Source organism: Brienomyrus brachyistius, chromosome 5 (assembly GCF_023856365.1).
Source record: "Brienomyrus brachyistius isolate T26 chromosome 5, BBRACH_0.4, whole genome shotgun sequence".
NCBI lineage: Eukaryota > Metazoa > Chordata > Actinopteri > Osteoglossiformes > Mormyridae > Brienomyrus > Brienomyrus brachyistius.
In genome coordinates this window covers 4,498,956-4,617,592 of record NC_064537.1, presented here as the reverse complement: position 1 = coordinate 4,617,592, position 118,637 = coordinate 4,498,956, and the positions used below count along the sequence as shown (strand labels likewise).

General features: G+C 49.4%; 2 protein-coding genes and 1 long non-coding RNA gene across 3 annotated transcripts; 1 reads left to right on the top strand and 2 right to left on the bottom strand.

Annotated features, from left to right (window-relative positions):
- Positions 1-6,083: 6,083 nt before the first annotated feature.
- On the bottom strand, positions 6,084-7,356 carry LOC125742319 (somatostatin receptor type 5). Its single transcript, XM_049014226.1, has one exon. The coding sequence runs from the start codon at positions 7,140-7,142 to the stop codon at positions 6,084-6,086; it is 1,059 nt and encodes a 352-aa protein (XP_048870183.1). The 5' UTR covers positions 7,143-7,356.
- A 5,034-nt stretch (positions 7,357-12,390) lies between these two features.
- On the top strand, positions 12,391-86,425 carry LOC125742177 (zinc transporter ZIP11). Its single transcript, XM_049013914.1, is given in 11 exon segments — positions 12,391-12,535; positions 13,039-13,217; positions 16,278-16,316; positions 19,890-20,048; positions 49,903-49,956; positions 49,959-50,040; positions 58,462-58,635; positions 66,510-66,579; positions 84,269-84,367; positions 84,758-84,916; positions 85,161-86,425. Coding segments are annotated over 10 exon segments (1,023 nt in total). The 5' UTR covers positions 12,391-12,535; positions 13,039-13,109; the 3' UTR covers positions 85,240-86,425.
- Positions 80,077-81,054, bottom strand: LOC125742178 (uncharacterized). The gene is made up of 3 exons (XR_007398031.1): positions 81,030-81,054; positions 80,214-80,315; positions 80,077-80,111 (listed from the first exon to the last, which is right to left on the bottom strand). It is a non-coding gene; the product is annotated as an uncharacterized LOC125742178 (long non-coding RNA).
- Positions 86,426-118,637: the final 32,212 nt, after the last annotated feature.

Here is a 118,637-nt window from a genome sequence, read left to right as displayed (position 1 = left end):
ACAGAATGTCTAGATGTTTACTTTATTCCACTTTGTGTCAGCTTGGATTAAAAACATTTCTCTTATAAATTACAATATGTGTTGTCTGACATACTGTTTTTTTTTTTTTGTTTGTTTGTTTTGAAGAGGAATGAAAGCTGAGAGTCATTAGAAACGTCAAGGCAAGGTCTGCTAAAGCGCATATAGGAGCGAATCCCCGCAGCAGCGACAAGGACGCAGCCTCGAGATGGAAGAGTGACTGATCCACGCGCTCTTGATCCGCGACACCGGATCTTCAGCCGTCCTGATCCTAGACTGAATGTGTAGTAATGTTTGAGCAACAGCTCCGTCTGCACGATACCCTTTTAATTACATTTTGTTTTCTTACAAATGACTGTCACAGAAAAGTTAATGTGATACACCAGATGTAGAAGGGGCGGATTTATAATTTTACCCAAACCGATCTACAAGTGAGGCACATCATCGCAAGCATACAGCTGTCGACCAGCCTTAGTGAGGCTATGCTGTACTTATAATGAATTTCCAGTAAATGATGCAATGGATGACGCTTGCAGAGCAGAGTTCAGCTGAAGTCCTCCAAAGAGTCATTTTAGAGTAAGATATAGAACTATTATATCCCGGGGCGGCAGAAGCATATTGAATGTGGGAGGGACACATTGGCTTAAAACTAATATTTTATGACAAATGTGGGGGGGTCCAAAGGAATAATCATGAAATGTGAGGACACACGTCCCCCTCAGATTTAATGGCTGCGATGCCCATGATTATGTCAAAGATTGACTGTTAACATTCTACGTTTCAATATTAATTTACAAAGAACTGCAACTGGTTTCAAAACAGGAGCGTCACTAAAAATGTATTGGGGGGGGGGGGGGGGGTTATTAGGAGTATGTGATTTTAATTAAATTGAATGAAAACACACAAATGCTGCATGCATGTTCTCCCCATATCACCAACTTTCCTCTCAGAGCTGAAGGACCGACAGGGAGGGTATAGCTCCATTCCTAAATTGTTTGAAGTGTGTGCATGACCCGGACTGAGTCCCCCATTACCCTGACCTGGGGGCGCTTCTCAAAAGCATTGTTACTAACTATGTTAGCAACTTACATTGGTGCATGGGACCATGTAACCAAAATGTAGGATAAGTAGTTAGATGTTGGATTTAGGTACAACACAATATGTTCTAAACCACTGAGTAGCACTAATAATTTAATGCAAATAAATGCCTGTTCTTCCTTAATGACAGGAATTCCTATACTGAGATGTAAATTAAAACAGCTGAACAATCGCACAAATCAGTGAAAAAGTATAACGCCAATCACCCTTGATTTGGAGGCCTCGCCAGCATGTGGCTGCAGATTATCATCAAGGTCGCATGCGATGCGACTCATTTGCAAGGCAGCGCATGCACTGCGCCGGTCTCTCACGGCTGTACCGCCGTGACGTGATTTTTCTGACAATCGCAGGCTTCTACATCCAGACCGAGGAGTGTTAAGTGCTAAGGCTAAGAGCTCAGATGTGAGCCCTCCTCCCGCTGGGTTTTGGGTTCGATTCCCGCTCTGGCTCTCTGATGGAAGGGGTTCCCATTTTCTCCCCGTGTCTGCATGGGCTTCCCCAAGGTTCTCTCAGGTACATGCACTAGGAGAATCGGTGTCTGTGAATTGCCTGTAGTGTGATTAAACGTGCCAGCATGGTGCCCTATCTATGGTGTCCCCTGTCTCGTGTGAGGATTAGAAAATCAGCATGAAGCCGATTTTTGATATTATCAGCCCGTGTTGGGCCATTTCCAAGGTTAGAAATGATTGACTGGCTTCGCATACTTGTGAACTTTTTGTACACCTGGGCTGAGAGTTCAGAAAATCACCTGTAAATAGTCCTCGGAGTGTAGAACCTGCGGAGCCGCTGAAGACCAGCAGGAGGCGCTATGAAGCCGCTCCTTCCTCTTTTATACTTTCCATGGGACAGTAATTTGCGTTTGTATATTCGCAGGTGTGCCGGCCCCATTGCACCCAGGTTAGCCTCGTGCCACTGATCTAGAGTTAATATCATGCCCTTTAAATAGGAACCATGAAGGTGCCAGAACTTACCTGACAACAGGTATCTCCAGCTCCGCTCCTGGAGAGCTACCGTCCAGTAGGTTTTCTATCCTACCTGGCTTCCGATGAACCGCACCTGTTCTCAGGTAAATACCAAGCCGCTGTGTCCTTGGACCCATGCATCAGTGTTCTGGTCACCTCTGAAGGGAGTAGGGTTGTACTTGAGCCATATATCAGACACCTCCCCTCTTCCCCCCACCCAGAACAGGCCCATTCAGTCACCCTCTCTCTCTTTCCACAGCAGCAAGAAAACATAGATACAGAAAGGCTAGAGCAAACAGCTTCCCATAAGATGTAGATATAGAAGTGCCCAGATTATAAATTGCCACAACAGAATAATGCTGAGATGGCTAGTATCATGGCCTTCTGTGGCAGCTGGCAGGTCGCGTGTCTGTAGCACTTTTCAGAAGCATTCTCAGCTTATTGTTAAAAACGTTTTGCTCCTCTAAGAGGCTTTTTCCAATGTGCCTGTTTAGACTTACCGTAGCTGGATGGCTGTGCCTCATTGTTTGCCTCTCACTGGAGGTCTGTGTGGCTTGTATGTGTTTTAAAAGGTTTTGAAAGGGATCGACTCCATTCCAAAGCGCACACTCTAAGGGACACGACCCATTGAACATCTGTACGCGTCTTGCAATGTGGGTTAAGCACAACTCAAATGGCGTCCCTTCTGCGGTGAACCTGCTGCCTGGTGTCTGCTGACTCTGTGGGCTCCCGGCAGTTCCCGGGGCAGAGTGGATGGAGCGTGGATGGAGCGAGGATGGAGCGTGGATGGAGCGTGGCTGGCTTCTGCACCGGGAGGGCGTAGCATACATCACCACATGCTGGCCGTAAGACCCTCGCTGTTGACATTATGCCTTAACACAGAGATGTGTGCCTATCCATTTTGCTTCTGGTAATCAAAAGGATGTTGGTTTGAATCCCTGTCCTGTAGAGTACCGCGCCTAAGCTCTGACCCCCCCCCTGCTATTTGACATATGGGCTAAATGCAGAGGACACATTTTGTTGTGGTGTGTCAGTGATGACAACTGATCACTTTCACTTTTTATCCCAAAGACATAATCGAGAATGTAGGGTAATCGTGGGAGCAGACAGGGGAGTAAGGGCCCTGATCAAGATTCGTGAAATCAAGACAGTGAAATCACTCGGATAACGATGGGATTCAAACCAGCAACCATCTGCTCACAGGCACAACATCCAAAAACACTAAACCGTACACACTCTCATGGGCGTGATGAGTGAGTGTAGTTTGATTCTCTTTTTCTTTTACTTTCCCATCATTTCAAAATGCTTCACTAAAACAAAAAAATCTGTGATTTAAATTGTCTAGACATTTCCGATACAATGGTTCACCATGATTCCCTCTACATTTACAGCTAAAATGCTCCTTTGGCTGCATAGGCGATTATCTCATTATTTTTCGAGCCAAAAACTTCTGCCATTATACAACATTTGTAGCTCATGACTGCACAAAGTCTTTCAGTATGGGGGCTGTTGGTAGGTGGGATGGGTCATATTACCTGAGTCTCGATGAGGTAATGGTTATCAGGATGAGGTAATGGTTATCACCTGATGGCTAAAGATTATTTAAACTAGACAGTGAAGGATAAACAAGAATCAGATTGGGAAATTACATGTTTGTTGGTGAATGCTCCATAACAATTGTTGATTTGTTGATTCACTAATTTAAAAGATATGCAGTATTGCCATTGGTGCATTGTTCAGCACTGTTGCCTCACACCTCTTGAACCAGGGTTTGAATTGCTGCCATGGCTGTGTGTGTGGAGTTTGCATGTTCTGCCTGCGTCATTGTGGGGTTTCCCCCAGGTCCGTCCCCTCTCCCCCAGTCCAAAAACATTCTGAGGTTAATTGGAGTTGCCCGATTGGCCAGAAGTATGAATGTACCTTGCAATGAGCTGGAGCCCCACCCTGGGTCGTTCCCTGTTTTGCACCAATAGGCTCTGGAACACCCCTCCCCCCCAACCCATGACCCTGAATAGGACAAACAGTTACAGGAAATAGATGGAAAATGTATATTGATTAAAGGTGAAAACTGCAAACCACACTAGTGTTTTCACCAGGAATAAAAGCTGCTGCGCTGCATGTCAACTGAGATAAGTGGAAAATAAAAGACCACAAGCTTCATAATCTGACACAGCGCCACTACCCCTGAACTACATCAGCTGCATAAAACGGAATAAAAACCTGAGGCGACGGGAGATGATCTGAATTAAAGATCATGCTTATCCTCTATGGCTGGTAAGATGGATACAATGGAGAGAGATGGCGCTCTTTTGATCGCACGGTTGCTTGGTTTCCATACTTCGTTAGAGACGTCGGGATCATTTTCTCACCTCCTCACGCGCACTTCCCTTTCATTTACTTGCGGTATTAAAAAAAGTCGCATTAGAAAGAAAGAAGATCTACAAGTAATGGCTGTCGACACGTCTTGCCTCTGTTCTATGTTGCATTAGTCTTTTGGTGCCTGTCGCTGGTTTTAAAAGCCGTTGATGTGGCGCTGTGATCGCCACGAGATTATTATCCGTACTCTCAGCTTTCATCTAAATGAGGAGGTTATGGACTGACACTCAGGGGAGTTCACTAGAAATAAGTGACACCAGAACCACGATTATTCACATGTAGCTCATCTGCTGCTGTCTTTTATTTTTATTTTACGGAAAAGCTAACCAGGTACCTCCAGATTATGTGTCCATGTCCTTGAGTCTTTAGCCGTGCACAATGCCCCCTGCCACCACGCAATAACCCCGAAAAGTACCATCGTGATCAAAAGAGCTTAACCCACATCAAAGGCCAGAGATGGCATCGCTATTGTGGCATACGGCAGAAAAAAGGGACAGACCCAGAAAAACCATTAAGCAATGTAAGTCGTTTGAGATTGAGCGTATACCTATTAAGCGAATATTAGGTTGAGAAACCTGAGGTGGTGGGAGATCAGATGTTTTTTCATTAAAAAAGGCCACCGACTCGCTAAATGACTCCTGCACATGCCTATTAAAGTGCCTGAGCTATGTAATCGGAAGAAAGAAATATATATCAGCCCACAGAGAAAGATTTACGTCTCCAGCTAGCCGTGCTAGCGAGTCCCAGCCAAAGTAAAGGAGGTTACAGAGCGGCGCGTCTCCGCCAGCCCGTGAAAATGCGACCCGCACAAACTCCCAGGTGCAGAGTGACCTTCGGCCGGTAAAAGTTAAAAGCACCTGGGATTTGACTGGAGGGAGTCAAACATTACGGAGACAAAAAGAGGTTGTTAATAGAAAAGTTAATTTCCTATTCAAAAGTTATGAACAGGAATAAACTTTTCCAGAGTAATAATTTGGGTAAATGCATTCACTGTGGTTTATGTTTATTAATACGTTATCGAATCACATCATCTACAATTCGACTGTATTAATCAGGACCCTCTAATACGATGCTGTGTGTAATATTTAATTTCATCACTATCCCATTTTAAAATCTCAGGTTCCAACTCGGTTACTTTAATTTCTCTGTGGTACTGCGGTTAAAGCCGCGTTAAGCACAGCCAGTTAAAACAGGGATCTCATCTGCATGTCCCCGCATTCCCTGAAAAAGCAACTCGCAGAAAAATACTCATTACGCGAGCATTTCCCAGTCAAACCGAAAGCATGTTGTTTGCCGCCGCCTAATAGGCATATCTAGGGGTCCGCATTACGTTCCTCGCATCCGATAATTGATCGCCGTTCTGCAAATTGAGATACGGCGGAGCGATTAATGAGGTGCGGCGCCCGTGTGCTGCAGCGTAAGTGAGAAGGAAAGACGAATTACAGGCGGCAAAACGAAATAGGGCTGCTTTATCTAGACAGCTCAAAAACTGATTTTTATGCCGGTCGCTGTAGCTGTTACGACTTTTATCTTACGTAGTTTTTCAAAGGCACATATTTAAAGTAAAACTATCTGAATTTTTAATCGCAGGTATTACAAACTGGAGATGCCTCCTCACACAGGGGCTGGCTACACGGGACTGAGCTGGGCCAGTCTGGCATCATCGCACAGGTCGAAGGCTTCAGTGTTGGCGTCACAAGTCGACGGTTCCCCGGTGCGGCATAGCAGGGTGCAGAAATGCCTCCTGAAGGTGTCGGAGAAGCAGGCGTACAGGACGGGGTTGGTGCAGCTCCACGCGTAGGACAGCAGCACGGCAGCGCGGAAGATGCCATCGAAGGCCAGTCCGGTGTCGCTGTGCTGCAGGGTGTAGAAGTTGACAGCGTAGAAGGGAAGCCAGCAGATGGCGAACACTACTGCCACCGACGCCACCATCCGGGTGGCCTGCCTCTCAGGAGGCCGCCCACCCGGGCCCGGGGCCCCATGGGCCTTCAGAGCGAGTGCCAACACCATGTACGACACCGCAATGATACTGAAGGGCAGCGCGAAGCCCAGGACGAAGGCGCAGGTGATGAAGACCAGCCACCAGGACCCGGGGGTCTCGTGGGGGTCCGGGCCACACTGTCCACCCTCGGCCGAGAAGCGGAGAGCCATGGGGAGTACCGGCAGCAGGGACAGGGGCCACAGTAGCAGGCTGATCACCTTGGCCCGCCTGGGATGGCGCCACGGGCCGAAGCGGACCGGGTCAGCGGCGGCCAGGCAGCGGTCGACGCTCATGACGGTCAGGCAGAAGACACTGGTGAACTGGTTGATGCCATCGAGGAGGACCAGCAGGCGGCACGCCAGGTCCCCAAAGGGCCAGCGGTCCTGGAGGTACTGGAAGGAGACGAAGGGCAGGCCCACCATGAAGAGCCCGTCGGCCAGAGCCAGGTTAAAGATGTAGACCGTAGTGGCCGTGCTCATGTGGTCCAGCTTCAGGATGGCCACCATCACCAGCCCGTTCCCCGCCAAGCCCAGTACGCACACCAGCAGGTAGAGGACAGCCATGAGCACGCCGAGTGGCCGTATCCTGAGGCCCTCCTCCGCCCAGGGGAACCAGCCGGTGCTCTCCAAGATCAGTGCCACGTTATAAGCCCCCCTGGGTGTCGGCTCCATCCCTGTGGTGATTCCAGAATTCTGAAAATTCTCCATGATGGAAGCTGCCTCTGTCCTCTTGCAGGGAACGTTGCACCGGATGGCCGAGGCACCTGGAATTAAAGTGTCCGCCTAATATGCCGAGGAGAATGTTAAACTACAGACCAAGGTGACAATCCTGTGTGTTCACACAGGAAAGCTCATAATTACTCTTTTTGCATTCATTTGAATTATTTACCCTACGGATCTGGAAAAATGTGATCTGCCTGAATCCTGGTGAATTGTGTAAGCGTGTGTGAACGACACAGTCCATCCCAGGAAAGTGAGGTGGGGCTCTCTCTCTTCCTGAGCACTTCTTGGGTGCCCAGCTCGGCCCGCCTTTCCCCCTCGACCCCCCCATGGCCCCCACCGTCGCCGTGATAACCCACACCGACTCCTGAGGTCCAACCTCACTGTGGTTTCCAAGGTGCAGTTGGCCACATCTGTTACAATACTTTTGTCTTCATAACTAAACATTCCCCCCCAGGCTGGCTATCCCGCCTCCTCGCCGCCCAGTTCAGCGGGGGGTCGTTCTCAGTGACCACCCACAGCCCAGGCTGAAATATCAAAGGACAGCCAAACAGCCTCGATTTGCCCAGGGGGAGGGGAGGTTCTCAGTTTTCCTCACCACCTTGGGTCTCCTTGGGCCCCCGTTTCTCAGGCCTCTCCTAGGAGCGTCAGGCCTGGTGTGGGGGGAGTTATGGCCAGTTCCTGGGCTTCCTACCTCCCCAACACGGGCTTATGAGCTCCCTGGGAAGAGCTGGTCCGGCCCAGAATGATGTCAAGGGTGGATGAGAGCAGGACTGCAGCTTTAATGGCTAAAGGACTAACCTGTCAGCTCCGTTATGTCTGTAGGTGGCGCACGACCGAACCTCAGCTCCAGTCCACGTGTTCCTTCTTCCCTGTGCATGCTGGGAGTTTTCACAGGCCCCGGGGAGCTGGAAATGCCTCTGTCAGCCGAATGCGTGATTGGGTTACCGTTTTAGAGTTCCCTGAGGGCTGGAAGTGGCCAGCGAATCAGGTATCAATAGGCCACCAATAAAAGAATGGCAGCCAAAACAGGGCTGTTTTGCCAGATGAAGTTCCTCATGAGCCCTGACTCGGGGGGGGGGAGGTGTGGGGGGGGGGGGTCTCCTGAGCAGCCTCATCTGAGAGCGTCGGGAGAGACGGCTACTTCAAAAGAGAGATGTTTTATGTGAAAAGGCAGCCGGCGCATGTCACTAAGTAGCCTCTTTTGTCGGGGGAGGGTGGGCAGTGACTCCTTGGTTGTTACTGATGTATGAGGGCTGTTGACAGTTAGTCCGGGTAATTATGACAGTAACCAAACTGACAGTATCAGTCTCACTTTCTTTTTAGCTGCTATATAATCGCTGATGTCTTGTTTCTCCTTAATAAAAAAACGATGGCAAGCCTAATTAAACTTGTTGTTTCCAGAGTTGTCAGTGTTTTATTTTTACCTCTCAATCACCAGCTGGAAAAAAAAAAGTTCTGTCCACTGGCAAGTCTTTTGTTAAACTAACATTCAAGATTAAAATCATTTGAATAATTGTCTATTCCTGGGTCTCGGTTGGCTTAAGTGAGTCACCTATGGAAGAACATGCAGACAAAGGCACAAAAAGTCATTCCTTTGCTTTGTTCAGAATTTTTTTATTATATATATATATATATATATTTTTTATGATTAAAGGCAATTTGTTTCGTATTAAACGCCTACAAAATGATCCGCTGCAGACTCCATGTCCTGTCTCGAGTGTAAGCAAAGCTAAAAATTCGCTCCCGTAATTAAAATACCTGTCAGTTGGCATGTCTTGGTGACCTTCAGGCTGGGGCAGCCATAATGAAATAATGAAATATTATGTTTGTTTCTCGGTATGGAAAAGGAAGAAGAAAATGCATGTTGGGCTCTTTAAATCAGGCGCATGGGAGACACACGAGGCGATGAAAAGGAGGGTCGTGACTCAACCTTCTGGATTTTATTCCTGCTAATGTTGCATTAAGACGGCCAAATAAGCAAGAAACCGAACAAGTCTGCCGTCAAAATATCTAGCGGAGTGCAACTCGCAGCTAAGTAAAGCAAAAAACACCTTCTCCTCATGCATAAACTAGCATCGAAAATACAGCTGTACTGGTGACATAAAATATTCATTAAACTACATGAAAATCTCATTGCAACGGTGGACTTTCCTGTTTTGCTGCGCGGTCATGGAAGCATGACCAGTAGGTGTCATCGTTCTTAAAGAACATGCTACTTTGTCATATCTGTTAAAATGACCAGGCTACAGGCTACAGGCTACATCGTGTATGTAAACAGTCCTGCTAAGATCTTATACAAGATTTTCTTTATAAACACGCAGCAGCAGAACTTGGGAAGTTTAGCCAACCTGGCGAGTTCAGTAATAAATTCCACGCCTCAGGCGAGTGGGAGAAGCTTAACGTCCAGCCCTGCGAACACAGGAAGAGAGATTCCTCAGGATTAGCAGGAGCACCTTTGACAAGACCAGCTGTAGATCAACATCCACGGGTTCTCTGGCGGTTCTGGGTGAGATCAGTGCTCATCTTCATCGCTAGAATAACACTGTGGAAAAATGGATTACATGACAGACAGGCAAAGTCACTGAAGAACGTGAAGGCTGGTCTCAAGTCTGCCAGAAACCAAAAGGAATCCTCAAGAGTCTTGGAATATGGACACGTTCTAAAGTAGAACTTTTTGGACAAAACTGCCTTTGCGACAATCGGTGAAAGGTCCAACAGCGCAATCCAGAGGATCTCATACCAACAGTCAAGCATGGTGCCAGAGGGATTGTACTATAGGAATTTGTTTCTCATCGAAAGAACAACAAATCCTGCTCTACAAAAGAAAGTTCTAGAGGACCCTTAATCCGAAACTGATGTGGGGGCCATGCAGTAATGACCCCAACCCAGGCATGGCATCTAGGGGGGGGGCATGGATGGACTTAGCCTGCCCCGAGATGACCTCGACCCCCCCGCTGCACCTGGTCTGTCAGATAGGAAAATAAATAAATATTTTGTAAAATAAATAAAAAGCTGAACTGAGATTAATTCCTTCTATGCTAATATTAAAAGTAGTTTAATATTGTATAGTAAATGAAACAGGCATACCTGACTGTTAACATGGAGGTGGGCAGAGACTCAGTTTTCTGAATAAATGTGGCAAAATGGACCTTAGAAAATTTTTACACAACGGAGATTCCACAGCTGAGCCATTCGCATAACCAGTTAAAACAACAACAACAAATTTATTTTTGTATAGCGCATTATCACAACATTACATCGTCTCAAAGCGCTTTACAGCATCCGCACCCAACGCCCCCAGTCAGTAAGCCATAGGCGACAGTGGCAAGGAAAAACTCCCAAGTCTACCAGACTTCAACTCTTTGGACAGAGTTTGGTTTCTCAGCTTGCTTAAGATTAAAACTTTTGCCTTAAACTTAAAATTATTTTCTGTTTAGCAGCTGCTGAGTTGTATTATATGCGCGTGGTCTTCTTACTTGTGCAAAGTAAGGTTACGATGTTCATGGTTCATGTTGCTTCTGAGGTGTCAGTTTGTCATTTGCTTCACCAATGAGTTTCTGTCAGTTGTGGTTTTCACATTGTTATAGCAGTATTACTCGCATTACTCTTGTTACCCCCCCAATATATGATGCATAGCCCACCTGGCAAAATGGTTCTGGGACCTGGGCTGGATCAAACACACCAAAAAGTCATAATTTGATTAGTTGAAGTACTTTCAGACCGACCCGGTGAACGTCTAACCCTCCAACCTACTCAAATGTTGTGGTAAGACCTGAAATGAGCAGCTCAAATTCACTCATCCACAAACGGCCCAGAGTTAAGACAATTCTGTGTGACGGCTCAAAGTTTAATCATCCACAGTTAGACGCAGAAGAAAATGGCAAGAATGTGAAACCCCGGAGAAAGTCAGACCAAATACTTTTCACAGTACCGTACTTGTATCTATAATTTAAATTACAGATTTATAAATAATGTATCATCATCTTGCCTTCAAGTGAAAATTGAAAGATTGATACGCTGGACCCTCGTACTGTTTCAAAGACATGTGTGTAGGCCATTCTTAGCCTCCGGTGAAACAGCACACTCACCTGCTCACGTCTGTCCTGCTAAATCAAGCTGGAATTCTCATTTTTCAATAAAAGCGTGATTATTAACGTTGATCCTAGTCGGCTTTAAAGACCCAATACAAAGCGAGGTCCCAAAGTACTGATGCTGTTTGAGAAGACGACCCAACAGTGTCTGATTCATAGTGTTCATCCGGACAATGCAATCGTTATAAACACTCTTCTTTTTTATCTCATGGTTACAAAGTCATTTCTCAATACTCCTCTGGTCCTATGGAGCATGCTGCAAGCTGTCACACATATCATAATGGCTCTCTTCACCAGAGATATCTCCTGCACCACACTGAACTTTAAGCATCCTTCCAGGATGGGAAGAGTTTTGTTTTAGTTATTTTAAAAGGAACTGGAAACTTGAGATGGAAAGAGGTGAACTGTAGTGGACACAAAGATAGATACTTAGATAGATGGATAGAGATAGATAGATAGATAGAGAGAGAGAGAGAGAGAGAGAGAGAGAGAGAGAGAGAGAGAGAGAGAGAGCAGAGGGTTAGGGGTGAGTTGTAACAGATGTTTTGAAAAGACAGCACGCATAGTGCACATTTTCATCGGGAGTTTTAATAAGTAAGAACAAATTATAGGCCTATATGAGATTCCTGAAACAAGGAGTTCAACAGAAATGACCCTCGCAGAAAGAGCACGTTAAACAAGCCAGTCAGCCACGCACGGACATCTGGCTCTATAAAGGTAAAGTTCATTTTCTAATTAAAGGCTAGCCCAATGGGGTTTAATAACTGTTGTTAATTTCACATTCAATGGCGAATACGTGAGGAAAGAGTGAGAACCAGATCCTCATTATCCTCATACTAGCAGGGCACTTCAATATAATACACTTAAGGAAATGCCCGAAGGGTGTGATATTAGAAGAAAGGTTAGATACCATTATGTTGCGTTTTTTTACAATGCACACAATTTATCTGCAAGCAAATTAACTATATTCACGAAAGTTTGCATCTTATTTGACCACAGACCCTAAGACAACAACCACCGGCGCCTTGACTTTCACAGAAGCGTCAGGACAAGCGGCAGATTAATGGGCTTCAATACTCTTGCTGCATGACGTGATCATGGGACGGCCAGAATTGATAGATCTTTCCACCTATGGGATTTCAGAAAATACACGCGAGCTCCGCGCCGAAGGTTGAACTGACCAATGGACGCCATGGATAGGCGGGACATCGGGAGACTCAGAGACACGTGTACAGAAAAGCAGGAAGTAAATAAAGTGCAATTTCATTTGCTCCCAGAACGGACACGGTAGGTGAATTTCTTGGGTGAAATGAATTAAGTTTTGAGAAGTTAACTTGTTATCTACTTTGCAATATTAATTGCGATTTAGTTCGATGGTAATCATGTTAAAATGGCACATTTTTATTTTCTAAAACGGATCAAAAGTAACCATAAATCCTAGCTAAATTATTATTAGTCTTTACCTGTGTAGGTTTCAGTTAATATATTTGAACATTTTGGCAAGAATGACAGTATTAATATGTACATATGTGTGTCATTTTTGTGGAAACGTTTTTAAAATGAATTTTAAAAATGATCAGTAAATTAAACATGCTTTCCGTAGAAAAGAGGTGCCTCTAGGAATAAAGACGAGGTACTTTATTTTTATTACTCTTGATCGGATGTTTTCCAGGCTTTCATTACACAGCCAGACATATCCGTTATGCACGTCAGCTGCTTTTCCTAAAAGTTTCAGTCCCGATAGAGCGCCATGGTGTGCCAACCTGTTGCTTCTGTCATTTGTTTTTAAGAGATCACTCCCGTACTGAGGCAGGGTAGGACCTCGGGCAAACCTTTAGCACACCCTGCCCAAGCCGGTCCCATGATACCAGGCTACAGCCCGGTGACGCAGGCCCTGCTGGGCACCTTCTTCACCTGGGGGGTGACGGCCGCCGGCGCAGCCCTTGTGTTCGTTTTTTCCACGGGACAAGTACGTACGTCTGTGATCGCAAGTCCATCGGTCCTGTCTGTTTCTGTGTACTGTACCTGAGGTTGCCTGTCTGTGTTTTGTGTCTGAGGGTGCCGGTCTGGGGCTGTGTACTGTGTCTGAGGTTGCCGGTCTGGGTCTGTGTGCTGTGTCTGGGGTTGCCGGTCTGGGTCTGTGTGCTGTGTCTGGGGTTGCCGGTCTGGGTCTGTGTACTGTGTCTGGGGTTGCCGGTCTGGGTCTGTGTACTGTGTCTGGGGTTGCCGGTCTGGGTGTGTACTGTGTTTTTGTGCCTCAGCAATAAATAAACAAAAATCCGATTCAGTCACGGAGGTGGTGTGTATAGTCATTAAATAAATGCTCCCTAATTGTAAATTCAGGCTAGTCTAGTTGCTCCTGTATTCTATATTCTGTTACTTCCTGCAGATTTGCCTAAGGCAGCTTGTGGATGGTACCAGAGGAAAAATAAATGAGTGGTGGCTTAGAAGCAAAGAACCAAAACGTTAGGATCTGAGTTGCTCTGGACCAAAGGTGCTTACAGGCCTCACCTGGTTTGCAGCCAGTCGTCAGAGACCAAATCACACCCTCACTGAATACTTGTATGATTGCCTGTAGAACAGCAAACTGTCTTTTCAAGCTGACCTATCCGGGTGGCCTCTGGTGTTTCTGAACACCTTAAACAGTCTCTTCCAAATGGTACCAATCTGTAAATAGGCAGGATTAGAGTATTTGCTTGCTTGGCAGGCAGAATTTGACCTTATTTAACCATGTATTTACTCAGGTTGGGAAGGATTACCGGGTGTCCTTATGATCACAAGTTCAGATGCTCAGTTGCCATGTGACATGGAGTTTGGTGACACAGACATTATGGCTGAAATGGGCAACCAGATATGGGTGAGGATACTGCTGAAATCCACAGTGGGCGGGACTATCGCATGCTTCCTGATTGGCTTACCCCTCTTCCTGTTGTTGACTGCTGTTTCCCTTTAGCTGAAGCCAAACCGCTATTGGCAGTGCCGTGTGGCTGTTGGGGCTCGCTGTTGAATCGATGCGCGTGTGCTGGTCTTTTAGCGTAGTGCTTCATTTGCATTCCTGAGTGCTTACAGGTGCGCCTGGAGGGCTGCTAATCAGCTAAACGTCGCTTCTTGAAATAAACGCCTGCATTTAATCAGCGGCACAAGGCCGCCTGGGCCGGCTAACTTTAGCTTTAATCTGATTGTCCCACTGGGTCGCCGGACTAAACCACCTGCCGTAGGGGTGGGGGGACAACGACTTTATGCGGATACAGGAGGGGAGGTGTGCTTAATGCACATGGGTTGAAAGAGAACAACAGAGAACCTTTTAGGTTCCAGCTGACGGAACAGTAGGCTACCCCTTAAGCTTCGTACACGTTCTGTAGCAGCCAGAAAGTGCTCTGCAGGCCTTTCTGCCCTGAGCTTTGCCTTCCATGTGGTTCCAGGCCACGTCCATCTTTTTAATGTCCACCCTCATCCCTCATAGCCAGGGGCTTCCTCCTCCAGGCCTCGGGGACACACCCCTGCTTGGCCTCCTTTCCAGGCTCATGGGGAGTATGTCCCCTGCATTCCTGGCATCTCTACACCCAAGAGAATAAACTGGATTTTGGGCTGTACGAGGTTCTGGAAACAGAGCAGCTTTGTGGTCTGGTGATGTGTGCTGGGGCTCGGAGGGGCAAGTGGATCCAGCGTATGGGATTTCAGCAGTAAGGGCACTTTTCCATTGTAGGTATCGTTTTGGTGCTTCAGAAAAGTACTAACATTATGGTACTATTTTTGTGTTGGTTTTCCACTGGAATAAAAACTGGTTCTGGTGCCGAATGTCATTACAACGGCGAGGTGGGGTATTGTGTACTGAATGTGAAAAATGGCTGATATTAAATATTGGCAGGCTGGGTGGCGTAATACCAACACTGCATGTGCAGGTCTTGCATCACAAGAACCGCAGCAGTTATCTAGGTCGAGATCAGACATTTTCGTACCTTCATACTGTACAGACATTGTAGCGTGGGGGTTTATTTGACTGAAACATTTTTAGTCTGTCATAGGAAAACGAAATTTAGCAGGCTTTGCAATTTTAACGATTGTTCCTTTTGAAGATTATCTAGTATAATGTTAAAAAAAATCAATTTAAGGTCTGCTGTTCTTGCGTGAGCTCTGCATGCCTTCTCCGAGACAATCACAATCATTCTCATCCTTGCTGTTTATATCACTGCTAGACCGGTTTGTGAGAAATTAACTTATTTTGAACTTTTTGTTATATAAATATCCCAATATTTATTACATGATATATTTATCATGATATTTGGATTTTTCCAATACTGCACAGCCCTGGTATATTATACAAAATACCTTTCATTGCCTGGTATGGCATCATGTTTTCTTCCAACCAGCTCACAATTTAACCTTTGATCTCTTCCTCTGTCCATACATCCATTATTATTATTATTATTTATTTGCTTTGTTTATCATTGTTTTCTGAGTTTGTATGGCAGTTATAGTGTGTTTAGAGGCAGGCTGTTTGCATAAGCAATTGACAAAGACAACATTTGCAAGTGTTACCCAAAGTACCAAAGAAGTACCCCAGCCAGTTTGGTACTTCAGGTACTGGAAGTTTTAGTACTGGTACTTGAAGTCAGAGGAAAAGAGAAAGTATCGAAAGAGTACCTGGCGCAGTGGAAAAACAGCCTAAGACTCGGGTGAAGTGGCTGTGCTCATTACCGTCACCTTCTGCTGCGGTTATTCCAGTATCCTTCCTAAAATGAAATCCTCGGAGCGGTCGATCCCCCCCCCTCTGCTCTGTTGGCGTTGGCATGATGCCCTTTACCATGAGTCCACTCAGCTGGGCTGTCTGTCCCTTGGCTCGACGTCTTCACCAAAAAGTTTACCTGTTGTTGCTGTGGTACCAGCTGAGCGAATAAAGCCTGATCTCCGCCCAGCAAACAGAACCACCTTGTCTATACAGGGTGTGGGATCGCTTGGTTGCTTGGCGTTTTTGCTTTTTCATCATCTCTCTCCCTGTCTCCACCCTCCTCCTTCCTTCTGCTTTCAGAGACGCATCCTGGATGGGAGCCTGGGATTCGCTGCAGGGGTAAGACACCATGTGCCGCTTGCATCCGCACCTCACCTTAAAGTATTCCTGGGTGTCTAGCGTCAGATTTGTGAACCATTTCTCGCTTGTACAAGAACAGGACTCGTATTTGAAACAGTTTCACAAGATTCATGATCTCTATTGGCAATGTGCAACAGGTGCATTGGCACATGTATTCCAGGGGTGGTCAGTCTTACCCAGAAAGGGCACAAAGTTGACACAAGAACAATGCTGTTAGATATTGTTAGAGGGGTATTGAGAACTCCTAGTGTTGGGTTATTGGTGCCTTGGTGCCTTGTGTTTTCCTTCTACACACAAGCACCTGTGCCATAATCTAAGGCTAGCAACAGATTAGCGAATGCCTGTTTGTTTCGTTTGTTTCGTTTGTTGGTTATGATTGTCTGAAACATTGTCGCATCTCTGAGCAGCCTCATGCCTTTTCGTCTTTGATTCAGCTCTCCTCGTTTGATTGGCGAAACGGCCGCCATCGTGATTGGGAACAGGCGAAGGTGATGGCACGCGTAGACGTGTAGCGCTTCTTACTCCCGCTGGAAGTCCAGTTGGGCAAATCCCAGCATGCCTTGCTGGTGCTGAGCTGATAAGGGTGTCTGGTCTGTCCTTTACATCACATGTTTGTAAAGGGTGGCAGTTGGGTTAAGGTTGGGAAATCATGACTGGTCAGTTTGCGCAACACGTCAAACCTGTTATTCGAGGCACCCCCCCCCCCCCCCCCCCCCATAAAACTGCCGCATGATCCTCAGGGGGACGGCAGTGTGTTTTTATTTCTGCAGCAGTTAATTTTTGCTGAGCCTGGTGTCGCCTTGGTGACGTTAAAATGTTTATTTTATCGGTTTTACTGGGAGAAAGGCTTACAAAAGCCAGTTTGTTTTTCATCATCTGTTTTATAAATACACACTCGTACTGCTCGACGGTCTTTGAAACGGTGAAAAAATTTGAGTTTTTTTTTTTCTTTTTTAATTTTTCCACAGCTCACTATGAAAAAAGAATTTAAAATGACCTTACTTTGCCCGATACCGAATGAGACTTGGTTGATGATAGCTGATACTGGAGCAGCCCCCTGTAGATCTGTGGACGGGTGACCCAGCTTGGCTCTCGCACGATTCGCCTTGGAAACCAGGCTATGGGGTTAAAGGTTCCCAACCACCTGATTCCCTCTGGCTGTGCACCAGGCCACGTATCTAAGGCAGAATAGGTCTTATATCCGGCTCTACTGCTTCTTCAGTGTATTTGTAAGTCATGTTTCTCATTAAATTTGAACACTTCAGGGATGGAAACCAAGAGAATCCCACTGAGCTCTTAATTCTGTCGGGCGCGCTGTAGACACGCACTTCCAATTAATATCTTTGATAGATGATAATTAGCCAGTTTGGCTTTCAGAAAGTCTGTTCCAGTACTTCGGTAAATAAGTAGAAAGCTTTTTGGTCTTGATTTGAAGCAGGATGCCTTATTAACGGTCGTGGTCAGCATGTCCCCTTTAGACGCTCACCTGTGTCTGCTTCCTTGCCGTGTGCCGCTCTGCACATTATTGTTCTTGTCATGGTCGTTATTGAGTTGCTTTGATTCATTATTCGGTGGACAAGGTGATTAGTATGGAAATTGCACCGTTTAAATATGCATTCACGCTTTATTATAATCTAATTTGTGTGTGCATTTGCAGTTAGCTCGGGACTCCATGGCACTCGGATGCTTGGAGGGACTACGAAGCCCAGAGGCCTCTTTTTAGGCTCCCAAAAACAAGAGAGCAGGCAGAGAGAGGAGAACCCAGCCCCCCCCCCCCCCCACCTCTGCTCCTTTTATATTTGGTTAAGCCCACCTAACATGAATCGGCCAATGGAATTGAGTACCCAGAGTTCCTTAGCCATAAAGAAGCTAATGGTATTGAGCACCAAAGTTAATTAAGCCAATGAAAGCATAATTAAGCCAATGAAAGTTATTGTGATGATTTTTCATTAGAATACCCAGCTTACCCTGTGGTAGAAAAATTATAAAGCAACACAACACAGAGAGTCACTTAGAATAAAAGTCTGGACCTCTCAGTTTGGGGAGTAACCATAACCCCCAGTTCCCTATAAGGACGTCTAAATCCTGATTGGTCACCAAACACCAACAAACCGAGCTCAAACGTATAACAAACACAATTCTCCTGCTTTATTGGTTCACCTCGGCAACAAGGTAAAATCCACCCATCTAGCTCAGTTTACCGGAATCTGTCTCGGCTTCTAGACTCTATTTGAGATATGTATATAGATATTGATTATATGACATTGAATCACAGTGTTTGGGAGTTCCACTGATTGATGATTAACACATTGACGTATTGGCATTGAATCACTGCGAATACATGGTTAACATTTGATTAGTATAATTAACATGATTTCTGATACATTTGCACTACCGCGTAACATGCTATATATTGTCTGATGCAACTCTTTTATAAAGCTATAACTCGTGCACCAGTTGCAGGTGGTTTCTCCACCCTTTGCTCCGCTGTCCGCCTCTCCAAGGTCCGATCTTTCTTCAGGTTCTGCGGGACTATCACGAAGCGAGGTCAAACATGATTCAAAACAATCTCTTCTTGCCTAAGGCCTAAGACATAACAGGCGCAATATGCCCCCCCTCCCAGGCTACCAATGTCCAATTTTGCTTCCACAACCCAGTGGCTGGAACCTGTGAAATATATTTGTAAAATATATCTGTAAGGTGTGCCGCTCACTCTAGGTAACTGCTTAATCGACAAGACTCAGTGATGTTTGTTTCCCGGTGAATTACAACCGATCCATCTTTCTCCCATGTGAGTCTGTGTCCCTCAATAGTACGCCAACACAGATACTTTATTAATTATTGATCTTATTCCAGCCCCCTTGTTAAACTTGTCTTAACTGTAACTTACATTATTGCAGTCCATGCTGTTAGTATTGCAACTCGTAATGGCAATGGAGATTTGAATTTTCACTTGATACACATGCGTTTATGTCTTCCTGTACCTGGGAAGTCATCTTCAGGAAGTAAGTGAAGTAAGTAAAACTTTATTTATAAATCACTTTTGACTGACAAAAGTCTCAAAGCTCTATATAAGTCTGAAACAGTCAAAACTTACAGTACATGTACAATAAAATATATCCCTGGAGTAAGAATGCCGGGGCTCAGTGAATGTTTGTGAATGATGCATCACGGATGGCAATAACCTCAGAAGATGGTGAGGGTTCTTGTGTGTGGCTCAGCAAGTTTGGATGCTGTGTCTGTGGTCAGAAGGTTATGAGTTCAAAACCCACATTCGCCAGAGTGATTTTTCCGTTGGCTTCCTAAGCAAGGTCCTTAATCCTCAAATGCTCCAGTATTTCTGCTTTCTCTGCTTTCTCTTAAAAGAAGTATGTTATTTTGGATAAAAGCATCAACTGAGTAAAAATAAAGAGCCTGTTTGTGGGGGGGTTTAGTCTCGTTTTTCCGCCACTGAGGGATACTCATTCCACTGCTCTTCCTGCCACGTGAGACTGTGGTGCATAGCGGTGTCATCGCATCCATGCTGACTCCGCTTGCCTCTGTGCTCCACAGGTGATGTTGGCCGCCTCCTACTGGTCACTGCTGGCCCCCGCCATCGACATGGCCGAGGACTCGGGGAAATACGGCGCCTTCGCCTTCGTCCCCGTCGCTGTGGGATTCACCCTCGGTGCCGCCTTCGTCTACCTGGCTGACCTCCTCATGCCGGCACTGGTCAGTTCTTCGGCTACTCTCTTTGGTCAGCTGGTAGTCATGGTAACATGGAACGACCTATCGGGAGAGTCTGTGACTTTATGGTTCCCCTTCTCTTTAGAGGAGCTCGGCCTTGGGGGAGCCTGGGGGGGTTAGAAACGTGTAGTTGTACATGCCCCTGACCTGTCTGTGTGTGTTTGTGTTTCCATGACACTGGCTTGTTGTTGACCACATCTATGGTAGCTTTATGTTAATGATTGGGGCAGGTTAGATGCCGTTAGCTAATCAGTTTAGGGTGAATAGGGACACCTACAGGAGAGCATGAATGGCCTGCCTTCTGCTGTTCTCCCATTGGAGAGTCAGGTGGAGGGCAGAGCCAGTGTGGATCTGTTATTATGAGCTCATATCGCACTGGAGCCAGTAAAGGGCTCCCACTGGGAAATGGGTCACAGACGTACTGCCCATGGATTTGGTTCTGTGCCTGGTTCCTGACCCGATTTTACATGCGTGTTCTTCATCTCGTCTCTCTGGAAGCAGCCTCCCAGCTCATTACTCACCTGTTAGAGGTGGTATAAAGATTACTGGAGCCTGCAATTCGCTCTTGAGTCTGCGGTTGGGGGGGCTAATTGCTAATAGAATTGTATAAGTGACTGGAAACCCGAGCACCCTGACGGAACATTCCGGAGAAACGTCATCTGCGTGGTTGCCTGGAGTCAGCTTGATGCTGAAAGTCATCGCGTTTGCATCTGTGCGCCTTTCGACAGGCGTGTGTTGACCCCCCCTCCTTGATACCTGTAGAACTTGATATCATGGGGTCAACTCCCATCCACCCGGTTGCCTTTGACCCTGATAGTCTGTAAGGCACCAGGGAATCTGAGGATTGACTGCTGCCCGTCTCCCGTTTACCATCTGTGTGTTTGTGTTTTTGGGAGGGGTGGGTCCTCCTCTAGGGTGTGTGTGTGTGTGTGTGTGTGGGTGTGTGTGTGTGTGGGTGTGTGTGTGTGGGTGTCTGGGCTTTGCGGACTGTTTGCACAGCTGCTGGTTTAACATTTAGCACTTAAGTCTGAATAATCGGACCCAAACTGCCAGCGTTTCTTGGCTTAAATTCTTGGCTCCCCCCCCCCCCCCCCCCCAAGTTCACGAGGATACAGCAACTAGTCTATTCTTCAGGTCTAAACTTTTAACCATCCCACTGGATGAGAAAAATGATTTAGGGTAGCACCCTAACCCGTCAGACATCTGCTCCGTTTCCCTGTTCACATTCCCGTGGGGGGGGGTTCATGCTGGGTTAGGGTGGGGGGAAAGTCCAGTCGACTTCACCTGTTCCCAGCACACTGCTCTCTGTCCACCCCAGCTCTGTGGCAACGGCATGCATGGGCCCCCCAGTCTGTGTAAACTGCCAGCCCCCCCTGTAGGTCTCCTGTCCGTTGCTGGGGGCCGTGTTTGTGGACGCAGAAACCAGTGCCAGGGCTGGGTGAACGGGTGGGAATTTCATTACAGCACTTCATGGGAGGCAGCTTCCCAGCATGCCCCCCCCCCAGCATGCCCCCCCCCCCCCAGCATGCCCCCCCAGCCCTCACTGCGTGGACAAGAGATGTCCTTAAACAAATGACGACGCTGGTTTTATGATGGTTTACCAACTGTCTCTGTCGCAAGCTTGCCAAAACTTCCCTCATCCACCTCGGATTAATTGACCCTCTCCGGCTCTCGAGCTGATACCAGCACGTCGGTTTGTGGATGGTGGCTTTTCCCAGAGTTTCAGGGTTTTAGCAGATCTGCTGGTCTGTTTATCCTGTACTGGCACTTGAGTGACAGACCTGTAGACTTCTGGATGCCTGCCGTTGACCCCCCAGTCATCACCAGACACAAGTTTTACACCTAACAATAATAATGATAAGTTTTATTTATATGGTGCTTTTCATACAGTGATGTGAGCAGATTCTTTAGTGTGTGTACGCAAGCGAGCAGCAGAATTCTGAAAGTACCCTAATCCATTGATATATTTAATGGGGAGGCCGTGATGGAAGCATGAATTAGTGTTTGTTTCAGTATCTTTCACATTGTGTAAAGAGTGCAGACAAGCAACGTTATGGAGATGGAAAAGTGCTGTGTGTACTATTGAGCTGATGTGTGGTTGGAAGGTAAGAAGCTGATTGAAGATGACACCCAAATTACGGACCGATGCTGTGGATTCCACCAGGATCCCGTCGGCATAATTTTTTAGCCCACAAAAGGTAGAGAGGAAAGATTTAGTACCAACCAGTAGGATTTATGTTTTATCAGGGTTCGGTCGTAAAAAGTTCGCTGTCATCTAGTGTTTGATTTCATTAAATCAATCAGTCAGTGAAGCTGGTGATGATGATGCAGTTTGACCAACACTTACATACAGTTCTGTGTCATTGGAATAGCAGTGGGAGCTGAGACCATATCGATGGATAATTTCACCTAATGGGAGCATGTAGATAGTAAAGAGAATTGGACCTAGAACAGACCCTTGAGGGACGCCTTCTATGACTGAAGCAGTGGCAGATTTATATTCCCTAATGTATACATAATACTGATGATCACTCGGGTATGATGTGAACCAAGCAAGAGCAGCACCAGAGATACCAGTAGCTGAAAGTTGGGACAGTGAGATATTATGGTTCACTGTAGCAAATGTTGCACTTAAGTCAAGGAGAGAGAGAATTGCGGCCATCCCTGAGTCTACAGTCATAAGTCTTTGGGTACCTCTAATAAAGCAGTTTCAATGCTGTGTAGGGTTCTGAATCCAGATTGAAAAGGTTCAAGCTGGTTATGCAAGTTTTAAATAATCATTGAGTTGAGCAGCAACAACTTTTTCTAAGGTCTTAGCCATAAATGGAAGATTCAAGACTGGGTGATAGAACTTTAGCCGCAACGGGTCTAAACCAGGTTTTTAAATAACAGCAGTTTTTAATTCATTTGGAACAACACAGGTGTGGAAACTACAGTTTATAAAGTGAGAAATTAGAGCAGATAAGGCGTGCAGACAAACTGATTAGCAGAGTAGGGGCAGAATCTAGGTGGCAAGTAGAGTGATTTGATTTAAACTTTACCTCAGCAATGAAAGTTGGCGTAGTGGGGTTAAATTTAGATAAACTGGAGATTTAGGAGTAGTCAGTCATTGGAGGTGAGGAATGGTTAGTAGGGAACTTTGATATATGGTCATAATTTTTGACTGAGAATTGTCCAGAGATGAATTATAGCACTCAGAGGGATTGTGAGTTTTAACAGGGGGTTGACAAAGTCTGTTGACTGTAGTAAAATGAGATCTAGAGTGACAAGTACCAGAGTTGATAAGGGTGGGATAGCACTTTGAACCCGTAGCTGATAAGGCGCATCTGTATTCCTTCAGGTGTTCAGTGTAAGCCAAGGCATGAACAGCGAGACCGGTCTCCTTCCAGAATCTCTCCACGCGGAGACAAGCTGTGAACCATGGGGAGGTCCGGGTAATAGGAACAAGCAAAGATTTAATAGGTGCATGATGGTCCAAAACTTGTGACACAGAGGAATTGTTTGCTTTGTTATAGTACAATGGGGACGTTTCACATCATTGACTGTGTGTTTATAGTACAATGGGGACACTTCACATTATTGACTGTGTTTATTGTGCAACGGGCAGGTTTCACATCATTGACTGTGTGTTTATAGTACAATGGGCAGGTTTCACATCATTGACTGTGTGTTTATAGTACAATGGGCAGGTTTCACATCATTGACTGTGTGTTTATAGTACAATGGGCAGGTTTCACATCATTGACTGTGTATTTATAGTACAATGGGCAGGTTTCACATCATTGACTGTGTGTTTATAGTACAATGGGCAGGTTTCACATCATTGACTGTGTGTTTATAGTACAACGGGCAGGTTTCACATCATTGACTGTGTATTTATAGTACAATGGGCAGGTTTCACATCATTGACTGTGTATTTATAGTACAATGGGCAGGTTTCACATCATTGACTGTGTATTTATAGTACAATGGGCAGGTTTCACATCATTGACTGTGTGTTTATAGTACAATGGGCAGGTTTCACATCATTGACTGTGTATTTATAGTACAATGGGCAGGTTTCACATCATTGACTGTGTATTTATAGTACAATGGGCAGGTTTCACATCATTGACTGTGTATTTATAGTACAATGGGCAGGTTTCACATCATTGACTATGTGTTTATAGTGCAACGGGCAGGTTTCACATAATTTTCTCTTTATGGTTTACATTTTTTTGTGTGATTTTTGTTTTTTGAGAGGAAAAGGTGTTTTTTAAACAAATATTTTTGCAAGCCACTTGTGCTGCAGGTTCAGTTTTGGGTGGTTGACCGGCTATGTCTCTCACCATGGGATTAGACCCAATCAGGTGTGTGCACCAAGCAGGGGAGTCAGGCAGGAAGCATCTGAGAGGTGGCATGCTGATAGAAGGAAGCGGTCGCCATAGCAATCAGTCATTCGCGGTCACATGTGGAAGCCATGGAGCAGGCTGACTGTTTGTTCGGAAGGGGTTTCTTCATGTCTGCGAACCAGTGAACATGTGTGGATATAATCTGCAGTGGGGATTTTTCTGATGCTGCTTAGTCGGTGATGCCTGTGTTCGACCCTAAATGCACAGATGCTTTGTGCTCGGCAGATGCTGCATTATTTGATACAACAGATTACTTGATCTCTCCTTGCCTCCACCTTCCTGGGAGGATAATTGACCCAAATGAGCAAAGCTTCCTTTCAAAATGAGTAATTTGATTTCCTGAATTATGGGCAAACAGAAAGCGCCTCCTTAAAATGGTAACAGGTGACGGCTCCCTTCTCTCTCATGGATGCGTCGATGTCGAGATCCTGCTGATACATTTACGAAAAATGCATGTACTTGGAATCTGCCTCACTGATGCTCTGTTAGCATATGGATGGTGTTACTCTGTAGACTGTAGTCAGGAGTCACTCAGTCAATAGATATCTGGTCCAGCTGGACACTGTAGAGAGAGCAAGTGGGTGTAGAATGGGTAATGTTTATGGAATTCTGACTTATAGGTATTGGTTACATTTAGCTTATTTATCTTCTTTTGGAGAAAGCAGTCAGAGCAGTTGGGGTTGATCAGTGTAATCAATGGAATTTAAGCCAGCGACCTTCCAATCACAGATGCTGCATCCTAACTCGCTGAGCCGCACACCAACCCCAGACAGCTGTTCCCATAAAACACGCGCCGTAATCGGGCGAGACCATGCCGCAGTTTCCCGCCCTCTGCTGTGAAGCTGCCGCCTGTCCTCTGCGCTCTCCGGACTTCGTCACGGCTCAGCGGCGGCTCCTTGCTCCCGCTTCCCGTCAGACTACACCCCGCCATTCCCGTTATTATCGTTACAGCTGAATTACACTCGCGCTCCGCCTCCTAAAACATTTCACACTGCTCAGTGAATGTAATTGAATCCAGTGACTTATCTTCAGGGGGAGCATCAATAAATGCCCCCCATTCCCCTGGCTTGCACAGAAATTACTTGACCGCAATTACTGTCTCTGAGAATCGGATTGGTCGGAAGCGGATGTAAGGAAAATAAGTATTTATAGATGACGAATGACCTTACTGGCTGATGTCAGCTCTCTGTGAGTGAGGCCACTTGTTACTCTTTCACAGGACAGTTGCCTTTTCAGAACCTATAAAGGGCGACGGTGATTTGGCAGAGACGTCCCTGCTTTGTGGTCTCATTAAAGATCAGTTATTTGTAATGTTATTAGGCAGGTGCTTAATCCGTTAGCTGCTGCCAAAGCCCGATATGTCTCCCTCTGCTGGAGGGAAGAGGCATCTTCATTATCATCACTGTAATGGATCAAAGTCAACGTGACTGGGGTTAGGAGAAGGCAGGAAACGAGGGGAAATAAATTAATCAGTGATGGGACTGCAGCCCCCTCCAGCCCCCCGCTCCCACCCACAAATTCAGTCTTCATTTTGTGAGATGGGCGAAAACATTTCTCTAGTTTCTAGCCTAATAAGCTACGGCAGTACAGCCCTGTGTATCTTGTGCTTCCTGAATAATGTATGACTCGCTTTTCTTTCTGAAGCTTTATCACTGTATGTGCTTAATGAACCCTCCCCCCAGTACTTATCGGTGGGACGTGCCGGCTCTCCCGCTGATGGTGGAGCAGCCGTCGTCCGTGCGTAATCAGCCGGCCTGATGCTCGGACACGCGTGAGACCTCTCTGACTCCGCCGGGACCTCCTTGGTGGTCAGCTTGGGCCAGGACCAGCGTCGTTGCCGCAGGCTCGTGTAGCACCTTAGCATTAGCGCAGTGCTAACAGGTGCAGGAAGCGTTAGTCAGTGCAGCCTAGTTACCACAACTGGCTAACTGTCCCGTATCCACCCAATGCGTTTCCTCATCTCCGTAACACGTTATCATAAGAGTGTGATGCTCCACGTTCCAGAGGTTGTGGATACTCTCCTGGCTGGCTGTCATGCGTCTTCGTTTTACTTGGAGTAATAGTGAATAGTTGCTCTGGGCGACCATGTTGCAGACACTAGCCTAGCCTCGGCGAGTCCGCTAACTATCAGCACTTCACATCTCATTAGTGCCGTTTTTCCTGCCATTGGCCTCCACGAGTGTCACTCAGTAGGGTGTCTCGCCAAATTTAAACACCGCCCTTCGTTCGTAGCATGTGTGGTGGCGAGATCCAGGACGGAAGGTCACGCCACACCTTTCAATCCGCGCTGACCAGCGTCATCAGGGGTGGTTTTTCGAGAAGCTGTTCGCCACCACACTCCTCACCCACCCGACCCATCTGACAGGCCCGGTGATTGGCAGCCCCCATTTCCCAGAATGCACTGCTGCTGAAGTGGCCGCAAATTAAATTGCCAGTTGCAATTAATCATTTGTGAAGGTGTAAGGTTATTAGATGCCGGCCTGGACGACTGGCTGTGTGTGTTTACTGCTCCGTGTTTCCCAGGACTCCTAAACTCCCTAGATGTTCTTTGTAATTTTAAAAACGCCAAACAGTGAGAGAGTGATGAGCCTTGAAGGTTGTATATAAATTTACAGATTGAAATATTTCAGTGTTTCAGGGTATATACTCTGCACTGCACATAGACTAATATATAATTTATATTATATTATATTTATAATATATAATATAATTTTTGTTTTAAAAATACAAATCAATGAGCTTACTTTGTCAAGGCCTTTTGGTTATATATATATTGGAGGTTTTTCATTTCCCAGGAGACTGTGCTGTCCAGGTATTTGGTTATTTCTGCCTGAGACTGAGTGGTTTGAGTCTGTAAGGCGCTTATCCATATGCAATAGAACAGTGATACTTCATTCATCGCAGTAGGGAAATTCTCTGTTTGCCTGGCCCGTCTTGCTCTCCATGAGACACACATACGGGTCGGAACAAGCTTGGGGGTCACAGCGCAGGGTCCGCAGGCATGCAGCAGCCCTGGAGCTGGGGGTTAAGGGCCTTGCTCAGGGGCCCAATGGTGGCATTAGTCTGCGGGCCCCAGGATTTGAAGCTTCCAGTCACAGGTGCAGATTTCTAACCCGCTGAGCTGCAATGCTTTCTGTTTGGCGTCTCCCAGAATGCACTGCTGTCGCAGGTTAAGTGCAGCTCCTTAACGAAAAGGACCCTTTCCACAACTGCGAGACGCCAGTGCGTGGAGGTTACACAAGGCTGGCGTTCGGGTGGGGTGCGTGAGGTAGGAGTTGCTGGTAACTGGGCTGTTTGGGAATTATTCAGATGGGGACTGAGCTCTGTTTTGGGGGGGGGGGGGGGGGCTACAGAGATGGGACCTCAAGCATGATTCATGAAGCTTCGCCCGTGGGTGAGTGGTCATGAATGGTCATCGGCCGTAAATGTCAGAGATCCGTGTGACACACCTCGGTGTGTTAATAGCGTGTCGGGGGTGGGGGGGGTGGACAAGGGCTCAAAAACAGGAAGCCCTGTTGCTACAGCCAAGCGTCCCCCTCCCATACCATTGTCTTTGTGCCGTTATCAGGCCCTTCCAGGTACGGGGTGGGCAGAGAACACGTCAGGACGCGTCCATTGCTGGTTGCCATGGATACCGCAGACATGCGTTGCCATGGAAACGGGGCCTGCCACCCAGGTTCTGCTCAGCTGGCAGGTTGGTCCCCAGTTTTACCGGCTGCGTCTGAAGTGATCCTGTATCTGCGTTTTCAGGGCCCTACGTAACCCGATTTTACATGTGTGTCAGTTGTGGAGAGACTCTCCCGGTCCTTTCGTAGTGGGGGGGGTGTACGCCAAGACGAGTGCGATCAACGGGGTCTGAAAGCTAGTTATAGTATTTATTGCGCAGGTTAGCCTCTGATGAGGACAAACCCTGGAACGTTCCGCCATGTTTAATGCATACGCAGCCCCTGGGACTAGTGAATATTTCCTCAGTGTCGCTAACGCTAACTGGTATTTTCCAGGTTTCCTTACGGACTCATGTTTCGCTGATGAAGAGCCGTCCATGTGTCCGCCGTGTGATCACCTGACCGCCCCAGCTGCTCTCATTCGGGGTCTTTCCTGTTCCTCTTTGGGTGCACGGTAGCTGGCGTTTCTGTTGCCGTGGCACCCAAACGTACGACACACATTTGGGGGACAGGCAGCAGCTTTCGATCAGGGTATCCTAGGCAACGTGTCGGGTTCATCTCTTGCATCCAGTGGTGTCCTGAAGATGCCCTTATAGTATTATAGTGTTTAATAGCTGATTTTCCATTAACTCAATAGATGCTTTTAGTTGTGACCTTTCCGGTCCATGTGTCGGGAGAAATTTTTACCCACACTTTCCTTGGGGAGGTTCCAGCTGTGGTATTTGACCCCACAAATGGATTTCCCTGGCATGGTGCTGGTTAATAGCCTCTCTCTGAAAATCTTCTTTTTCTACCATTTAACAGGAAGTTCTGACCATGTTTGCTGAGGGCTGTGACCTTTAAGGACAGAGCTTTTCAATTCCCTGGGGTCTACTTAACCCCAATTAGAGGTTACTCAGATATGCTTTTTTTAACCAAAATGCTTATTTAATTTTATTTTTTTTAACATTTACCGGAGTAATGGGCTCAGAGTCTGTTTTGACCTCCTCTGACAAACTCTCTCTCTGAAACACATGGCGCACACAACAGCAGGGACACGGTTGTACACAAATCATGGCGTCTACCGGCTCTGCCTCGTGGGATTGTGGGTAAGCAGGAAGATCATTCTGTTGGAGTGTACTATTAACACCCCCCATTCCTAGTCTATCTGCTGATTCTGAGCACTACTGTGCGAAGGGGTTAGGGATCATGGACCATTCTAGCAAAAAGAACTCCTCAGCTGACTCTTGGGGAGAAGTTTCTGCCGATCATTAAAGTTATCTTATTGGTTATTTTTTGCTGGTTATATAGCTCGTATACAGGTTATTTACTGGAAATTCGATAAACTGGTGTAAGAGAGAACAGTCCTTAATTTGGCTGTCCAGCTGAAATCCCGCCAGCTTTGCTGATCCAGGTCGGAACAAGCTTGGAGGGTCACAGCGCTTGTTTCAGGCAGCTAATGACTTACCTGTGGTGGTGTTTTGGGAAGGTGAGCTGGGCACCGAGGCCTGCTTTCTTTGAGCTTGTGTGTCTGTGCCTTGCCTTTGGCTTTAGAGCAGGCCTGCTGTTACTGACACCTCTTAAACCTGCTGGGCTGCTTTGATAGCAGATGACTTGAGCTTGTGGATCAGTTTAGGCCTAAAGTGAGCGTATTGGAATCGGGGAGGGGGGGGGGAGCCCTGACAGGTACAGAGCAGGGTGGTGGGGGGGGTCCTCAATTAGGCGCTCTGTTCTTTAGTTTATTAGTTGTATGTATTTATGATCACAATCTTAAAGATGCAGTATATTTGTTATGTTTTCTTACCACTTTAAAGCGATATGAAATAAACTAAAAACTGTGATCAAAAAGTTTCTATTTGATATGGATGTCAAGTGGTTAAATGGTAGTTTTTTGAAGAATGTAGCCTATCCCGGAAGGAACGGGCACGAGGCAGGGAACAACCCAGGATGGGGGGCCAGCCCATCGCAGGGCACACTCACACACCATTCACTCGCACATGCATACCTACGGGCAATTTAGCAACTCCAATTAGCCTCAGCATGTTTTTGGACTGTGGGGGGAAACCGGAGTACCCGGAGGAAACCCCACGACGACACGGTGAGAACATGCAAACTCCACACACATGTGACCCAGGCGGAGACTCGAACCCGGGTCCCAGAGGTGTGAGGCAACAGGGCTAACCACTGCGCCCCCCCCACTATTATTCCTGTTTATTCATTTTAAAGTCCCAATGAAAATGCATTGAAATGTCAAGTAATCACAGTTTGCTTCTTACACTACTTACCTCCAGCAGAGTGTAGCTACTGAGAGAAGTTTTGGCAGCAGTACGGTAAGTGAAATAAGTCAAAATACGAAAACACAGCACAGCAATCAGGGCAGCATGTAGGAAAAAAATCATCCACTCAAGAAATCAATGTCCGAACAGAGCTGCTAATAAAAATTAACGCTAAAGCTGATGATTAAACATTTTTAGCTCAAAACTGACCTTTTTTTTATACTATTCACTTTGAATATTTTAGTAAATTTTGGGTCATTAAGAAAAAAGGTTAATATTGAAGGAAGCAGGTGGGGTGCGATTAGGCTGTGTACAATGGGCAGTGACGGTGTTTAATACCATTCAAACAGTGTGGGGCCTTCAGTTTGGGGCCCCCTGATGGCCACAAACAGTCACTGCACTAGGGGGAGCACGGAGCCCCGAGATGGGCCCCGGGAACAACAAGCCCGCCCTTGACTGGAGGTGGGGGGTCAGGAAAAGTCAAAGGTTGAGGTGGCTTGGGGGATTTTAGGGCAGTGCCAAAAGAGGGGCCCCAAGGGACCGTAAGTCCAAGAGAGCGTGACGAAAAGTGGTTTTAGAAAAATAAGAACAGCAAGTCGCACTGTGGTCATGGGCCGCATTTCAGTTTCGTTTCTCAGGTCTGTTGCAGGAAGTTTCCAGAAACCGTCGGGCTGCAGATTAATAGCCTTAGTGATAAGATAGTAGCTCTGGTTTAGATAGACTTCCCAGTCCTTGGGTTCCCGAAACATCATTTATACCACTGTGTGCGTAACTCGGCATTCAGATAAACATTCTAATGGCTCCCAGTCCAAACAGAAAGTCGGTGAAATGCTTTGGTACCTTAACAGCAAAATGCTGTAAGGGTGTAAACAGGTGGAGGGCGAGATGCCGGCGGCAGTGTTCCTGTCCTGTAAAGCAGTGTGCCGCAAGCGCAGTGCATGTTTTCGCTCCCTCCCAGCACACCTGCAGCAGGGATTTGCCATTCTCTGTTGCTTGTTTGGTTCAGGTGCTTTGGAAAAGTAGGAGGGAGCAGAAATGTGGACCGTCTGGGGGTCCCCGAGGCCTGGTTTGAGAAACACTTCAAATACTGTGTGTTTCTTATTTTTTCCGTAAGCGTCGCTGTGAGTACGCGGGTCTTGTCAAACTGAGATTTCTTTGTCCTTTCAGCTTCTGGCAAGAATCTCTGTGTAATCAGAACGATACCCCCCTGCGCACTGCCGTGAGAACGGGCCCCGTCGCATTTCTCACCACCCCTGCCTTCAAGTGGCATGTGCGCGGTGGAGCAGTTTACAGAACGCAGTTGATCTCATTCGGGACAAGCTTGCAGGACGTTCCCATGTTAGTCTGGCACCGGCTGGTCCAGCCACAGCCTGGGAGACCGCTACGGGCCTCGGTCCCACGGTAAACTGGGATGACACTCATCGTGGATATGGTTCGGCCACTGATCATCCTTTGCATATAGTGCCCACTGCTAAGTGGGGTAAAGAGCCACGACTGGGTCAAGCTGAATATAGGATGATATGTGACTGAGGCTTGGGTTGAGAGCTCCCTCTAGAGGCAGAACAGGGAAGTGCAGCCTGATCAGATGGTAAATAACTAACCAGCTAAACCGGATTAAGCCGGCCACAGAAATGCAGAAGGTGCTGCAGACGCACAGAATGCCTTTCCCGTCGCCATAACAATGAAGAAACCAGGTTCATGGTAACTGGAAAAACCCCAGTTTATTTTTCAAAGGATCAAGAGTCATGTTTCCAAGGAACTTTGTCTTGGAAGTCCTGGCTGTTGCTATTGGGGATCCTGATCGATGCCTCAGCCTCTCCCAGGATGGCCCAGACTTTGCCTGCCCACTCTGATTGGCCGCTGGTCGGGCTGAATCGTGACTGAATCGCGGCTGATTGGCCTCATTAAGCTGATCGAAGCCGCAGCCTCTCCGAGGATGGCCCAGCCTTTGCCCGCCCACTCTGATTGGCCGGCGGCCGGGCTGAATTCCGACTGATTGGCTTGATTAAGCTGATCGAGATTCCTGTGAGCAATCACATGCCTTTTCTGTGTTTTTAGTTTGTTTGGGTTTGGGGAAAACTAGCAGCTGTTGGGTTGAACTCCCGCCCGCGTGTCTCACCAGGCATGTTCTGGAATGGGCAACGAGCAATTAGGAAGCTCCTTTAACTAGAATATTTACCATGTACAGTTCTGATTGACACATGGGGACACGGTGGTTTAGTACTTCCAGGGTTGCGGGTTCGAATCTGTTGTAATTGGTGCGTCTAATCTGCCTGTACGGCTTTCCCTGTCGTGGACTGGTGTCCTGTGTGGGGACTTACCCTCCGAATGTGGCCTGCAGTGGCTTAGCTAGCGAGACGGTCTCGTACCCCAGGGTCGCAGGTCCGAGCCTGGTCTGGCTTTGCAAACATGTCTGGGGAGATTGTGTAGAACAGCGCGTGACTGTTTGTATAATCTGCTGTTTAATCCCACCCCCACGAGACACTAAACTCCTCTTTATCCCTTTTGTTGGAAAGGTCTGAAATGTATGTGTGTGGGTGTGTTTGTCTCACTGCATAGGCGTGTTCACCCTTGTCCGTGTTCCAGTCACTGTGGTCCCTGCCTCCTAACCCTAGCAAAAGATATCTACAGAGAGTAAGTGGTCACTTCTGTGGTGAGGGATGAATGGATGGGTGGGTGGGTGTGTAATGTGGATGCAGGGGCAGATTATCCTTTGTGTATTTAGTGAGGACTGCCCCTTTCCTTGTTATGTTTGTAATAATTACCCAGGCAGCTGTACGCCATGCGCTCCAGAACACAGCAGTGCTGCAAACAGTGAGTGCTGGGGTCAGCGCCCTCGCCGGGAGGGGCGTCTCCACGCCTGCTTGACAGTCGCTGCGTTTGTGGCGGCTCTTGAGTTGCGTCATCGCACGTGCCGACGCAGTTTCTAGAAAGTGCATCTGGGCGAATGTTCGGGAGGGAATGCGAGACACAGAGGGCTTCTGATAGGCTGACATGCCCTTGTTGCTATGGCGCAGTATGATGTCACCGCACTAAGTTCCCATAGCGTGGCTGAAAGGGGCAGGTACCTGTTACAGTGGGAGTCGTCTCGGTCCAGCTTCAGTCCCAGAGTGAGAACTGGAATCTCGGATCAGAAAGATCGTTTGCCCCGATCCAGACGTGGGCTGCGTGTCCGTGTCTCTCCCTGCCAAGATGCTTGGATCCTTTCAGAGTCAGGCTGGCCCAGCGGAACCAGACAAAACAGAACCGGAGATTTGCGATTCTGTGTTTTGGGCTTATTGCCCTGGCATCGCACTGCGTCTCCTCGTGTAAATTCTGTGCACACCTCCCAGCCTAGTTACTGCCGCTGATTTACCCGGGATGCAGCCGGGTGGCATGGTTTCTGGTTACTGGTTTAGCTGGTTAGTAAGCTGGTTTGCAATCTTTGATGGGTTGCATATTGTTTTTATTACTGTAACATATGGAATAAAGTTCGTGTGTCTTTGTCCCCACCTGATGCTCTGGAACAGACAAAGCAGGATCAGGGAGTGGTGAGCTTTGCAGCGTACGCCTATGCAGAATGAGCAGCTACACTTACCTCCCCGCCCTGCTGCCGTGGGCCTGTCTGGTGAACGGGGGCAATCGCGACCCCGGTCTCCATCCGCCTTCGGTCCTGTCAGGGTCTGTAGCTCTGCATGACCCACTTTTCCAGCCTTTGGGTTACGTAAGACACTAGGAGATGTGTAGGAGTGATCATTAGGATCTGTGATTAGTTCTGGGCCAGCCCCTGACTGAGCTTTCCCTCTGCTGCTTCAGCTTAACCCACCAGAAACCGCGTTAAACTGGTAACAGCCCTCATTTAGGCGCATGGATGCATGGACCGGATGATGCACGCTGGTCCACCTCTGTGTGTCCATGTGTTTCATTAATTCCTTCATTTATTTAGTTGTCACTCTTTCATCCGGAGTGACATACAAGGGAGGATCAGAGAGCAGGATCAGGCAGTGTCCCTGCAGCAGATTGGGTGAGATTAGGCCTCACCGAGGGGTCACATGATTACTCTGCATCCGCATACCCGCTGCCCCCCCCCCCCCCCCCCCTGCATTGAGTATGTCATGAATGTTTAATGGAGATGGTTACTTTCTGTGCTCATTAATTAAGAGCAACTCAGCAAAGGCCATTTTCATTGATTTCTGAAGGTAGATGGCCAACCCGCAGTTTGAAGCCGTGATTAATCCGCCGCTCAGGAAGGCCATGCGGGGGGGGGGGGGTGTGGGATGACTCCTCGATCCATTGGTGTCATTCTCGACACCCCACGGGCCAGTCTGCAATTACACGCCCCGACACCGGCGCGTGCCTGTTGGCAGGAGATGTTCCAGCTTCCCTCCCCAGGCTGCGTTCCCAGCATGCTCTCTGCTCAGGGTGGTATATGCTCTCCTCGCTCTGGGGCCGGGGATCAGCCTGTTGGGATGTTTCCTTTTATAATGCCAGAGAAATTGACCAGGAAACGCTTTCGGAATGAGAAAGTAGCTATTTTAATCTGACGAAACAGCGTGAAAGTCTGGGGGTGTTTGTTTTTGTTTGCTCTCCTTTCCCTCGTCTGCCCACATCTCCTGCTTGCTGGTCATTCATTCTCCAGTAGGGGGATCCGTCACTCTGCTCGGAGACACTGGCTGGGTTTTAAGTGCATCTCGGATGATGAGTTACACTTTCGTTTGCCCATTTAAGACGGATGCAGAGCAGTTATAGGGATGGTCTTCATCCGGTGGGGTCACCAGGCTGTCAGCTTGTCAGACTCTGTGCCACTTAACGAGGCCGTCTGCGTGCACCTAATGGGAGTCACCTGTGGGGGGCGCCACCACTCCTCCCACCCACTCCCACAACGACTCGTACCTGCACTTCATACTGCAGGAGGGAGAACAGGAAGATTGGGACCTGAGCAGTTGCCACAGCAACAGCGCCTCTCCATTTACGAAAGGTTACATTTCCAGCATGGCGTCTCCTCCATAATCTGAATTCTGTCTGCGTGCCTTTTGCTGCCTTATTCACTGTCTAGGGTTTTTTTTACCCTGTTCACCCTGTTTTTATATATATATTTAAGTTAAATGAAAGTACAGTCAGTCCTTCTACGATGTGACTAATGCGCTCCTGAATAACCTCCCGTTCACTATAATATGGTTAGGAGAATGCAACTCCGGAACTCCAGCAATATATGCCAAACGGAATTAATTAAATGGGAAAACGGCTTTTGAAGCATCGTTTTGTTCATCTATATGAATCTGAGAGTACAACAGCCAGCATGCGGCCGGAAATGCAGAGGGGTGCTGAGGCGACAGGGCCGAGGAGAGTCTATGAAGAACAAAGGTGAGTGAATTAAAGAAGGATGCTGTGTGCTTATGTGCTAATCTGTTAAATATTTTTTGATTTTTAGAATCTCAGACTTTGATCTTTGCAATATGTGGTTGTCCAAAAAATGAGGAAACCAGTTTGACCGATTCACTGAAAAGAACTGGTTAAAATTAACTATTTGTTCATGAATCGGACATCACTATCGTTCACTTGGATAACTGGGTTTCCATGCAAGCGGTATTTCTGGCGAAGGGCTTACAGTGCTGTAGTTTGAGTAGTTTTCTGTCCAACTGAAAATATGTGAGATACAAATACGCTTCCGCGTCATCTTGGACTTGAGTATTAATATATCAGTTAAGTTCGAACAGATTTCTGCAGTTTGTGTGTGGATGGACATTGATTGGTTGGTTGTTTGATTGATTGATCAACCAATCAGTAACAACACAGTTAGTCTAGGGGGTCATGGGTAGCAGTTCAAATCGTAAACTTTGCCACAATAGAATTTGATTAGTGTACTAAACTAGATAAAATGTACTGTAATGTATAGCACATGAGTCTCCAGTAAGGTGAGTCGCTAGATTGCAGCGGCTTTCAGTGTATCTTCATTTAATGTGTCACGTTTAAGGGTGTACATCAATATTTGTTAATTGAATAAATTAAATCACATCATGGGCTTAAAGGGGCAGTTCACCCCAAAACTGAAAAGAAGGGCTTTAGTGCCTTCTGTCCGCCTGTCACCCAACACTTATGCGTGGTGATAAAATTGGTGTGTGTTCAGTAGAGTTCAGTATAACAAAATGGTTCCTACATTAAACCACAATATACAAAGTCTGAAGATTGTCTTCAGTGTCCGGGTCATGATTTCCAGTAACGAGGCTGTCTGTGTGAACCTAATGGGAGTCACCTGTGGGGTGTTGCTGGTGAATTCCAGTGTATTTTAATCACCACCGTAAGAATGCCATTCACTCCCATTATATTCGAGAGAAGCCTGACATTTCTACGACTGATATCTCCAAAACTAGGCAACTCCCAGCAGAACGACCTAGATGTACAGAAAGCACCATTAAAATGCATCTTTCTCAGTCTTGGGGTGAACTGCCCCTTTAGCAATCGATCTATCTATTAGATCTCGATTTTTATAGCCCCAATCACAGCAGGGTGGCTGCCTAGGTTTGCGTCGCTGTGTGCTGTTGACGTCTTTGCCAGGCCTGTAGCACAGCTGTCTGAACGCCAGCGGAAATGGGTCATAATTTATTAACGAGCTGCTTTTAGGCTCCCATTTGCATGAGAAGTGACGACGCAGGCGGGAGCCGCCGCTGGCTCGAGAGCGCAGAAGATTTCCGTAATCATCGCCCCGGGGAGTGAGTCAGCGGATCGCGCCGCCCGGCTCGTACCCCGGCTGAGCCCCACCATCAAATTTTTCATTTTATGTCTCAGCTGTTGTTCGTGCAGAAGAATAAAAGGCTTCACCGACGGTCCCCAAGTTTACATTCCCAGAAAGGGCACAGAGTTTCGGCCCGAAGAAGTCGGCCATCTGTGCCGCTGCTGGATGCTCCGCCCGTCCCTGTGGTGGTACCGCTAGGATGCTTGTGGGCTGTTGTCCCGGCGACTGGAGGGGCCTGCCTCTGCTGTGTAGATTAGCATTACCTGCTTGCAGTGGCAGTGGGGGTGGGGTCCATCGTAGTCAAGGCTCTGTTAAAGAGTAAACTTCAAAAGTAGAACTTTAACTTTAAACTTCTATCCCAGAAGCTATGGGCACGAGGCAGGGAACAACCCAGGATGGGGGGCCAGCCCATCGCAGGGCACACTCACACACCTTTCAGTCACACTTGCACACCAACGGGCAATTTAGCAACTCCAATTAGCCTCAGCATGTTTTTGGACTGTGGGGGGGGAAACCGGAGTACCCGGAGGAAACCCCACGACGACATGGGGAGAACATGCAAACTCCACACACATGTGACCCAGGCGGAGACTCGAACCCGGGTCCCAGAGGTGAGAGGCAACAGTGCTAACCACTGCACCACCATGCCGCCCCTATACATCAATATGTGTATGTTAAATTAGTGATATAGAATATATATTATACGTTAGAATTAAATGATTTATGTGCTCCTCCTCACGTCAAATGTGTGTTAATTAACGAAGTGTCACTGATGAAGCACCACAGTGGGAGGTATAATTTGTGGAATCTGTCAGTAAGACCCCCCCCCCAAGTCACATGCTCTAATATTAAAAATAATGTTCATTATTATTTAACTCGGATGTTTATTCAGACATAGCACACTGCTGAATGTGGTTCTCCACCTTTTAACTTTAATTAGCCTTTGGCCAATATAAGTGAGGAAAATGACATGTGACCAGGATACGGCTGTCAGGGCAGAAGTGCGGCTCGTTCCTAAGGATCGCCCAGGTGCAGGTGTAAGTAGTGTTGGAGCAGGAGTTAGGCGGCATCTTCCAAACAAAGCAAGAAGCTAATGAGACGACGTGGAGTCCTCAGCTTGGCGAGGTCTGTGGAGGATTTGCAGATGCCCCATTGAATTGACCGGATGAATGAGTCTGTGTCTCCGTTTGCTTACCGATGACGCGTGAGGAAACAAACCTTGCTGCAGACGCTTTACACCCAGTGGATTAACCTCTTAACCTCGATCGATATCCCTGGGCCCCCTGCTGAATTGTAAGCTTTGCATTGTGGGATACGAGGTGTGCATGATGACAAATGCTATCGACCGAATCGGTCAAGGAGCAGGAAAGTCAGTTCTTGTCGGATCTTGGTGCGTCTCAGTTTGAGTCCTTTGTCGCCCTAAAAAATAGCACCGCTAATGGACATTCTTGCTCGATTTCCTAGCTTGAACCAATTTATTATAAGGCTATTTTTGAAGTGGGCTATTGGTTATAGGGAACCAGTCTTTGAGCTTAAAAGCCTATAGAGTCCAAACAGCCCTACCAAGCCAGGCATGTACTGGTGACTGGAGGCGATACCTGACTTCCCGTTCCGAGTCCAACCAGGTGGACGGACCTGGAACCGGCTCCATCTAGCTCTGCAGCTGCCCCTTGGGACTCTTGTCAGCAGGTCACTAAGTCCAGTCAGAAGATATTTGTCAAGTAGATACTTTATGAGTAGATGGAGAGGGTGAGGGACATGGTGGGGCTGCCTGGATCGGGTCTCCCGCCTGATACCAAGCGGCTTGGCAGTAGGGTTACCAGTGAGAGTAAAGGTAGCATTTTCAGCAGCTTGCTGTTTCTGGGTTTAGCTTCTGAATAACAGATTGTCTAGAGACCGGTTGACTCTCAGCCTGGGAACATAACTGCAATACCGTTGGAGCCCTGCAGGTGGCGTGAGGAGCTGTAGCGGTTTTATGACATCACCTGCGTACAGCTGTGACATCCTCTAGGCTTGAATCATCTTCTCATTTTAATCTCCCAGTTATTTGTGAGTAGTTCATGTGGCTTGGGGCCCCCACAAAAACCGGGTTTTAGCAACCAGCAGGAAGAGTAAGAAAGACTTCTGACTTCCTCCAAATGGATTTTTATCCTTTCCGGAAGCACAGGTGACCCCCCCCCCCCAGCCCGTGCTGAGAGGGCATGGAATGCCGTGTACTTGCCCAGCTTTCCCTGCCATTCAACATCTCCTGGTATCTCTGACGGCTCCTGATGCTCTCAAGATGAGGCACATCAGATAAGGGCATTCCACCTTCCAGAATGTTCTTTGCTTCTGCGACTGATCAGAAATGGCACCTCAGTATTTTGAAATTGCCCGGCTCCCCCTCCCTCCCTGCCGGTGAAAGAAATCAAAGATTTGAGTCGTGAAACGAAGGAGATGAGCGAGGGCAAAGATGGACATGCCACTGGTGCACAAGCAACGCGTTTTTCTCCCGCCAAACTTCTGGGCTGATAGCTGCAGCCATACGTGTTGACAGTGAGCATGAACCGTCTCCGGACTGTAATTCTGTATGCGACCGGAGTGCATTCAGTAATTGGACCCGGCCTCCATGCTCATACATTTCTTGTTTCATTTCTTCACTGCCGTCATCTGAATCGATGCACTTCTTTTCCCAGTAGTTCCACCCTTATTCCTTATTCTATAACCCAGCTGTTCGGTTGCAGTCCCTGTAAGTCACACACATGGAGTCTGTTCTTTAGTAATGAGGATCCATCCTTCACTAACTCTGCCCATCACTAGGGGACTCTGGTGGCTCTTTGCAATTTTTTATTTATACTGGAACATTCTGATGTTCCTAAACCCGGCGTATCCCATTGGCACTAGGGAAGTGCTACCCTGTTTTGTCACACGCTTGTATTAATTCGAGGAGGCAGGTCCTGCGTCTGTAATCTAAATCTAAAAACACAAAACACCGAAAATAATATTTAAGAAAAATCAGAAGTTTAATAAGCCCAGTAGAGTAAGCTTTCGGTTGTTGTTCTGTATCAGATGCTCGGTAACGTTGGGGAGGTCGGTGGACGTTGAAATGAAAACAATGTGATGCTGATACAACAGGCCAGATTTGGGGGGGCTGTTGAACAGATAACCAATGACTCCTCTGTCTGGTGTTTGTGGTGTTGCTGTGCTTGATGTGTTTCTGCTGGTGCTGAGGGTTCAGGTTAGGGCATGAAATAAAGGTAGCTGATCATGAGAAAGACCTTGGTGTGTATGTTGATGCTTCCATGTCCCATTCTCGCCAGTGTGGGGAAGCAATAAAAAAGGCCAATAGGATGTTGGGGTATATCTCCAGGTGTGTGGAGTTTAAGTCAAGGGAGGTAATGCTAAGATTATACAATTCCTTGGTGAGACCTCACCTAGAATATTGTGTGCAGGTTTGGTCACCATATCTTAAAAAGGACATTGTGGCCTTAGAAAAGGTGCAGCGTAGGGCCACAAAAATGATTCCTGGTCTTAGAGGAATGTCATACGAGGAACGGTTACTTGAGCTAAATCTGTTCAGTCTCAAGCAAAGGAGATTGAGGGGGGACATGATCCAGGTATATAAGATTCTAACAGGTTTGGATGCTGTTCAACCAAATAGTTACTTCAGCATTAGTTTAAATACACGAACTCGTGGCCATAGGTGGAAATTAGCGGGAGAACATTTCAAGCTGGACTTAAGGAAGCACTTCTTTACGCAGCGTGTAGTCAGAGTATGGAATAGCCTTCCTGATAATGTAGTGCAAGCTGAATCCTTGGGTTCCTTTAAATCAGAGCTAGATAAGATTTTAACGACTCTGAGCTATTAGTTTAGTTCTCCCCAAGCGAGCTTGATGGGCCGAATGGCCTCCTCTCGTTTGTATAGTTCTTATGTTCTTATGTTCTTATGAGTCACAGAAAAAGGAGTCCGTCTTTCTCACCGTAAGTGGCGTAGTGATACTTCACAGTTCTGGAGTTAACAGCCACCGTAATCCATGGGAAATGGTCTGAAACGGACTTCTTCTGACCTCTTGGCCTTACTGTTTTCCTTTAAAATGAAGTGCAATACTTGCAATACTGACAATACTGGGACGTAACATAGTGTAGAGACTGAAGGACAGGAAAAAGGTTGGAGGACTGGGCGAGGAGGCAAGAGAAGCTTTCGAAGTGAAGGATGAAAGATGGGGTGTTTTTAAATCTTGTCAAACAACCCTTTGTCTACTTTCAGTCCTTCAGGTTTAAGGACGTGCACACTGGCGCTGACAGCTGGGTGTTATCTGAGGAGGAGTAGGCCTGTGGTTTATTGATGTTTAGGGGGGCTGGTTCTTGTCCATGTTGAGGTCTTTGACGTCCCGTTGATGTTCCTTGTTTAGTTTAGAGATGCTAAATAACTAAACACAAATGGCCCTGGTGCTTTGCAATGGAGGCACCGTGTACTGCATCGCTGAGTGAGCCCTGGAGGCCACCTCAGGACAGCGCGGTCACTGTCCACAGCCAGGGGGTGCTGCTTGGGCTGTGGGTGACGGAGACAGCCTGCGCCGATAGCACGGGAAAGTCACGGAGTGAAAAACCCAACACTGTGGCCAGATCTGTCCTTACAGTGTTGTTGTTAGCATAACAGACTATAGTGTTCGATAATGACATTCTGCTTGGAAGGTCAAATATTTTTTTTTAGTGACTCAGCAGCTTGGTAGCTTGATCTCTTCTGCGGAGATGCAATCTAAACTAGAAGACAGAATAAATGGGCCAGATTAACTATACAAGGAGCACTGCGTTTTACATTGGTTATATTATACGATAAACGATTTGATCCATGTCGTGGTTTCTGGTTTCGTTTCAACTTTCATTGCTTTTACTTTTTTCCGACCGAAATTTTAAGTGCCCATGTGAGACACGGAATGGCGAACTGAAACGTCTCAGACTTCCTGTCAGGCCCTGGTCACGCAACGCGGACTCAGTCAGTGGGTCATCCGAGCTACAGTCATTGCCGCCTGACAATACGCTGTTATTAACAAGGGATGGTAGAGTCCTCTGCACCCTCGGCTCTGACGCTTGGAAGACGGATCAAATTATCTCGGTGAGGATATGACAGGGGGGGGAAAATGTACTACTACAGCTTTTGTGCGGAAGCAGGACAAGAAGTTGCTGGTAAAACGAAATGCAGGTGCGAGCCGTTTTAAAAAGGAACATGTGTGAAGTAGCATGGTGAAGGCAAAGAGCGTATGACTGCCAGAGACTGCGTGATCGCTAGGTCTGCTCCCAGTGGGTTCTGCTCCCAGTGGGTTCTGCTCCCAGTGGGTTCTGCTCCCAGTGGGTTCTGCTCCCAGTGGGGTCTGCTCCCAGTGGGGTCTGCTCCCAGTGGGGTCTGCTCCCAGTGGCAGGCCAATAGCAAAGGCAGAGCCATACGCCAGGGAGAAAGTGGCAGAAAACGAGGTGAAAGAATTAAAGATTAAATTTAACGCAGCATATACACTGAACAAAAATATAAACGCAACACTCTTGTTTCTGCTCCCATTTTTCATGAGATGGACTTAAAGATCTACAATTCATTCCAGATACACAATATTACCATTTCTCTCAAACATTTCTCACAAATCAGTCTAAATGTGTGATAGTGAGCACTTCTGCTTTGCTGAGATAATCCATCCCACCTCACAGGTGTGCCACATCAAGATGCTGATCTGACATCATGGGTAGTGCACAGGTGTACCTTATACTGCCCACAATAAAAGGCCACCCTGGAATGTGCAGTTTTGTCTCACAGCAAAATGCCACAGATGCCACAAGCATTGAGGGAGCGTGCAATTGGCATGCGGACAGCAGGAATGTCAACCAGATCTGTTGCTCGTGCATTGAATGTTCATTTCTCAACCATAAGCCGTCTCCAAAGGCGTTTCAGAGAATATGGCAGTACATCCAACCGGCCTCACAACCGCAGACCACGTGTAACCACACCAGCCCAGGACCTCCACATCCAGCAGGTTCACCTCCAAGATCGTCTGAGACCAGCCACTCAGACAGATAATGCACGGCCCCATGTTGCAAGGATCTGTACACAGTTCTTGGAAGCTGAAAATGTCCCAGTTCTTGCATGGCCAGCATACTCACCGGACATGTCACCCGTTGAGCATGTTTGGGATATGCTTGACCGGCGTATACGACAGCGTGTACCAGTTCCCACTAATATCCAACAACTTCGCACAGCCATTGAAGAGGAGTGGACCAACATTCCACAGGCCACAATTGACAATCTGATAAACTCTATGCGAAGAAGATGTGTTGCATTGCATGAGGCAAATGGTGGTCACACCAGATACTGACCGGTTCTGAGTCCCCAGACCCCCAATAAAGCAAAAAACTGCACATTCCAGGGTGGCCTTTTATTGTGGGCAGTATAAGGTACACCTGTGCACTACCCATGATGTCAGATCAGCATCTTGATGTGGCACACCTGTGAGGTGGGATGGATTATCTCAGCAAAGCAGAAGTGCTCACTATCACACATTTAGACTGATTTGTGAGAAATGTTTGAGAGAAATGGTAATATTGTGTATCTGGAATGAATTGTAGATCTTTAAGTCCATCTCATGAAAAATGGGAGCAGAAACAAGAGTGTTGCGTTTATATTTTTCTTCAGTATATGATTGCATTGGCTGAAGTACCATTCGCAAAGTTTAAATCACAAATTCCACTGATGAAGATGAATGGCATGGATGCGTCAAGGACAGATGATAATGATATAGCATGTGCATCGCAGACGAATTGTAATGTATGGCGAGAAGCTTAAAGGCACTTAAAGGCAATTACATCTCTATCATAACTAACTGTGGAACAGACGTCTAAGGGAAAGACGACGTCATTACATACTGTAGGTATGTATCTGATGGATCAGCTGTGACTCATCTAATGGGGTTGGCTGAGGTCGATTATGGTCATGCAGAAGGGATTCTGAACACTACTAAATCACTGCTTCAGAATGCTGATGCAGCCAACCAAGTCGGTGGGCACACAAAATGAGTGCTTTTGGAGGGAATAGTGCAAGAGTGAGCATGAAGGTGAGAGGAGGAATAGGGGCACCTTTCAAAAGTGAGATTGGTGAACATGCCGTCTTTCCTCTGTCTACCACATCGGCTACAACTGGCGATGCTAATCACCCGAAGGTCAGTGCCAGTGATTGAGAAAGTTCATGACCTCAGTCTCAAAGGCAAACGGAAGCTGAAGGCTATAGGGACAGAGTTAGGTTGCACGGTATGAAACCTGTCAGCAGTAAAAACACAGTGGTTTTTCTCCATGCCAGCGATGCGGCAGGTCAGAGTCGGTGCACTGCTGTGCATCATTGCATGCAGCACTTTACAGCCGCATCCAAAATACCGACGTAAAGGGAGGTGTCAAGCACATCGTTCAGCAAATGGAAGGTCTGTCTTTTGTTGCCTTCTGTCACTTTTTACCTGACCGTTTTCCCCGCGGTCTGAAAGCTGAGCCGTACGCTTCAAAAAAAATTCTCTGCTACTTCCACAGGCAGTCGCTGTTATTGAGAGCCGCGTGGCAGCAGTTAAAAGGTTGAAGGGAAACGCTGTGAAAGAAGGGAGGCTGCAGGAATTCTTACAGCGTATAGATTGTCAGGCGGAAAGTTCAGTGCAACACTGAGGGCCGTCGGAAAGCTGGAGAGGGAGGGCTGCAAGCGGGCAGACGGTCATAACCTTCCACGGTGTAACACAGAAAGGCTGACAACATTCAGAAGTGATCTGAAGACTGTAGTGGAGAAAATGGCTGACATTACTGTTAAAGAACTGGAGAACAGGTTTGGGAACATGATGTCAAATGTTACACAGCCGGGACATTCAAAGGGATCAGACGTCACCGAGTCATTTTCGGCGTTTTGTCGTGATGCATGACCAGAGGACATCGCTAACTGTGGCGAGCATGAGATAGACAGAGACAGGGAGCCCTTATCAAACAGTGGCTGTGATTTCACAGCTGTGTAGGGGGAATGGCGAATGTTGAAAACATTAGTGAAGAGTCAGTTTATAGATAAAACTTACAGTGATTTATGCAAAGTGGTGCTGAGGAGCGCGCCGTTCTGTTCAGATTTTAAAAACTTGCTAATACTGGGTCTTCCAGTGCCAGTGCGAATTGTTAGCACAAAACAGAATAAAATAGAAACACTGGAGGACTTGCTAAGGATGGGTACCGTCCCCGTGAATGTTTATGGCCCAGAGTCCAGTGTGACTCTCTGCTTGTCTGCCAGCAAAGAAACAAAAAGCACAGGATCCTGGCTGGCATGGTGACCCTGACATTGTAATGCTTGGTGACAGTGACTGTGGACTTGAAGATGTATTAAGTTTTATATTATTATGGGCCTATTCATTTTAATGGAAAGGCCCTTTTTACTCTTCACCTAGTAAACGATACTTACCGAATTTGTGCTTATGAACGGAAATGAACGGAGCTGATTTCGCGGCCGAGTCGTAGGGCTTGCCTAGGAAATCTGTATATCAAAAGTTAGTCCTTTATAGTGTGCTATTACTTTTGTTGGCATTTCACATTACCATGGCGATGCTATTCACGAAGAAACACACAAAAAATCCCATATGAATGCATTGAATGCTAACTTTTGCTATTTTGCTATTGTTAGCCAATACCGAACCACTCGAATTACTATGGTCAACCATGTGAAGAGTAATATGGATCTTTTCATTGCAATGAGTGGCCCAATAAGTAGAAGCAAAGCTCCTGTCCAATCCACAAACACAATGACCCACACACTCCTGAAACTACCTAGCGCACCCTAGCAACTACCTAGCCACACCCTAGCAACCATGTAATGATGCCTAGCAACACCTTAGCAACCACCTAGCAACGCCTTGCAACCACCTAGAAACCAGCTATTACCACCCTAACAATGCCAACCAACACCCTAACAGCCACATAGGAACACCCTAGCAACCATCTTGTAATGCCTAGCAACACCCTAGCAACCACCTGGCAATGCCTAGCAACCATATAGAAACCAGCTAGCAAAATCCTAGCAACACCTACCAACACCCTAGCAATCACTTAGCAACATCCTCACAACCACCTAGTTATGCCTAGTAACCTTAGTAACCACCTAACAACCAGATACCAACACCTAGCAACCACCTAGTAATGCCTAGCAACACCCTAGAAACCAGCTCCCGATGCCCTAGCAACACCTTAGCAACCACTTAGCAACACCTACCAACAACCCAGCCACCAGCTACTGACACCCTAGCAATGCTTTCCAACACCCTAGCAACCATCTAGAAACACCCTAGCAACAACCTAGTAATGCCTAGCAACACCCTAACAACCACCTAGTGATGCCTAACAACACCCTCGCAACCACCTAGCAACACCCTAGCAATGCCTAGCATCACCCTAACAACCACCTAGCAACATCATAGCAACTACCTAGCAATGCCTAGCAACACCATAGCAACTACATAGCACCACCATAGCAACCACCTTGGAATACCATAGCAACACCTAGCAACGCACAGACCATTCACTTAATTAAGAGCACCAGCTCTTCCACAGTCAGCAGATAGGCCCATATCAAAATGGTTAGGGCCACTGCCATGTCACACATGGGTTAAATGCGGAGGACACATTTCATTGTTGGGCACTGCTGTGGTGTGTCACCAATGGCAACTAATCACTTCATGTTGTTATGTGTAAGACAATGCAAAAGGCAAGAGCAGGCAGCTCAGATAGGGGGAATAAATGGCAGTGTGAGGTAGACTGGAGGCAAAATGTACCGTGTAAATATTTCTTATTTATTTCACATTTGGCATGTAATGGAGATTATGGCTCCTAGAAAGCATTTGGCTCCAAATTATTCTGTGTTTAGGAGCTGATGGCTCCTAATGTTGTTGTTGTTGCTGCTGCTGTCTGGAGCCCTGAGCGTCTTTTTACTATCAAAATTTGTATGTTGTGCTGCAGTAAACCTGCAGTTTCCTTCAGCATTAATAAAAGCATCCATCCATCCATCCAAAGCAGATACAGGTACCCAGGCATCCCTCAGCCCTTATACCTCTTATACGTTTATCATACTGTTGGGTGGCTGCGGCTGCTGTCCCCTGGTACGTGGGACAGGTGGGCGGGGGGGGGGGGGGTTCCAGCTGAGCTGAGGACTTTGGTGACATAGCCAACTGACATGAGGCGAAAGGCAGGTGACCTTTGGAAGATGGCATCCCTCACGGCCTGGCGAGGGGCTGTCCGGATGAGGCCCGGAATCCCTCATTGGGTTTGATTATGGTGCTCAGTCACTGAGTTCGAGGGAACTAGAGAGCATCAATACGCCCAACTCAATGCAAAGTGTGCTGGCTTTATAGCAGGTAAGGTGTTCAGTAACATTGAGAACTTTCATGGAGTCTCATCATCTCTTAATGAGTTTATCGTAACAAGGTGGACCTCAGAGCCGGCCGCTGGTCCATGTGAATTGCTCTATCTCATTATCTACCTCCGGCAGTGGATGCGTGGGGGGTGCTTAGGACAGGATAGGGAGGAGGTCAGCTCCTCAGATGCCAATTATATGACAGTGTGTGTGTGTCTAATCATGGCCTAGGAGGACAGCGGAGAATGTCACCTCTCATTACGCCCCAGGGATCAAATGGTTCATTAGCATCAGTGTGTAGCTACTAAACAGGCATTAGCTGTTTGCCAGGCGCTGGTGATTGTGCTGGGTGGCAGTCAAGTTTGCAGGCCTATTAAAGAATCCAGGCACTGGGAAAAGGGGAGGTGCCGACTGGCCCTGCAAACTGCTGTGTTACGGCAAAAGGGAAGTGCGGCCTGGGTGCAGGAAGGCCTGGATTCCTGCGGCGATCGGGCCTCTGTTGTGTACTATGTGTATCACCGGGGGATCGAACTTCATCAGGCCCCTAAATCAAGCCTTTAATGATTTCTCATGAGCCTCTCTTGCATTCCATCTGCTGGGATAATTACTTAACTACAAAAATTGTCAGCTTGTTCTGCTAATCAGCTTGCTGGCTATGCACTCGCTAGCTAACGTTAACGATGGGATATTCAGCTAACACATTACAGTGTTAACGTTATATGCAACCAGGCCAGCAGCACCGCGAACAGAATGGGAATCAAAGGCAGGAAATCACGAAGAGATTTGCCTACGCTGACCGGCTTCTTCAGCACAGCGGAGGTGATGGGAGAGGGCTAGAAGCATACGCACCCCTGCCAATAATTACTTAATAACAATAATTTTTCACCAGTGGCATTTTTGCACAGGTGTTCAGCCCGGTTGCTTTATTTTTATGGTTTTGCCATCATCACTCAGCCACAATTTCTAGTCCGCTGGAAGTAAGAGGGAATGAAAAGGTCAAACGTGAGGGAAGGGGAGAGATCGGACCATCTCGCAAAAGTGGATTGGTGTGAGATAGCGGGGAGGGGGAGATTGCAGGCGGGTTGGGGGGGGGGGGGGGGGGGGGGGCTGATCCTCCGTACCTGTCATGGGAAAGTCGCCACCTTCGATCCCATGTTCGGCAGAGTAGCCACATTTACGGCGGGTCCTTCAGTGCAGCCTTTAGCTCTTTGGAGAGCTTCTCTCTACCCTCTGTATGTGTGTCTTAGAAAGGATGCATGATGGGATATTCAGCTAACACATTACAGTGTACCCGTTCTCATACTTATACAAATGGCAAATGATGTAATGAAAGCTGAGCAGGCAGAGAGGGTAAATGTATTTTCTGAAATCAGCCGGGATTTACCTCTGTCGAGATCAACCGCATTTCGCCCAGCCCGCATCTGAGGGATCCGGCGACGGATCAGCTGTCCTGCAAGACGCGACGTCATGTTATTCACGTCCACCAGCAAGGGAGATATTATTAGGGTTAGGGCTTGGAATTGCAATGTGACCGTCATGAAAATAAAATCATTTGTCAGGGAGGTTAAGAAAAGTGCGTAACCATGGTAATTTGTACAGCTGAATTAGCGATGCAATGATAACATTCAAATTAAATCTGTAAATTAAAAAAATACACTAAATGTGGTGAGAGATGAATTAAAAGCAGATTAGAGTAAAATGACCCTGAGAAGCTCTCAGTCTGAAAATGATTATTTAAATATGAGAAGTGGAAATAGAAGCATGTCAAATCAAATTATGTGGGGGATGGCATCGCTAAACCAGAGTTAGCATCAATAGCGGTTTGCTCGTCCCTGCTGATTTTACTGTGTATTTTAATCACTTGTCACGGATTACACATTAGATTGTTCGTGCGTAGCTGAGAACGAGCTTCGTATTACATAGACGTGGTGGGCGTGCTCAAGCACATCGATTAACGCTGCAGTCAGCTGTCCTTTCTACACCAGGCTTATTTGCGCTTGATATTTAACAATTAAAGGTCATTTCATTTTTTAGAATATCGACCTGTTTACTGCAAATCCTGCCAAATTAAAAGCACTTGAAAAGATCGTTTATCGGACAGTGGATTGAAAAGCCTTACTTAGAGACTTTTAGGGACTGTGTGTGTGTGTGGTTTGCGACGGCCTGGTGTTCCTTGTGGGATGTTCCCTGTCCTCTTCTGTCTGGGACAGCTCAGGGTTCACTGCAGTCCACACCTGGATAAGCGGCTTTGAAGCGGATGCCGTATTCCGGGATTTCCCATTGATCCTGATGGATATTTTATGGAAATAAAATAGTTTTTGCAGAAGGGTATTAAAACCCACTTCTGCTTTTGGTTACCAGTCTGGTTCCTGTTGCTGCCTACAACCAGACCTCTGTGCTGATCTTTTTTTTTTTTTGCTTGTTTGTTTTTCTTCCCATAGGGATTTGCAGAAGACCCCCACCTGGCCCTGGCCCTCCCCCTGGAATCTAAACCCCGAAGGAGAAGCAGGAAGACCCTTTAGGGCCGGCAGACGCCACGGAGCTCTCCATTAGGATAGGTAGAGCAGGACTGCGCTCAGGCAAGCCTCTGTCATATACCCACAAGCCCCGCCCCTTTCCATTGGCCACGCCTTCCTCAGACTGTCTGAGACGGTGTTAAAAAAAGCATGCTGGCATTCTTCACCATTGATGCATCCACTAACCCCCCACCAGCTCTTCCTGTACATTGATGGCTCTCTACCTGTCTGGTTTTCCTACTGTCCCGGCATGCTGCTCAGTCACACTGATTTCTCGCTTCATCACCCCCCCCCTCCTCCCCCCCTTGGGCTGTGAGTGTCCCCCATTTTGGTGCTAATGCCCCTAAAATTCCTCTAGAGGAGTGTGTGTCTGATTCTGTGTATCCTGAGTGTGTGTGCGTGCGTGACTTTCATCGTACGTTTTTTTCCCTGCTTTCTGAAGATCTTTAAAGCTGCCTTCTTTAGTGTCGAGGGGCTGATCTTTGCTTAGATGTCGTCTGACTAAGCTCTTCACATCCTCCACCTCCGGCAGTAATTAGCATTTGCCCCGCCCACTAATCTGCCGCATTGACACATGCCGTTAACTCGGTCAAGTGGGAAAATGCTCCCATCTGATTAATACGGGCCGGCTTTCCTTCATCCTGCTCTGCAGGCACCGCATTTAATTCTGCCTGAGCTCTTAATTAGCTAATGAGGCCTGACAGGGATGCTGATTGAATTCTGACTGCTCTGAAAAATCCCCACCTTTCCCTTGGAGACTCTTATTTTGTCGTGTAAATACGCTTTCATAAACATTTATAATTAAAATATGAATCTGGTTATTACTTCATTAGGTAATGAATACAGATGCCAGTTTTAATTATTCCAAGCCCCTGGAAAATTAAATCACTGATACATTTGTTCACATCTTGTACTTTTTTGCCCAGGGTGCACAGTGAGTGCACGAATGTTAGGAGATATTTCTGTTTCTCCTTTTATCATATTCAAAGCACATTTGTCTCGCTTGTCCATCTTATACAGGTTTCACACAAATAAGTATGTGTGACACTCAGAGCCTGGTAAATTGGAAAGTAAAGCAGAAGGTCATTGGTTCAAATCCCACAGTGGGTGGAGTGGCTTATCCAAAGTTGGCCTTCATCTCCTGCTGCCCCCCCTGAGAGCCGGTGTGGGGCGTGAGGCCGGCTCTCCAGGTCAGGTGCTAGCCCCCGGCAGCTGCCCCCGTAATCCAGGCCGCAATTGGAAGGCCGTCTCGTAGCTCATTTTCTGGGGGTTATCCTGGGTGACTTTGGAATTTTCGGCTCAGTTTGCCAGATTTTTTTACCCAAGATACACTTGCACACTTCTGGTAGACACGTGCGCCTCCCAGCACTGCTGATTTCCTTGTCCCCTTTCCAGTTCTTGCTGCCCCCCCTCCCCCTCCACCGTTCTTTCCCGTTTCCCACCTCGGGGTGTGGATCTCACGATTCGCCTTCCTAAGCCATCACTGGAACTGCTGACCCCATATGCCTTTTGCTCAGCTGATGTGTGGTATATGATTGGATGGCTCGGCCTCCTCTGTCCAATCGCTCGTCCCTTTTGCTGATCCGGTTTATTTGGTGCGTGTGAAATTTGGATACGTTCAGACAGCAGCATGGGTGACTGGAGCTCTGATGAGTGTTGGTAGGACAGCCTGATGCGGGGTTGGGGGTTCGAATCGAATCTCTCTTCTGAGTGTGGAATCCGCATGATCTCCTTGTGTTGTCTGGGCGACCTCCCACATAAGAAGACATGCAGCCAAGGTAGGTGGATGCCAATCCAGTCTATAGCGTTGTGTTTGTGCCCTGTACCGGACTGGCATCCCTTCCAGGGTGTTCCCCGCGCAGCCCTGAGATGGGTCCAGATTTCCCTGCAGCCCTGACCAGGATAAACAGCGTGAAGACAGATGGATATGTTAAGATAACCCTTACAGCTAGGCTGTAACTTATAATAGAGTTATATGCGGCGTAGCGGGGATGAATGTGTGTAGCGTGATTCAGAGCACGGTTTAGGGAATTCACTGACTGGTGAGGACGGCAGGCGTATTGTCAGGGACTCTGCGAAACCAGTGACAAAGTGTGGGGTCTTCGCCTTGGAAACTCCTGGCACCGTCTTCCAGATGGGGGTGCATAAGCACAGACCAAATTGAGCACCCATCCATCCATGTGCCGTCTTGTAGAAATAACTGGAATTATTTATGGTGAGTTAGTGAATATAGGAGTCTGCGATGTAGTGTGAGGCGAGGGAGTTTGCTGGGGACGGAATGACGACATAACCTCCCCTGTTTGTCACCCCCCCCCCCCCCCCCGTCCGTTTTCATGCACTGCACATCGAGCTCACCAGACATGCACTGGGGAGGCCCATCTGAGGCACATGGATGATGGATTCAGCCGCTCCAGTGGTGATCTGTGGAGCACAGCTACACAGAGGACGTCCTCCCCTAGTGGCGGGGAACATGTCCATTTTTAAAACCCATCAGTGCCCTGCTTATAGGCCGACTTCCCAGTGCACCCCCTCCATTTGCTGTGACCACTGTCAGAAGCCCAGGTTTTGACCCAGTGAATTTTAAGGTTCCTGCTGTTACGGATCTTTACCTCTAACCAATAAAAAACGGCAGGGCGAACCACTCAATGGTAGCGCTGTAGCTGCTAGAAAGGCATCGTCTCTGTATTTAAAAGACGTATCGAAGCTAACGGTTTAGCTAGCCGAGCTGTCGTGTGCTTGGTGGCGTTGGCCTGTAGAGTGATGAGCGCTGGGGGGGGGGTGATGGGCCTCATTAGACCTCCTCCTGGGCGGCAGCACCTAAATAATTCAGCCGTAAATCCCGTCTGGCCTGACTTTGTGACCTTCTTAAGTGAACAGCTTAATTAACAGAGGTAATTAGCCGCCGGTGGCCTTGCTCAGCCGATCTTCGTTTTTCAGGATGGTATTTAAGCCCAGCTGGGCGGAGCCTTTCATGGGCGCCCCGGGCGGAGTCCTCTGCACGGGCACCGGCACCTAGACAAGCCCCTGTCTCTGCCGTGCTGAATCAGTGTTAGTCATACCTCACCCCGGGGGGGTTCATTTTCACACACAGTATCACCAAATATTTAACAGGAGAATGTCCTTGGGTACAGAGGTGGCATTAACATCAGGTGATGGGGAGGGGGGGGTTGCAGTGGGGCTCTGCAGGTTAGGACTCGGGTTAGGAAGTTCACTGGTTCAAATCCCATGATTGGCTGAGAGGTTTCTCCACTGGACCACATGACCCCAGTTGTCTTAAAAGATAGATCAAAATCTTAAGATGGGGCAAGTTAAAATAGTTAAGCGATTAATAGTCACCACACTTTGTGGAACGGCCTCTTGCGGTTTGTCCTAAAAACACTGATTCCATGCGTACATCAGTACACGTTCTACAGACTCTCCTGTCCTATGGGGTCGGGGCCTTACCTGTTTCCAGAGAGATTTCCTGTTTCCTGAGCTTCTCCCAGCAGGGCTGCTCACGTCCTCCTGGATCTGGCACAGCTGGCCCTGTACGTCCCCAGTTTGCCCAGTGATGTCTATTCGGGCCGCTGGCTGCTGTTAATTAAGGCACACGAGGGCCTAGAGCTGGTGATCAGTCGCCATGGTGACGGAAGCCCCCGCGCCACGAAGTTACTGTATGTCTCACTGCGAGAAATTTAAGGAAACTTCGGCGGCGCCGTTGGCAACATGCAGCGGTTAAGAGCGTAGAGATGGGCAGGTGTGAAGCGTAATGATGGGATGTGGGGAGGAGAGGGAAGCTGGGTGGGGGTGGGAGCGTGCGGGGCCGCAGCCCAGAGTTTGGTGCTCCACACCAGCTGAGATGTGCTCCATCCCCGTATACCTGGATCCTGACCCTCTCTTCATCTCTGCTGGTGTTCCTCCCATCAGCTGAAATTTGCATCCAGACATTTATCTAAAGTGACTTAGGATACAGGTGAAGGTTATGACATACATATGCTCTTTGGGATTTGAACCCATGACCTTTGTGGTGTTAGCACAGTGTTCTATTTGCTGAGCTGCAGGAGCATAAACAGGGGGTGTAAATATTCTCTGATCTGCGTGTGGGCCGCCTCTCTCGGGGATGGGGTTGTACTGACCTCAGCCGATGTGACGCACTGGTGTTTGGACGTTGGAGACCAAACTCTGAAACTCTGAGCAGGCAGTGGTGGGATTTCTGCTTGGCGTGTCTCTCGTTGTCGCCAGACTCCTAATGGTGGATCTTTGGGGGGGGGGGCACGGAGTGACAGCACGGAGTGACAGATGAACAGACTGGAGGCTCAAGTGTCTCGCGGTGGGTGATTAATGATAATCGGGCTGCATAAAGATTCCGGGAAGTGAAGTCCAGCTCCCGGCTGAGGGGACATCTAGCTAATCAGTATTCCAGTGCGTGCCGTGCTAAATTCCCGCCGCTAACGGAGCGTCGGGCCGCTCCTGGACATGTGGTTACTGGAAGAAGGCTACACGCTAGAAGAAAATGGAAATGCCAACCTCGGGGAAGTCCCGCCCCCTCAGGGTCACATGGGATTGGAAGATCGCAGAAGATCAGGCAATAAATCCTGGAAGGAATTCCGGCTTATGGAATCCCAGTGGGTGACTAGTGTGAGCTCAGGAATGTGGCTATTGGGATTCAGTGGGTGCAGGTGTGAGAGCTCCGGAATGTGGCAGTTGGGATTCCAGTGGGGGACTGGTGTGAGAGCTTAGGAATGTTGCTATTGGGATTCCAGTGGGTGGCTGGTGTGAGAGCTCAGGAATATGGCAGTTGGGAATCCAGTGGGGGACTGGTGTGAGAGTTTAGGAATGTTGCTATTGGGATTCCAGTGGATGACTGGTGTGTGAGCTCAGGAATGTGGCGGTTGGGATTCCAGTGGATGACTGGTGTGAGAGCTCAGGAGCTAATGGAATCCCAGTTAGATAAATTGATTCTTAATGCAGGTGCTTATAAAGTATGGGATGTCAAAACGTGACAAATCTTGTATCGTAGCTTATCATCAAGAAATGGCCTCCATTCCCCCCCCCCCCCCCCCACAGTTTTTTTACAGGACTAAAATGTAAATGTCTCACATGACGTAATAATATACACCTGTCCCCATGTCCCCGCATCTGGCAGCATTGCTGGGGGGGGGTGGGTCGTACATTGGGTCCGCAATGGCCCTCTTTCTGGAAGGTTCTTTGATGTTCTTGCCCGCAGTTCCTTTCTTCCAGACGTAGATGTACCACAATGATCCCATTCTCGCCTTCCGACTTTCCACTCTGCGCTTATTAATCAGCGTTTATGCCCACACCTCCTCCCCCCCCCCCCACAGAGTGAAATCCTCACTAAAAGGATCAAAGGACTTTACTTTCCTTCCCATCTTCCCCCTCCCTGTTTTCTTTTGAAACGTTCCATTTTGCACACCTGCCCCCCGCCCTCGTCTGCCAGGCACCTGTGGTGCTTTTCGAGGCTTTGGCCCCCCGCTGCAGCTCAGGTCATTCTGAGGTCACTTCACAGTGTCCTGTTCCGTCCAATTATGGATGGTGATTAGGGCAATTAATCATCATTAATAATAGTTAATATTATTACCCCTCCATCATCTGTGATTATCCTGGTGTGGGGGTGTCACAAGCCATCTATCAGGGACACCATAGTCAGGGTGCTGGTCCAGTACTGGGGAAATACGCTCACAACACGTGATTTTTAGACAAGGTAAAGTAGGGCAAGAAGAACATCAAAGAACCTTCCAGAAAGAGGGGCCATTGCGGACACAAATACATGTACCATTGCACTCCGGATGGATGGATGGATGGATGGATGTTGGTTTCCGAATAAGTATGGGTCACTTGGGACTTCGCTCCTACTTAGTATGTCTGTATGTTGTGCAGCTCATGTGAAAGTTACATGGTAGTAACTGTCGATCTGCCCCCACCAGTCGGTCACATTAATGAGGACCTTCAGTGGCCAGTACACTGCCCAGTCTGAAACCAGACTTTGCTTTCCTACCAGACTGACCTGATGGGGGATTTGCATTTAAGAGGACAGAAATGTACCATGATTGATTTAAAAAACAGAATTCGATGTGCTCCGTGTTCTATCATACTCTCTTGCAATTATATACTGCTGAATTCAGCTTAAGAAACGTTCCAATTTTAATTTGAACATTACTATAACAAAAAAACAGATGCAGTATGCAGAGTTTTTAAAAGTTATTTATTAAATAAACCTCCCCCCCATGATGGTTTAACCTGCTATGTACTTCTGCATTGAAATGAGGTTTCAGATCTGATCATGTGTACGATTGAGACCATGGAAGGGTGGGCGGTTTGGAGCTGGGGGGTGAGATCTCTCGTTGCCTGTCAGCCGATTTTGGCAGGTGGAGATAGGTGAAAATGGTGAAGGTGGGCTGTATGGGGGAGATTCAGCTGGAAGCGTGATGACCCCCCCCCAGCTGAATGAGAGGAACAGGAGTTGCCCTGGCCAGTGATCAGCATCACGCCCCAGTCACTGCCGCTGTCTTCAGAGCCCCTCAGATGCGACTTGACGGCCACAGTGTGTGACTGGGGCTCTAGTGCCTGTGAAAGGTGGCGGGGGGGGGCGTGACAAACGGCGCTCTGACGCGTTTTCTTGCGTGTGTCGCCATGTCTTTGTGGATGTTCCGTGTGTCCACTTCCTGTCTCCTGTTTCCTGTCAGTCTCATGCTACAGGGTCCTGCCAGCTCTGTAACCTTCAGGCGACTTTCAGACCTCCAGTGTCTGGGATCTTAAGCCCCCCCCCCCTTAGAAATGGTTGCTGTACTCTGGGCCCTACAGAGGATTATTAGATCGATAATCCCACCCCCCTCCCAACCCCAGGTCAACAGCTTTACCTTCGTCTGTCAAACACATAGTCCTTCCAGCCTGTTTTGCTTATAGAACTTATAGAACTAGGTCTCACTGTAAATAAGGCAAGATCTTGTTAGACACTAAAATTATGACATTTCTGAATAAACTGCCTCAGCCTGTCAGACACGGACACGCGGTTACTTGTCTGTTGTTGTCGCTTACTGATAATATCATTAAATCGCACAGGCTGAGCAAGAGGAGGTCAGTCTGGCCTAGGAAGCTGAGTGGTGGCTTTGGGAGGGGTGCAGTATCATTTTAACTGGCCTCCCCTGTGCGGGTGAAGTTAGCTATGTTTTTATATGCGTATATGTGAATTCAGGGATCTGATGGCAGATTCAAGGGGGTGCTGTGCAGATCCAACCACGGGTAGCTGCCTGAGGACCTGCTTGGCAGATCGCTGTCATGGTAATGGATATATCTTGCAGATGCTCCCAACCTCCAGGGCCATAGTGCGTAGATACGTCTTAATGGGGAGTAGGCTGGCCTGGTCCTGTGGGCGGCAGACTGTCCTGGTGGGCGGCAGACTGTCCTGGGCTGGCCCGGTCCTGGTGGGCGGCAGACTGTCCTGGGTTGGCCCGGTCCTGGTGGGCGGCAGACTGTCCTGGGCTGGCCCGGTCCTGGTGGGCGGCAGACTGTCCTGGGCTGGCCTTGGTACCACTGAGACTTCTTGATGGAGGTGGGAAGGTTCTGTCTGTGAGGAGCAATGGTGAGGAAACTGAGAATGAGGATGGGCTGGGTGGTTTGGCAGAGGCTTTTAAACCAGTTTGAACCTGTAGGACGTGTCAGTTTAGAGCAACAGACAGATTATGAGTGTTTGGGAAGCCACTTCCCTCCCACACTGTCATGGACCAGATGCAGTTAGACATGGGCAATCAGAGAAGAGGCCACTTGTTGGTCGCTCCCTGTGAGAGTGGTTCGTTCCATTCTTGATCTGATGGACGAATGTATCGAAGGCAAGATTGATGTGGGTAAATTACATTAGTGGTGTTGCTTGCTTTGACCTGGATTTGAAGGTGAGGAGGTGGAGGAGGAGGTGATGGAGGCACAGCTACAATTCAACCCCCCCTGTTCCTCTGTGGTGGCTTGGGATTTATGAGGTCCTACCTCCAGTCTCCATCCAGTCCACTCCCAGTTACCCTCTGCCCCTCCCCATTTCCCAGGACATGCCAATCGTCACCCTCTGCATAATGGGCCCTTTATGTGATGATCTGTGGGGCGTCTGTACATCTTTCCTCATTAGCGCCCCCCTCCCCCAGTGGCAGTACTAAAAGTCATTCTCTGCAACATCTTCATTCGGCTCAATGGTTGTTCGTTTTCAGTTGCTAACACCGAGGTCATTAGGGAATGCATTCGCATCACCCGTCACACAGAAGCTGGCTGGGATCCTGGTTTTAGGCGTCGTTCCCGTCACGGATCGCCGGGGTGGAGTTTATCCAGTAGGAAATGGAGGGGTATGAATATGAGGATCGTTTCGATCGTGAGATATGCAGGTCCCTTCAGACGGGAGGGGCTGCCCAGCCTAGGGATTATGTGAGAATCATGGGATGGCAGGTGTTAGCTGTAAGATCCCATGACACCTGTCTGAGTGCTGCCTGGGACCCTTCCCCACAGATAAGCTGGAGAATGGTGATGTGTATCAGCGGCGCAGAGGCCCCCAGGTCAACGTGCCGGGGGACCCGGATATGGCCTCCAGCCCCCTGGAGCGTGAGCGGCCGGGCAGAGCAGCCAGCAGCTGGCGGCGAGTCCTGCTGCTCATTATGGCCATCACCATCCACAACATACCCGGTGAGCAGCAGTGCCGCTTCTCCGTACTCTTCCCTCTCTTTCCTCTCTCTCCTTCTTTCTCCTCCCCTTCTCCATACTCTTCCCTCTCCTTCTTCTCTCTCCTTCTCTTCCTCCTCTCCTTCTCCGTACTCTTCCCTCTCCTTCCTCATCCTCTGTCTCCTTCTCTTCCTCCATTCCCTTCTCCACAATATTCCCTCTTCTTGCTCCTCCTCTGACTCCTCCTCTGACTTCTCCCCTTCTCCGTACTCTTCCCTCTCCTTCCTCTCCCCTCTACTCCCTCTCCCTCTGTTCCCTTCTTTTCCTCCTCCTCCCCTTCTTGTTACTCTCCTTAAGAACACCTCTCTTTGCTGGTCCGTTTATTTCATTCACTTCTGTGTGGTTCAGCACTAATTGATTTTTCCCTCCATTCGTGAGGCCTTTCTCCTTGTAGCTTAATGACCCGATGCTAAACTCCCCTTGGTGAGGTACGGTGTCTCTCTGACGTTCCTGCTCAGTCTGTCGTGGGAATGAGACGCAACGGACGAGTCGTAAACGTTCTTAACAAAATGGCCGCCCATTTGGGCTGAGGATTAAATTATGAGTCAGACATGAGACAGTTGAGTTATATACCCCAGCAGTCACGCTACGCCTCAGTCCCATGCACTGTCTCGCATTTCCGTATCACCAGAATGAGATGCGTCACACCCCCGCTGCCAGCCAGAATATTTAAAGCCTAAATTCTACATTGGCCTGGTTCTGAGGGGTTGCTGCCCCCGTCTTTCGTTGTTCTGTCTCTGCTTGGGACAGTGGCTCCTGCCAGCCCCCCCCCCCCCCCCCCCCCCCCCCAGCCCTAACCTTAACCATAAGTAACCAAACAAAATACCAGACTTTTCGGCGTTTTTACCAAATTGTATTATATTGTATTAGATTTGGTCCTCACAATGTAATACAAACATAATCCACACACACACACACACACAGATTGGTCTATCCTCTGTATGGCCTTTAAGGACACAGATTTAAGGGCTGTAAAGTTTGTAACATTAAACATTGGACCAGTTCTAAAATGGGTTTATATGAACTTTATAAAATGTACATAAAGCAACATTTTATCTCAAATAGGGCTGTCACTCTTGATTAAGATAAGATGAATCCCACAAAGGGAAGTTTTGGAATTATAGCTGCAGGTCTGAGCCTGGAATGGAGGGACATAAATATCTAAATGTAACCAATAACCAGCCATCTGGCAGCCAGTCAGTCTCAGACTTCTGATGGTACTGTATGGTTGTCAATCGGTATTCCATTAATCTACTGATTTACTCTAAGATTCAGATTGCAGTTGGTGTGAGGCAGGAGCCAATATACCTTTGCAGGCTGTACAATGAGTCGCACAGACCGTGAGCTTAGGCTGCCTGATTCACAGACAAGGAAACCAGAGGATCCGCTGAAAAGCCGCGCACACGCAGGATGAAAGTGCAGACTCTGCACTCACAATGCGACAGTGCAAAACGATAATCATCACAAATGGGCGAAGAGGAGAGACGCAAACGAGGCCTGGTCACGAAAAACATCCGTCTTCCACTGTGTGGAAATACTTCGTCTTCCATAAAGACGATTGTGAGCAAAAGCAAGTGATTTGTTGCCACTGCTTTGTGTCTGTTTACACAACTCACAGCAACACCAAGTTATTTGACAGACTGTTGGGAGATGATAAGTTCTATTTGGTTAGGTAGTTAATTTTAAACTCTTAAATATCGCAAAAACTTTAAATATCGCAATGTGAGCATTTTCTAGCGTCGCTCAGCCCCTACTGAAAAACACACAATACAACCACAAAAAAATACTATATGGTTTATGTACTGTATTATGTAAGATGATGTGGCTAAACGACAGAGCAAACCTTCATTTTAGCAGCGATTCATTTGACATGCAGGAATTGTAGGAAGTAAAATGTGTAAAATAATTCAAAGTGATGACAGAGACAGGCTCCGCTACTCCGAGAGACCAACCTCGCATTACTGGGAAAGTCTTTAAGGACGTTTTGTCATTGCAGTTGTGCTGTGGTGATATTTAAGTTCTGCTTCGCAATACTGACAGACGACTGCATTTCCATTTACTTTTAATGCGATGTGCTTCCACACAACTGATGCCTTCTCTCTTTTTTCAGGCCCTCATACCTTCCGCCATATTGCAGAGTAATCGAGAAGGAAAATATTTAGCCATGGGTTTTTAATAATTGAGTGACTGAGTTTAGTCAAGTAATCGTGGCAACTCCAGTCTCAAACGAAAGACGAGCATGTGACGCAGTATTCAAATTAAAAGGAAAATACACAGAACTGAAGTGTCTCTTCTGCTAAAAAACGCAAACAAGCACCTGACTAGAGAGAACCAGCTTGGTTATTTCTACACCTAGTTAAGCACATGGCGGCGAACATTTCTGATACATTAAAAGTAAAAGTACTGTTTGTTTCTGTTCGTTTCAGAAACGCACTTTTGTCTGGTGTGTCTGCTGTCTGCTGTCTGCTGTCATGGTTTGTTTCACCTCATTTTGTCGTACCGAAAGCTAACTGCTTACAGACAGACGTCCAGGCTAAACCTGGTTTCTGCCAGTTAGATCGACATCATCCAGTCATGCACAAGTACAGTCAGCACCAGCGAAAGATTCTGCATCTGATTGGATGCATTTCAGATTCGTAGCTTCCTGATATTTCTGTCTATTCTCGTCAGTCCACCACCTTATAGTTAATTTGTATTCATTTGTAATTTTTGTAATTTGAATTTTATTATGTTCTTGTTTCCTTAATGAAAATTCTTCATTGACACATATTTTGGTTATAGTTTTGGTCCAGCCGTAGTACCACCATCCCACCCCCCTCCCCCCAGTTTGGCACCCTCCGGTTTATATGTTTACCTGTCAGTGGAGGGGCTTGGTGATTTTTCCGGGCAGGCAGCTCCCTGGACAGCTTTCCTGCCAGATAAAACTCTGCTGCCTTGATAACCCTCAGGTGTGGGGTGGGGGGTAGATCCCACAGAGGATGCAGCTTAAAGTGGAGAGAGAACCAAGTCTCCCCCAAATGGCCTCTTGGATTTATGGGGAGAAAGACATTTGCAGTAATGCAGCAGGTGGCGTAATGGTTAAAGAACTTGCCTTGTTTTTAGTATTCACTTTCTGTGCGGGATCTTGGTGCATGACTTGCTTTCAGCCTCAGCATGTGTGTGGCCCTTAACCCCCAGCTCCCTGGGCGCCGCTACGGGTGGCAGCCCCTCACGGACAACTTACTCTACGCAGAGCAAGTTGAGGGAGGCGTAAAGACAATTTCCCACGGGGATCAATAAAGTATCGAATATTATTATTATATTCCCAGAAGAACCTGACACACTTTAAGGGTTCGGAGAAACACCAGTCTGCTTCCAGTCCGTCGGCAGGTACAACAACGAGAGACAGACAGATGGCCGAACCTCTCGGGCCAGGGGCTGAATAGACTGCAGTGTATAAAATGCCCCCTACCACCACCCCTGAATGGTGAGAAGTCTCAGCCCAGCGTGGCTCTGTGGCCCCCGTGAGCACGCACATGTACCAGGCTAGAGCCCATTAAGGTGGAATAAAATGTCGGAGGGCAGCAGTTCCGCCCACCCGCGATCGGCACTCCATCAGCAGGCCGCCGACTGCCACTGATCATAGTCGCTCCTTCAGATGGGCTTAATAATGGCCATCTGTCACATGGCCGCTCCCCCCTGCAGTTCTCCTGTGGGGGTGTCTTAGGCTAGGGTGAAGTGGACACACACACACACACACACACAGACACACACACAGACAAACAGTCACGCAGACACACGCAGACACGAAAACACACACACACAGACACACAGACACACACACACAGACAGACAGAGGCACGCAGAGTCACGCAGACGCACACACAGACACGCAAACACACACAGACACACACACACAGACAGACAGAGGCACGCAGAGTCACGCAGACGCACACACAGACACGCAAACACACGCAGACACGCAAACACACACAGACAGGCAAACACAGACAGACAAACAACACGTCGCTCTGTTAAAAAGCTCAGTGTCTCGCTTCCTTTTACACTCCTCAGCGTCGATGGTGGCTTCATGCTCCTTATCTGTCCTCTTTAGTTCGGTCCATAAACCTGGGTCGGGGTTCTCTGGGTCCTGTGGCTCATTCTGTAAGAGCTGGGAGTTGTGGAATGGGAGCGATCATGAGACTAGAGGATGGGGCGTGTTGCCCCCAACGACCCCTCTCCATCTGCCTTGATTTTGGTGGGGGCAACCGTTTTAGGCTGCCCCACCCTCCCAGGTGGCCATTTCAGGAAAGCTGAAAGCCAACATCCCTCCACCAGCTTCTGCTCTTTGTTTATTATTGTTAATAAAATCACTTTGATGCAACTTTAAACAGGCTTTTCGGTTTGAGGCTCCAGCACATCCTGGCTGCAGTCACCCTCTCTTCCTTCATTCATCCTTCTCTCCCTCCCTCATCCCTGCCTTGAAGAGGCTGATATCACCATGAGAAGCCAACTGAAAAGGACCGTTTTTGGCCTGAAGTGAATTTATTGTGCTCACCGTCTGCAAGGGGCAGAGTCTGACTGCTCACCGTCTGTGAGGGGAATGGTCTGACTGCTCACCATCTGTGAGAGGCGGGATCTGACTGTTCACCGTCTGTGAGGGGTGGGGTCTGACTGCTAACCATCTGCAAGGGGCGGGGTCTGACTGCTCACCATCTGAGAAGGGCGGGGTCTGACTGCTAACCATCTGCGAGTGGTGGAGTCTGACTTCTCACCATCTGCGAGGGGCGGGGTCTGACTGCTCACCGTCTGCGAGGGGCAGGGTCTGACTGCTCACCGTTTGAGAAGGGCGGGGTCTGACTGCTAACCATCTGCGAGGGGCGGAGTCTGACTGCTCACCATCTGAGAAGGGCGGGGTCTGACTGCTCACTGTCTGTGAGGGGCGGTGTCCTGACTGCTCACCATCTGCGAGGGGCAGGGTCTGACTGCTCACCATCTGCGAGGGGAGGGGTCTTGCTGGAGTAGCCCATCTTAGGGAGAGGCAGGATAACTGAAATAGGTTAAAAGTCTTAGATACATTTTTTCTTCCACACTCCATCCATCCTTCCCCCTATTCCCTCTCCCTGCAATCACCCAAAGACCTGGCTTTTCGCTCTATTCCTCCATCATCCCTCCCTCTCTCCTTCCCTCTTTGAGCCAGCACCGGAATTCCCCGTGACCTCGGAAGCTGACCTCTTTTATCATCCCGGTTTCCCTCTTAACCTCTAGGTGCTCATACTCACTCGCCGTAAATGCACACAAGACGTAACGAACTTAAACTGACTAGTATCACATTTATTAACCCAATGTAACATAAAAATTTAATTGTGCTCCACTCTCTCCCATTGTCCGTCCGTCCGTCCGTCCATCCATCCATTCATCCCTCTATCTCTCCTCTCAACTTTGGCCATAATGGAGTCCCCTCCTGGCCTCTGTCTTTCTGTCCTTGGTTTTAAATCTACCTGTGGGGAGCCCAGGCAAGTAAATGATCCCTGCTGTTTTTTCAGCTGTCAAAAACCGCGTCGTGTCGCCCCCCCCCGTGACCTTAGGGACTTTCAATCAGGTTGGGTAAGATCAACCCCCCTTTAAGTGACACCATTCGTTAACTTAGCACTAACTCAGATTAGCCACCCGGTGTTTGCATGGCTGTGAGGACACGACCGTCCTGCTTTTATCCTCTTCTGATGGTTTTATTTATGTGTGGTTCACACTGTGGTCCTCCGGGACTCAGACAGTCCATGTTTTTACTTCATTCCTCCACAATAATGTGGATATCTGGCAGGGAGCTGAGGGAGGGAGAAAAAACAAGAACCAGCTGTGGGTCCCTGAGGACCGGACTGGGATGCTCCCGGCTTAGGGAATCGCTTGTATTTTGCTGTTTAAATGTTACACCAAGATGGAACAATGGTGTTTGAGCTGCCCCCCCCCACCGCTAACACCTTCTGCTGCCGATTCTCACCCTCTCACTGCTCAGCTCAAGGGTACGGCGGCCTCTGCAGAGTGTCTCTCATCCCCACTTGGCTGCCCCCCCCCCCCCCCCCCCCCCATCCCCGCCAGTTTCACGGTGGTCAGTCCCCCCTGCTACAGTACAGGGGAGTCACAAACATGACTGCCCAAAGCATTCAACACTTGCACGGAGATGAGGATCCAATTACAGAGAGCGGCTGACTGCATGTTGGGGAGGGGGGGGGTGTTAATTAGTGGAGTGGTGTAAACCATGTCGCCTGTCAGCCAGCAGGGGGGGGGGCATGGCAGACCAGGGGGTCTCAGCTTGAGTCAGGGGCATGACTCACAAATTGTCTGTCTGTTCTCCTTGGGAGGGGGGTTCATGTATTTCTCCGGGTGTTGTAGCCTGAATGTTCCTGTTATTATGGTTAGGAATCATATTACCCTGATATTATCCTCAGCCCTTCCCTGTATCTTGCAGGGACCGGGGGTGTTGACTGTGAAAAATCTTTCGGAAATGGGGAAGGAGATTCCGTCAGTGTCTCTGAAAGATCGCAGCAAAACAGTCTGGTTAAATCGGCCAGCCCGCTTCTGAGAGACAAGGCTGGTAATTACCCAGAAGCATCAGTGCCCAGGTTAATGTGCTTTTTTTGGGGGAGGCTGAGTTGCTTTATATATATATATTTTTTTTTTTTTTGCCTTCCTGTGAGGTGGTTTGCTGGTACGACGGATGTGATTGACTACTGTTCCTGGGATGTGGCTGGTATTTTAGTTACAGGCAAAGAAAAAAAAAGTTTAAATTACCAGAAAAACACTTTGTGGGTAATTTTTCATCTGCCGAATTCTCGCGGAGGGGGGGCTGAGCCCTTGCGCCTCAAGATAAGATGTGGCTTAATAGAATATCCGCAAAATTCTGGAAGTTGTATTGCGAAGCATCGGGGTAGCACAAGGGAGCCGTGGATCAGCGACAGACGCGTCGACATCCTGTCCGGGCGGCCGGGCCGTGGCTACATCATCCCACCTGACTACTGGGGGGGCAAAAATTGAGAAAACATTTCGAAACAACCTGTGACTGGGAGTTTTGTTCTGTCAATCATCGAAAGCTCTAGTCCTATTGGTTACTCAGTGGGAGACGGGAGGTTATGACCTCATTTCCATTCTCGCTTCAAACACAACAGAAGGGTTTAATGTATTAGTTTGGGAGGGTTTAGTGCAGATGTTTGATGTAATCCTACATCCTACAGACAGGAGCTCAGGACCCAGTGTTCCAGGGAAAATGTTTTCTTGTTTTTATCGGGTTATCTTATCTGGGGCCATTAAGGCTCTGTGTTTGGCTCTCGCCTCCCAGACGTGTTTGTCTTGCCTGGTTTCAATACCCTGCACAGGTGAATCTGAGCCTTGAATTGGGAGGGGGGGGGGGGGTGGCAGGGATGAGCCGTGCTGCAGAGAGGGAGAGAAACTGAGAGTCCCTCTGGGGCCTGTAAGTCGGTATGTCTCAGACTGTTTAGGCTCATTTTAGAGTTTGACAGAACTGAACCGGATTGGTGAAAAGGTTCGTCTGGCTTGGCAGTGGTTGGGGGAGGGGTGTAATAGGCTTGTGTTCTATATTTGTTTAATCAAATGCCAATCCAGGTCAGGTGAGGACTAACTGTTTTTTTTGGGGGGAGGGGATGGGTGAGGATCTGACCCCACACCCTTCTGGTGCAAAGTTCAGCATTTGACCTCCACTGCAGATTTTTTTAATTGCCAATGCAAATTTTGTATCATCCTTCCAGCTTCTGGTCCTGGAGGCCCCTGGTCACCATGCCCCCATCCCCTCCCCAGGTGTACACTTCACTTCACTAACCACTCCTGTGCGCTTGTCCTTGTTACAGAGGGTCTAGCGGTTGGGGTTGGATTCGCCGCGGCAGGAAAGACTCCATCTGCGACCTTTGAGAGTGCCAGGTAGGACCCTGTACGAGATGGACCCACGTCCTGCCAGCAGGGGGCGTACGGGTTGAAGAAGTATAGTTACGCTCCTCAGTATGGAACCAATATCCTTACACCTTACTGAACTGTGAATCCTCTCCAGCCAGCTGGGAAACCCTATACGTTACTAGGATGTAATCAGGCATCATTAGATAATTCTGGATAACACTTTCTTTTGTCTGCGTGCCTCTGCAGTGTAGCAATGCCTGTTTATTCCTAATACAGGGCTGGTCTGTACTAGGATCTGCTCTGTGGTTTAAAGGGGAGATTTTTCTGTATCCTGCTGCCCCCCTGTGGCCATGTTGAGGGCGCTGCATCCCTCCTCGCTCGGCCAGCGTTTGCCTTTAAAGTATTGCCAAATGCACTAAGCCGTCTGTCACTTTCTCTCTCGGCTTTTCTGTCTCTCGGTCTCTCTGCCCGGTTCCTCGCACAGCTGCATATGACGTACTGTACGATCGTTCAGAATACTACGATATGAAGGGGAACGATGAGGAGGAATGCAGGGACAGGTTTTGGACCAGACCCTCTGCACCACAGACACATATAGGGATGGTGCGGAGCTGGGCAGGTCCTCCTAGATACAGACCCACTGCTCTTTTGGTGGAAAGTCCTTTTCCCTGAACAGAAAAGCCGCTAAGTCAGGATATTGTGGGCTTTATTTATGCTGACTGACTGCTGGGGTGTTGAGGGGCACTCGGTCTTTCTGGTGATGCCTCCCCCCTTCAGCTGTGAAAGGTGGGAAAAATTTGAGGAATACTCCTGGGGGGGTTGGGGGGGGGGGTGGTTTTTAACATGACCTTTCCTGAATGTGGTCTCGGTACTCAGATGGGGAAGCTGTTATTGCGGTGAGGTGAGCTACTGTACGTATATCCTCCCGGCCAGGTGGGGGCGCCAGTACAGGCGAATGGGGCTGAGGAACGTGGTGAGTGTGAAGGGGGACATTTCTCACGTGCCTGTAGTGCACTTGTCTTGGGTCGACAGGGTGCTCAAGAACTTGCTGGAGCGCCAGCTCACAGATGTGGGGCCGGTGTTGGCAAGCTGCCATGGCGAGGGTGGGGGGGGTGCTGGGTTGAGGTGGAGGGCATTTGGGTGTGTGGAGAAGCCCTTGATGCCCCCCTCCCTCTCTCCCTCCCTCTGACTGGTCACGTTAAGGGGAAACAGATGAGCGCCTTTCATGGACCGTGTCGCCCGATGAGGTCGTCAGGAAAGAGAACAAATGCTCCATTCTCCACCCCCGTTCCCAAACGGACCAGCCTGGAGACACTTCCAGAGCCTCTGGGCAGCCCCCCCTCCCCCCCCCTCCCCCCCCCCAGCCGAGGCTCGTAAGAAGCACAGGTGCAGGCCCCCTCGCTGCGGTTTTGCTCCGCATCGCCTGATGTGGTCGGCCTGTTGGAAGCGTACCCGGCCCAAGGGACGGCCCCATGAAATCGCCCGGGCGGCCCCTCTGCTCTCCCCTCCAGGCTGTTCCGAACACGCGTCGGCAGGTGGGAATCCTCCGGAAGCCCCCATCCTCCCAGCGGTGACCTTAGTCCCGCACCCAGGCCTCTGCATTTCTCCACACTTGAGATGTGGCCTCAGAGAAGCAGTAGATGTTCCGCAGGGCCCGTCCCGGGGCCCGTACCCTCAGCACACCCGCATGTTCAGACATACTGAAACGGTGCTGGGCTTGTTGAAGCATGGTGCCACGGCACTGTCCTGGGGGAGGAGGCAGTTTTGGGAAGCCGTTACCCTCTGCGCAGACTCTCCTCCTCTTCCATTTCACCCTCCTGCAGTCTCTCCTTGCCTCACTCTTGTGATTTGTTATCAGAGCTTACTGACCCACCATACACACACACACACACACACACATTCCCATGAATGGAGCGGCAGGTGCCAGGGCCGCTTCTGCAGAAACTCTCCTAAACACCCCCCACCAGCAAAAACATTTTGCAAGCTGGGCAGGGAGTCGGAAGGGGTGGGTGAGGGGATCTTGAGAAATAACTTCTTGGGAAACATTTTTCTGCCCTGTGTGTGTGTGTGTGTGTGTGTGTGTGTGTGTGTGTGTGTGTGTGTGTGTGTGTGTGTGTGTGTGTGTGTGTGTGTGTGTGTGTGTATGCCAGCCCCGCATGGCATTGTAGCTATTAGACTGCGTAAGAAAGGGCCCTTTGTCGTCGCCCCATAAACCCGGTCATGAGGGCCGTCTTGTGGCTGAGCACAGGGGCAGCCCTGACCGCAGCATTCCTCGGCCTTGGCTCCGGCCCCCCCCAGCGCATGCCCCCCCACCTTCTTACTCCCACACTCCGTGGACTGAAGGCTCCTTTGGGGGTGGGAGGGACCGCTGGGCCTGGACCGCTTCGTATGGTTCTGCAGTGGCTCGACAGGCCTTCCCGGCAGTCCGGGTTTAGCCTGCCCTCCCACCGGCGTGTCCTTTGGCTGCCCCCACCTTCCCTGTATTACAGGTGAAGCCCCTTATTAGCGAGTGACCCCCCCGCATAGAAGCTGGTGAGACATCCTCCTGGTAGGTGGGGCAGCAGCCAGTTAGAGTAAGAGGCCCCACCCCCACCCACCACATTTGCAGTGGTCAGCCCCATGAACAACAGCTTGCCTGTTTTCCTGAACCCCCCTCCCCCCCAGCTCTGCATATGCAAAGACAGCTCACTGAACCCCACTTCTGTCTCCTCCTTTTCTTCTGGCTGGGTGGGTTGGGGCGGCGCTGTACCACACAGCAGCTTTCACTGTTCAGTTGTCGCCCCTCTCTACCCTAACCCTACCCTGACCCTAAGCCTAACCCTAACCCCCTCTAATTCCCCTTTTTATTATGGAAGCCTGGTGTGTGGTATGTGTCTGACAGGGGGTGTGGGTGCCTTTCTGGGGAGGTCCACTGTGTGTGTGTGTGTGTGTGTGTGTGTGTGTGTGTGTGTGTGTGTGTGTGTGTGTGTGTGTGTGTGTGTGGGCCATGTACGTATTACATTATGGGGACCAAAAGTCCTTATAATGTGAGAAAAACCTGTTGCCACCTTCTCAGTCCCCACAAGGGGAATTTTAAGGTTAAGGCTGGGTGGGGTTACGGTCGTCATTGTTGGGAAATCGGGTTTTGCCCATAGAAATGAATGGATGGTTCCCACGAAATGAATGGATGGTTCCCACAAAGATGTGAGTACAGGTCTGTGTGAGTGTGTGTGTATGTTTGTGTGTGTGTGTGTGTGTGTGTGTGTGTGTGTGTGTGTGTGTGTGTGTGTGTGTGTGTGTGTGTGTGTGTGTGTGTATGTTTCACTGTTTTCAGTAACTGCTCTTCTCAGACCTTATATGGGATCATTATCTTATAGGGGGTTCCCTGAATGCAGGGGAAGGGGCTGCATTGGATGGGATATGGGCCCTTCCCAGGACAGACAGACACACACACACACACACACACACACACACACACAAACATACACAAACATACACACACACACAAACATACACACATGCACACACACAAACATACACACACACACACACACACACACACACACACACACACACAAACATATACACACACCTGGTTATTCCTTCGAACCTGCAGCCCTGAAGGTGTGGGGGAAGCATCACTATACCCGGTATTGATGTACATACACCTTCAAAATGATGAATTTCTGCCTAAGCCGTCGTATGGTATGACCACAGTGCCCAGCCAAGAGCTCAGACTGCACAGTCTGGCAGTGCATCTATAGACCATGACACAGGCAACTACACTCATGTTTAGCCTCCCAGAGAGGTGGATCCCTCTATGAAGCAGTCCACCTTAAAAATGCATTCCACCTTAAACAAGCAGTCCACCTTAAAATGCATTCCACCTTAAACAAGGTTTGCTCATTATCGTATGCCAGGGTTTTGGTTTGTTCAGCTACTCCATCAGGAAGCTGCAACCCGGGGTACAGGGAGTAAAGTGGAGTATGTCCAGGATGTCGTCCTCTGCCATGCAGGCATGAAGTCGCAACCGGTTTGGGCCATTGGAGGAATCCAACACATTGTGGGGAAAACCAGGCCCGTCTCCAGGCCTCAGACCCGCAAGTTTGAGATGTCAATGTTCTCCACTGAGCAGCCCCACCGAACCCTCTCTAGAACCTGTACCCCTATACAGCATAGTGACTGTTCCGGAAACTACCGGAAAGCAGGCTTGTGTGCCGAGAGCACCTGCTGTTCAGTCCCCACCAGCCATACCAGTGTCGCCTAACGTGTGGACGCCATACTGGGAAGGGGCTGCACTTACAGAAAACCCAGTTTCCTCAGCGCTGGGGCTGAGTATCCACCGTCTCCAGTGGGATCAGTGGTGCTTGTTTTACAGGCATTATTCGGCACAGTAACAGCCCTCCCAGTGGTATCATGACAGAAAACAGAGCTATACGCAGTGTTTATGTTTTTACAACAACAAATTTATTTTTGTATAGGGCATTATCACAACATTACATTGTCTCAAAGCGCTTTACAGCATCCCCACCCAAAGCCCCCAGTGAGTAAGCCATAGGCGACAGTGGCAAGGAAAAACTCCCTAGAAGGAAGAAATCTTGGGAGGGACCAGACTCAAAGGGGGAGCCCATCCTCCAGGGGCCGACAGGGAGAGTCAAATAGGAGAGCTGGTTAAGTGCCAAGTCACACTGTCCAAATCATAAGATTTGAGACACAACTGGGGAGCAGGGAGGTGATGACAAGCCGGTGCCAATGCTCCTTCCAATCGCCAGGCAACCAGAGGTAAGGCAGCAGGTCATACATGGAAGATCAGAACGGCGAGCTGGATGCAGGGACGTCACTGGTGGTGGCGACGTCACATGTGGCCGGGTGTGCTGGATATCTTGATAGATTGAGGTCTCCAGGCATCACCCCCCAGGAGGAGTATGGCAAATAAAATGTACAATTAGGCAAAGTAGAGGAGGCTATAGGCAGCTAGGTGAGTGCAGTATGTAAGCTCCGGCAGATATGGCTATGGCAGCATAAGTAGGAGGGAGAGTTTACGTCCAATTTATATTAGAACTCCACAGCTCCCAGTGAAACATCAGTTTGTTTTCCCAGTCATCCCCCTTTCCTGCCCCCCCCCCTTCCTGAAACCACGAGCACCGAGGTGTCTGTGCTCTGCACCCAGACGGCTGAACTTCTCCCTTCATCACAGTGTGGCAAGAATATACACATTTGTGTGATTGGCTGCTGAGGACTGTGCTCGCTGAGTCGTTACAGGCGGCTGCGGCCCAGTTTCAGACGCTCCCCGGCAGTTTCAGACGCTCCCCGCCAGTTTCAGACGCTCCCCGCCAGTTTCAGACGCTCCCCGGCAGTTTCAGACGCTCCCCGGCAGTTTCAGACGCTCCCCGGCAGTTTCAGACGCTCCCCGCCAGTTTCAGACGCTCCCCGCCAGTTTCAGACGCTCCCCGCCAGTTTCAGACGCTCCCCGCCAGTTTCAGACGCTCCCCGCCAGTCTGAGATGAATTCGGCAGCTGTCACTGGACGAGGAAACGCTTTGGCACAGATGGAAGGTACTTCTGTCCGATACGGGGAACCAGATACCGCCAAGGGCTTGTGTTCCCAGCCTCTCGCATGAGTACAGAACTGGAACCGTTTTTGAGCGCTTTTACTCAGCTGGTGTTGGCTGTGTTCAAACTGCGAGGAACCGGTTACACACATGAGGAACACGTCAGCGAGAAAGATCGGCCAGTGAGGAACAAAGGCCGATCGGAGATCGAATGGATCTAGGAGAAGATGACCCTTAGATATGGTGGAACATGAAATTCCTAGGTGACAGTAGCCGTGGGTACAGGGCAGCCCTGGGTAAGCCTGCGACGGTGAGGGTGCTCGTCCCACTGATGATGTAGAGACGGCCTGATTTTTCCTCCATCCAGTGTGCAGAAGTTTGGCATGTCTCTGCCTCCTGGCCCTTCCCAGATGCCCCAGCGCATTGTTTCTCAGCCACGTCCCTCGGGGTCCCTCAGACGGCCCACATGTTTTGCTGCACAGTGAGAAACACCACCCCAGTGAATGTTCGTTCTGTCCTTTTTCCTTCCCTTAGTTGCCAGCCATTCACCAGTAGGACATTTGCTGTCAGCCCTGTGATCCTGGATATACGCAGAAGAGCAAAACCAAACTTGGGGGAAGACACCCAACATAGCGCCCCCTAGAGAGATGAGCCGAGCATTGCACAAAGCTTTGGTCAGTGTCAGGTTGAGCCGTTGACTGCAGTGTCACAGTCACCGCATGCCAGTCGCCCTCATTTTGGTCCTGATCTCGAGCACCAGGAGTTAGTAGCTTTCGTTCACCCCGCGGTGCCCGGCCGCCGCGTCGACCTCGTGTTCTGCGTCATTGCTGTTACTCTGCAGATGGCCCATGGCACGCTAGGTTAAGTCACTCTCTGACTCTCACACACAGGGCCTCTTTCGGGGGGGAGGGCGGGTCTGCAGGAGCAGCTGTGCCCACATCATTGGGATTCGGGTCTCTTCTGCTGGTTATTACATTGGTGGGGTGTCTCCTCTGCGGTGCGGAATGTGGGGGGGTGGGGGTGGTGATGTCACCGATTGCCTCCAGTGTTGTCCTCCCGAGCCACTTCTTCGTCCTGGATTGGTGGTCTACCTCAAGCATTTTTGGGATGCCAAACTTTTGGGGGGGGGTGGGAAGCAGCAGTATGCTGTAGCCTGTGCCCTTCCCACAAAAAATGTTGCCCTGTCTGTGCCCGTCTGTAGCTGTGCGTGTTGCCCTGTCTGTGCCCGTCTGTAGCTGTGCGTGTTGCCCTGTCTGTGCCCGTCTGTAGCTATGCGTGTTGCCCTGTCTGTGCCCGTCTGTAGCTATGCGTGTTGCCCTGTCTGTGCCCTTTTGTAGCTGTGTGTGTTGCCCTGTCTGTGCCCGTCTGAAGCTATGCGTGTTGCCCTGTCTGTGCCCGTCTGAAGCTATGCGTGTTGCCCTGTCTGTGCCCGTCTGAATCTGTACATGTTGTCTTGTCTGTGCCCGTCTGTAGCTTTGCGTCTTGACCTGTTTGTGCTCGTCTGTAGGTGAGTGTGTTGACCTGTCTATGCTGAGGTCTTTCTGCATTTTCCTGGCCTGTAAGCCTTGTTGGACAAAACCACAAGCCGTGTGAATAAATAAGCAGTATGTGGGTCTCGCCTGCAGAACAGAACTTCCCGTGCTCATAAAACGCCACCAGACGTTGTAACTTTAATCATCTATTGTTGTTTAGCTGTTTTTCTGTTGGACTGTGATGAGGAATTTGATGCAGTAAAATGTGTCAGTGGGAAGTTGATCCCCCGCAAAGACTGATGCAAATGTAGGCAGAGGGACAGGAAGTGGGCCCCCGCTAGCGAATGAGTCCATCTCAGAAGGGTAATAAAGATACGGGGGCGTAAGGACGTGACCGTGACTAAAGACCGGTGAGCAGCAGTGTCGCTAGAAGTTTGCCATTGTGGGGTGGAGGGAGAGGGTTGCCAAGTCTGTAAATCTCAATATCACAATAGGCACGCATGCAAAAGTAATGTTGCAAAAGAATGCGATGTAAATGACACGATAAGGGACAAACTAGTATTTATTTATTTTTGGGGAAGGAAGGGGGATGTCTGTCGATATTGCAGGGGACGCATCCCCCCTAATTTCCGACAGCCATGCCGGTGAGGAATGAGCATGGCAGGGTCATTGCTATGTGAACCTGTTATCACTTCCTCGTGGTGGCCTGGTGTGTGGCTCATTGGATTAGGCCACTGTGCCTGGGATCAGAAGGTTGTTGGTTCAAATCCCACAGTCAGCAGAGTGATGTCACTGTTTAGCCCCTGAGCAAAGCCCTTGACCCAATTTCCTCCAGGGACTGACTGGGCCTGCTTTCTCAAAAATATGTGTTCCTTTGGATAAAAGGAAATAATCTCCCTGATAAATGTGAAGATGTATATTTTTAATGGATGCCCATTATAGCCTAGCACATTCTAGCCCAATGATGAGAGGGTAGGACTTGTGACAGGTCAGGTGACCAAACAATCAGCCATTTAGACATGCAAATGCTTCAGTAAGTCATGGTGATAAGACTTCCACTAAGCAGCTCCATGAGGTTATATGATCTCTGCCTAAGGAAAAACCCCCTTTTTGCCTTTTTTTTTGTCCCTCCAGGAACCGGCTGCGATTCTGATCGGGGGGGGGGGTTGCACGAGAACGACACAAAAGCTTTCTCAGTCGACCCTCCGGCAGATGTGCGCAGACCCCTCCCGCTGCGCGTACAGTAGATTTACGGCGAATCAGAAAGCGAAAACCCAGCCGCGGTATTTTCTCAGCTTGGAAAAACACCCCCACCCCACCCCACCCCCAGCATTTTCAGGGCTACAGACTTGCGTTTCAAAGACGGTCGCTGGCAGCGGTGGCAGCGTTCTTGGCGAGAGGGGTGGCTGTGCACACCCCGTGCTGAATGGGGCCTTTCATGCCAGCCTGGGGAAAAATGTCCATGTAGCGTCACCCGCTGTCCACATTAAGGGGGGGGGGCGGTGGTGTGGATGGCGAGGAAGGGGGGGGGGGTGCTGTGGGAACCTTATAAATAAACGTGAATATAAATGGTAAAGGTGTCATTCACTGAACACGCAGCATCATGGGTCAAAGGTCAAGTGCTTCTTTGTGATCTGCAGGTGTTTTCCCCAGAACAGGTAAAGCATTATGGGTAAAAAAAAAAAAAAAACATCCAAACTGACAGTGAGGATGATTCTCAGGGAAGGAGATGTATCGCTGCTTCCTAATGCAATGGTAATAATAAATAATAATGATAATACATTTTATTTATAATGCCCTTTACATCACAATATCTCAAAGGGCTAAATAAATTTAATTTAATTAAGTTTAAATAAAAGAGACAAAATAAACAGTTTAAAAGTAAACACTTTTAAAACCTCTTAGTGGAGGAACCATAGGTTTTGTTAAAAAGAAATGTCTTTAGATGCTTTTTAAAGCAGTCAGTGGGTTGTGGTGCCCTCAGGAAGCCAGGGAGGACGTTCCATAGGCGTGGAGCAGCAGCACAGAAAGCCCTCCCATCTATCTCCCATAGTCTTCAGATTGGTTCTTGGTTTGTGGAGGAGGTCTGCATGCATAGAACGGAGGGAACGTGTTGCGGGTTGATAAGTTCTTTGAGGTAGGGGGGGGAGGCATGTCCATGGACGCATTGGTGTGTAAGAAGCAAAACCTTATACTCAATCCTGGCGGAGACGGGAAGCCAGTGAAGTGAGTGGAGAATGGGAGTGATGTGCTCATGTTCTCGCACTCATCAGGATCCTCGCTGCAGAGTTTTGAATGTATTGGAGCCTCTGCAGGCTCTTGCTAGGTGTCCCAAAGAGAAGTGCGTTACAGTAGTCCAGTCTAGTGTCTTAGGGACACAAATATCTGTTGAGTAGTTTGCTTAAAGAATGCTAATCCATAATCCATCCATGTCCCACCTGTGTGTTCAGTACTCGATTGCCCCAGTCAGAGTAGAGCAGGGGCCAGATGCCAGTCTGCAGTCTCCACACACCCAGAGCAAAGCCGGGATCTGAACCCACAGACCAGGTGTGTGCCCCCCCCACTGTCGGTAAGCGGGCGCAGCTGGGGGGGTGGGGTGATGCTGATCAGTCTGGTGGACAGGTGGGGTCAAACTTGGGACGGTTAAGGGGCAGGGCTGAAGCTGAGCGGTTAGGGTCAGCTTTGGGGGGGTAGAGGGGGTCAGGAAGGGCCACATGACTGGGCCACATGACTGGGCCATGTGGCGGGCTATGCTCTCATCAAGCAGCTTTGGCGGGAAACCGTGATGTAATCATGGCACGACTAACAATCACCCCTTTCATAGCATGATAAAAAGGAGAGCAGTGTGGACAGATGGTCTGCACTGTGCAGGTCACTCAAAAGGTGACTTTCAGGCCCCCCCTTCGTGTAGTGACTGTCTGTGGCCAGCAGGGGGCTGTGTACAAATGTGTGGTTGGAGTGGTAGCAAACATAACTGCTGCACACGTGAACTTTCACCCCTACATGTGATTGCTTGTATGTGTGTGTGTGCGGGGGGGGGGGGTGTAATAAAATATTGGCAGGTGTTTAGGTCGCAAACTAGCTGTAGGAGTTTTTCTCGAACACCAAGGCCTGCAGGGATCCTGCCTTCCGTATATAAGTATATAGTATATAAGTTTTATTTACTGACCGGCTCTTAATCCAGCGGGGGGGCGCTCTTGGTCCTGCTGGATGTCTTTTCCTGGAGCCCCGGGTAAGAAGGGGACGTCACGGACGGGGGGGCTTGCTCCCATGGCCTAGGGCCATCACAAACCTCTGGTGACCTTTGGCCTGTGAAACCCCCTGGTGTCAGACTAATGGAAAGTTCTGGAACATGGCCAGCGGGACCTGCTGCTGCTATCAGGGCATGAATTCAACTGTAAACTATCCCTAGAGTATTCAGTGGTGGGGGGGTGGGCATGCCACCATCCTGCACCCAGACCAGCGACCCCCCCCCCCAGTTACCTGGCTGGGTTCTTCTCCTACAGCAAACCCTGTGTTGCTCAGCATTCTCCTTTTGAATTTTGTCCTGCATGGGAGAGAGTGTAACAGTTCACTGATTCTTACCAGAAACCTGCAAGTCAAACAGCTGCCTGAAACCCCCTGCCCCCCCCCCCCCCCACATTGCCGAAATCAGCTCGTCTGAATAAGCTATTGTATCACTTTATTATTATTATCTGGGAGGTCTATAGCTTGCATTTTTGTGAGGAGACCTCATGGAAAACACTGCCTTTTATCACATGCTCCTGGTCGAGCCCCCCCCCCCCCCCCCCCCCCCCCCCGGAGTAGGGTAGCACTCACTCTACCACCGACCACACGCAGATGATGTAGGAATGGGAAGTGAGTGGCGAACTACACTGGCACATGTCTGCCCCCCTGCAAAGAGGACGCTCCTCACGCTTGCTTTCTGGAGGTCATAGGATGTCGGGGGAAGGGGGCAGACACAGTTTTCCTTCTGAGTCGTCCCAGTCCGTCACACTGAGGCAGCAGGGAGAGTCCTGGGACTCGCAGAAGAGGCACAACACCCCCCTCCACAAGACATGGGGTCCAGTGTGATGAACTGGGATAGCTCTTATCCTGCTCTTGGGTGTGGGGTTTTAAAGGCTTCCATTCTGCCCCCACCCCACTTTGGAACGTGCCGAAGCTGCCCTTTATTCCCACTCGCTGTGGTTTTCCAGGCGGGGGTGTGACCTCATGTCCCCAAAACTTAGTTTGTCATTCCATGGATGTGTGTCCTTCCACATTCCCAAACTCTCTCATTATTCCTGATGGCCGTAGTCCATCTATCTCTCGCAGCCGTTACCTGTGTTGGTCCGTGAGATGCATGTGCTGAATGCAGCGGGGGGGGCGGGGGGGGGGGGGTCTTGGGACAGGCCTCTCCATGCACCTTTAATTGTCCGGGGTGATCAGCATTGTCCGCATCGCTAAGCGATCAGCCTGGGCATCACAGACGGTCACCGTGTCAAGTGGCCTGTCAGACCTGCTGCTTGTCTGAGAGTTTCTTACTCCCAAGTGAGCAGCTTCAGTTACTCCTCCAATCAGTGATGAGCTGAGTATGGAGTGTGAATCTGAGGGGCGTGGCTCATTTGAAATCGTCTCAAGTCACTGCAGTAGTCCGTCAGAGTCCTCAAGACTGTGGCAGAGGCAAGATAACGAAGACTGTCTGCTTTATCCTCCGAACTGAAGAGCCAAAGCACATGACATGCACACACTTGAGTCCTAAGTGTGTATCGGGGAGAACAGACCCAACATAAAGAGCCTATTCAATGCACTCCCTCATCGCTGTATCGCTTAGTAATGTTTGTCTGCATCCGTTACCCCGTCCTGTATCTGCTAACTGTGAGTAATTAGAGATTCTCTGAGCAGAGAATGTTACATAAAGCAGCTTTTAAATGCTCCTACTTAGCCTGTTTATGTAGATTCTGAGAATCACCACCCCACCCACACCCCCCATCCCCCCAACCCCCCTCAGGCCTCCTCAGCCTTAATGAAAGTAGACACTCATAAAAGCCTCATGATCTCAACATTGCAGCTTGGCTTTGTGGGCTGAGTTAAACCGTCTCTGCTGGAAAACCTGATCTGTCATGGTGTACGTTCCCCCAGAGTGTTGGGAAAGCCTCAGTTATGGGGTCTGAAGTACTCGCCATGAAAGATGTCTGAACTTTTCATGGTTATACTTTACTGCTTCATCTTTTTAGGCTTGGTGTAGTTGTAACACTTTCTGTTGTTGTCAGTAGTCATCCCAGGTGAATATGAGCGGATAAGTCGCCATGGCAACCAGGGAAGTTCTGTCAACTCTGACTTAATCATCTGGAGGTCTTCGGAGGATATCTCCCATTTTATCCCAAGCAGGGGAAGCCCTGCGGCTTTCAGAAACGTATGCAAGAATTTGTAGGAGTGACCTTTTGTGGTTTTGTGGTCAACATGATACCAAGGTAAAAAGCCCAAGGTCAGGGTACGGTCAGGATGCGTGTTGGGAGAAGGGTCCTTAACCACCACCGCGGGGAACCGCGGGCTCTCTTCACAATCAGTGTAGAAGATTTATGTAGAATAAAGCATTAATTTTGTTGCTTTGCATCTTTCTGCCGTGCAGAAATGCCTTCTTTTGGAATATTTCCAGACAGCGCAGGTCAGCACAGCCGTTGGGACTTTCAGCTTTGTTGTCAAGTTTATAATATTTGTTGAAAAAGTAATCAGAAAGTAATGAGATACATTACTATGATGAAGCAATCAGAGTAGTAACATTACTAACTGTTAATAACATTACTATTACTAATAGTAACATTTTTTTTAACTTGGTAACAAGGAATCTGTAACCTATTACGTTTCAAAAGTAACTTTCCTAACACTGGGGGCGTGTCCTCAGATGCAGCCGCTGACCTCAGAGGTTTGTGTGGAAGCTCTGAGTCGCAGACATCTTGGTCATTCTCTGCTCAGACATCCAGCCTTCCTGCTCTCCTCCGCTCCAGTCTGCCTGCTGCCCCAGCAGTAAATCCAGATCTCCGCCTAACACCGGCCTCTCTAGGACGGCATCGTCATGGGCTGCACCATATCCTGCCTCGTCTTCTCTTCTCCCTTTGGGTCCTGAGGGTGGGGTCAGGTCTGAAAGCCTTGTGGAGGAAGGTCTTCGATTACACGCGCCCTACCTGGCGTGCACCCAGAGCCGTCCCGGAACAGACGCCCGCCGCAGACCAGCAGATGCTCACTCTTAAGTGTCGGTACGGTTTCCCTTGCGGGTTCAGCCCAGAAGATCGTCTAGACTTAAGCCAAACAAGCCTTGTGCCGCCTCCCTTGTCTTTACTGGAGCCCCACTGAGGCAGTTGGCATGATTACAGGTCCTCATGGGCAGCAGTCAGCCCTGTGCTCCCAACAGGCACTTCAGGGACCTCCTCATGGGCAGCGGTCAGCCCTGTGCTCCCAACAGGCACTTCAGGGACCTCCTCATGGGCAGCGGTCAGCCCTGTGCTCCCAACAGGCACTTCAGGGACCTCCTCATGGGCAGCGGTCAGCCCTGTGCTCCCAACAAGCGCTTCGGGGACCTCCTCGTGGGCAGCGGTCAGCCCTGTGCTCCCAACAAGCGCTTCGGGGACCTCCTCATGGGCAGCGGTCAGCCCTGTGCTCCCAACAGGCACTTCAGGGACCTCCTCATGGGCAGCGGTCAGCCCTGTGCTCCCAACAAGCACTTCGGGGACCTCCTCGTGGGCAGCGGTCAGCCCTGTGCTCCCAACAAGCGCTTCGGGGACCTCCTCATGGGCAGCGGTCAGCCCTGTGCTCCCAACAGGCACTTCAGGGACCTCCTCATGGGCAGCGGTCAGCCCTGTGCTCCCAACAAGCACTTCGGGGACCTCCTCGTGGGCAGCGGTCAGCCCTGTGCTCCCAACAAGCGCTTCGGGGACCTCCTCGTGGGCAGCGGTCAGCCTTGTGCTCCCAACAGGCGCTTCAGGGACCTCCTCATGGGCAGCGGTCAGCCCTGTGCTCCCAACAAGCGCTTCGGGGACCTCCTCGTGGGCAGCAGTCAGCCCTGTGCTCTCAACAAGCGCTTTGGGGACCTCCTCGTGAGCAGCGGTCAGCCCTGTGCTCCCAACAGGCACTTCAGGGACCTCCTCATGGGCAGCGGTCAGCCCTGTGCTCCCAACAAGCGCTTCGGGGACCTCCTCGTGGGCAGCGGTCAGCCCTGTGCTCCCAACAAGCGCTTCGGGGACCTCCTCATGGGCAGCGGTCAGCCCTGTGCTCCCAACAGGCACTTCAGGGACCTCCTCATGGGCAGCGGTCAGCCCTGTGCTCCCAACAAGCGCTTCGGGGACCTCCTCGTGGGCAGCGGTCAGCCCTGTGCTCCCAACAAGCGCTTCGGGGACCTCCTCGTGGGCAGCGGTCAGCCTTGTGCTCCCAACAGGCGCTTCAGGGACCTCCTCATGGGCAGCGGTCAGCCCTGTGCTCCCAACAAGCGCTTCGGGGACCTCCTCGTGGGCAGCGGTCAGCCTTGTGCTCCCAACAGGCGCTTCAGGGACCTCCTCATGGGCAGCAGTCAGCCCTGTGCTCTCAACAAGCGCTTTGGGGACCTCCTCGTGAGCAGCGGTCAGCCCTGTGCTCCCAACAGGCACTTCGGGGACCTCCTCGTGAGCAGCGGTCAGCCCTGTGCTCCCAACAGGCACTTCGGGGACCTCCTCATGGGCAGCGGTCAGCCCAGTGCTCCCAACAGGCACTTCGGGGACCTCCCTGTGGGCAGCAGTCAGCCCTGTGCTCCCAACAAGCGCTTTGGGGACCTCCTCGTGAGCAGCGGTCAGCCCTGTGCTCCCAACAAGCGCTTCGGGGACCTCCTCGTGAGCAGCGGTCAGCCCTGTGCTCTCAACAAGCGCTTCGGGGACCTCCTCATGGGTAGCGGTCAGCCCTGTGCTCCCAACAGGCACTTCGGGGACCTCCCTGTGGGCAGCGGTCAGCCCTGTGCTCCCAACAAGCACTTCGGGGACCTCCTCGTGAGCAGCGGTCAGCCCTGTGCTCTCAACAAGCACTTCGGGGACCTCCTCGTGGGCAGCGGTCAGCCCTGTGCTCCCAACAAACACTTCGGGGACCTCCCTGTGGGCAGCGGTCAGCCCTGTGCTCCCTACAGGCGCTTCGGGGACCTCCTCGTGGGCAGCAGTCAGCCCTGTGCTCCCAGCAGGTGCTTCGGGGACCTCCTCATGGGCAGCGGTCAGCCTTGTGCTCCCAACAGGTGTTTCGGGGACCTCCATGTGGGCAGCGATCAGCCTTGTGCTCCCAACAGGTGTTTCGGGGACCTCCTCGTGAGCAGCGGTCAGCCCTGTGCTCCCAACAAGCACTTTGGGGACCTCCTCGTGGGCAGCGGTCAGCCCTGTGCTCCCAACAAGCACTTTGGGGACCTCCCCGTAGGCAGCGGTCAGCCCTGTGCTCCCAACAAGCACTTTGGGGACCTCCCCGTAGGCAGCAGTCAGCCCTGTGCTCCCAACAAGCACTTTAGGGACCTCCTCATGGGCAGCGATCAGCCTTGTGCTCCCAACAGGTGTTTCGGGGACCTCCCCGTGAGCAGCGGTCAGCCCTGTGCTCCCAACAAGCACTTTGGGGACCTCCTCATGGGCAGCAGTTAGAGCTGGATCCATGAGGCACGCAGGTGGCCCACAATGCCCCCCCAGCCGGCAGGCTTTATAGTGTAACTTCTGCCGTGTGATGGGTGTGTTACAGAAGTGTCCGTGAGCACTTACATTTCTGCACACACACACACGCACACACACACACACACTCATGCCCTTGCTCCCCTTCTAGCTGATCTCTGCTGTTCTGGCCGTGACTGGTCATCATTAATCTACCTTCTCCTGGGGCAGGATATGAACTGCATGCCAGACAGTGGTGTGTGTCTATATATATATATGTGTGTGTGTATTGGGGGGGGGGGCTCCTTTTGTGAAAACATTCACTTTTCTCATTTTAAATTCCGTCTGCAGCTGATACCAGCCAGCTGCCCTGTGTGGTGGGGGGGGGGCAGGCAGACACACCCAGTCGCAGTTCAGTTGCTCGGGGTCCCACAGGCTGGCGTTTGATCTGTGGGGGTCTGTGTGATCCAGGGGTCTGCGTTGGCTGGCGGGGCTCAGGGTGCGAGCCGTCGCGTTTCAGGGGTTATTTACGCCTGTTTATCCCGCTCTTCAGGCTTGGTCGTGGTTCTCGTATGAGGTTCAGCGGAGACTGCAGTGGGGCTGTGTGCGTTTGTACTGTAACACCGTCCCAAGCTGCGAACCGTTCTGGATTCCTTCAAATTAATCAGCAAATTAAAAGCTACAAGCCAGCTGCTAATATTAGCAAGGAATGCGCTCTTTTCCTGGGGGAGACCCGGGGAGGGAACACACTCCCAGCACAGAACGGCATTAACCCTCATTTGTGGTTATGCTTTTGTTTATAATAATTAATGTCTGACATTTCCGTTTCTTAATATGTGCAGCCACCCTGCATGAGCTTTCTTGGCTCTCTGGGCCCCCGGAACATGAATATTATGTGCGGGGGGGGGGGCTGTCTGCTGTGTATAAGCCTGTCTGTGTCGGGCAATGCAGTGTTTCAGGGATGTCAGGATACCTGCTGCCAACGTGTTGCTGTGTGAAGGTGCCACTTCCTTGTCAGATGCTTGGTACTTTTCCACTGGTAGGCAGGAACCGGCCCGTAGCTGAGCCGTACCGTGGAGAGGGACTAGTTCCAGTCCACTGCGGAAGGGTCGGCTCGGTGAAGACGACGTTGGGTTTGGAGAGTGACAATGACGTAAATCCACAGAGACACTCGTTTAGTGTTCACACAATGTGCATCATGATTTACTGTCTGCTAATTTCCGCTAGCATGTCTGTGAGAAACGCCATCTTATGTTAGCAACAAACGCTAGCAAAATTAGCATTAGCCTCTGTGAATGCTTGAATAATTTAGTTTTCAGTGCAGCTCAGTTACAGAAATGCTCCTGATCGTTGGCTGGGCTGGTGGCCTTGGGTGGGGCTGCTGCTGGAAATGTGAGGTTCAGGGATGAGTGTGGTGGATTTGTAGTCTCTCTGAAGGCTAGAAGGCTTTAAAGGCTCGCTGTAATCAGTAAGGGAATTCGCCCCATGGGGGGCAGATCATCTTATGGGTGAGGGGTCATTAAGGGAGGACACAGTGAGCTGATTGCCCCCCCCCCTCACCCCCGCCCCCAAGCAGAATCTACTCTGAAGGGAGTCCTTTGGAAGTGACCGGTAATTGAGTGGGTACACTTGTGGTTTAGCACTTTGCCAGGGTGTAAAAGTACGAGGGTGGGGGGTAGCCACTGTCACAGTCTCTCCCTCCTACTGTATACAGGTGGTTGAGAGTCATGTGCGTAAACAGTAGCAGCGAAACACACAATCATAGCCGACCTTCCCCTTTCACCAGTGTTGGCGTCTCCCTGCTCCTACTCCAGTCCTGTGTGGGAGCAGTCGGTCTCCCTGTGAAATGAAGGTCTGAGAATCTGTACCAAATACTGCCAGTCTTTGCACCTTTACCCTCACACAGCCAGGGTGATGTGTGTCACTCGGGTGGCCCTGTCTGGTTCCTCCCTTGTGATCTCGTCTCTCCACGTGAGAAGCACGCTGCCATGCTGGTTGGGGCTCCCTCCGGATCTCCCAGCATGCCTTGCTACAGGAACCTTCACCCTCACAGAGGTCTAACCTCTCAGTAACTCCCTCACTCCCATTTCTAGGAATCTGGCCATCGGCATCGGGATCCAGAATTTCCCAGAAGGCCTTGCGGTGAGCCTGCCTCTCCGGGGCACGGGTGTGTCGCCGTGGCGTGCGTTCTGGTGAGTAACCGGTGCTTTTAGTTCGAGATGCTGTGGAGCGAAACGCGCTCATTTCATCGGTCGGACACACGCCCATCATTGTGTTTCCCACCAGAGATTTGTTTTCTTTTAAGAAAATCCCCCAAAGTTCCCGTAAGAACAGAAACTTGAATCCCGAAGCCGAAACTCCTCTCACAGGCTGGGCTGGTCGTCGTCCGACCTTTTGACCTATTTCTGTGGGCCAATCAATTTCTGTGCTCACCAAGCGTCCCAGATGCCTCTCCTGTCTCCCTAATCTTGTCATTCCCCAGCTGAGGGTCATGTGCAGTGGCTGCCCCACTCCCCTGTCTAACCCACGGCTCCTGCGTCCCTGTGACTTGCCACGTTTTACGGGCATCTCTGCCCCCCCAGGTACGGCCAGCTCAGCGGCATGGTGGAGCCCGCGGCCGGGCTGCTGGGCGCTGTCGCCGTGGTGATGGCCGAGCCGCTGCTCCCCTACGCCCTGGCCTTTGCGGCGGGTGCCATGGTGTACGTCGTCATGGACGACATCATCCCCGAGGCACAAGTCAGGTGAGAGGATGGCGCAGTTCAGCATGTGGGGGAGGGGGAGCTATGCAGTGACGCTTACTCTGTACAGTGCCAGTGAGGCTTACGCGCATCTCCTTCCTCCTTACTCCCGGTTGGTGTAGTAATACTGCTTCTCAAGTGACTGATCGTTTTCAGAGAAGGGACCTCCCCCCACCCATCCTCACTTCACCCCTCTGTGCCCCCTATCTGTCCCCAGAGTGACACCCCCATGCTTCTATGTCCACAGCGGCAACGGGAAGCTGGCTTCATGCACCTCCATCTTGGGATTCGTGGTGATGATGTCACTGGACGTGGGCCTGGGCTGACGCCCTGTTTCCATGGGTACTGTCACTGGAGCTCTGAAAGTCATGGAGCAAAGGGACCTGATTGTCCTCCTTGAGATGTATCTCAAGTTCTGTGTAAAATTGTGAATTGAATTTTCTATGCATTTTTTTTGTTACTTTGATTTCATTCCAGGATTTTTTCTTTGCTTACTTTTCTTAGATATTGAACCTGTTTGCATAATGACTGAATACTGTGCCAGTACTGTGACATTATACATGTGGTAATGATTTACCAGAATGTTCTTTAAATGAAATAAGCGACCTGGCTGATCAATCTCTAACCCACATTTCCCCAGCTTCTCCGTCGGACTTGTGTTGTGTGGAAGTTTACTTTCAGATGTTTGGTGCTGCCCTAGGCCGTGCCTTCCCAGAATTCCATGCCACATTCCCGACTGTATACTTGACATTAACCAAGGGGTCCACAGTGTGTTGGCTGTCATGAATGAGGAATGAGGTATTGTAATTTACAAAATACAAGGGCATCTTATAGAAGTCGTCGAAAGAATATAGCTTCTTATGTATGTCTGACTGCTGTTCGTTCAGAATTATTGAGCTGGAATTTGGTTTGGTTGGCCGTGCCGAGTCGGCCTCATCTCAGCCTCGCCAGACTGCCCGACGGCATTTCGACAGCTTGCGTTCCCAGAGGTTCGTTTTAAAACAAATTAGAATTAATTGGCATAATGAAGGAGAGGGAGATGGGAATGCTCATTCTGAGAGGCGAGGATGTCACATGGCAGGAAGGAGACGGCGGACGCTGAAGGCTCGACGCGGCATCAAAGACACCTGCCGTGTCCGACGTGTGTGAAAGCTGAGGACGCTTTGGTCGTAGTTTACAAAATGTCAGGATTATATACAGTTTACATCCATCATCACTCACTCTGAGGGGGTCTCTGCTTCCCTTTCTCAGTCTCTCTTTCCCTCTGCCTGTCTTCCTGCCTTTCCGTCTAGGTTTGTGTTCTGATCAGATCTTTGGGGTTTTGTAAGATGGAATGGTATGATTTTCGGAATTGCTACGTGTGCTGATTAATCATCTTTTTCCCGTTACTGTTTTCATTTCTAATTAATCTGTTGTTTCAGATTAATGCTTTTAAGGGAACAAATAAGTGACTCCATTTTTTTTAAATAACCTTTTTATTAAATAAGGAAGTCTGTATATATTGTGATCAAACTGTTTCCAGTTGATTCGAAGGGGTCTGGGATAATCCATCCACTCTATGAGTCGCACAGGGGATCGAACTGCGAAACAAACTCTACCAATCAGAACTCCCTTACTGCCGCCTCCCGTTCGGCACCCTCACTGCTCCTTCAGCCGTCAAGCTGAAGGGATTCCTCATTCAAATGCGACATAATGACCTTCTGTTGCATGCACTTGGGGTCTACATTCAGAGTCCAGCTCTTGAATCTGTGGTTCAGGAAAGAATAAAGTGACCCTTCAGTCAGTCCTAAGGGGGGGGGGGGGGGGGGGGGAGTGTGTGGCTTAGTGGGTTTGGACCCTGCGCCTGTCATAGGAAAGTCACAGGTTTAAATCCCTGGGTCAACAGAGTGAGGTCACTGTTGTGCCCCTGAGCAAGGTACTTAACCCCCAATCACTGCAGGGACTGTCCAGTCCTGCTCTTTCAAAAATATGCATTGCTTTGGGTAGAAGTGTCTGCTTTCTCACACGTGTGCAGTGAGGGCAGGCCGAGGTGTGGCAGTGGTGAACATGCGACAGCAATCACTGCTGCCCCAGATACAGGGATACGGCACTGCACTGAAAAGGCACTGCATGCAGATGTGTAGCTGTGCCCGAGCAGCAAGGGACCTACACGTTACGGAGGAGACACAGGACAATGGGTCCATTCAAAGCCCTCGGAACCTTGGCCATTAACTGCCATACCTCTGTGAGGGCAGGTATTGGCTGACAGGACAATGGCTATTGTCCCTGGGATTCCCTGGGGCTTTGGGAGCTGCATGAGCTGAGAGAGGGGGAGGCAGCCTGGCCCCCCTCGGAGGAGGACTGCGTGTCCCCCCATAGTGGTGGCAGCCGCAAGAGCAGAGAACGAACCCGTTTTCAAATAAGGGAGCCTTCCTTCCGTCACGCAGGTCACTCCATGTTTCAAATAAGGGAGCCTTCCTTCCGTCACGCAGATCACTCCATGTTTCCAATCAAACGGGCCCCTTTGTGCCTTCGCTTCACCCCCCTGGCTGCAGTCAGTGCCTCTGGCCAGATGCAAGCAGCCAATCAGAAGGAAACACCATTACGAGGGCGACTTCGAAGCCATCGCTCTCTGGAATAGCCTGAATGCTGCATCGGTGCTTTTCTCAGCCCTGTTGTATGTCGCACTTAGGAACCAATAGGAATTACTGCTTGGTGTTATTTTTTCTTTAGCTCTTCTGCTGTTAGCCTTTAAACGGTGCTTTATGCAGCCCTTGGTCCATAACTGTCTTGCACAGGTCACTGGTCGCTCACTGGAAGCTCAGCCTGGCGGCTCTCATAGCAAAGCCGGTTCTGTGACAGCGTGGTGCTTGGGGTGCAGGTGCAGGCTGACTAACAGTAAATTTGGGGATTTTCCCGGTAGGCCGATCTCGTGAGGGCCGACCCGCGTCTGATCTCGGCAGGTTCCCAGGTTGATCGCAGGAGATGATTAAGGGACGGTGCTTTATTTCGCAGGTGGGTTCGCAGGGGCTGTTTGCTGCCACCCTTTGTTCTCCTGCTGGCAGTAGACTGGGTCATGAAGACGTCCCCAGTGCAGAAGCAAAATACAACCCAATGGGCATCTTGGTCACACCTGGATGACCTCGACTTTGCAGATGATCTGGCTCTTCTCTCCCACGCCAAAAACAGATCAAAAAGAGCAGCATCCTTGCTAAAATTCTGCCTGGGACTTAACATTCACAGAGGAAAACATAAACGCTGCCCCATCACACTGGATGGTGGAGTGCTTCACCTACCTGGCCAGCATTGTTAACCTGGAAGGCAGGACGGACACTGATATTAGGGTTAGGGTCAGCAAGGCAATGGCAGCGTTCCTCAAAATAAAGTACATGTGGGTATCCAGGGACCTGTCCTCCCACCATCAAGAGTAGGTTTCAGTCCTACTTTACAGAGCAGAAAGTATTGGAGCGTCGTCACCACCACCAAGAAGATACAGATTTTTATCAACACATCTGAGAAAGATCTTCTAAGATCTTCCAAATGAGGGAATGAGGGAAACTGGTGAGGCTCACCCAGAACCAAGGGTTCCTGAAGAGTTCTTGCCAGAAGAACCTAAACCCCAGGAGGGGTGTTAGATGTGGGGGGGGGGGGGGCATAGAGACCAGGAGACACAGGGCACCCGGGAAGAGATGCTTATCCAACATACCTCTGAACTGAACATCTGAAACTGGTTGTCTGAGTGCTGCCGTTCTTACACTGGATGCTTCAGAGTCAACTGGGAATCAACCCAGATGCTTGTCTGACAAAGCTAACACTTGTCATTCTGTAATTTCATCATAGCTGGGGGTGGGCTAGGGTGGGGGGGGGGGGATTCTATTTCAGAGACTGTTTAGAAGGCAAATATGAACTTTAACCAAACCAGGCTCAGTGAGCGATTTCCTAACCACGGAAAACTAGAGGAGATGGGTACATCCTGGACCCCAAACAAAGACTATAATGATTGTGATCCTGGTGGATTTGTGTCCCAGCCCACGTCCCCCCCTTTATGTACTGAGGTAAGGATAGGCATTAGCTGTGGTTACTGCTAATCATCCCCAGCTATGATGAGAATTGGGGAATTAGGGCTCTGATGGAATGGTGGGGGCCTGCAGCTGTACGCACTCTGCGTGCCCTTGGCATTCAGACTTGTTATTACTTGGCTAACTTTGCACATTTCTTTGCCTCATTATGTCTGCAACAGACATGCAAAAACAGGAGCACAGCTGTACGATTCTGGGAAAATATGAATCGCCCCCCCCCACCCACTCACACTATCATTGTTACAGCCTCTATTCCCTATAATTGCATCCCAAATAAACTCTCCAGAGGGGGCTTTAACGTAGCATCCTCAAGACACCACTAAAAATCGCCTCTTCTGACCAGCAAAACCTCATAACCAGCCCCCACTCCGCCGCGCTGCGTCCTGCACTTAACGCTAAAAGTAAAAGCACTGATGAGCTTCACACCCAGAGGCTTTGAAAACCAATAAGCGCTTGAAGGTGGGAGAGCAGAAGAAGCGTATCAGAAACAGAGGGTGAATCAGATGTGGTGATGCTGGTCTGAGGGCAGAAGAAGCGCGTCAGTGCTGGGGGAGAGAGTGGAGAGGTGCATCATTACTTGAAGCTGTGAGACGTCCTTCGACAGCTTGCTTCCTGCTGGAGGAGTCAGTAGCTGGATGGTAGCAGTCGGCTTCGGTGCAGGTGCTGAGTCAGACTGGAGGAATGTCAATACACGTGTGTGTGTGTGTGTGAGAGAGAGTAACGGGGCGGAGTATTTCCAGGGATTGCGTGCGGACATCAAATACTTACCTGTAACACAGAGAGGGTAAGGTGTAGAAGGAAGAAAAAAAATTTGTCTGGAGTTACTAGGAGTGGGCGGGGCCCAGGGCCAGAGCTGCGGCTTCGCACGCAACTTAACAATGGCGTCTTTATGCTGCCACGCGGTGGTAGCCGGCAAGTGCGCGGATGCGTGCCTGCAGGAACGTGGCAGAGGTGCAGCGTCCCGCAGCCTCCGCGCATGCTGACGTCTTGCCATAAGCCCACCCCCCCCACCGGGAGTCCCCGACGAGCCCCAGCTGGACCTGCCTCCGCTATGATTCGTTTTTTCTTTTTTAAAAAAGGCTGATAATCCAGAAGAGCGCAGTGCTCCGAGCTCATGCTCACGAACAGATGTGTCAGAACATTCCTGACCCCCTTCCCCTCCGGCGCTGTGCCGTCTGCATAGCAGCAAGAGCTGGGGCTGCCGTCCGTCCGCCCGCCCGCACGCGAGCGGCTGAGGAGCAAATGGACATTCCTGCGTGCATTAAAATAAAAAAAGCTCCCCCTGCATCTGTTTCTCATCTCAGTCGTCCAGGAACTACATCCAAGCCCCCACTCTGCTGAGGACATGCAGCAATGAGGCTCCAGGACTCGACTGATGTTAGTGCTCCAGGTTTCCATGGCACTCCCAGAATTCTTAGCGCCATTCCACCCCAGATGGCTACCTTTCATCGTCCAATCTTTTAATATAGTCTCTTAACCGCAAGACGACCTCCAAACACCCCCCAGCCAGGTTTCAGTTCTGATACAGATTTGAGGTCCCCCCCCCCCCCCCCCCACACCTAATTTATGATCATAGTGAAAATCCATCCATTTTCCAGAACTGATTATGCAGCGAGCATGACAGTGGTTTAATGAAGCCTATCTAATGACGCATAAGTTATGTGGAAGTACAGTCCCCAAGGAAGACGTTACCCCTTATTAGTCCTTAAGCCACTTAAGGGCAGTTTGGTGTCACTAGTTCACCTGGGCCACCTGTCTGTGGAGGACAGCCAAGCAGCCACAGGAAACTCACATGGGCATGGGGGAGAATATGCAAGCTATACACACATGGCTGGGATCAAGCCTGGAAGCACAACGCAGCCATTGTGCCCAGAGCCTGACTGCCGCTGCAAAAAAAATGATGTTTCAGCCTGATACATTCTATACGCCTCTATTCTTCAGGTCATAAAGGGCTTAATTGTTCAGTCAACAGAAAGAGACATTGGGTATTTTAACTATGGCATGGAAATCTTTAAATCATACAATTTATGACAATTTATGAAAGGGTCACGAGGCAGAGCTGGAATGTAAGCATTTTAAAAACCAGCAAGCTCCTGTGCTGATCTACGATCAGATTTCCCAGCACCAAACCTAGAATTAACCTGAATAAATGGGTCTGTGGTCTGCAACTGATTAGCTTAAAATTAATGAACACTCAACCAATCCAAGAAGTCAAACCACAGATGCTTAATTAAAATTCACCGGCACATCCAATCAGATTTCTGTGAAAGGCCTTGATTGGCACTAATTTAGACCAATACTTGATATAGGGTCGCCACAGAGCTGGCTTGGTAAAGACTGTATCGCGGTTATGAACCACTGATCTGTAGCACCGTGATGCTGCCCACCCTCTTTTGTGATTGGCCGGTGGAGCTGTCAGTCAGCCGGCTTGTTGGCAGATTGCATGTTAAGGAAGGCAGATGGAAAAGTACTGTTGTGGTGAAGTTCTGTTTGTGTGTTAGTGCTGGGTGGGGGGGGGGGGGGTACACGTTAGCAAGGCAGAGAAATTACTTCCCTAAGACCTTATTTGAATATGATTTATAACTCTGAAAAACAAGACTTAATGTATATGAAACGAAAACAATTTTATACATAAATATAAACTCTCAAGGTTTTGCACTTTTTTGAATGTCATGCTGGCAGTTTTTTTGAAGATCCACGATTTAAAAGGCTTTGATCCATTTATAAAACGTCAGAGTTTCTGAAATGAAAGAGAACTGCAAGAATGCAAAGACCTGCACCTGACCCGCAGAAGACCTGCAGTACCAACACCCGCATGATGAATAACACAAGTTCACACATTGGCGGGCAGAGTGCTACAGGAGGGCTAATGCCCAGTGCTGAGTGATCACAGATTTCATGTTTATTTTACAGTCCACCCCCCTCCCCCCCCACCAAAAAAAATAAAATAATCCCAATTGGACTGATCAGTTCAAACTTTTCATCAGCACTAAAGCTTGCACGTGTATCTTGTGCATGTGATGGGGGGGGGTCGTCTACTGAACACTGAGGAAGTAATTTAGTCTAAATAAAGTTACGAATAACAAGGTTATTGTACTTTGGCAAACTCATCGATTATGCGGTTTCTTCACTAAGTGGCTCTTCTCATGGGATCTGCAAAGACTCGGAATACACACACGCAGTGTTCATATTTAATTTGCCCCCATATATGGGCCAGGCCACCCGCCTCAGACGGGCCTGGGGTCCAGCTGCCGCCTGACCTGCTACCAAACGCCCACCATCTTTTTCAGAGGAAATTGTGGATTTTATAGCAGCATGCACTGATTTTCTTTCCGGATGTCGGGGCTGGACCCCAAAACCCTTTTCTCTCTGAAGTTACCTCAGGCAATATCTGTTTCAAAGACACAGAATAACTGCAATTGGTTTTTTTTTTTTTTCAATCTTCCCACCGTCAAGTAGAGCTTACCTTAAAGTTATCCTTGTATTGATTAAAGTCAATTAAATAAAAAATGTACTTGTTAAAATTGTAATGAAAACAGACATAATGCCGACATAGTGCAAAAAGGAGAACTTAATGCATGATATAATATATAGCTGTGATCTGCGGCCCTGGTACAGAACCCCCTCCCCCTCCCCATCCCAGCGCAGCCCGGCTCTCAGCGCTGGCCTGAACCGCTAAGAGACACATAAGGAAACGTTTGTTCCCGTCGCCTTTGAATGGGGCCTTGTACCCGGGGAGTCCGGGGGAAGACAGCGCAGGACGACGCATAAGCGAGCGCTTTGTCGGGGTACTGTAACAAGCATCATCGTCCCGCGGGTACTGTTTCCTTTTCGGTGAATGGAGTCGGCCTTGCGCAAAAAAGGAAAAAAGAAAACGCTTCTCTTCTCTGTAGGCCGATTTATAATCTAGTACATAATGGGCCAATTGTAAATTATCTGGGGGTGTTTGCATTATCCGTAATGTTTTACATAAATATTATTTTTCGGGAGGGTTTTTATTTGATTGCAAACCAACAAAACAAATGTTCCCCACAAACGTAAAATAATGACCATGGACCAGAGCGAAGAAGGAACGGGGGTGAATATTTACCCAGGCTGGGGGGGGTGCAGCTATTCTGTAAAGTCTAGAGGGGTGTGTGAAGCGGACGGTCGGAAACACCTGCACTGGAAGCACGCGGACCTCCAGTAAAACTATTATTATTCCGGCAATGCGAGAAGGTCCATTGAAAGGGTCCTTTGCAGGACCAAGGCGCAACCTCGTTACTCGCCGCAGTGTTTTCTTAGCTGCGCCTTTCCTACACGTTACAACCAAATGTACAGCGATGAAATTACAACGCAGTGTTTTCCAGACTAAGTATTTAGATAATTCCTGTAATTAATACCACCGTGGTATCAACGGGAAAGGGAGAATAAACAAGTTACTGGAGGTTAATGTTTTTGCACTAAAAATAACACAGGCCTTAAAAGTGTGCCTGGACTTTTGAATAGCCAAATCATTTACTTTAATTATAAGGGCAATAACTGCCACCAATAATTCGGATTTAGGGTATGTTCACACTATGGAATCCAGAAAAAAACGCAATGGAAAGCTCAACGCGTTGTACTGCGTTTGTTTTTCCCCCGCGGGCGTTTTCCTGCATTTTTCTGCGTTTTCATCTAGCGTTTGTCCATGTTCTTGTGCGTCTTCATACGTTTTTGATGTTGCGCTGTATTAGCAGTTTCTATGATATATAGCGCATGATTGTCTCTAGTGTATGTGGGGGGAAATATGAAGTAAAAAAGGCTTTGGAATGCGTTTGTATCCATTTTCATTGTCATCAATGGGAGTGCGCAGCGCAAAGAGATGCGTGCAGCAGCAGCAGCGCACTAGTGGGAGCGTCATACATACATTATATACATGGATTCATGGCCTTCTGTGCAATGTATGTTGTTCTGGCGAATTACAGAACGCGCATAGTGTGAACGAGCCCTAAAAATATACAAGGTTCAATAAGAAGAGTTATGTTTGTAATTTCTTTTTTTTAACATAAATAACTTATCAGTATGCATCAACTAATAAATAAAATGCACGCACTTTATTGACTTTCCTCTTTTTCTTAAACTTTAAGAAATCGGCAGCGGGGCTTATGGCTGCGGAATGCGGGACGGGAATGCAGCTCCGTAATGAGAATGGATAACAATGTCTTTGTGTTTCTTGCCGAGCCTCCAGTCACGCAATGCAATGTGTGCATAGCTCCCAAAAGCGCTCACATAGCCTACCTGTGGCTGACGGAGAGCGCGCGCTCCAGATACTGGAGACGCGCGCCTGGGGGATCGGAGCTAGTCGCCACAAAATCCGGAAACGGGGGGCTGCCTACATGTAGGGAATTAAATTATCAATTTGAAAATACTTGTTTAAGGTCTTAATTTAAGATGTATGCTTTTCCCGTTTAAGAGGACAAAATAAACATTATACTTCGGTTCATCTAAAGCCAAGGTTCCTCAGTGACGGTCCTGGACGGCCAGAATCCAGTTTACAGCTTTCCCTGCGCAAACACACCAACTAATTTGGGTAATTAGCTAATTAGAATGTATTTAAGCAGTGAATCGGCAAACTGTGTTGGATTCAGTACCGGAATTAGGGAACCCTGTTCCAGAGTGCACAACATTGGTGCACCCTGGAGAAAGTGCATCATAACAATATGAGCAATATATAGATGTGGAGCCTGCATGTTCTCGCTGTGATGTGGTTACACTAGTTTGAACCGACATCTGCATATGGGCCATAGTGTAGGTCAATGTCTGTGTTTACCTTATGGTGGGTACGACTGGCATTCACTCCCTCACTGTGCATCACAGGATTGGGCGCAGCACACACACACACACACACACACCCCATATATATATATATATATATATATATATATAATATATAATATATATATATATATATATATATATATATATATATAATGTTAATATAGGCGCTCATACTACCCACATAAGCATACGAGCGTCTTGGTAGTGAACAATGAAGGATTTTTGGACTTTCCAGCACCGTCCCTTCCATTTCACGCACGTTTTTTCCCACAACATCCGCTCCGTCTCCCAAACGCTCCATTTCCTGTTTTGATTCGGACTTGCTTTGCGTGCTGAGTAAATTTACAGACTCCCGAAACAAAAAAAAATAGCCTTAAGGGGTTGCGTGAGACTTTAAGGTTGGGAAGAGCAAGCTTGGGTGCTTCAGAGCGAGGATACATTTTTAACAAATTATTTAGGCTACCCCACGTATTTAACATTAATCATTCATTATTAAATATGTTGTACAACTTTAGGTCATTATACGTATATTATCGTGTATTATTGTCACATAATCTAGATGTAATTTATATGTGAATTACAAGAGAATACATGTATATGAGAGTCAGAGAACGAGTCTCTGGTACAATTACAGTTATTCTATGGCAGCGGTTTGAGCGCTTCTTCAAGCATTAACTTCAACGCCCACAATGCTTTGCTTTGACGCGTCAGAAGAGGCGGCCCAGGAGTTCCGCTGCTTAGGGAGCGCGATGGTTCAGTGCCGATCTCAGCTTCCCGATGCGTACGTACCGCCGGATCGCTACGAAGCGCTGGAAAGCGGCGCTGCAATACCGGCTGCAGCGTGCTCGGGAGCCGGGGACCTGCGGGACTCCTGCTGCGGAAAGTGCGTTGGGATTTTACGTCCGCAGCTTTCCATACTTGGATATTCTGGGAGCAGTTAATGTTGCATGCGGATGGTTCAGTATCTAAAGTGGATTTGCCACTCATTTTGGAGAATATTTATACCTGTGTTTATTTATTTATTTTTTTTGGAGGTGGGACAACTTTGTGGAAGAAATCTGAAGTTTAAATCAAATCTGGATGTAAAAACATATATTTCCCCGTTTCTCATGTAAAAGTAAACGGCATAATCCCGGACAGGAATACTGGTGGTCCAGGGGGGTGACACATGGCTACATCATATCGAAGTAAAAACTTTGCGCTCCGCGTGGGATGTGCCTTTCAAAGGCAGCACTGTCACGGGTGTCCTGGGTGCCCCGAGTTCAGTTCTTTTTCTGAAAACGGATACTTCGGATACCCACATGGGTTGGAATCGCGACCCGTTTCTCGCTCTGGATTATACAAACACCCTAATATCACCTAATAACGAAGATGCAGGAATAACGATGTGCATCATACGAAGAGGAGGCTGATTACTGGTACGTTTCTCACTATCACGTTATTGTTATTTAATCAGTTGTTTGTTGGCGTTTAATGGGAAACATGCGACCGCAATGAAAACTCCGAGATGCCTGTCAGAGAAACGGCGAGCTGACGCGCTTTATTAATACCAGCTGCGGGTGTCGCTTTTTAGCTCGCTGCCCCTTTTCTTACTAATGTTACGGTTTGTGTCTTTTTATTGTCGTTCCTTTTAAACGGAGGCTATTTTGTTTTTTGACTTTAACTTTATTTTACTGATAGCACATATAATTGGGCACAGTATCTTATAGCCAAATATCAAAAGTCTTGAACAAATCGGCTTAATCCTGATAAGAATGTCCATAGTGAAGTTGCGCAATTAAATTACAGAAATACAGCTGAGGCATGACTTGAAACTCGTATTTCTTTTATGATGTTTTACACCTTGCACCGCTGTTTTTAGTCACGGGGGGGCTCCGCACCTGAAGCCCGAACATTCCGTGCACTTGCAAGTCGTGGTACCGGGGGGCGCAGGTGTGCGGCCAGGATATCTTCATGTTAATAAATATGTAATTTCCCTCTAAAGTGTTTTCAGCTCTAAAAACATTTTCTAAATATAGTCGATATATATATATTATTTAATCGACGCAGAGGTTATGTAGAACTGCGGTGGGTAAAGTGGCTCCGAATTCCCTTGGGGCGCCGTCCTCTCTTCGCCGTCTTTCGGCTGCTACGGGCAGGTCGGGGGGTTATTCAGCAGGCGTGAGGCTCCTTACCTCCCAGAGTGGCTCCACTCAGCTATGAATAAACACCCCCACCAAGTCACCCCCCCCCCATCATCTGGGGCATCTCTGCACAACGTGTGTCCCAACGTGGAGATCACATTTTAAGAGAACTTGGATTCCTGCATCACCCTCAGTGAAACCATGTCATGGGGGATATTTAGGGATATTTCTGTGGTCTACAGCATCAGGCAGTTTCACCTGCAGGAATCGTGATATCTGTAGCTTTTATACACCAATGTCTTTTCTTACAGTGGAAATACTGCTTGTCATTTTAGTCTTTGGTCGATGCCGGGAAAATGGTTGAGTGTGGAGAGAGGGGTAATAACAAAATGTTTGCAGTGCGTTTCGGTGGCTTGCCATTTAACCATCCACTGCGTTTGCTGAAATGATATTTATTTTTCACAGATTTTTAAGTGCTGCTGTAGGCTGAAAGGAGGTGATATTCTGAGTGTGACCTGGCCCACGTGACAGTGGGGAGCTTGGGCCTCGTCTCACTGGACCTCCTGGTCTCCAGCCCCTCCCCAGGGTTCCTGGCCTAGGGGGAGCTTGCTGAGCCCTAAATGCGGCTTCCACGGTTGTGGTTCAGTGGGTACCACAAGGGGCTGCTTTGAGAGGGCAGCCTCGCTGTGGGGCTGGGGGGGGCTATTCCCTTTGGGTGTAAGCTGGGAAGAAGCAAAGAGAGTGCACTGGTGACAACTGGGCTTAATAAGGCTGTGAGCTGCTCCGAGGGACAGCTCCTCACACGGGCTGCTCTTTACCCTGTTAGCCTGGTGTCTCGCGTCTGCTTACCCCCCCCCCCCCCCCCCCCAACAATCTTCCCATTCCTTGGCGTTAAGGAATTTCCAGCTATTGTTGTGACCGAAGACAGTGCAGCCTCTGTGCCTGTATATGGTGCAGCCATAATGGCTCCCCTGCCCCTCCCTCCCACTACCCCTCCAAACGCACCCCCCACGCACACACCCCCAGTGCCCCAGCCTTCATTAAAATCTTCTTGGAACAAGCCTTCCTTTCTCCTCTGAAGAGGGACCCACTGTCTGCCGGCAAGTGACTCTCAGGGCGGCCATTGACGGTCGGACACTTGGTCCACAAAAGGAACCGCAGTGTCAAATCAGCGTGGCCCGGTCTCCGAGACAGAAGAACCACCCCCCACCATGGAGGGGGACAAAGGCGGACTTTGTGTCAGCGAGCGTGCCCTGACAGAAACACTGAACCTTCCTCTGCCTTCCTCATCCTCACTCCTGAAAAGGATGCATGTCCTCCGGCCTGGGACGTGGGCGTGGCTATCCCGGGATGTGGGCGTGGCTATCCCGGGACGTGGGCGTGGCTATCCCGGGACGTGGGCGTGGCTGTCCCATAAATGAGGGCATGTGAGCTGTGTGCCTGGCTGCGTTTCTGTGCAGTTGAATATTGCATCTCTACATATGGGTCCGTCTGCACTTGTGGTTGCATTGGGTTGAAGTTAGCATCTGCTGTTCACTCAGATGTTTGTGTTGAGATTGAGTTGCTGCTTTTGTTAAATTCCTGCCATGTGTGGATTATTCCCTGTTTAGATTTGGATTATTCCTTGTTAGAGGTGGATTATTTAAATTTGTTTATTCTGCAGACGCTTATGCAAAGCAAGGTAGATTTGAGAAAGGAAGGTCAGACAATCCCTGGAGCAGTTTTGTGTTAAAGGCTTCACTCAAGGGCACCCTAACCAGCAGACTCTGCTATTCCCTGTTAAATGTAGTTTATTCCCCGTTGTTACCCATTCCATATAGATCATTCTCTGTTATTCACCATTACATGTAGATTATTCCCTGTTATGTATGGACTATCCCTTTTGTTCCCCGGTTAGGTATGGCCTATCCTTGTCGTCTCCCATTTAGGTATGGGCTATCCCTGTTGTTGCCCATTTAGGTATGGGCTATCCCTGTCGTTTCCTGGTTAGGTATGGGCTATCCCTGTCCTCCCCCATTTAGGTATGGGTTATACCTGCCATCCCCCATTTAGGTATGGGCTATACCTGTCGTCCCCCATTTAGGTATGGGCTATCCCTGTCGTCCCCCATTTAGGTATGGGCTATACCTGTCGTCCCCCATTTAGGTATGGGCTATACCTGTAGTCCCCCATTTAGGTATGGGCTATCCCTGTCATCGCCCATTTAGGTATGGGCTATCCCTGTTGCTGCCCATTTAGGTATGGGCTATCCCTGTTGCTGCCCATTTAGGTATGGGCTATCCCTGTCGTCGCCCATTTAGGTATGGGCTATACCTGTCGTCCCCCATTTAGGTATGGGCTATCCCTGTCGTCCCCCATTTAGGTATGGGCTATACCTGTCGTCCCCCATTTAGGTATGGGCTATCCCTGTCGTCCTCCATTTAGGTGTGGGCTATCCCTGTTGCTGCCCATTTAGGTATGGGCTATCCCTGTCGTCCTCCATTTAGGTATGGGCTATCCCTGTCGTCCTCCATTTAGGTATGGGCTATCCCTGTCGTCCTCCATTTAGGTATGGACTATACCTGTCGTCCCCCATTTAGGTATGGACTATCCCTGTCGTCCTCCATTTAGGTATGGGCTATCCCTGTCGTCCCCCATTTAGGTATGGGCTATCCCTGTCGTCCTCCATTTAGGTATGGGCTATCCCTGTCGTCCCCCATTTAGGTATGGGCTATCCCTGTCGTCCCCCATTTAGGTATGGGCTATCCCTGTTGCTGCCCATTTAGGTATAGCCTATCCCTGTTGCTGCCCATTTAGGTATGGGCTATCCCTGTTGTTCCCCCTCACTCTCTGTGAGGATGCACACAGCCTGACTCCCGGATAATGGCAGACACACTGTAGGCGGAGAGGCCAGAGCACCTCCGGCCGCGAAGCTTGTTTGACTTGGCAGGTGTGTGCAGGGCTTTTCCTGCTGTTTTTGACAGACAGATAGCTGTGTGAATGGCAGTAGGCAGCCCCGAGACACTGACCCACGGGGAGCCAATTCTGAACTCAGCTGCCCCTCCCCCCAGGGTGTTCATCCATCCTCCCTCATTGCCCCCCTCCACTGCCTGTCATTCCTGTGATGTCAGCCACTTAATGATTCTGTTTACAGTGTCTCTTACATTTCACACACATCCCCCTCACTATTACCCGCACGCAAACCCTCACACGCAATCTTCTGCACACATATCCCTGCACACAAGCTGGTCAATGGCGAGCATGAGAGCAACGTTGTCATTGTGAGTCCATCCAGCATCCTCGGTGGTCTGGGGGTCTGCAACAAGAGTCCATTCAGCCTGGGACTGCATTTTGCCTTCGGTGCGGCCCGGGAAAGCTGTTTTTCCTCACAAACAATGGCTCTCTTTCACTCTCCCGATGGACTCCAGGAGGAAGAAAGCAGACATCTCGGCCCCTGGCCGCTGGGGGGGGGGCCTCTGGGGGCCTGCCGCTTATTTATTTATTCTTCTGCCTTTTCTCTTGCTCATTTCAGGCGCTATGCTGAAGTGTGCTGTCGGGGAGGGGCCTGAAATTTATTAGAGATGGGGGTAACAAAGACAAGCTTGTCCCAGAGGTACTGGGGGTTGGGGGGGCGGTGTCCTGGGGGGGGCGGGGGCTCTGACTGGGAACAAGCATCGGTGTGATGAGGTGAACTGTTCACCCTTCCTGGGGAAAATGGTACCTTTGTTCCAAGGTGTGTGTGTCTGTGTGAGCTAGTCTAGTTCTGAAGATCTATGGTTTCCTTCACTGGTCCCTCTTTCTCCATCCCATTTTTCTATCCCCGTCAGCAAACGGCTCATCAGCCAACACGATAAAGCAGTCACCCTTATGGCCCCGTCCTCCCTTGGTGGCCCTCAGTGGTGGAGCTCAGCGCAAACCGCTTACCAGCCTGGAGTTTTCAAGTGTAAATGTTGCTCCTTAAGGCAGAAGTTGGAGGATTTTGAGTGTGCAGGGTTTATCTCAACTGAAACGTCCCACGAAAGCAGCTGGGGTTGTCCTTGCTTGGAGGGTGCTATTCATTGGGCTGCAGTGAGTTCACCGTTCCTAGATGCATGTTTAGGCCAGGTGGGGGGCTTGTTCTGGAGCCACTGGCCTGCAAGCGGGGTTGGGGGGTGGGGTGGATGGCTGGCTGACTGATTAACTGTCCCGCCCCCCCCCCAGTGTCCCAGACCAAAGGAACCACTGATTGATGATGCAGCCAGCTGATGTCATGCAGGTTTTAAAATGTGTGTTTGCTGGTATATTTACGTTGTATATAAGGGGGTCAAATATTGGAACGTTGATAATCACCTGAATAGATAAAGGAGAATGTGGAATCACAATAATCTCAGAAATAATGGCACCATATAGCTTTAATATATTCATATACATATACACGCCTCCCCCCAACGCCACAGGGAGAACATGCGAACCCCATGCACATGGAACCCTGGCAGAGACTCGAACCCGGGTCCCGGAGGTGTGAGGCAGCAGTACCATCTCAAAAGTTAATGTCATTTAATTAAATGCCAGTTGATACTGTGTAGGGGGCGGCATGGTGGTGCAGTGGTTAACACTGTTGCCTCACACCTCTGGGACCCGGGTTCGTCGTGGGGTTTCCTCCGGGTACTCCGGTTTGCCCCCACAGTCCAAAAACATGCTGAGGCTAATTGGAGTTGCTAAATTGCCCGTAGGTATGCATGTGTGAGTGAATGGTGTGTGAGTGTGCCCTGCGATGGGCTGGCCCCCCATCCTGGGTTGTTCCCATGACCATTGCTTCCGGGATAGGCTCCGGACCCCCCGCGACCCAGTAGGATTAGTGGTTTTGGAAAATGGATGGATGGATGATACAGTGTAACAAGAATCACAAGCCAGTAACTGGGATGCAGCCTTCCTGCGTGTGGTCAGTGCCGCTCTGCAGTTCCAGCGTGTGGTCAGTGCCGCTCTGCAGTTCCTGCGTGTGGTCAGTGCCGCTCTGCAGTTCCTGCGTGTGGTCAGTGCCGCTCTGCAGTTCCAGCGTGTGCTGTGCCTCTGGCATGCATGTGGGCCGCATGTTACGGGTGCGCATGAGGACGGTGGCCTCTTCCCCTGCAGCCTTCGCATCCTTCAGCAATGTAACCACCAGTGTAACTCGCATTTGCCAAATGCAACATATTCTTAGAGGTTAGGGTCGCGAAGGACTCTGATCAGATCAGTGAGTCTCAAGTTACGTGACTCTGAGAGCATTGATTAGGGATTCAGCTGCTTGCTGTTCAACCAAAAGCTGCATGTCTCTGTAGATAAACAGTCGCATTGGTTATTTTCGAGTCGGGGTTTAACTTTGAGGGGTTGGTGAGTTTTCTGGCTAGTTTGAGAACCCCAGTACCGTTCTTACACAGATGTGCTCGATTCTGGTGTGGTGGAGTTTTACAAACCACACTGCTCATAGCTACACCAGGAGACTCTGGCTTCTTAATGAAGGTACAGCAGTGGAGGTGGTCATATATCTATAGCCAATGCACTGGGAAGCCCAATAGCCATAAAGAGAAGCTGGCCTGTTGTAGCTATTGACCCCTGTAGGTGGCACATAGGTACTGCATCCACACATTGTGCAGTTTTTGTATGGTTCTGAATAGATACATTAATATCGATGCAAGGATTCAGAGTAAGGATGTTCCAGTTTACAGGGGGGTGTCCAGGCAGGCTTCTGGGCCTGGTGCTCCTCATGCAGGTTTAGTTACACCTCATCCACCTGTTGCTGGTCCAATAATATCTCAGGTCGATGTTTTTTTGGCTGGGGGTGGGAAGAGTATGTTGGGGAAGGTACTACAGGGATTTTTGTGTCTGTCTCTTCCTCTGAGATAACACCTCGATTCAGCCCCTTGGCAAGGAGGGGGGCTGGGGCGGGTGGGGGGATATGAATGCCGGTGTGTATCCTCCCCTTGGTCGACATCCAACTGAAACAAGCTTCTGCCATCCTCCAGTGCCCTGGGCCTCTCGCCACACACAGGGGCACCTTATGTATCCACTGGGGGGCTGTTTACTCAGGGGGAATATTCAGGTGTGAGCCATGCCCCCCATGACCGGTAGTGTCAACAGCCAGATAGAAGTTCGCTGTTCCCTCCGTGGATCATTTTTCCGTTTCTTGACCTTATCAGCCAGTACTATGAACTTGGGGTTTCGGAGCCAAAACTCACTGTGTCCAAATCACTCTTTCTACTCAAGCCCTTTCTCTTCTTCTTCCTGCATTTTTCCTGTTTTTTTCCCCACAGTGGTCGCAAATGAAAGAGTCTGTGCTTCTATCCCCCAGTACCAAAATGCACGTGAGCCCAGACTGTACCGTCTAACCAGCATTGCTTTGAGTGCTGCTTTAGTGGATATCCCTGCAGGCAGGTACCAGTAGGTTCAACAAGTCCCAGTTTGGCAATCTGAGCACCTTATGGTCCCCTGGTCTTAAGGCTGTTGATTGTTTGGGTGAAGTTTGTTCTAGTCCCTGTCTTCCTTCTTTTACACTAATTTATGTTACTACTCCAGCTAACAAATGCATCTGGTTGAAGGAAATAGACAGGTGCTAGTTTAAGTTTTGCAACTTTTTTGGCGTTGCTGTCTTTTTTTAGTCTCTGCTCCCATCTTGTGGTGAGGCATGGTAGTGCATATTATTTCTTAGAAGCCCTAATGTAGGCGCCCCCCTCCTGGTGGTCTCTATAAGCCAAAGTAGAGTGATGAAGATCGTCCCCATTCTCGCCTCCAAAGTCCGTTAAAGTTCGCCTGGCCTCAACTTTTGCAAGTAAATTTTCTTCGGAAGTCCTGTATTTTGAAGTTCGCCACACTCTAGAAATGATAAATGTGACAACGCAGTGCTTACCGTGATGGACTTGAGACTTGAGGTTCTTGGAGATCCTGCACTGATTGGATAAATAGCCGTCATGAATCCTGGGAAGGAGGGTGAGGCAGCGCCGCCTCTGGCCATCTTGGTAGGAGGAGTCAGGTGACCTTGGTTCTTGAAGTTTATTGGCTCCACCAGGATCTCACTCTTATTCACTGGCTCCCGTGCCCAAATACCTTTTATTACACTCTGCGGCTCCGTTTGTCTAACTGGCCCAGCTACCAGTAATTTTGCTCCGCCTTCATTCTCAAACCACATTTCTCCTTAGCCCTGAAAAATGAAATATTTTAGATTAATTCACATCTTCTGGCCAAATCTAGACTCATTCGATTCTGTTCACAAGGCCAAGCAATAGAGGTTCCGGGCAGGTCTTCTATTATGAATTGCTGACACACCGTGATACATATCCAGGGGGTAGCTAGCATGCGTGCCAAGAACTGTGTGGGAGATTGTGGGTAAAATGCAAATTAGCGTATCGGAGGATGAACTGGAGCCGTCAGCAACCTGTTAGCCGCAACTTTATTCATTAAACAGTAACAACTAATGTGTCTCACCTTCAGGTACATGAAACCATTAAAATCCAAACCTCTGCCAGAGGACATGCTGCATAAGCATAAATGCTTGATTTAAAAGCGGTGCAGAGGTTTCGTTTCACTCCCGACATAACGGAATCACAGGAATGACGTCCGCAACCGTAAAGCGAGATCTGAGGAGACAGCGCCCCCTGTAGGTGATGAGGATTATCGCGGATGTTCGCTTAACTGGTAGATCGCAGAGGGTAGTGTAGAGACTGTGGATGTTTTAGTGGTGGGTCTAATTTATTTATTTTTTGTACTTCCCGTGTTTCTTGATAAGACTGTAAACCGTCTCTGTCATCTCTATATTGTTCCTCAGGGTATGAAGCTTGATTTTTTTTATGTCGTGTGAATCTGATGTTTCTTTAAGTTTTATATTTGGTTTAATTTGTATTATTCAATATCTATTCATAATGTATTTGAGGATTTTAAAAATTAACTCAAAAACTATAGTAATTCTCTACCGCTGTAATTTTGCATTTTTCTGTACAAACAGTACATTCCAAATGAGATGAAATGCAGTGTGCAAGGCTGCCAGTAGAGGGTACTTTGGTGTTATTAGTTGCTAAATGAATAAAGTTTGTCTAGTAAGCTCAGACAAAGTGCTTGGTCCTTTTGTTATCAGTTAAGTAAATGCGTTGTGACGAAAATATTCCGGAATCTTAAGACAATTTGAAGTCTAATCAAATTAATCATTGACATTCATAATTGTGACTGTCGGTTGAATTGCTTTTTATGACGTAATTTCTATTTTTTTTTTATCACGTATGAAAAAGTAGAAGTAGACTAAGCCGCCTTCATCATCCGATTTTGCTGTTTCATCAAAAAAAAAGAAAGTTTCTAGTCTGTCAGTGACCACTAGGGGGAAGCAGTGCTCCATGAATAAGCGCGATTCCGAGGCGCTGTAACGTTAATATGCAGTACAGTACAAGTCCAGAGAAATGAGCAGCTCGGGCGATCGTATTATTACTCCTGTCATTACAGCCCATCTCCCTTTGAAGATCAAAGCTCCCCCGCCACTTCTGTCGGGACGCCGTCGCCATTAACCCTGCGTGAACTTCAATAAAACTGATTGAACGTTCCAGGATGTCTGACTTTATTCCTGCTGCAGCAGTGTGGAGCATATTTGCTTGCTGTATTTGCTCGCTATATTTCTGTTATACTTTATTTCTGATACGCCTTTGGCGGGGCGCGCTGCCTGTAAAGTAGCACGCCTTTCATCGCCCGCAATGAGGCCTTCATAGATGATTGCTTGGCAGGGTCACATGCAGACCCCCCCCCCCCCCCCAAGAGCTGAGAGGAGGTGCGTGGATGCGGCTGGTCTTTCCGTGGGATCTAGTCTGGCGTGTTTGGGGAGTGGGGTGGCGGCGTATGAATGGGACGTTCATGTGAGGAAAGGCTCCCCTAGACTCGCATTTTCTGCCTGCGGGGGCACAGCCAGTCCTGGAATTCTGGCCATGAAGCTCCCAGTTACTCCTCTGAATTCTGTGTAGAAGGTGCCGGTCCGGGGGCTCGCTGGCTCTGCAGGGGGGGCACTGGGGGTCTCCATGCTAATGGGCGGATTTGATAACCACCACGAATGCTGATATGGGCCCTCGTTTAACGTGCTGTTTGTTCATTTTTTTTCTTTTGCTGTTCAGCTTTCATTTAACCGGTTAGTATAACTGAGGCCTCAAACACTGCATATTTAACTGTACCACCCCCCCCCCCGACTGTTGTGTGTTTGGGTTTGGAAAAACCACCGTCTTGTGTTTCTGCTCTGGACAGCTTCTCTGTCTTCATGCTTCAAACACATGAAACCCACTCCCGTCCGACCACCACCGCAGATCCAGACCCCGACGGCTCGCACAAATACTCTCAGGAGATGCTGGGATCGAGGAGCCGTGTAGAATCCAGCTTTGGTCAGAGAAATGTAGATGGTGATGGAGAGCCTTAGGGAGGACACTCCCACCCGACCCACCTTTGTATGTTCACGTTACTTTATGATAGACCGGTTCACAGTTAGTCATTTTAATATCGAGGCAGGTCATAGTGATTTCCGTCCAATAATGAGTCGGACTGTCGTGGGCCCAGGCTCACGTACACAGAACCCGTTCTGTCTGTGTCCCAGGTCTGGTGCTCTGGTGGACATGCACGTTTTGCACAGAACCCCTCCCCGACGTGAGAGTTGCCAGTCACACGCCCGCACACCACAGCAAATTCTAGTTGGGCCCCCACCGCAGGGACACGGGTCCTGAGTAGACGGTGACAGACTGGACCTGAAAGCAGAGACCCAGGCAGCTAAGTGCGGCCAGCATGCGCTCCTGTTTAATCCCGAACCCCCCCCACCCCATTTATTTACCCCGTCCCCCCCCCCTCCCCGCCTTCTGTAAGTTCTCATACACTTAAAAATATTGAGCTCCCCTCTGTCTTTCTCTGAGCCCTGCTTTATGTCTCCCTCTCCCGTCTGGTGACTTACAGTCCCGCGCGCTCCACAGAGTCTGCTTTAACGCCATCCCTCAATCATCTCACCGTTTCGCCCGTTTCTCACATACGTCGAGCATCTCACACATGCTTCGAGCATCAGCTGCCTTTATTTCTTCCAGTTGTGTGTAAGGTAGAACAGGTCTCGCACCCCTTAGGGTGTCAGTGTAACATGCAGCAGCCAGTTAAAATATAGTTTGAAATGCCACGAAAAACTGCCGATTCATCCCTCTGCTGATCTGTATCTCTTTTTTACATTTATGTCAATTCGAAGATGTGTGATGAAGTCAATTAGCAGATGTTTGAGTCGTACATGAGAGTGAGGGGTTGCCCCTCTATCTTTGATAGATCTGCATCTGTGCTCCACAGGCCCCCGTTCTGAGGCACAGCCTCAGCTACACATTTCAAGCCTGTCAATAATGTTTGTGAATTGGGGGGAGGGTATCAGCCTCTCTGTGTAAGGCAAGGTGTGAGTGACATTCCGAGTACTCCTACGCCCCCTAATGGCTGTCTGCCGCCATGCGTGCGGCTCCCACTACACCTTGAGCGCACCGCCCTGACACTCCCTCCCTCAGAGAGATAACGACTTCCCTCAATTCGCCGGTGTCCCTCTGATGTCGACTGCATGGGTCCGAAGTCCGTGGGCACCGGTCCATGTTTAACCCCTTCTGCACGCCCCGGCCTGTGATTGGCTGGCTTGGACCTGCGGCTCCTTTTATCAGAATTGAGGACAGATATCTGAGTCGGCCATGTGCAGGTCGCGTTAAACCCCCCCGGTGATCTGTTATCGGCTTTGGTGGCACCGCCTGGCCTTTAGATAAACAGGTAATAGTGGCCTTAGCAGATAGTGGTGGGATTTATGCACCCCAGGCTTCTCTGAGGTACCTGCTGGGGTTAGTGGAAACCCTACTGGGGGGGTGAAGCTCATGATTTGCTGCCCCCCCCCCCAACCTCAGCTTACACCAAAATGTGCATGTGTATGTGCATGCTCAGATTCCTGCGTGACCGACTGGAACTGAGGATTAGTGTGTGTGGAGCTGCAGGTTCTGCACAGGACCGGCATGAGGAGTGTGTGTGGAAATGCAGGTTCTCCACAGGACCGGCATGAGGAGTGTGTGTGGAAATGCAGGTTCTCCACAGGACCGGCATGAAGAGTGTGTGTGTGGAAATGCAGGTTCTGCACAGGGCCGGCATGAAGAGTGTGTCTCTGGAAATGCAGGTTCTGCACAGGACCAGCATGAGGAGTGTGTGTGGAAATGCAGGTTCTCCACAGGACCGGCATGAAGAGTGTGTGTGGAAATGCAGGTTCTCCACAGGACCGGCATGAAGAGTGTGTGTGGAAATGCAGGTTCTCCACAGGACCGGCATGAGGAGTGTGTGTGGAAATGCAGGTTCTCCACAGGACCAGCATGAAGAGTGTGTGTGGAAATGCAGGTTCTGCACAGGGCCGGCATGAAGAGTGTGTCTGTGGAAATGCAGGTTCTGCACAGGGCCGGAATGAAGAGTGTGTCTCTGGAAATGCAGGTTCTGCACAGGACCAGCATGAGGAGTGTGTGTGGAAATGCAGGTTCTCCACAGGACCGGCATGAAGAGTGTGTGTGGAAATGCAGGTTCTCCACAGGACCGGCATGAGGAGTGTGTGTGGAAATGCAGGTTCTCCACAGGACATCATCAGTCTGACCTGCTCGGCCTACAGCAGGCGCTGGGAGAGCCGTCTGGTCCTTTAACCACTGCTCCTGCCTCCCCTGACCCCCTGTTCCACTTGAATGACCCCCTTCCCATAGCAGAACGGGGTGTAGATTATCGTGTGCTCTGCTGCTCGTTCCACGTCGGTGTGGCTGGAAGGTGGAGAGTTAGCCCCCCCCCCCCCCCCCCCCCCCCCCCCATGTGGGGGTAGTGGGTGTGCTGTGCGCGATTTGGCCTCCCCGTCTATTTGTTTTTGCCCAGTTTCTGGGGACGACTGAGGGGAAACACATTTCTTTCCGTGCAACTGAGAACGTGCAGCATTCTCCGTGCCTTTGACCCCCCCCCCCCACAAACCCTTCTCAGCACCTTATTTTGGTTACGCAACACCTTCGACTCAGAGGAAGTTTTCCCTGTCACTGCAAACCCCGTCACATCTTCCAGCGGGACAGAAAGGTGCTGCCTGTTAGGATCTCCACATCCCTCCATGACGAGTCTCACAAGATGACCATTCTTCAAAACTGTGTAACTGTTTGACCTTTAAAAAGCTCAGTCTGGAAAAGCGGAGTAACGGCCGCAGGTCGCCGCAGCGACGCAACACGGCCCCAACTGGAAAAGGCACCTTTGACGTCATGTTCCCGACCTGCCTCTGACACGCGGATTTAAAAGCACTCTTCATTACATCTGTGAACAGTGAGCTGTTTGTGTGACAGTATGTAACGCTATACTCTCACCTGTGTACATAACAAAGTTATCGCTCATCCAGGGCTTGCTGATATGCCTGTCTGTCTGTCTGCGTTCTAAAGCCCCAGTGTGTGTGATCATCTGCGTCTACTTCAGTGTGTTTGTCCGACTGGCCATTGTACGAGAAGTCAGATGACCGTGTGGGTCCTGGGCCGGCCCCCCTGACTAAGCGTCTTGACTGAGTATGAAGTCAGACCCAGACGTTTGTATAAATAAATTCACCCCCCCCTCCCGACACCCCCCTCCCACGTCAAGCAGGTGCTTACTCTGTAGGACAATGGGTGGCCTCAGACTCCCTGTCCGTTCAGGTGGTTCCAAGATGGCCTCGACAGAATAACAGAACGTCCTAAATATGGGTGGTGGTCATGGTTGGTGGGGGTGTGTTCTGGGTTTAAACAGTCTCCCCCCACACCCCCCCCCCACGTTTAAACAAAAAAAATGCTTCTCTAGTGAACATGCACCCAGAGGTTTATGTGTGTCTCCTTCCAAAAATTTGTCCAACGCTGGTCTGGAGTTTCATGGGACAACCAGGGGCAGCTGCGTCGGGATGGAGTCTGATCATATCCCATCATGCTTTTAGCTGGGAGCTTAGATCAGAACGTGCCTGTGTGGCCCCTTCAGGTCTGGGTGGGGTCGGCTGCTGGCTGGTGGCCCCACAGGACTGCGAGGGCAGCTGTGAAGCTTCCAGAAACCCTGAGCATGTCAGGCTGGGAAGATGTCATGTTGATTTTCCAGGGAAGAAAAGTGGCAACAGTATGAAGTGGCATTTCGGGAAGAGAAATCCCAGAATTCACCATGTGCTGTTTAAGGGGGGTGGGTGTCTTCATCCTTGAGCTGAGGTGGGGGGGGCGGCGGCGTTAACTGCTGGTACTCCATGTTCAGTTCCACCTGAGTGCAAGGCGAATTTGGGAATTGTACCTTGGCTCCGGTGTTAAACAGCACTTCCCCCCACCCCCTTCTCCACCTGCCCACCCAGCTCTGACACGCTTACCACGCGCCTGTCCAAGCGTGTGAGAGGAATTTGGGTGGTGTTCTCTTTGCATTTGATCCGGTCCTGTTGTTTTTTTTCCTGGCAGATGGTAACGCTTCCAAACTGAAAGTTTCAGGGGGTGGGATTTCTTTCTCTCGGTGAAGACGCGTCCGTGACAGCGCACCTTGGGGGTGGGACTGAGGGGACTGGGGCTGGTATTTATTCTGTATTTTCCTGAAATCTGATGGCTCAGCAGCCAAATGGGAGGTGGACTGTAGGTCAGCCCTCTCCTGTTCTGTGCCCTCGGGTGTGACATCACCGGGTGATTGGGGCGTGACATCACGGGGCCCATGGGCATGACATCATGGGGCCCCTCGGGCCCCGGCCATGCAGACAGACCCATGAGGCTGTGTCCGTCTCCTTTATTTGCTGAATAACTTTAGTAAAACGGGCCGATCTTGAGCCCCAAAAAGCGGCTCAGCATCGACGCCAACAGACAGCCCCCCCCCCCCCCATGTGACCAGTGCCAATGATTCACCAATTGCTGAGGTCCCTGGTCAATACCTGCAGCGCCCCTAGAGGCTGAATGGTGCAGGTACCTCTCCTGGAGTGACCCAGCTGTTAGTACAGGATAAGAACTGAACACATGTCAATGAATGATGTTTTCCCTTCTCAGTTATTTTAATAATCTGTTTATTCCTCAGCCTGGGGGGGGGGCAGGGAGGCAGTGGACCAGACGTCCGTTTACGGCATAACTGAAAGGCGGCACACAAGCGATTATTGACCCCCCACAGGGCATTAAAAGTCACAGGAAGAGGCGTGAACAGTTTCGTCACTGTTTGGCGGGTGGGGGGGGGGGACTTCTCGCGGCTCGCCGCTCCGCACAGATATCTGTGGCTGAAAACTTGATCTGCGGGTACGGAGAGTGTGGCTGAGTAAACAGAGTCTAAAATTACCCGTCTGTGCAAATCTGCCAGAATGGGTTTGAACTCCGCTTTTATCTGCCTGGAATTTCCCTGGAATCTGAGTTGTCCATTTCCACTTTGTTTTAACCTAATTAAATATTGTCAAAGCCAGATCGCTTAAAGGTACCTTTGTTTGGGGAACTGGAGATAAAGTGAAATATGTACCTTCGAGAGGAGGACAATTGGCAGAGGGAGAGAGAGAGTGAACGAGAACGAAAGAGAGAGTTAACTCTCACCTGCCCAACCACCATTAGAAAATCAACATTCTTAACTCCGTGTGTTCCAGTTTTAAGTAGGTTTTTCCCAAAACACTGCCTGCATTGTCACTGAGAGACGCCTTTGTGACGATTGGCTGCGGTGTAGGCTGCAGTGTGTCTATGCAGAGAGGCTTGTGAGCCGTGATGCATTACAGAGGCTCCCGACCCCCTTAGACGCACCAGTGACGTGGTGAGGCAGGTGTTTGGTTTGAGACTCTGCTGGTGAGCTCACGTGAAATGGTACAAACCGGGGGACTGTGAATGAGCAGAAACCAGGGCTCGACTGGGGTTAAAATCCCATCCGGACTTTGTGGGGGTCTCCAACATTATATTCGCCGAGCCAGTGGGGGTTGTACAAAATGGATTATGCTGGCCCCTGCAGCCGGGTCGTGTGGAGCGGCCCGGTGCTGCCGTTAATGACCGTCAGCTCTCTCAGATGCTGTGGCCCCCATGCGGGGCTGACTTGCTCGCCTCAGAGGCTGGACGGCCTCAGCCGCAGTGTGGGGGCGGAGCCGGGTTCCGCGTCACAGACTGGGCCACTGGCTTTTTACACTGGGATGCTGTAGTGTCCCTTTCCCAGTGGGATCAAAGCCATCTTTAATGGGCTGCAGGGATCTGATTAACGCTCTGGGAGTTTTTCAAATGAATTCCGCGTTCTCGTTGTGTATGTTTGTGTTTATCGCATGGTAATGGGAACAGTTCCCCGCCTGGGGCTCCCTGCTGAAAACAACGATGGAGGAGGGGTGTGGAGCCAAACGCGGGGGTTTGCAGATGTAGATCACAGGTGAGCACTGCCATGTCCGGATTCGGGTCACGTTTGCAGGTTTGCAGCACGATCAGGGTCAGAGGAGCTGTTGTTTTCAAGCCGTGTCATGGCAATTCTGCTGGGGAACGTGAAGGTGGCTGTGCAAGTGTGTGTGCATTTCTTTGTGTATGCATTTCTGCGTGTGTGCATTTCTGTGTGTGTGCAGGCATGAGCGCACGTGTGATTATATGTATGTGTATGTATGAAGTGCTCATGGGCCTGCATGCATGCATGTATACTCCCTTTCTGTGTGTGAGTGCCCTTGTGCCTGCGTGCATGCGTGTCTGAGTGCCCATGTGCTTACATGCATGCGTGTCTGAGTGCCCATGTGCTTACATGCATGCGTGTGTGACTGCCCATGTGCTTACATGCATGCGTGTGTGACTGCCCATGTGCTTACATGCATGCGTGTCTGAGTGCCCATGTGCTTACATGCATGCGTGTCTGAGTGCCCATGTGCTTACATGCATGCGTGTGTGACTGCCCATGTGCTTACATGCATGCGTGTGTGACTGCCCATGTGCTTACATGCATGCGTGTGTGACTGCCCATGTGCTTACATGCATGCGCGTCTGAGTGTCCATGTGCTTACATGCATGCGCGTCTGAGTGCCCATGTGCTTACATGCATGCGCGTCTGAGTGCCCATGTGCTTACATGCATGCGCGTCTGAGTGCCCATGTGCTTACATGCATGCGCGTCTGAGTGCCCATGTGCTTACATGCATGCGCGTCTGAGTGCCCATGTGCTTACATGCATGCGTGTCTGAGTGCCCATGTGCTTACATGCATGCGTGTCTGAGTGCCCAGGGACACACACAAATGGTTGTGTGAATGAAGTGGTCATGGTGATGCGCCAGTGTTCGAGTGACACTCATGTGACGTGTCCACTGCGGTTTCACGACGATCCGGTGAATTGTGTAAACATATATTTAGTAGTACACTGGAGCATGGCGGGCAGTGCCTATTCTGAGCTCCGCAGTGCGTCCGCTCTCTGGGATGGATCCTTCCGGTTTAAGCAGCACACCCCCCTCTGACTCTGACCCCTCCACCCTCCCACCCCCAAGATTGCTCAAAGGCTGGGTGGAAATGAGTCATGGCGGGACAGCGGACCGGCACCCTCCTGGCTTGGGGGGGGGGGGACAGGGTCACCATCCTGTGACGAAACTCTATCCCCAAGCATCTTACAGTGAAGGTGACACACCACAGCACTCAGTGCTCAACAACGAAATGTGTCCTCTGCCTTTAACCCGTATGTGACAATATGACATAGCAGGGGGCAGCTAATTCAGCATCTGGGGAGCAGCGCTTGGGGGTGCTATCTTGTTCAAGGTACCTCAGTGGTACTTTGCTGATCAGGAATTCCAACCAGTAACCTTTCAGTCACAAGTGTGCTGTCCTAAGCATTAGGCCACCACTGTCCCAAAGCTGTTCTACCCTCAGCTCTGTCCCCTGTGAAGCTACATCTAACCTCAGCTCTGTGCCCTGTGATGCCACATCTACCCTCAGCTCTGTCCCCTGTGAAGCCACATCTACCCTCAGCTCTGTCCCCTGTGAAGCCACATCTACCCTCAGCTCTGTGCCCTGTGAAGCTACGCCTACCTTACGGCCCCTTAGCATTCACCACGACAGCTACCATGAGGCAGTAGCATTAGAGTACTTAAGGTCACTGTTTGCTAGCATTAGCTTTTTTTTGGTTATAGTCACTTTGACTCATGGGTAAACTTTATTTTAGCAGTGACATGTGGGTATTCTTGGCGGCATTGAGCAATAACCCTCTGTATAGTCTTCACTGCTGTTAGCACTGGAACAGATGTAATTCTGGGCACCACTGGAGCCTGGTCCCCCTCGAACAGGGGCCACGTGGCCTAGGATGCGAACAGACCGCGCCCCCTTTTTACGGCACCCTTGTAGGCCTTGTTAATTAGAACAGTGTGGCGCAGTAAACAATGGAGTGCAGGACTTAGGCTTAGAAAAACAAAAACAACAACAGGATAATAAAGGAAACACACACATCATTAGCGAGCCTCTTGGATTCTGTAGATGTGGTCGAAACCCCTCTGAGCAGCATGGGGGGGGGTTTGAACCCTCCTTCTGAATACCACAGTGAGGCATCACGTACAGCAGTAGTGGATTTAATTAGTTATTTCTTAACATGCTGTAACTTTCCTGTTTATACAGCTGGACGTGTTATTGGGGTTAAATGTGTCGTGATCGGAGCCATTTTAGCGAAGTGCCGTGCCTCACGCCTCCGTTAAGATTCAGAGTTTCCCCAGAAAACCCCTCCCATTGAATTGTGGGTGAATTCAGCGGGTCCATGAGCTGTCCGGGTCTCGCCGGGTGTCACCAGTCTCCCGCTCGAGGCTTTCAGGGTGACCTGTGCTGCCCTTGCGGACCAGACCTGCCGCCAACGTGGGAAGAGCGGGGCGGAGAGACCCGGAAAGGCTGCAGGGGCCCCGGGGGCCCCTCGTCTGCCCCGCCACGGCCGACAGCGGCAGGCTGTTTGTCTTGGCGCAAGCTGAAACGCCCAAAATCTATGATCTATTTTTATTTCTATGCAAATGACAGGGAAGAGCCTTGATCTCTGCAATCCGTCGATATATAAAGAATGCATTTCCTTTTATACTTGTATCTATTTATCTATTTACTTATTTATATATTCTTGGTTATATATTTTATTTTGCAGTTCCTTCCATGCAAATGTGATTCTTTCCGATTTCCTTTTTCCAAAAGGGAGGTGACATGCGGTGTTTGGAAGCGATGTCCCACTGTAACAGGACCCTTGCAGAATCCTTTGTCCTGTTCGCCGCAGCCCTCTCTGAATTTGCTCCCTGTTCTGTCCAGTTCAGATCTGTGGCCCATGATTTTTGGGCTCGCGGAGCCTTGAGAGGTTGCGGGGATTGGGGGGTGGGGTGATCAGCCCCTCTGCGCAGCTGTCTTCATGGGGACATAACTGGAGATAATATAGCTGCTTTCACAAAGAAATGTGTGCAGATCCAACACCCTGTGTGTATCAGCATGTGTGTCCGTGTGTGTGTGTGTGTGTGTGTGTGTGTGTGTCTTTCTGTATATATCTGCATGTGTCTACGTTTAAATATCTGTGTGTGTGTGTGTGTGTGTGTGTGTGCGCGCATGTGTGTCTGCATGTGTCTGCATTTATGTATCTGTGTGTGTGTCTGCGTCTGTGTGCGCAGGTGTGCATATGTGTCTCTCTGTGTGTGCCTGCATGTGTCTGTGTGTGCCTGCATGTGTCTGTGTGTGGCTCTGTATGTGTGTGTGCGCATGTGCAAGTGTGTCTGCATGTGTCTGCATTTATGTATCTGTGTGTGTGTGTCTGCATGTACGTCTGCATGTGTATGTGTGTTTCTGCGTGTGCCTGCTTGGCATTCCGGTGATTTGCAGTTGACACGTGGTCAGCGGCTCCCCACCCCCTTCATAGCCCCCCCCACACCCCCCCAGCGGCTGCTCCCCCCTAATCACACCTTCTCCATTTCACTTCCCATTGGTGGACAGGAGCTGTGTTCGCCCTGCTGGAGTGCATTTACTTTTATATGCACATATGAACCCCTGGGAGTGTGGCTGAGGTTTGGCCGAGGCGGGGGGGCGGGGGGGGGGTCTGGCCTCCTAAGATGGCCTTCAGCTGGCATCCATCTCCTCCCTCCAGTGAGGGCGGCAGTAACGCGGATCCCAGTTGAGTGCTGTTAGGCCCCCGGACCACGCGGCCCGGTGGGGAGTCACATGCTGCGTGCTACCGTTTTCTGGAGGTGGGGGGACCTGGGGCTCATTTTAATGGGCCTGAGGGCCTGGCGCTTCTGCCGCGTCTGCCCCGGGCCCAGCAGAGACATGTCGGAGGGGGGGCTGAGGGTTCGAGCCATCAGATTAAACATTTTGCTTCTGGGATGCGTGTATTGCTACTGCATTTTAAACTATTAACTTTAAGAGCTTAAAATAACTACTTAGGAACAAGACATGCATTCATGTATACTTGGATGTCATTTGTTGAAGGGGTATATAATTTAAGACTGTTTTTACACAGAGGGAGAGGGAAGGTTTTTCTAATTGGTTAATGACAGGTGATTGACAGATAAGCAAAGGTTATCGGCACATGATTGGCTGCTGAAATGTGATTGACAGGTAGCTGGCTAATGGAAAATGTAGAATTTTGCCTTTCAGACGACCAGCCAATCAGATGTGACTGACTGCTGTTTAGATTGCTACACAGAAGGTGGCCTCACCGAACTGCACAAGTATTTTGGATTTCAGCCATAGTTACATTTTTCTTGATTGTTTTCTGAGGCAGACCTTGAATTTCAGGGACCTCTTCTGGGTACCTTTGACTCATAACACCCCATATATTCATTCCTGGTTAACCTACTGTGCTTTAACCCCAATATAGCTGCTTGGCTATTTTGCTTCATTTCCTGTGGCTGATCTGATTGGTTGATAAGAGCACATGTCCTGCCCCCCCCCCAGCTTACCTAGAGCGTTCCCTTGGAAAGAACCTTTCCAAGTGTGGAAATAAGAGCTGCTGGTGGAGGAGTGGGTGTGGTGGACTGCCTGAGATGGGGGGGGGACAAACAAGGCCTCTTTGATGCAGTCAGACCCTGAACCTGAACCTGTGGGGCTGCCCCGCCTCCTGGCCCACCCCCAGCTCCGCCTCCAGCCCACTCCTCCAATAGGGCACTAGCCCCTCAGACAGGTCCTGGTGACTGGCAGGTACCTTCTTCCCTGGGGCGGCAGCTGTCCTTGGGACACTTTTTTCAGCAGAGACAGTGGTGCCATTGTTAGGATCATCTTCTCGCCCCCCCACCTCCACCCGTTCCCTCCCAGGGCTCTGTGTCTTTTGCAATATTAGGTGGGGGGGGTTGGCATCCCCCAGGTGGGTCCTGTTCAGTGAACTTTTTGTTGGCGTCTCAGGTTTCTGGAGAAGGCACTGGGGGAAGGACACTGAACCGACAACCTTCTGAGTCGCAACCCACAAATTTTGGTGTCTTTATAATTATTCTAAAATGTACAAAATAGTACAAGTATACCTTTCTATCAGTAGGTGTGTCCAAACTTTTAACTGGTGCTGTACTTCCTGTTCCTGTTCAGGGGATGATGGGAGAAGCTCCTTTCGGCGTGCTGGTCGGGGGTCCACAGCTGTCGCGGTTGGCCGCGTGGCGCGGCCGGTCCCTAACTCCGCCCAGAGCAGGCCAGCTTCTGGCGAGACTCTGAGGCATGAAAATGTGAGCTGGGAGGCGTGATGCTCGTTGAGGGCTCTCTGTTTGCTGAGCTTTGTTTGTTTTTCATGCGCCACACCACATCAAAGGGGCGCGCAGCTCATTAAAGGCAATTAAGAGCATGTTCTCAGAAGGGGGCAGGCAGCCCTGGATTAGGAGCCCAGTTTGCCTGGCATCCCAGTAAATGCCAAGCTGATAATTCCACTGGTATCCACAAGAATTTTTAACTGGCACTTGCGTTATCATTTTGCCGGTGGCTCGTCCTACGTCTTAAACAGGACATCTGGACTGCGTGTCTTTGGTCTGTGGGAGCAAACTGGAATATCCATAGGTGATGCACTCAAACTGCCCTGGTGGTGGGTTCGAACCCACAGCCTTGGTGTCTGCCCACCATGGCGAGTCGAACATGTGTTACATTCATTTCTCTGACTTGAGATTTGGCCACGCAGGCCTAATGTACTCAGATATACCTCCATAAGCCAGATAAGGTCTGTCCCCTTGGTCTGTTAGTCAATGAGTTCAGCCACTTGATGGGTGACCGTCCCGGAAGTTGCGGCTGATCGGTGGTCCCATTGTCAGAGATGAAAATTTCGTGTCTAGAAAGCAAAAATCCAGACCAAGGTTTTGTTTCGACCAACTGAGCATAAAGAGTCACAGTCACAGAGGACTCAACTGGCTGGTTGAAAAAAAAACCTGGGAATGGATTTGCACTTTCTGGCCCTGAAATTTTCACCTCTGCCCATTGGCTTCCCCCTGGGGGGCCCCTCAGAGCCTGCTGGCTGAGCAGAAAAAAATAAGGCACTCAGCTGAAATGCACGTCGTAAAGATCGCAATCTGTAAGTAATGTCATAAATTTGGCGGGCGGAAATGCGGTCTCCCGACGGTGTCCTGATGTCCCGTGAGCGCATAGGAGGGGACGGCAGGATGAGTGCTGTTTTAAACCGTGTGAAAGGCTCCGCCCCTCACCTAGTGCCCGTCCTCAGGAAGGACAGGAAGGAGCACCACCGGAGCCGGGTACTGGGGGGAACCCCGACCCCGACTTGAGTTTCTTCCGACAGCGAGCACATGAAAACTGGCATGTTGTGGTGGTCGCCACGGAGATGCTCATCCGCAGAACAGAATGCCATTCCGCGGGACAGGTGGGGGTGGCCGGGCGCCTGATGAGGTAAGGCCGTGGCTGTTGCCATGGAAGGGGCACGA

Bases quoted from the DNA above. Each gene is read 5' to 3' on its own strand.
- LOC125742319 (XM_049014226.1), bottom strand. From the start codon at position 7,142: ATGGAGAATTTTCAGAATTCTGGAATCACCACAGGGATGGAGCCGACA.